At 41.6% G+C, this 144,179-nt stretch overlaps 3 protein-coding genes across 3 annotated transcripts; 2 read left to right on the top strand and 1 right to left on the bottom strand.

The window, feature by feature from the left end:
- Positions 1 to 3,219: 3,219 nt before the first annotated feature.
- LOC117472661 lies at positions 3,220 to 4,101 on the top strand (the record flags this gene model as incomplete). The annotated part of the gene is made up of 1 exon (XM_034117973.1): positions 3,220 to 4,101. A coding segment is annotated over one exon (882 nt), but the record flags the coding sequence as incomplete, so codon positions are not given.
- An 8,349-nt stretch (positions 4,102 to 12,450) lies between these two features.
- On the top strand, positions 12,451 to 31,594 carry LOC117472899 (nuclear receptor subfamily 5 group A member 2-like). Its single transcript, XM_034118339.1, has 7 exons — positions 12,451 to 12,472; positions 14,409 to 14,527; positions 14,824 to 14,965; positions 15,681 to 16,336; positions 26,522 to 26,641; positions 28,886 to 29,033; positions 31,253 to 31,594. Exons 1-7 carry the CDS (start codon positions 12,451 to 12,453, stop codon positions 31,504 to 31,506), a joined length of 1,461 nt encoding a protein of 486 aa, XP_033974230.1. The 3' UTR covers positions 31,507 to 31,594.
- A 3,489-nt stretch (positions 31,595 to 35,083) lies between these two features.
- On the bottom strand, positions 35,084 to 70,208 carry adgrd2 (adhesion G protein-coupled receptor D2). Its single transcript, XM_034117670.1, has 25 exons — positions 69,875 to 70,208; positions 69,618 to 69,675; positions 69,213 to 69,452; positions 68,493 to 69,122; positions 66,066 to 66,188; positions 64,066 to 64,160; positions 62,640 to 62,915; positions 61,362 to 61,473; positions 59,774 to 59,926; positions 59,317 to 59,425; positions 58,700 to 58,805; positions 58,565 to 58,620; positions 58,358 to 58,484; positions 58,006 to 58,109; positions 57,725 to 57,827; positions 56,737 to 56,890; positions 54,018 to 54,151; positions 52,511 to 52,626; positions 47,957 to 48,077; positions 41,656 to 41,697; positions 41,466 to 41,519; positions 40,975 to 41,122; positions 39,890 to 39,948; positions 39,767 to 39,797; positions 35,084 to 38,108 (listed from the first exon to the last, which is right to left on the bottom strand). The coding sequence occupies exons 1-25, from the start codon at positions 69,917 to 69,919 to the stop codon at positions 38,101 to 38,103; spliced, it is 3,204 nt and encodes a 1,067-aa protein (XP_033973561.1). The 5' UTR covers positions 69,920 to 70,208; the 3' UTR covers positions 35,084 to 38,100.
- Positions 70,209 to 144,179: the final 73,971 nt, after the last annotated feature.

The following is a 144,179-nucleotide window of genomic DNA, read 5'->3' on the forward strand; positions in this document are numbered from 1 at the left end:
AACATTTCGATAAAATAAACAATATGTATACAGCTGTGTTTTTGCAGCATCAGAAAAATACGTCCTTGAAAAAGTGGAGTTTCTGATCTTCTTTTTCCTTTACCTTAATTTGTTCTTTTTCTGACATGTGTGGTAGGCAGGTTTTATAAATGGCTACAACATTGTCTAAATATGAACATTATGGGCATTTGGGACTGTGACTGAGCTTTTATATATTGGAACTGCTGAGTAATGCATTCATTTTTTATTTTAGGGTCCATTCTATTGTGATGACGGTGATTGGAAAAAACGGAACTTTAACGCATACTGGTACTGTAGTATTTTTGTATTATTGGACCAATGAATTAAGACTCTACTGTATATTGCATGTATATACATGTTTTTTCCACCATCGCTTTTTACTCTACATGTCAACACTTTCACTCTACATGTCAACACTTTCACTCACATAAGCCCACATCAAAATCTCAGGCTTCCATGCTCACCAGAACTTTATTAAAAATGTGTCATTTTCAACTCAACATTTTTTGGACGTGACTTATAGGTTTTATCATTTTTTTTCGTACCAGGCTCTGGCCATCAGAGGCCAACTCAGTGCACATTTTGAAACGACAGCAAAAAAAAAGAAAGACACATCTTTTTAGATTCACTTTTATTAGCGACAACCCACTTTTAGGTAGCCTTTTAATCTTTATTATTTATTTATATTATGCTGCATATGTGCTAAATCAGAAGATCGTTATTGTCATCAGACATTTCTTTGGCATCTCTCATTTACACATTTTATCACATTTAAATATGCAAAACTACAAACATGTGGATATAGGTGTGTTCATAAATAGTTGCTAAAAGTAACCAAAAATGCTAACAAAATAGCCATAAATATTTGTGAATGTTTTTAACGTCTGGCCTGATGGGAAATTCTTGTTCTCTGTACATTTACAGTATACAAGATGAAACCACTTTGGAGCCTCAGATGGCCTTTTGGGAAACAGCATTTTCTGTTTGTATAACTTAAACAGATTTCACTTCTGGTCAAATTCTTCACAGCATTTTCCAGTAGTTTTCATCCAGTGTGCAGAAGGCTGTCTATTGGTAATGATTACTGAGGTGGGGGGAGGGGGGGGGGGGGGGGGCTTTATCATAAATGTTCGAACCACCAGTGTTACTCGTGCTTGTTATCAATTATCCATAAACATTGAAATAAAATGCTGCTCATCAGCAGCAATGTCTCAGACTGTCACTGTACACCTGTTCTCAGTTGTGAAGGTAGGTAGAAATGCAACATAACATCAAATAGTATTAAACATGTCCAGAACAGAGCACCTATTGTTTTCCATAATTTGTACTAGAACTGTGCATCGCACCGGGCTCAGACTGGCCTATGGAGTGAGGATTGCCAACCATGGGATCATGCCATCTAGAACCAAGATTCTAGCCCCCTGGGACCAAAACAGGGAATGGTGCGCTCCCCTCCTCCCACAGAAGCTTCCAAGAGCCGGTAGGAGAGGACAGGAGAACTTCTGGTCCTACCGTCCATCAGCCTGACCCACATGAAGTGGCCGGTGCCGGCGTCACACATTAGGTCCAAATATTCTGCACCGCCTTAAAATGAAAAGGCATGCTGTAGCATACTTACGAACAGATGACAATCATGGCAAGATCTACCTGGTGATTGACATCGGAAAAATCCAGTGTAGCACCTAAAAGTCTCTTTGAGCAGCTGCACTAAACTTGACTTTAATTACATGTATTATCTCAACAAATTTCACATTACTGTATCAGGTTAGTTGAAAGCAATAATATTGAACCTATTATTTTTTATTTAAACTTAATATTATTGCTTTCAACTAACCTAACACAGTTAGGTGCATTCTGTTGAAATATTACATTTGATTAAAGTCAACGTTTCAGTTTTGTAAGTGTACAGGTAAACAACTAGCTCACTATGAAGATCAGCAAGCTCACCTTGCACCGAGACTGATCCCCTTCTCAGGTGGTTTATCTGATCAGTGAGCTCCTCAGCAGAAGAGGAGATACCCTCGGATCTGGGATGAGCCTCACTTCTGGTCAAGCTTCATGAGACACTATCTACCGACTTGGCAAGCCCACTAGAAATGGCATGCCATCAGACCACCTTACAGAGGATAAAGTCAAAGTCATGCTGGTAGACCCCGATGTTAAAGTCACGCTGATCAGGTGAGAGGTCAGGGAACACACGATGCAGACTGTAATTTAAAAAGATCTACACCAGGCCTGTGGCTGGCTCGGTTGTCCTCACAGACATTCTCGACAACGGGCCACGCTTCTAACATACCCCACAGATGCCCCTTTCACACCGGCGCTTTTCCAGCTCCTGCTCGGAGCTAGAGCCTGAAAAGCGCCGGTTTTTCCTGTTCACACCGCAGCGGCGCCGCGTCATAGCTCCGGAATGCGGTTCACTTCCAGCTCCAAAAAATTGTCGGTCTAGAGGCAAGAGCTTCGGAGCTATGACGCTGCGTCGCTTACGTCTCTCTTACGTCGAGGCGTGCAGGAAACCTTACTTTGACCATCCGTTCGCTGTTATTGATCATTGTGGAGAGCAGGCAGACGTTTTGTTTGTTATTATAGCAGCTATCGGATGGAATCAATACATGGGCTGCACAGGTTGTCATGTCCGACTATCACAAGTAGAATCATAATGAAAAATACGCCGGTAAAATGTGCCTGTAGAAAACTGCTTAGCAAGTAGTCAGTTTAGCTTCGGTTGCTATGCTAACATCACCCATGTTATACCAGAGAAACTTTCATAACAGCGTTGTGATGATTGTGATGAGCGTTGTGATGATTGAAAAAGTAGTATTTCAACAGTTGAGTAACTTCTTGCATTTAAATAACTGTTTGGATGTGTTCCAGTCAGGATTTCGTCCAAACCACAGCACTGAGACTGCTCTTGTAAAGGTCTTCAATGACATCCACTTAAACACAGACAGTGGCAGAACTTCAGTGTTAGTATTATTAGATCTCAGTGCTGCATTTGACACTGTTGACCACAACATATTACTAGACCGACTAGAAAACTGGGTGGGACTTTCGGCAACAGTTCTAAATTGGTTTGAGTCCTACTTAAAGGACAGAAAAAACTTTATTTCTATAGGTAAATACACATCTGAGTTGACAAATATGACATGTGGGGTACCTCAAGGCTCCATCTTGGGGCCTCTTCTCTTTAACATCTACATGCTACCACTGGCTCAGATAATGAAAAACAACAAAATAAGTTACCATAGCTATGCGGATGACACACAAATTTACGTAACAATTTCACCAGGAGATTATGCTCCAATTCAAACACTGAGTAAGTGCATTGAACAAATCAATGACTGGATGTGTCAGAACTTTCTCCAATTAAACAAAGATAAAACTGAGGTAATGGTTTTTGGAGCCAAGGCAGAACGTATAAAAGTTAGCGCTGAGCTTCAGTCTGCAATGTTCAAAACAACAGATAGAGCCAGAAATCTAGGTGTAGTCATGGACTCTGACCTGAGTTTCAACAGTCACATTAAAACAGTTACTAAATCAGCCTACTATCACCTAAAGAACATATCTAGGATTAAAGGACTAATGTCACAGCAGGATTTGGAAAAACTTGTCCATGCTTTTATCTTCAGTAGACTCGACTACTGCAATGGTGTCTTTACAGGCCTCACTAAAAAATCTATTAGAAAGCTGCAGCTAATTCAGAACGCCGCTGCTCGAGTCCTCACTAACACTAAGAAAGTGGATCACATCACTCCTGTTCTGAAGTCTTTACACTGGCTTCCTGTGTGTCAAAGAATAGATTTCAAAATATTGTTGCTGGTTTATAAAGCTTTGAATGGTTTAGGCCCAAAATACATGTCTGACCTACTGCTAAATTATGAACCATCCAGAACCCTCAGGTCTTCAGGGACTGGTCAGCTTTCTGTCCCCAGAGTCAGAACTAAACATGGTAAAGCAGCATTCAGTTATTATGCTCCGAATATCTGGAACAAACTCCCAGAAACCTGCAGGTCCGCTGCAACTCTTACTACTTTTAAATCCAGGCTGAAGACTTTTCTTTTTGCCGCTGCTTTTAATTGAACTATTCACATCTTAAACTGCACTGTAACTTTTAACTTTTATCCATGTATTTTTTCTTTTAATGTTTATTTTATTATCTTTCCTTTTTAATGACTGATTTTAAATGCCATTTTTAAAATGTCTTCCATTTTTGTAAAGCACTTTGAATTACCTTGTGTTGAAAGGTGCTATATAAATAAACTTGCCTTGCCTTGCCTTGCCTTGCCAAACAGCGTCAATTCAGACTGACACACATTCACTTAAGGGGAACTGGGGATATGTATCAGCTGCTTGTGTGACAGTCAGACAGTGAATACTTTAGAGCCGTGTGAGCTAACCCGGAGCTAACGGGACAATAAACTCCCGTGGAAGAGCAGCCAGCACTGCAGCGGTCGGTAAATGCAGCTGAAACACATTAATAAACAATGAACCACGGCACTCTGGAGAAAAGTATAAGGTTGGAGAAGTCGTTATTTAATTTAATCTGGCTTCGTATGATTAAAAGCAACACGATCATCGACCCGACGCAGTCCCCCCTCCCCGTTGTTGTTGTGAGCTCCGTTGGGGAGAAAATCAGCGATGTAAACTGTAACGTCATGACGCAGCAGCGGCAGCTGGGCGGTGTGAACAGAGCGGGAGCTGAAAAGGGAAACCGGAGCTGAACCAGAAAAGCTCTAGCTAGGAGCTAGAAAGGGAAAAGCGCTGGTGTGAAAGCCGTGAGAGAGGGTAACTAGGTGCAAATAGCTATTTCTACTTCGGGCGGCTGTACCAAAGCCTGTCTATCGGCTATGATTACCAGAGTGTGCTGGACACTTAGAGCCGGGGGGAGGTGGACACCTAGAGTTGAGGGTGAGTGAAAAGAGTAGGGCGGCTGTGCAATTAATCGTATTTTAATATCGATTACAATTTTTGCTTGCAGCGATTACGAAAAACAACGTAATCGAAATAAAACGATTATTTTGCTGCGTGCGCTTTCGCCCCTCCCTAAAAGCCCTCTCAGCCAGGTTGTGAGTGACAATAGTTGTGTGAGTTCAGCACGAGCGAAGATGGCAGAACAAGAGCAACTCGTGAACAAGAAAGGTAAAATTAATTCTGCTCTTTGGAAATACTTTGGGTTTAAGGAGTCCGACGTGGAACAAAAAGAAGTACAGTGCAGCAGGGGCGGACTGGCCATCTGTGTGTTCTGGAGAATCACAGACGGCCGGCTCGGCCCGCTTCTTTTAAACGTCATAATTTCAGTTGCACTGACAGGCGACAGAGGTCCACAGTTTCCCCGCAGAGAGGCTCCCCCCGCCCCCCTGTTGACAGTTCACGAGCGTGCCCCCTCGACTTCATCCACCACATCACAGTCATCAATTAAGGACGCGCTTTACAGTGCAACAGCCTACTCAACCAGCTCACAAAGACACAAAGATATAACAGATGCCATCACATTCTACATAGTTAAAGACATGTGCCCAGTTAGCACGGTTAGCAACCAGGGGTTTAAGCAACTGGTTAACACTATGGACAACTGGTTAACACTATGGACAACTGGTTAACACTATGGACAACTGGTTAACACATTGGACAACTGGTTAACACATTGGACAACTGGTTAACACATTGGACAACTGGTTAACACATTGGACAACTGGTTAACACTATGGACAACTGGTTAACACTATGGACAACTGGTTAACACATTGGACAACTGGTTAACACATTGGACAACTGGTTAACACTATGGACAACTGGTTAACACTATGGACAACTGGTTAACACTATGGACAACTGGTTAACACTATGGACAACTGGTTAACACTATGGACAACTGGTTAACACTATGGACAACTGGTTAACACTATGGACAACTGGTTAGCACATTGGACAACTGGTTAACACTATGGACAACTGGTTAACACTATGGACAACTGGTTAACACATTGGACAACTGGTTAACACATTGGACAACTGGTTAACACTATGGACAACTGGTTAACACATTGGACAACTGGTTAACACTATGGACAACTGGTTAACACTATGGACAACTGGTTAACACTATGGACAACTGGTTAACACTATGGACAACTGGTTAACACTATGGACAACTGGTTAACACATTGGACAACTGGTTAACACTATGGACAACTGGTTAACACATTGGACAACTGGTTAACACTATGGACAACTGGTTAACACTATGGACAACTGGTTAACACTATGGACAACTGGTTAACACTATGGACAACTGGTTAACACTATGGACAACTGGTTAACACATTGGACAACTGGTTAACACATTGGACAACTGGTTAACACTATGGACAACTGGTTAGCACATTGGACAACTGGTTAACACTATGGACAACTGGTTAACACTATGGACAACTGGTTAACACATTGGACAACTGGTTAACACTATGGACAACTGGTTAACACTATGGACAACTGGTTAACACTATGGACAACTGGTTAACACATTGGACAACTGGTTAACACTATGGACAACTGGTTAACACTGGACAACTGGTTAACACTATGGACAACTGGTTAACACTATGGACAACTGGTTAACACTGGACAACTGGTTAACACTATGGACAACTGGTTAACACTATGGACAACTGGTTAGCACATTGGACAACTGGTTAACACATTGGACAACTGGTTAGCACATTGGACAACTGGTTAGCACTATGGACAACTGGTTAGCACTATGGACAACTGGTTAACACATTGGACAACTGGTTAGCACATTGGACAACTGGTTAGCACATTGGACAACTGGTTAACACATTGGACAAGCGTTACACGATGCCATCTCGGCATCATTTCACCAGATCTGCACTGCCTGCCCTATATGACAAATGCCGTGGGGAAGTTAAAAAATATGTGGCTTCAGCTGAATACTTTGCAGTTGAATTATACTTAAAGTTCGGGGTAATCAACTGTTAAAAATATACTGTTCAAATTATTATTATTTTTTTTTTTAAAGTTCAATAAACAGATGTTTTCGAAGTCAATGAATAATCGTATTTAATAATCGTGATATCAATATTGACCAAAATAATCGTGATTAAGATTTTTGCCATAATCGAGCAGCCCTAGAAATGAGTGAAGGGTGTAAGAGAGGAGAAACTACTCTGTGTGTGTCCTTGAGACCTGTAAGTCATATCATGCATGCAATCAGTCATTTTATACTTATTGTTGTATTACTTGATATTTCTTCAACCTTTTAGCTGGTGATTTAACTAAACTAGTGAATATGTTTGCTAGACTCTACACCTTGTTGTATTATTGGGTGCATTGTTAACATGCAAAGAAGTTACACTGCATTAATGTATTTGTATTTATTAACATGGAGGGAAAATGCATACTAACTAACATGAGCACTTGAGTCCATCATGTAAATGTGCCCAATTACTATCCAGCAGACCGCCAAGCTGATGGCATGAAGAATGCATGCAACAATATATAGGCACGTAAGCACAGACAGAAACACAGGAGCACAATGACAGCACCTATGACAGCTCATATGCACAACTAAAAGCCCTTATATACAAACTTATTAACATACAACAGACACAAAAGTACACACATAAGCACAGATAAAAGCTAACAAGCACAGACAATAAGTAAAACAATGATATGACCCTTTCTCCACTATGTTCCTTAGTTCTGTGGGAACAGTGCTCCACAGGAAAAGGCTGACTGCTCATAGGCACTTGTTCTATAAGGTATTTTACAATCCCCTCTGGTAGTAGCTCTGGTTGATGAGTTTTGGTTTTGTTTGATGAATTCATTAAGCGTAGGGAGGGCCAGACCATGAAACTGCCTTTAATCCTCCTGTCGTGTTAGTTTGTCCCCCCCTTCTTCTTCCTTATGGTCTGTTTTAACTACTTTAACACAAAATAAATGAATCATCACCAAATTGTATTTCACACTCTTTTAACAATATCTCAAACTACTCGTTAATGAATACCTGCAGTGAAAAGACACTGAACATGTATTCCAAAATGAGCATGGTTCTTGGTTTGGGTGTGTTCTGATGGGTGAACATAATCTAGGGATACCCATTCAATTTCTATGGTGGCCATTTTAGACCAGGAACACCATAGGTGTTACAAAGTTGACTAAACACTCAAAATGCAATGAAAGTGGGGATCAGCAATGTTATATGTTCAAAGGCCATGTGGAGGATATCATAGAGCTTTGAGGCAATCAAATGTAAAACCCAATATTTATGATTGATCAAAGTAGTAAACTGGTCCCGAACACTATAGGTTAAACAGCAGAAGAGGCAGCTGTAGAAGTAGCACGCCCAAGTGACATCCATGTATGCGATCATTTTGTGTACTGTTGATCAAGCTAACTAAAGTATAGAAAGAGGGTTGTGTCCATGTTTTAAAAATGTTAAGCAGCTGGCCTCTTTCTTTCGTCCCGCACTTTGAAACTCTCCCACCTCTCAGCCCAAATGGCTGTCCTTTATTCTAGTCCTCACTAAACACCCAGTGATTGAAGCACGATCTTCTTTTATCCACAAACATTCAGCCACTCCAGCAGAACATGGTTGTGGTGTGGGGGTACAAAATGAACAAAATATAAATGATGAAGTCAAAACACGACCCAGGCCTAAGCCCTTCCCCTTTATTTATTTTACAAATAGATCTGGGCGACAGAGACAGAGCGTGTCTGATGCTGGGCTCCGCTGACCTGTAGCCACAGCACACTTGGAAAACAAAATGGTGCCAGAGACAAACAGCAGATAGACCATCATTCTCTGCCCGGTGACAGAGGGCCCCGCTCAGCAGGGGCCTCCCCATCCAGGCAGCCGGGCTTGTTTTCTGGGCTGCGCTCCCTGATAGTCCGATGAGCCAATAGAGGCTAATCGAGGACCTGGCAGTGACTCTGGGGGGTCAGAGGTCAAACAGACTGATTGACAGAACCTCGCTGTATGCACATTCTGCTGACTAAACAATCTGATGGAGAGGGCATTTTTTTCAGAGGGTTCAATGTGTGACAGGATAATTAAATACATTCTTCATTTATTAACACTGATTCCAACAATGGAAACAATTATTAAATGTGGACTCGATTGATTGGAAACATGATTATTGGTCATGATGCCAAATGTCACTAACTGGACATATAACATGAGATACAAACAAGGTGAAAAAATGATACTTTCAATTATATACATTCTACATATTCAGTTTATATTTCCTTTTTTCCTTCTTTGTATTGAAAATGATGAACAGCATTTCCCCTTTTTATGAATAAAGATCCATCTTATTGTAAATCATTCCGCTTTGTAATGTATGTTCTTTCTTCTTCAGGCCTGTGTCACACAACTAACTGCTGGCAGAAAGCACGCCAGGGTCCGTCTCACCGTACAACGTCTTTGACTTCAATGGCTTTATACATCCTGAGCTTCTTTGTTAAGCTATTTTTAAGATGATATTATGGTGCATATATCTCTCATGGAAAGTTCATCAAATGATCACCAACTTTATATCAAATCAATCAATCCATACTTTTAGGGCACTTTTTTTATTGCATAGGTAGAAACATGACAAGAAATGATTGATATAAACCTGAAAAAACGTTTCATCATAAAATGGAATGGAATAAATGTTCAGAAGGACTCATATTGAACGTAGAGCAAAGGCAATTTAAGTCTGTAGTTCGAACAATGAACAATGAGCTAAAACAACTTTCAGCAACATTACAGGAAATATCATAATACTTTGATTCCCCCAATAAAGATTGTATAGTTAAGGTCAGATTTGATGAATGAACTCCTTAAAAGAGGGGCCTTCACTTCACACTTTCCCTCTGCGGACCTGTTGAGCCGTTCCCACAGCACTCCTCAATCTGCTCACAATATGATCACAGGATGTAACCTCTGTGTGAATGTAATACTTCACAGGTTAGTTCCGAAAGTTTAAGGGTTCATTAAGTAAGATGTGTTTAAGACGTTTTAAGGTTACATTATTATGTTATCTATCCAATAATCCCGCTCTTTAAAACTGTGCAGGGGTGTAGGACCCTCAGCTGGGTTGTGTTTCCACACAATGACGGTCAGCAGCCCACTGCTTCCTGTCTCAGCTAACAATAGACACTTTGACTTTCCTTAGCGCTTAGCAAGCAGAATGTCCTGTCAAAGTCAATGAATATTAATGCCAATGTCTTTCATTCTGCTGATACATGTATGCTGGGACTGATGTGTGCAATCAACTAGCAGATAAATATAGAAATGTACAGCCTATTGTTTCCATAGCCATTATGAAATATTCTTATGAGCAGAACATATATCTGTGTCTCAATGATTTCCAGTGATCGACTGTGGCTAAGTACAATTACAAGTACTGTTCAACTTTTATTGTGCATTTACTTTATACTTCGGCTCCACTGCATTTAAAAAATATTCCTTTTATACTCAACTCCACTGTATTTATCTGAGAGATGAGGTTACTTTGCAGATTCATATTAAATACAAAATATACTCCACTAATAAATGATGATGTATTATTAGTAGATGAAACGACACAGTAGTATATACAGTAATGACCCTTACCTACTGCAACAATGCACTGCTGAACGAATGAATGCCTCAACAATAGATATGGACATGGACATACATATTATTCTGAAATGGGCCCTCCTGCATGATAAGTCATTTTACTTTGTGTTTTACTATTGTCGGCGCTAATTATTTTTTACTTTTCCAAAAGAATACTTTTACTATGATACCCCCAAAAAGTCCAATGAGTAATGAGCATATTATTTAAAAAATACCACCACTAATCCTAATACAAATATATAATAATTATTATCCTCCTGAGACCCAGAAAGAAAAAGGTTTCAAATGTCCTTTTTTCTTTTGATCACACAAGTCTTTAGGGTGGTATTAACATAATGACTAACACAAACAAAAAAAATATATTTTAATTTTTGTTTTATTGTGTGTCCTCTGTAGAGGACATTGGGTGTTAGTTATGCAAAGCATAGTATAAACAACATTAACATACAAGTACATTTAGACAACATTAGAGCACAACAACTCAATGCTACAAATACTGAGCCCTCATTTGTAGTACTCCATCCTTTTTTGAAATGCAGAGATACATCTGACACTTGAGGCACTTGATGTATGTTTTCCCACTGCATCCGTCTGCCATGAACCCTACAGAAACCTACGTGTTAGTTTTGGCCCATAGTGGACTCCATTTGTGTAAAATGGGGGAAATCAAAAGTTAGCAAATCCCCATGTCCTCCTCAGAGGACATTCATAAAAAACATTTAGTTTTAGGTCAAATAAGTATTACACTGCTCTGAAAACTCACTACACTAACTCCTAAGATGTTCCCTTACTATAATTAATTAAAAATATTGAACTCACAACACTGGTAATTAAAATATTATAAACTTACCATTTCTCTTTCTACAAATAGTGCTTGTGTTGATGGACGCCATTTTGAAATACAATGAAATTATCTTTTTCAAAGCCACACCCCCACATATGTCATATGTTTTAAAAGCCCAGGATGTCCTCTGTGGAGTACAATTGGACTTAATGCTGTGGCATGTATAACCTCAAAGTATATGGACCAAAAACCAATGTGCACCACAGAGGACAAAAATGAATGGGTGGGTCTCTGGAGGATTTATACAACCGTTATGATGATTATTGTCGTTACTATTACTATTATTATTAGTGTTATTATTATTATTATTGTTGTTGTTATTATTATTATTATTATTGTTATTATTGTTGTTGTTGTTTTTATCATTATTATTATTATTATTGTTGTTGTTTTTATTATTGTTATTATTATAAGTAGTAGTAGCATCCGTATTTATAGTTGTAGAACTAGTAGTAGTAGTACACGTATTTATATTATTATTTATATTATTAGTATCATTATTTTAATAAAGCTGCATATGCATCATGGCAGAACTTGACACTGTATCCGGTCCGGAGGATTCACCTCTAGTGAAGCTCATATTGAGTTAGGCTGAGTTTCAGAGGCGTGTACACATTCAGGAACATTTTAGAATGTCTCTAATCATAGAGGCTCCTCTGCGTCTCCTCCATCTACAGCGAGCATCCGTCACGTGACTCCACGTCCACCAATGGCGTCGCGGCAGTGTAACTTTAGTGATAAGAGAAGCGCAGTAAAGAGCGAGTGGACGGAAGGAGTTCACTGTGAGATCTCCATGGTCCTCCTCACACACTCAGCCTAACAGCGGCCCTTCTGGCTCCAGCAGCACACACATTCTGAGCATCCGGACTATCTGTGTGTTCATCGGTCTCAGGAGCAGCCTGCACTCCTCCAGCAGGTCTCAGATCAGATCCTCCCTGCCCGGCTGCTGTCTGCTCTCATGTTGGGAGACAAGGCTCACGGTAAGGCTGTCTACTGATCTGCACTCACAGCGTTCAAATACTATAGATACATATTGTATTTGTTTTTGACAGTCAATTAACCAATTGAAATCCAATATATTTAGGTAAGTGTTTAAATCCTGGGCTAAATGTGGCCTGAACAAATATATTAAAACTTAGGGGCATCACGACTTCGATAAATGGCTGCTTATTTTTAGGAAGAACTGTCTTAAAACGAAATGACAGCCGTTTTAAATAGCCACGTTTCAGCCCCATTAAAAAAATGTTAAAGCCGAACCAAACAATCAGTGAGAACAGCTGTTTAAAATAACACAAATAATTAAAAAAGTATAACACAAAGGTAAAATGTTACTGATACAAAAGCAATAACATAAACAAAAGACAATAATAACTAGTAGCCTATAGTCGCATTAATTGAACTTGAAAATTAATAAATAGGATATTGCTTTAAGAATGCTAGTTAAAACTAAATAAATCAATAATAATACTCTTTCAAGAGTTTAAGTCCGGGCTGTTCCTGGTACCGCGCGATACCGCTCGAAGCGCGCGTGCCCCTTGGACTGCATGACGGGGCGCGAGACGGCCTCTCAGCTGCCGCTTTTCACTCACCTCCACCCGTTTATTCAGGTAAATTCACATCTTTATGTTACTGTCCTGTGCAGTTGGCAGCAGTAAAATATTTAAAACAATACTTTTTTATATAATCATTCACACCGCGCACTGAGGCTGTGCACGCGCCGTCCAGCTGCTTTATCATTATATTAAAATCCTATTTATCACCGTGTCGGCTCAAATGCTGAGTGAGGGATTCACGTGTTACACTTTTACCTCATGTGGCAGCTACAACTTCAACAGAGTCATTCAAAGACATCCGTGCAGGTTCAAATCCTCCAGTTACACTTTGGCCATATTTGATCCTACTCTGGAGAATAAATCCAACCGAAAGAAAATGCTTGCATGGAGCAGTTCTGCCGATGAAGTAATAGTCTGCATTTATTATTGTTCGATTGGTGGTTATTAGTGGATATATACATCTATTTATTTAACACTTGTTTCAGTTCATGGACTATGGCAAATGTTATGCTTCATCATTCCGTAGGTCTTTATACATTTATTATTAATATATTTACATATGTTAATAGTTTACAATATCGTAGTGTATTTACGATGAATGCGCAAACTTAAACAGACGGTCTAATGATTAAATAAAGTGGGAACACTTCCTACATCAATATGTAGCCTATTCGTTTTTAGTTTAATTAATATATTGATAGCCTAGGTTTTGAGTAACGTGTTGACTTATTGGTTTCTATTCAGGATTGTAATTAGGCCTTATTACAAAAACAAAACAATTATTATAACAAAACATACAAACATACACATAGGCTATATTGCATTTCTTATTTTTGTAATTAAAGTCTAAATACTATAATTTCGATCAAATAGGCACATAAATAAATTAATTGTATTTTGCGTTTAAGTTCTAGGGAATTTTGAAAAAATATATCAGTTTAAGTTTATTTAAAAATATATTTTTATTTTCGTATTGGTTTCGTATATTTTTTGTCAGAATAATTTGCATTAAATGTCAAAATACGACAGCAACAACACGGAAGGGTAAATGAGACATAAATCACAAAGAAATAAAACCAAGCTTCGGAGAGGAAGACGAAAAGAGACGGCGGGTTATTCGTTATTGCGTAATTAAACAACATGTGACACCCTTGAAACACGATCAGATGAAATACCACCCCATAACTCACATTTGGAATACCATTTATTCATTTTCGACATTTTCCTACCGACATAAAATCCTGCATGCTGTATTAGCATGTTTCACTCATTGTGGCGCGTTGCATTTGGTGTGTGTGTGTGTGTGTGTGTGTGTGTGTGTGTGTGTGTGTGTGTGTGTGTGTGTGTGTGTGTGTGTGTTTAGGTGTCACTTTGAAGGTTATGGAGTACACATATGATGATGACCTGGAGGAGCTGTGTCCTGTGTGTGGAGACAAAGTGTCCGGGTACCACTACGGCCTGCTCACCTGCGAGAGCTGCAAGGTAACAGAAACACTGAGGTGAATGATAATATCATCACTTTCATCATGGGCCATATAAAACATGATCACAGCAAACTGTTTACAGTTCATCTCTAAATATAATGGAATTAAAAATAATGTATCTTTGTTTTAAATGTTACTTAAAATATGAATGTGAATTAGAAAAATGCAACATGGATTGCTTTTACGCAAACCATGCCTTTATGGAGCGTATATTATCAGCCGTGACGTGTAGGCTTTCTGAAATGATGAACACGTGTTGGTCAATGTCTCCCCCCCCCCCCCCGCTCCTCTCAGGGCTTCTTCAAGAGGACAGTGCAGAACAACAAGAGGTACACATGCGCGGAGAACCAGGAGTGTAAAATCGACAAAACCCAGAGGAAGAGGTGTCCCTTCTGCCGCTTCCAGAAGTGCCTCAACGTCGGGATGCGGCTAGAAGGTACACATGGACACCACCCGATATTCAGATACACCATGACTATCATAATAATAGTAATAATAGTAATAATAATAATAATAATAATAATAATAATAATAATAATAATAATAATAATAATAATAATAATAATAATAATAATAATAATAATAATAATAGTAATAATAGTAATAATAATACTGTCACTATATCAATGTATTACAATGCTTTTATTTAGAGGAATAATAGGCTTTATATTTATTTCCATGTCTTCTTCACTGTGTTTTAGTTACAACAATAATTCCAATAATGTAAACCTTTTTAACATTATAATTATATTCAGTTTTATGTTAGATTACTGTTGTAAAAACCTTTTAAATATTTCCTGATTTGTGGACTCTCATATTATTTTCTCTACTCATGGGATGGGATTAATTCCCAGACAGCAGTGCAGGAAAGCACCTGCTTCCGCAGCAGAAAAAGGACACATTCTTAACTTGCTGATAAAGCCCCAGAGACTCCCCTGTTTTAAATCAAAAGCTCTATTTAGACTACAGGGAGGAGCAGAGCTGCAGATTCTGCTCAGCCCTATACATGGAAGTATGAATGAGCAACATGTTTTTATTTACTCTGCAGCGACAGCACAGACATTTTGGTCAAATTCTAGGTGTTTACTCTGCTGTAGAAACATTCAGAAGTGTTTCATCTGTAAATCTGTTCTTCACCTTTTGTGTGACAGCGGTGCGCGCAGACCGCATGCGTGGGGGCAGGAATAAATTTGGCCCCATGTACAAGAGAGACAGGGCCTTGAAGCAGCAGAAGAAAGCTTTGATACGATCCAGCGGCTTCAAGCTGGAGAGCGCCGCTCCTCCGCCGGCTTCTCCGCTGCAGAGCGACTACGGCTTCACCGGCACCCTGCACAGCCTGCCCACCATCTCCAAGAGCCTGCTGCCCTCCACCCCGAGCTCCATCACCCCCACAGACTACGAGAACAACCTCTATGGACCCCCGTCCCTGGGCATGGCCATGCAGTCCCACCTGCCCCTCACCACTCAGTACCAGTACACAGCCTTCCCTGGCAGGGCGATTAAAGCCGAGTGTCCCGACTACACCAGCTCCCCTGAGTCTCTGACAGGATACCCCTACCCAGACATGTACCCCTCGGCCTCGCCTCAGCCCCCCAGCCTGCCTCCGCTGGTGCTGGAGCTACTGCGCTGTGACCCAGACGAGCTGGTGGTGCAGAACAAGATCGTGACCCACCTGCAGCAGGAGCAGAGCGGCCGGGCCCGGCTGGACAAGCCCAGCACCTTCAGCCTCATGTGCCGCATGGCCGACCAGACTCTGTTCTCCATAGTGGAGTGGGCCCGGAGCTGCATCTTCTTCAAGGAGCTCAGGGTGAGTCAAGCCCTCACCCTCACACAGACACACACTCCAGCTGCTGGGGGCTAGTGTCTACAGCTGCACTCCACCATTTATTTCATATTACACACACTGAAAAAAGTGAAACATTTACTTGTATTAAATGTATCATGTCAACAGATTTCACATTAGGTAAGATCAGAGCAATAATATCAAGTTTAAATCAAATATATTAAGGTTCAACTTAATACTATTGCTTTCAACTAACCTCATACAGTGATGTGAAATGAGTTGCCATAATAGATTGAGTTCAAATCAGTGCATCATATGCACTGATTTTGGAAAAGATAGAAGGACCAAGTTGCAAATGATGAAGTGTTGGCTCTGCACTGATTCTACTCCTCGCTCATTTACGGCAAACATGTCCATTTGTTTGGTTCCTTTTGTTCTTTCCTCTCACTTTCTTTGTATCACTCTTTCTCCTGCTCACCTTAGATATCATGGCCCTCATTACAATCAAACAAATGTGTGCAATGTTTGAATAAATCAACTGGTTTGGGAGTGTAAGGATCAGAATGATGACAGTGTGATTCCTCTTATGATTGCTCTGATTAGTGAGGATAATCATATCACAATTATCATAATGTCTGTCCATTTGTTTTAGGGATTTATCAATCAAAACTGAAAAGTGAACTTCAGAAAGACTGAACCCAGAGAGCTGTCAGAATGAAGCTTTCTAGCACACCTTTAGAGCAGCGGCACTCTCCAGACGTGGAGAATCAGAAACAACATGCTGAATAGAAAAACTAGTTCTCGTCGGCCTTTATTGTAGTAATTCCCCCGCTCATAGATTGCCTCAAATTGTATAAATATATGAAATTCACCAACATTGTGAAGATAGTCAAACCCTTAACTAATGCATTTAAAACAACTTTATTTCTGAAGGTCATTCAAAGTTCTTTTAAAGGGCTGCCTGCCATTGTGGATGTCCCAAAGAAGTCTTCACATTAATAATGACTTCCTTTATTCCTGTTATCTTTTGTTACCTTTCTCTCTGACAACATAACAAGGTAAAAGCAGCAGAACGACAACAACATGGTTACATAACGTTAGCTTTGCTCACAAAGAGGTTGTTCTGTGTTTAAGATGAGGTGCATCTTCTAGGTGTGTAGTGCACATCACAGAGCAGAGCATTCAAGTTGATTTCAATACATAAGATTGACTCGCTGACTACTTTAGAATAAACCTCCTTGAGGTCATTCTTGTATATTTAGCATTGAGTGTTTTTACATGATGCCTCTTTATACTCTTACTCCACTACATTTTGTAGACAAATGTTGTACTTTTGATTCCATTACATGTATTTGACATAGTTACTTAGTAGACTGAGGTTGTTATTAGACAATATAAACCAACACACGTCATATAATGAGAGGTTAGATACCCCATTAGCGTATACATTAAGGCAAATCATCTCAGCTGTTACCACGTGCAACATCCAAATGATCAACACAGAAATGCACCAATTATGTTTATAAAATAATAAAAAGGTATTTGGTGTTAAAAAGGACTATTTTGCGATATGAGTTTTACTATGGAAGTATTTTGAAGTGCTAATACTTTTTTACTTTTACTTACAATTTTGAATGTAGGACCTTGACTTGTAACTGAGTATTTGTACACTGTAGTATTGCTACTTCCACCCAAGTAAATCATCTGAGTACTCTCCTTGAAACTCCCCCAGTTGATTACTGACAATGAGGTCATTGTTTTTCATATCAAAGAAATGTCTGAAATGGTATGTTTGAATAATGCAAATCAAAGCTTCATCCAATGCTAACTTGAATGAAACAAAAGAAACAAATAGGCAAAGTAAAACACCTGCCTGTGTGTTTGGGATGTTTTCATGATATGGAATCAAACTAACAATCACAACTGACCATTTGTAAATATATATTGAGTTGCATTTATATAGCACCTTGTAGCATTCCAACCACTCTTAGCCACTGGAATGGCAGTGCTGCCACACTGATCTTGTGAATAATGGACGATCCACCCTTCCTCCTAGGCCACTGCCGACACACAGTGTGCAAACAAACATATTTAGTGTCTCGCAAGCTCTGCAAAAAGATTTAGCTGCACTAAGAGAAGAAAAAGATAAATGAAGCTTCACGATCTTACAAGATTGCATCATGCACACTGTGTGATCTTTCTGCAACAGGAGATGCCAGCGTAGTCTGGATGTAATGAGCTGCACACAGTTACAGTGCTGAGGGGGCCTGTGTTCCCTCAGTCCCCCACAGTAGCTGTCCTCACAGACACATATGGTTTAATGAGGGGACATGCATCAGTGTCCCGCTCCTCCGCAGCCAGCGTCTGTCTGTGAGCCGTCCCACACACACATGTACACACTTCTCATGACTCAGTCACTCAGCCAGATTGATGTCCCACGCTGGGGGAATCGAGACAGTTGTTTAGGTGCTGGCTGGGGGTGCAGGGGTGGGGTTATAATTATTATATGACAAATCAGATCAGCCGGTTTCACAACAATGAAGAAAATATGACCTCATTCTGTGAGTCATCATATAATGTGCTGACGAACAAACATCTGTCCACAAGCCATGGTCAGACAGAATCAACAGATGAAATGTTTAACTAAAGGTTGGTTCTGGCCTTGGTGAGATGTGAGATTCCTCTCTGACTTCTGATCACTTTATAACTCAGGTCCATACCAGAAAACATATTTAAGCATATGTATGTGTATGTACATATGTATGTATTGTTCGGGGGGGGGAACTGAAACGTTGTCTTTAATTAAATCTATTATGTCAACACATTTCACATTTATTTAAAATTAAAGGTGGGGTATGTAATTTATTTCAGAAACACTTTTTGTTATATTCCATGGAATGCTCTTAACATCCCGATAGCAATGAATATCTGAAGTGCTTTGACAAAAAATCCATAACAAAATGTCATCTGTGGAAGCCGTAGTACTGTAAAAAGCACGACCAATCATTTTAGCCGGCCCGGCTAAAATGACTGGATGGCCTACCTGCCTGTCAGCCTTCCATCTGTGCACAAACTTATCTCGTGCCCTCATTGGTCATGTGTGCGTTCGTGTGTGTTGGAGGAGGGGCTCTATAAGGAAGTGGCAGATTTTTTACGGTTGTGTATTTTCAAATTCTAGCGATCTCGAGCTGGTTTCTCAAACTTACCTACTCTACCTTTTAGTATTATTTATTTCCACTAACCTAATACAGTTATGTGAAATCTGTTGACAAAATACATTTCATTAAAGTCAACATTTCAGTTGTTCAGAGTGCTCAGGTCTGTTCCCTTCCTGCTTCACACACATTCACTGGTGGTCCCTGGGACTGCCTCAGGCTTACGTTTAGCTAACATGTTAGGCAGAATCTGAGCATGATCACTTGTCAATGTTTGAAATGCCTGCCGCATGTAAAGCTTCCTCTGTGTTCTGTTTGGATTCTGTGCTTCCACCAAACAGCAGCAACAGATCCAAGCGTCTTTGTCTAGCTGCCACAGGATTTGTAAATGATGTGTGAAGTGGCACTACATTATGGCATTACATTTAGTCATATGAAAAGGTACCCCCAATTACAAAATAAATCAAGACAAAAAAAGATTGGAAACATCGGTGCATCATGGCATTTTGTGTTCCTATATAATAAATGATAGTCTTATCATAATCTGAATTTGCAACACATTTGACATTGAATCTGCTCTCAGTGTCCAAATACCAAACCTAAAATATGAAAATGAACGAAGGTGATGACTGAATTCTTAGTTCCCGAGAACTAGCAGCTGAAGCATTTGCTGTCACTGTAACCTCCCTCGTCTCAGAAACAAAGAGCACATTGTGCTTGTAACTTCTCCAACAACAAGGTATCTCTACACTCCCTGTGCAGACTGCTGTCATGCTGCCAGGCATTTATTTTTCATTTGAGAAACGTAAATGCTTTTAGAAATAGCTATAATGACTATTTCATGCATATCAGAGCCTCACACTGTCTAACCTGTTTGATGACCGGAAGCTATACCACAAACATCTGAGTCTTTGCTCACACACATTAAAGTACATTAAATGTATTATTATTATTATTATTATTATTATTATTATTATTATTATTATTATTATTATTATTATTATTATTATTATTATTATTATTATTATTATTATTATTATTATTATTATTATTATCTAACAGATTTCACATAACTGTATTAGGTCAGCTGAAAGCAATTATATGAAGTTGAACCTTGTCTTTTTTATTGAAACTTCATATTATTGCTTTCAACAAATGTAATAAAAGTCAAAGTTAAATGTTTGTATGTGCAGTCTCAGTGCCCCCCCTTAATACATTCATTCTCATACATGTAGGCCACACATATCTGAATCCACAGCTAAAGGCATGCGTCTGAGTGGTGTGTAGATGGTCTGTTGCACTATGGTATCCACCCATCGTACACTGAGTCTATTATAATGTCTATGGGTGTCATATGAACACGTAAGATGACGTTGTTCTTTTCTGTTGACTACACTGTTTTTTTAATGATGGTAAGGAAAGTCATTTTAAACTAGGACCATCACCATTCCCTTGCTTCGAGTGCCATGCCTTCACATAACCCTCAAAAACATTTGATAATGATGTAGTTGCTACAGGAAACGTGTCGCAACGACGGATGATGTCAGGAAAATGACTGTGAGACATGCAGAGAGATTAAAGATAAGATACGATATAATAATAATGCTGTTAGTTAACATATATGATTTCTAACAGACGTGGCTGTAAACACATAATGTGTACAAAGTATTGATTCAGCCAACCTATATTAATGTAACTACGACTAATTTTTTTAATTTTTTTATTTAACCTTTATTTAACCAGATAAAAACATTGAGATAAAATCTCATTTTCAATGATACATTTTTATTGAATCGTTTATTTAGCAGGGACAATGCACAGTGATGAACACTTAAAACATTCAAATGTATCAAGCGTAACAGTGCCAGATTTAGCTTTGAGCTAATCTCCATCCGCAGTCCCTCACATAACACATTTAAGAAATTGACATTTTACAAACATAGCAAAAACAAAATACATGATATGCAAAAAGTGCAAAAGAGAGCAGCATACACAAGTATTTACCACATGGCAGCACAATGTAGCAGCAACAACATGTAAAGTGCAAGAGAAGATACAAGAGCTACCTAAAGTGCAAGAGGAGATGCCCCTGTGTTAAAGTGCATTTAGCGGTGATTACACGTCTGTTTGTTTCTCAACCATTCTTTGAGTTGACCTTTGAAGCTATTGAGAGTGGGACAATCCCGTATCTCAGTAGGGAGGCTATTCCACAAAGAGCTGCCTTTAACGGAGAGGACATTTTGTCCAAAAGTGGTCCGTCTGCGGTGGACCTCACAGTCTCCTCTGGTTTCTGACCTAGTGCAGCGTCCAGTGTGTTTTCTGTGGATGAATTCCCCTAAGGGAGGGGGGGGGGGGCAGTCCATGTAAACATTTATAAATAAAACACATACTTTTAAAAGACTTAAAATTGTCAAAACTCAAGAAATTGTGTTTCTCAAGGATGGTATAGTGGTGGTATGAATAAGGCTTTCTGTCAAACACCTTGATAGCTCTCTCTCACAGCTGTTCTATAGGTTTCAGGTTTGTGGCACAAGCAAACGACCAGTTTGTAAAACAGTATTCAATGTGGGATAGAATCATACAGTGGAGGTATGACTTTGCAGCATTGACAGTTAAGAAAGGTCTAATTTGTTTAACATTTTGCAAGTTGAATTTAATGGTATTGGATACTTTCTTAATATGTTTCTTAAAAGTCAAGTTCGAGTCCAGTATGACTCCAAGAGACTAGTTCTAGTTCTGCTCCGTTTAAAAACACATTGGATCCTTCGATTTTGACTGGTCGTTTACTGAACATCATGCATACTGTTTTTTTCATTTAACTGTAAGCAAATGTTGTTCAGCCAGTGTTGAACCTTGTCCAATGCATTTGAGAGACAGGATGAGATCATTTCAGTGTTTTTCCCGTGTATAAAGATGACCGCATATCGGCATGCATTTGCACATTCATTTACAGTACACATTTGAAATAGCTGATTTAGTTCTGATAGACATACCAAAGTGTGCATAAAATATATAAAATGTAGGTTAATATTTCTTCCCAAGTAGGAACACCATATTACAGAATAAAGTGATATTTATTTTAATAATGAATACCCTTATAGGAAAACACTGTATGGTAGAATTTGCTGCGAAAGATACACAGACACATACGTCCTGTTTCTTTTTTGTAGTGTACAGTTTTTCTCACATAACAACTGTGCAGCCTCGTTTGGTTCACATGTGGTGTATTTCTGCGGACAGTCAGTCCATGTGCAGTGGACAGAAAACATGGACAGTGAAGCTAAGCTGTGCATATTTGGCAGAGAAAACCGCTCACAGAGCGGTTTCCCTGGGCTGGATAATTACATTCCATGCAGGCGATAACGCTGAAATGTCTTCTCCTCTGCTCCGCTCTCGCCACGCACAGATACATTGTTGCTAAATTGTGAGCAGAATTGAAGCCATTGATTTGTGCAGCTCCCCAGAGGTGGGCTTTGTCGTGCCTTGTGTTTGACCTTCTATTCACCTGTTGAACATGGAATGGAGGCTGTTGCAGAGGAAGTGCACACAATGAACATCATAAATGTTCAGCTACTAAAGGCAGTATACACCTCATTTAAAAGTCATGTGTCATAGCAGGTTTGAAATGTTATGTTATTGATCGTAAATAAACATACACTATTTAAAATTGAAGGAACTTGAAAATGAATGATCATCTTTTTAGATATAAAAGTTAGTTTTACCTGTGTGCTTATTGAATCCTTCCCAGTGTCATTCTTACATTGTATTATTTAAGCAGCTGATATGAAACCACAATGGTCTTAAAATGGAGTACTAGACCAAGACCAGCCAAGTCCAGAGAAAATATAGTCATGGTAAAAAATGTAATAAGTTGGAATATGCTAAAGGAAAATTTAGCGAAGTTTATAACTGTCTCATAATATTTAATCATTTGTAGGCACGTGTCCAAAACACTGAACTCAGGCCTGCTGTCTTTAGCTGTTGAAGCTAGTGGATTGTGACTGTCAGTAACAGGAACAGCAAAACAGCCTTAATGTGCCAGGAAGAATAGCATATGGTCATGCTAGTGCTAATGGAGGTCCTAATAAAGAAACACGTTAGCGGTCAATGTCTATATTATACTCTCCCACCGTGAGCACAATAAGAAAGTGTCATCAAGTACTGTAGTGAGGGAAGTCTTTTCATTATTATATAAGAAGCTCTATTTTTTATATTTTTAACTTCACACATGTGATAAAAAGGGTTTAGATTTCTGACCTCAGGTTTAAAGGTTTCTCTCTTTGTAAGGAAACAAAGGTCTATAAAACAAAATTACCACATGAATTAGTCTACACAAATATATAAATGTATTTTGACTAAGAAATTATTATTCGAGGGGGGCCCTGCATTTTTAAAGGTCAACACTTTCCTAAAGCTATTCCTGTCAACATAGTCATGAACATAAGCAATGGAAAGAAAGGGATGAAAACAACAGCGTAAGCCTTTAAAAGAAAATGACCAACGCTTTTCTCAACTGTACTCTGTGCCTTCATCCTGCTGACAGGACTACCATGCACACATTTTATTTCCTGTCACAATCTCACAGATTTTGGCTTCATGGCTGTGAGATCAAATGTGGCTCTCCCGAGTAAAACACGACACTTGACAGGTATATAACCTAAAACCTCAGCCTAACCTAGTTCCACGCTCTGACATGGACAGACATAAATCTCCTCTGTGTTCTCAGGGGTTCAGAGGGATTTCTGGCTGCAGCTGAGTGTCCAGCTCCTCTTGGAGAGGAAGCACAGGAGGTCACCAAGACCTCTTGCTTCCTTAACCCCTTCCTTTATCACTGTACACCCCCCCACTGAACCAGTTCAGATGTGTCCAACAAGATTGGAGCGTCTCCTCTGCGACTGATATATAGTTTCATTCAGACGGACAGTAATTCTGTCAGCTCGGTGTCAGATGGATGTGTGTCTGGGCCTATTAGCAGCTGCGGCTGCAGAATTACTCTCCGTCGTGTCCTTCACTTTACAGACAATATTGCAACAGGAGGGGGGGGGGCTTAATCTGAAAACACAACCATTCCCCAGAGCAGAGCAGATGTGACTGGGAGAGGTGTGTGTGTGTGTGTGTGTGTGTGTGTGTGTGTGTGTGTGTGTGTGTGTGTGTGTGTGTGTGTGTGTGTGTGTGTGTGTGTGTGTGTGTGTGTGTGTGTGTGTGTGTGTGTGTGTGTGTGTGTGTGTGTGTGTGTGTGTGTGTGTGTGTGTGTGTGTGTGTGTGTGTGGTGTGTGTGGTGTGTGTGTGTGTGTGTGGGGGGGGGGGTAGAGGTGAGCAGGTTGAAGCAGTCTCAGACAATGCACGTAATTACACAACACCGGGGACACACACACACACACACACACACACACACACACACACACGCACACACACACACACACACACACGCACACACACACACACACACACACGCACACACACACACAAACGCACACGCACACGCACACGCACACGCACACGCACAAACACACACACTAACATCAACACACATCTTTCCTTCATTTCTCTTCTCTCCATTTATGCACTCCCAATTTATTCACTTTATCTTTTTTTCTCCCCTATTTTCAGCTTTCAAAGAATATTGGTCAGGATTATTAAAACAGCAACAGTGTGTATGTACATGGTGAACTTCAGGCTTTAACATTATTCGACACGGTGAACCATCAGATCCTCCTTCGCACTCTCCAAGAACTTGGAGTTTCAGGCTCTGCACTTTCCCTCCTCACCTCATACCTCAAAGACCGTACCTACAGGGTAACTTGGAGAGGGTCCGAGTCCGACCCTTGTCAATTATCTACAGGGGTCCCTCAGGGCTCTGTCCTCGGTCCCCTCCTCTTCTCTCTGTGTACAAACTTGCTCGGATCAGTCATTAGCTTGCATGGTTTTTCATACCACTGCTACGCTGACGACACCCAATTCATTCTGTCCTTTCCCCGTTCAGAGACCCAGGTCGTCGCACGCATCTCTGCTTGTCTAGCAGACATCTCTCAGTGGATGTCTGCTCACCACCTCAAGCTCAACCTTGACAAGACTGAATTGCTTTTTCTTCTGGGAAAAGAGTGTCCCACTCTTGACCTAACAATCAACATCGGCCCCTCTACTGTTTCCCCGACTCGGACTGCAAGGAATCTGGGTGTGACCCTAGATAACAAACTGTCCTTCACTGCAAACATCACTGTAACAACCCGCTGCTGCAGATACACTCTTTACAACATCAGGAGGATACGTCCCCTCCTGACCCAGAAAGCAACGCAGGTTCTGGTCCAGGCTCTCGTCATCTCATGCCTAGACTACTGCAACTCCCTCCTGGCTGGTCTACCTGCATGTGCCATCCGACCTCTGCAGCTCATCCAGAATGCAGCGGCTCGTCTGGTCTTCAACCTTCCTAAATGTTCCCACACCACGCCGCTCCTCCGCTCCCTTCACTGGCTTCCAGTAACTGCTAGAATCCACTTCAAGACAATGATACTTGCGTACCATGCTGTGAATGGTTCCGGCCCTTCCTACATCCAGGACATGGTTAAACCATACACCCCAGCACGTGCACTCTGCTCTGCATCAGCCAAACGGCTCGCTGCACCCTCACTGCGAGGGGGACCCAAGTTCCCATCAGCAAAAACACGTTGGTTTGCTATCCTGGCTCCAAAATGGTGGAATGAGCTCCCCATTGACATCAGGACAGCAGAAAGCTTACACATCTTCCGGCGCAGACTGAAAACTCATCTCTTTCGACTCCACTTCGAGCGATAGAATGACTAACAAAGCACTTATATACTAATAAAGGACTGGCTTATCTAAAGCTAGTTGAGTAGCACTTGAAATGTTTTGGCTCTATGAAACCTGATGTACTTATATGATTCTGTTTCCTTCAAGTTTGTATCTTCTTGGTCGAATGCACTTATTGTAAGTCGCTTTGGATAAAAGCGTCAGCTAAATGAAATGTAATGTAATGTAATGTACCGTCCCTCTGTCTCTGTGTTTATCTCTGTGTCTTTCTCTGTGTTTCCTGTAGGTGGGAGATCAAATGAAGCTGCTCCATAACTGCTGGTCTGAACTTCTGGTCCTCGATCACATTTTCAGACAAGTGCAACATGGACAGGAAGACAGCATCCTGCTGGTGACCGGCCAGGAGGTAACAACCCCCTGACACACACACCTTCCTCTCAGCACACCTATATCAGTATACCTGCCCTGCACTGCATTCAACATGTGGTCACTCTGGCTCTCCTCCAGTCTCTGGACTGCAGGCCCAGTGTGTCATTGTTTCAACCAGCTTTAACACCAGATGAATGAAGGACCTTTTTCGTGTGACAATTTACAGTCACATGTAAGGCTTGAAGGTTGATAGTAGTGCTGACATATTTATAGTTGAGCCATGGATGGTAGTTTCTTTGAGCCTTAAAACAAAAAAAATTGTGGTTATTGTTAATGCCATATCAAATGTATACATAAGGCGCATTCACACCGCAGTACTTTTCCCACAAAGGTTCATGAGAACTTAGTTCATGAGAACTCACGGTGTATACTGCCACCCGGAGTCCCCGGCCGGAAGCCCCCGGAGTTGGGGACTGGCTTCAGTAGAAGCTGCTGGGACTCCCAGCAGCTTCTACTGAAGCCTTCCGAGTAAATCGCCAGAACGCCGACACCTCCTCATCTCCACCGCTCCCATGTTTTCTTTTGTGTTGCCATAAGTTAGTCTCTCTGCGTTTCTGCGCTGGGCGAATGCTAATGCTAATAATGCTAATGCGAGGATAATAAAATGGCGGCTTCACAAAACCTTTTGGGAGTTTTACGGGGCGTGGTTTGCAATCCGCCCAGCCAATCAGAAATAGGAACCTTTTTCTCCCACGGAAGTCCCTGCTTTCTAGCAGGGACGGAAAAGGGGGTAAAAAGGTTCTGATGAACTAATTTTAGTTCCGGCTCTTTTTGGTGTGAACGCGACATTTCGGAACTATATCGGAACTAAAGTGGGAAAAGTACTGCGGTGTGAACGCGGCTATAGACTGTTTCCTCCAAAAAGGTGTGTGTTCTCTCAGATGAAAGGTACATTGTTTTCCGAGTAGCCCTGTAAGGCATGGTGACCCACCGCACCTCATTGGAAGCAACTGTGGAATGCATTAAAGCAGTTTAAATTAAGAATAGATTTTCATTCATTTGTGCACAAAATCAAGTGTAAGTGTTCCGTGCTTCTGTGGTCCACAAGCAGCCTGTGCTCCTCTGACAAAGCTCTGTCAGCAGGTCAGCCTTCATCTGGAGCCGCCTGCATACGGCCAGACAGTCAAATGGGTGAAATGAGGAGACATTTAATCCTGACATTTATTCAATAATGTTATCAAAGATTTGATGTAACATTACATAGGATAATAATAACAATCTTTTTTTCATAACCTTATTGACACTTTAAGGAGCAGGCCACGTCTTTCAGTTTTTGTGTTTCTATATACATCTAAAATGTATATATATATATATATATATACATTTTAGATGAATGTGTTTCAGGTTTGAATGATTTACCAGCAAACATTATATTAAAAAGGTTAATACAGTCGATATTCATTTATATCAACACATTTGACACACTGCACAGTATTATTGGTATAAATATACGGTAGTTTTTCTGTTCTTACTGTGTGTTAAGGGTACAGTACTGGTATGTGTACGTGCTTGACATTGGAATACATACTTTAGGCTGGTAGGATTTCAGACTTCTTATTATATGGACGACTGTGACACAGGGGTGAATTAAGCATCCCATAAGAGGGTCAGCGGCTCCATCCCCGCCCCCTGCTCAACTTGTCAAAGAGTCCTTGGGCAAGATCCTGAATCCCAAATTGCTCCTTTAGGCTTGTCTACGGTATTGAAGCGCATCTACATAAATAACATGTACTTTTTGAAATATTTGGAAGCAGTTTTCTAATGAAAAAGTTCAAGGGAGTAGAGGTCCTCCATGGAGGGCAGCTCCGTCCTGTTGTGGAGGCTGAGGGCGACCTGTTACTCTGTGGGTAAACTGCAGGGGGTCCAGAGAGTCAGGGAGGGAGGGGGTGATAAATGTTTTGACTAACTGCTCAAAGCACTTCATGATGATGGAGGTGAGCCACTGGGCGGTAGTCGTTGAGGCAGGTGGGTTTAGACTTTTTGGGGACAGGAACGATACTGACATCACTATGTTACATTCACACTTCTATTCACACAACAAATTGTACGTGAAAGGGCTAAGGGGGGGGGGACATCTCTATGTCGGTGTCCAGTGACAACAGAGCCGGCCAGCCAACCAATCAGAGCAGACTGGGCTCTGGTTTCAGACAGAGGGTGAAAAGAGGTGCTGCAGGGCTTCACCGGCTGCGCCTCATGACTCTAACCAGTTCTCTGTTTTCAGGTGGAGCTGTCGTTCGTCCTGTCCCAGGCGGAGGCCACGCTGTCGGGGCTGGTGCAGCGGGGGCAGGAGCTGGCGGCCCGGCTGAGGGCCCTGCAGCTGGACCGCAGAGAGACCGCCTGCATGAAGTTCCTGCTCCTCTTCAACCCCAGTGAGTCCGCCTCAAGGTCCTGCTTCATGCTGTGATCAGTGTGCAGATGCTTTGGCCAGAGAAAAGTGTCAAATGAAAAAAATTATAATAATGAATTCTATTCACTCATAATCAGAAAATACAGGTTTATCCCTGCTCAAGGCTCGGCACAGGTTTGACAGGGTAAAACAGAGCAGCCTTCGTATTCCATATACAGTATAAGAGTCTCTTATTATACTTTAGTATTAGTACGAGTAAATGAATTTCTTTGAACGACAACTTGCCTTTGGATTGTGTGTTTCTGGAAGAATGCCGTGTTTTATTGTGAAAATCAATCATCTTGCAGGGTTGCAGGGCCATACTGATGCAGTGCTTTGGCGGAATTTCAATAGCAACATTGACATTTTAATGAAAACATTTCACAATTGCAGATTATCTGCAATACCTACCTACGTATATCTGTAAGGTTACAGACATCCACATTGGCCTTTTTCCCTCCAATAAATTCACTTAATTAAATTTCTAGGGTTGACAAAAGCCAACATTAACAAAGACATCCTCCTCCATTGTCCACTAATGGCATTCAAAAGAAGCGTAATGGATGGGTCTATCATTCGATGGCAGAGCCGACATTCATGTTGCGGCTTGTGCAGATGGAGAGAGCGTAGACGTGCCTCCCCAGATTCTCAGAAGTGTTTGCTGTTTAGCGCTGGCAAGCGGGGAACAAAGAGCTTTTCAATGGGGAGAGCACTTGTCATAGACAGAAAATATTTGCTGTGTTTGCCTGCGGCTTCTCTGCTCGCACTCTCGCACTCCCTCATCTTCAGAGTCAGGTTTGTCGGGGGTAATTTAATTGCCCTTAAGCAGTTTGAAAAGATGATTCAGAACATTTAATTACTGTGTGAATGGATTCTCCAAGATGTGCTCAGCTGATGCTGAATGGTCCACAGAAGGGCTTGGCTATTGTCTCTCTCTCTCTCTCTCTCTCTCTCTCTCTCTCTCTCTCTCTCTCTCTCTCTCTCTCTCACACACGCACACGCACACGCACACACACACACACACACACACACACACACACACACACACACACACACACACACACACACACACACACACGCCATGCACTCAACTTAATCCATACTCAAAGTGTAGATAAATAAAACTAAGCAGCTCTCCTTTATATCATAAGTGAATGGTTCATATTCAACATTTATATTGCATTAATGTTCTTTCTCATATCATACTATTGACTTATATAACTTTACATTTTAAACTCAATATTGTCTTGGAGCAGCTGTACAGTACGAACCATTTATAAACATTTTCCATCACCACATGTACATGTTAAGTCATTTGTTAAAGAATCAGGAAGCTAATGAGGAATATTCTCGAACAGCTTCTTACTGTCCTTTTCCTCATGGACATCGAAAAGAATCAAAAAATGACTTAAAAATTAGAATACAAAAAATCTAAATAAAGATAAACATTCAAAATCAAAAACAGTAACTTCAAATTCTCAGTAAAAAGGACCTATATTCAGAGGAGTATCTACACATTGTACAATATATAGAATACAATTGAATACTCTCTAATATACCATTCTACTGAACATAACAACATAGTGTACTATACAATAAAACAATGTGTACAGTAGCTTGAAATACAAGTAAAATATATCTGAGGTAGTGTAAGTATTGTTCATGCTACTTACCACTGCAATCAACCAGCTACCGCACATTATTCTACAATGTTACACTTATTTTATAAATACTGATTAGTTACTTCTTTTCCCTGAATGTGTACTTCTGTCCATTTTTTGAACAATTATTTGATTGTAAATGCTTCGGCATGCCGTTTGATCTAATCGTGTTTTTTGGGAGTTTTTCTTCCTCTCTATCTATACTGCTGTAACAATGTACATTTCCTTCTGTGGGATGAATAACGGAATTCCAATTCTGATACTGAACAAATGAATGAAACCAACTTAGTAGCAAATATATATTCCCCCTCCCAAACCTGTTCATAGCAGATAAAAAGCCTTTATTGTCATTTTACAAAATATACAACAAGACTTTTGGAGTGCAACCCTGTCAAAGTGCACAGTGACCAAAACAGACAAATAATGAAAAAAAGGCCAGTAGGGCAAACACATGTCAATAAGGGGGTAATAAATCATTAAGAGCAGTGGCGTGAAAAGCTATACAGTGCATTCAATGATGCATGTTGTCCTGTGTGTGCAGATGTCAAGCTGCTGGAGGACCAGGCCTTCGTGGAGGGGGTGCAGGAGCAGGTGAACGGGGCTCTGCTGGAGTACACCCTGTCCACCTACCCTCAGTTCCAGGAGAAGTTCAGCCAGCTGGTGGTGCGTCTGCCAGAGCTGCGTGGCCTCAGCACGCAGGCGGAGGACTACCTGTGCTACATGCACCTGAGCGGAGAGGTGCCCTGCAACAACCTGCTCATCGAGATGCTGCACGCCAAGAGAGCCTGTGTGTGAGGGACACACACGTTCCTCCGTCATGTGTTGTTTGTGTAGGTGAGAGTGTGTGTGTGGGAGGGAAAGTGTGTGTGAGAGGAAACAATCAGATGAAGATAGACAGGCTATGTTGGGCCATCTTTGTGAGGCCTTTTGTTTGAGCTGGAGAGGAGAAAATGTTCTTTGGTGTTTGGAATTATAAAGCTCCATCCATACTCAAGGTCGTTTGAATATTTTGAATGTTAACGTTTCATATCCTGCAGAGCTACATTCATGTGACCTTTATAAACTGGATTTTCTACCCTGTTTTCAAAAATCTAAAATTAGAACTGCCTTTAAAGTTATATTCAATGACCAAATATCACATCCAGCATCAGAACACAGATTTTCTACGTTCCACAGAGCTGCCCAGCAAATATTCAGACTCAATCAAATAATGTTAAACACTCATGTAGACATATTGTCCAGATATCTGTCTATCATTCTAAAACATCCACATCTTCATATCATTGTGATATCAATATGAACTGTTGGGTCCCATATGTGTATATAGGATGTCTATAGGGTCATCTGGTGCGAGGGCTGCTCTGATGTGCACTTTTCCAACATATTTTCTATCTTCTTTTCAGAAATTTGAATTTAGCATTAATTGATTTTGATCCAAATGTCAGATCCAACTTTATGGAAGATTATAAAGTGCACTCTTCCTAGATAATCATTATATATTTTGTAGATGAAAACACTGTGGTGTTCTCAGATTACTGATCATATCTCTACCCTTTTTTAACACCAATGTTCAAAAATAAGAGAGCTCTATGGGGTTTAATATAGCTTTATTTTAATCTATTTAGTAATATATTGATATATAGAAGCCAGAAATGTTAAGAAAAACTCATTTTTATTCAGTTATTCATCAAACCCTTACCAGGAAAGATAAAATGACAACAATACAGATAAGGAAGAGGGACACAGGCAGAGAAAGGGTCAAAAGCAAACGAGAAGGAGTTCAAACTGTTCACAGCGAAGTTTTCAGATGAAGGAGAGCAGGGAGTAGGTGACAAAACATAAGCACATACAGTAGGTGACAAAACATAAGCACATACAGTAGGTGACAAAACATAAGCACATACAGTAGGTGGCAAAACATAAGCACATACAGTAGGTGGCAAAACATAAGCACATACAGTAGGAGACAAAACATAAGCACATACATGTGAATGATAATGGAGAGATGAACAAAAACTGCTTTTCCCTTTCTTTGAGCAAAGACTAACAAAAGGAAGCATCTGTCAGCGTGTGACTGAGGAGCAGACAAAGCCAGGGAAAATAATCATCTGGCAACATTTGGTTTCACGTTTCCTTATAAAAATGGTATTATAGGTCACTGCCTCAAGAAACAATGAGTCTTCAAAAAAGGCAGTTGTCATGTTCACACTGACATTTGTGTCACTTTTCAGCACGCAGGTGTAGGTGTGAGACTGAATGGCCATCCTGTTCACCTTTGTCTCCAAATCAACGTTAAACAAAGTGCAGACAGCAGGCATGGAAACAGGGCGGTATGTTAATGTGAAATATTTAAAAAGTAAACCCAAATTGAGCTTGAGCCAGTTTAACTTTCTTAAAATTAAACCAAACTTCCCCCCAAACTTAACAACATGCTTTCAGCAGAGCCATTCATACATGTTTCTTGTCTTAGTTGCCAGAAGCACATTTTGTAAAAGAAAAATGAAATAATGTTAGCAGATACATTTATAAAAAAATCTAACAATGTTGATAAAAGACACAATTCAGGTATTTTTCATGTATTTGCTGCATTTTCATTGTGCTTGAACAAAATGTGAGGTCACACAGAAGCTTGAGAGCAGCACATTTCTGTGACGTGTGTTGATTTCAGTTTCTGTGACTCGACTTATATAACCTGACTCCACGTCAACCGCAATTCTGTGGATATCTTCAGACGTTTGATGCAGGTAGCTAACAGGATGTGTCTCAGTTCTCATGCCCAAAGATCTGATCACTCCATTTTTTCTCCTCAATCTGAAGCAATTAGACGTCAGTGATCAATCACTTTCAAACTGACTGGTTCAGAGTATACTGAAAAACTGAAACGTTAACTGAAATAAAATGTATTATGTCAAGAGGTTCCAAATAGTTGTATTAGGTTAGTTGAAAGCAAGTTGAACCTAATATGTTGTATTTAAACTTAATATTATTGCTTTAAAGCTACCTAATACAGATATGTGTAATTTGTTTAGAAATACATTTATTTAGTGTAGTAGAACCAGGATACAGTATATTATTTGACCAACATATTTGGTTTATTATTAAAGAAATAAACATGTCGGTCTTTAATACAAAAACGCTGTTCTTATCATCATAAGAGTCATGCACTGAAAAACTGAAACATTGACTAAATGTATTATGTCAACAGACTTCATATCACTGTATTAGGTCAGGGAAAGGCAATAATGTTAAGCTTCAATAAAGAATATTAGGTTCAATTTAATATCATTGCTTTCAAATAACCTAATACAGTTATGTGAAATTCGTCGACACAATACATTTAATTAAAGTCAGCGTTTCAGTTTTCAGTGTGGGTCACTAAAACTCTCCCCTGATATCTGACATATTCCTGCACGTTGTATACATTTAAAATATGAGATAACACTGCAGGCCCTATAAGCCCCACACACACTATCAGCAGCCTGAGTTACCAGTGAAACACTATTTGAGATTTCTTGTACTATGTTGAAAACACGTGTGTAACCCTAAAGCCCCTGTCACACTGTCCCGAAAACACCAGATGGACACACGATAAAGGAAATTCGGCTCTGATCGTAACAACATCGGGCCATTCGTGAGGGCATCTTAAGCCATCGTATGACCGCCGGTGGAGTTTCTCAGGCTCCGGCAGCAACTTCGTGAACGGTGGCAAAATCTTTGGCATGCCAAAAAATTGCCGAAGGACCTTTTGAAGGTTCATTTTCGTGTTGAATTCATGTGTCCATTTTGCCCTTCGTAAGGCCAGCGTGAGGGCATCTTGTCAAATCGTGTCATCTTCGTCTTTACTTCGTGTGATCATCGGTGCCAACGGGCATTTTTCGCCTCACGAAGACAATACGAAGGAAACAAGAAGCTGCCCGATTGTCTTAGGAAGGCAACACGACTACGTGAAGCCCTCGCAATGCCGTCGTGTAGCCATCGTATTATAGTACGATGACATCAAGATTGCATTTATTGCACAACAAAATCATGTAAACATATTATGTAAACAACCCAATTTGTGTTCTGTGAAACTGAAAAGGATATTACATTGTTGTTGTTACTTTCGTTGCAGTTGTATGTCTTAAATGTAATTTAGGTTAACTTCCTGTTTTATTTAGATGCTTTTATTTTTACACTGTTGACAGGAAGTTGTTGTTGCTATGGAAACAACATGACGGAGATAAGTAATATCTTCTAATCTACATATAAAGACGGAGAAAGTAAAGAATAAAGTGTATGATTAAATGTTAGCACCCCCCGAAGAGGTACAAGCTCTTACGTTGAGTCTGGATACATTCTAAATCATCAGTAAAGTCTACGACCATATTTTCGTGTGTGGTTCGGGTGCCATCGCGTGGCCTTCTGTAGGCATCGTACTTGCTCCGGCTGTTGCTTGGCTGTTGACCAACTTCGGGGCCATCTTCGTGCGAAATTCACAATTCCATATCCGTGTGTCCATCTGGTGTCAATTCCGGGACAGTGTGACAGGGACTTAACCGAACTGAAAAGTCTCACACTCTTTTTAAAGCACATGCCTCTCAGCGATGATACCTGTTTGAAGACCAAAGACTCGGTCTCAAGATGTTTGTGATATTGTGCAGCTCGACATTTAAAACCATTCCTCGTTGGTCCATCTCCAGGTATCGTAGACAATCACTCCGCCTGCCTTAACTGAATGTCTGCCTGAAAGCATACACACACCTTGGTTTTCCAGTTGAGATAGCTCTGTGTTATCATTATGTACAGTATATTTATGTTGTGAAGTGAATATCTACTGCAAGATGAAGATACATTTCAAACGAAAGAGTTCTACGCTTTACGTTGAGGTCAGATCGCTGCCATGTGGAAGTGATTCTCTTGATATTGCCTTTGTTTTGGCTCTTGTTCACATTTTATTTACCTGTGAGTTGAAAGTCCCGTCTTTAACTGAAGTGTTTTTTTCTCCCAAAAGAGAAAGTGACCAAAACGTTTGTTTCTTTAAATATATTTTATTGTAATAGCACTAAACCAATAAATTCCAGTGAAGTAAGCTCCACGTGTGTCGACTATAATTACACAACATTCATCAGTTGTGCACAAATGATACAGAGCTCATATATACAACATGAATTACAGCTGTCATAGTGTGGCTGTTATTCAGCCTTGTCTGAACTATTAACATCAGAGAGCCATTATTCACATCAGTTTCATTTGAAACATCCAACATCAGTCTTAGAAACACATCTATCATTTAAAAAGAGTGATAGCATTTCATTGTGGAACAAAATAGATTTGTTCCTCCATTGTCCATCTTCAGCATGTCTACATGTAGAACCTGTGGATTAAGTTTGGTGGTGAAAGTGGATGGCCCCAATTTAATTCCAAGTCGGGCCAATTCCGTTTTGCAGCTCTGATATTTGATTGGCTATCTGCTAAATATTGATGCTTATTTTAAAGAAGAAGTAATTGCAGACACCTTAAACAATGTTGATTATCTTCTTATAGATGGGAAAGTCTGCCTTCTGAGCAAAAAATGGAGCCCACCTGTTATTGTGGAAAACCTTAACCTAACATTACAGAGAGTGGTTCTCCATGATAAAATGTCTAACTTCTAGCTCGTCAGAAAAAGGCTTTTATTTGTTGTCGTGTGTTATTCAGAGGGAAATAGAACCTGGTCACGGACAGGATTACCAGACTTGAGGCCACAGGACAGCACCTGTAGATCAGACAGCTAATCTGCCAGCACACACACATGCCACTGAGCAGACAGAGGGCAACACACAGTGTGTTTCCAGTCAGATTATCACCAGTGTTGAACTGTGAAACTGTTACAGTCCTGCTATGTTTTTTCACCTAAAAACATCACTACTGAGCACGAGTGAGATCACAATTTTGACCTTCAGAACAGCCCGTAAGGCTGACTAAGCCCAGCAGAGTCACACACACCTCAGGTGCGCTCTCACACACTCAGCAATGTGTGACAGGCCAGCCTTTCACTCACAGTGCATCCTGCTGTCAGTCAGAGGGAACAATGGAGAAACACATCTGCAGTATCTAATGTTTTAGAGAGTGTTTAAAGTAAGAGACCTGTGCTCCCTGTCTCTTCAGAATATCTGTGGGATGTGTTTCTGCCACAGCTCCACGCTCAGCTGCATGCACAGTCTCATTCAGTACTTTACAGAACCATCCAATCACAACAGGGAGACAGTAAACACAGTGTACAGGGAGGTTAACCAAACGTAGTCGTCCACATCGAAAATGTTTTGAAACTGTTAGACAACACGTCATGAAACAAATTATTTTTTCATATTTGGAGCCACATGTCTGAGTTCTTTGTGCTCAGCTGGATTTACTGCTAGCTGTAGATGTATTTACATGAAACACAAAGCCAGTGAGAAGGAAGCCCAGCGCTAATATTTGTCACACATAAGGGCTGGCTCATTAAGATCATTCTTAGTGTGATCTTAATGAGCCGTGTTGTTTTTGGGAAATTAAAGGGATGGCAATTGTCACTTCAGGAATAATGTTTTAACCTCAAAGAGATCATCAATAACATGTATTATCTAAATTGAGAGGGGCTATATGTTGAGTAAAAATGATCTTGTTGGAGTTTGTTCTTGGAAATGATCTGATTTCCAAGAACAAAACATTTTCTGAGTTTATAAAGTAATATATTTCCGAGAAATGTCTCCACATTCTCCATGACATGTTTTGTAAAGAAACCAAAAGGATTGATTATACAAGGTTAGATCCATCTCATCAGCTTGAGCAGTACTTTTAAAGATTATTCCTTTTATTTGGAGAATTTAATCTCAGAGATGTTCAGATAAATCATTCGCAAAGGTTTGTTTTCTTGGTGATTTACCAATTCATTATCAGAAATCAAAGTATTTTTATATTTGTTCATGAATTAGCTATTTTAAAATAACCTCAGCGAATAACACATATGTGTTATTTGGTTGAGCTGTTGTACTTTGAAGAGATCAGCTCACATGCTGAGATTCAGAAAACTGGTGATAAACATGATCATTCTTAGACAGAGTTGTTGTTCTTAGTGTATGTGTATTGCTTAAATGAGAAAAGTTACGTCACTGCTCTACTGAAGACGTCAGGGAGTTCCTGCAGAGCTGAGGACCCCCTGGCAGACAGTCAGATACCTAACCCAAAATAAGGGAACATGGATCTGATCTGGGAACAGAGCAGTGACAATGTAAGAAGAAGAATTCACTTCTTCATCTTTCCTTCCTTATTTTATTTCACTCTCCTTCTTAGCAGTGTGTGTTTGTGGCGGCAGTGCACATCTTCAGGTGGGAACTGTGTGTGTGTGTGTCCATTCTTTCAGCTTGTATCAGGATCCAGTCCATTTGCAGTTCAACAACCTGCGGTGAAATAAAGTGAAATGTGTTAGCTACAACTCATCTCAAGCTGATGCTTAATGTTTCTGCTTCAGGAGTGTGAGTGTGTTTGCGTACAAAGAGAGGAGGAGAAAGGGGGAGATGAAAGGTGGAGGGAGAGAGAGCAGGTGTTGGAGTGGTTAATGGCCGACGGCGTGAATAGCCGGCCTCGTGCGCTCCTGATTAAGGGAATGAACTTCTGCTTTGTCTCGTCGGTCAACAATGAACACCAAGCAGCACTCCAACACCAACCATCAGGCGCTCCTCCCAGACGGCTCAACATTTAATGAATCTAAAAACTTCCTTTTCCCTACTGCCAGGCAATTTAGAGCCATTGGCAGTGACTTGACCCGCTGGAAACGTGGGGACCATCTGTTGTGTTCGCCTGCTCATTCACAGGAACAAAAGCCTCAGGGGCAGTTTTCACACAGCCTAATGCTGAACACTGCGCAGGTAAACAGAGACCATAGGGGAAATAAAACCTTTTACTCTCTGTCCTCCAGTCAGTTTTACATTGCTTTCATTCAAGTCATTATACTTTCATGCTTTCTACACTACCCAATGCATTTAAAATGAGTTTCATGACAGAAATATTGTATTCTGTTTGTCAGAATTAAGTTGTTTTTTTAAATAATACTCATCAAAAACAGCATCATTCCAAACTGAGCCACAATGACAGAATACTTCTGCTTATAGTACAAATAATTTCAAAAACTGGAATATATAGTTAATTCAGTCAACATAAATAAGGTGGAATTTCCCTTATCTGTCATTTGAATAAATGCATATAAATACTGTAATTGTTGTTCTGAAGGCTGCCCCAGACAGAGCAGTTAGAGCGTAATGCATTCCTAACATGAAGCACCACCAGTCATCATAGAACACAAGCACGCTGCACCTCTGTAATCTTATCTCTAATATTCTTAGTATCACTGGTCTTCTTATTGCCTGTTATTTCTGAGGCGTAATCTGAAAGCCTTATTGACAAAGTGGTACCCTTTCCTTTTTGTAGCATTAATGAACTGTTGTGTAGCAGTGTTTGAACCAACATCCAACTTAAGTTTGTTTTAAATACATACATTTAATATTCCTTAAAACTGTCACAAAATATGTTATTCCAGGGTTAGATTTATGTGAAAGTAACAACAATAGTTTGGATTCATTTAGTTTTATTTGGGCCCCTGCCCCTCTGACACCCTCTGCACGTGCCTGCTTGTGGTACAGGGCTTTATAAAAGACACATATACATCTGATAGGACTGCATGAGCACCACTGCAGGTCTCTCTCTTTAATGACAGCAGTTGGACATCACACTTATTCTACTTCTAACCCTCTGTTTTCTATCTGCGGTTCATACACTTTGTTCACACACTTTGATTCTGACTTGATGCTTTCTGCTTCACTCAACATCCAACATGCCCACTTCAGTTTGTTGTATTTCATTTATGATTGCATTGTCCTTATCTCCTCACTTCATTTGTGATGGATTTGTTTCAGTACACTTGATAGTATCTTCACTATGCACCTGTTCCTGTTAACTGCTGAAGCTGCTACATTGACTTGCCCTGTGTGGTATCAATTTCATCTAATCTTATCAACTAATAGCAACACTTAAATGATCTTAAGATCAAGTGAGGTAGTACCTGATGGCTTGTACCCTGTCAGCTGGACCACCTGTTTGAATGAAAAAAACATACACAATATAAGTTGTATTTGAACAGTGACATGTGACAGCAGTGCAGTGATGATGCATGCATGTTACTCACTTGGTTTCCTGATGCTGGGTTTAAAGAGAAACTCACAAAGCTTTCCTTCCTGAAGCTCTCTGAAACACAATAACAACTTGAAGTTAGCATTTCCCTTTCAGGAGTAACACGATTCAGAACATGTAAGACAAAGAAAATCCATAGAGTAGTAAGTGAGAGTCCACAGCTAGGAGGAATGGAGCAGGTCATGAGGTTGTGCTTTCCAGAAAGAGTTCATCTTCTTTCCAATGAATCATCTTAAAATGTGAGGTAGGATCAACACTGCTACAGCACTTGAGGTTTTGACAATAGGTCCACTGTCTTTTCAGTTCATAAGAACCAGTCCATGCCCTTTATGAGGACTCTAAAACCAGGATTTATTTCACTCAGAAAGAGAGCAAAGAGCAAACAATGATGAGCGCAAATGTAATGCACTAAATGGGAAATGAGGTTGCAAACTACACAGTATTACTAAGCCTAGTTTTAAATGCTGTGAGTACTCAAAGTCATTTTTAGTAAAACCTTTTGAAATGATATAACCGCTTGCTTGATATTATTATTACTGGCTGCTGGCTGGAAACAGATCATAATAATATTAGTGGGAGGAAGTTGTACACACACTGAAAAAACTGAAACGTTGACTTTAATCAAATGTATTACGTCAACAGATTTCACATTACTGTATAAGGTTAGTTGATAGCAATAATATTAAGTTGAACCTATTATATGTTATTTAAACGTAATATTATTGCTTTCAACTAACCTTACAGTAATGTGAAATCTGTTGACATGATACATTTAATGAAAGTCATTCCATTTTTCAGTGCAGCTAGAGTCTATCTCTGCCTGTATAACGCAGACTGAACCCCTCCTTCTGAAATACTTCAGACTTATTCCTGCTGCAGACGGTCTGCGCCTCCCTTCCCTCCTCTTATTGAGCCTTCAACACTAAAATATATTTGACATTAGACAAAAAACGATTTCATTTTGTGGTGCTGTTTTCTTCTCCTCTGGCCTTTTAAAAAATAAATAATGTCAAACACAATTTGAACTAGGTGAACACCAAATATTTCCAGCTTCAGCACATTCCGGGTCATTCAGCCTACCGTTCTTGATGACCAATGACGTGGAGGTGGAACTGGGGGGTCCGGAGGTCTCACTAGTGTCTGGGCTGGAGGGAGTCGGGGGACTGCGGCCCCAGGAGGTGATCGGGGCCCTCTGAGAAGGTAAGAAGCTGGTGGGCTGGGAACAGTTCTGAAATACATCATAAGAAAGAAGTTCTTCAAAGTGATGAAAATCATTAAATAAAGTATGTGTACGTCTACATCACCACTACTGAACCAAACCATGCCCATGCAATTTTAGCCAGCTAAAATGTTATTTTCTGTCCTGTACTGATGGACCTGCAGTGAACAAACTGAAAGGTTGACTTTAATGAAATGTATTATGTCAACACATTTCACATAACTGTATTAGGTTAGTTGAAAGCAATAATCTTTTAAGTTTAAATAAAAAATATTAGGTTCAACGTAATATGATTGCTTCAACGTTTCAGTTTTTCAGTGTGTTCACTGCTGTGTTCCTTTTACTCACTCACCGTGAAAGATAAGGCCTTCCTCTTCTCTTTGATCCTCTTTATGGCATTCCTCACCTAAATGAGAAGCAGTGTTTACACCCAGTGGTTGGTCCAAACGGTGGCAGCCTCACACACCGTACAAACATACATTCTGAGATTCTGCCGCAGTGCTTCAGCAGCAGCTCGGACAATGGACTGAATGCCTCCTTACCTCAGTGTTGTAAACAGCATACACTAAGAAGATGTACAGGCCCTGTGGAGAGGGGAGAGGCACATGTGAGCGCTGGAAGTGGAGAAGAATAAATTCCATTTCCATTCATACAGCTTTTATTGACAATATCTTCAACAAGTCCATTTAGTCCTCCACTCACTCTCAGTCAAACATTGCTGTACGAACAAAAGGAGAACTGTATTGCAAAATAGCTTTCATGCTCTCCATCTGTGTTTTTTACTCCCTTTTGGCATGAGCTTCAGTCAGATTCAGCAGGATGCAGCACTCAACACTCAGCTGAACTACATCCAAATTGGTTCTCTTCCTTGTGTACCAGAAATGTAGTGGGAATACTACAAACATGTGACTTCATCCAACCATAAACGCTCCAATGCAGTGGTTGTAGCCCACCCCTCTTATGACCATGTTGCTTTTAGAGAACTAGTTTCTAGAGAAAGTGTGTTTACAGTCATGTGATACCTTCATACAGAGGGGCAAGATGCGATTATCTTTTAAATACTGGGATAACAGTGCACATTCATAGTGTTGCTTTTCAAACCCTGCTTACTTTCTCAGTGGGCGTAAATGTCAGCTTGTTCCTTTCCGACACTTGCGAAAATTGTTGGCCCTAACTCTCTTTTGGATCTGATTATCTGTGTTGACTGTTTATCTGTTTAGACTTGCCCTTTTCAAAACTAAATCACAAAACAGATGTGGCACCACTATGTTCATGATAAAATTGTTTGTCAGTGCCTTCAACGACATATATGAGCTTTTCAAAAAACGATTTCTTGAGTGATTTCTGATTTGCCACCTCTGTGTTAGGCTCGGTTTGGTTTAGGCGTTGGATGTTTGTCACGGCATGCAGACGGCAATCTGCTGTGTCAAAGTCAGACGCTCCGAACACCACGATTCTGTAACATCCCGCTCACGCCTTTAATTATTCACATGGTCTCTTGTCATGAACACACTAACAAACAATAGGTCATCTCAAATGTCCAAATGAGTGTGTTTAAAGATGTAATGTTAGTGATGTGGAGCCCGAGCACACAGAAAGGGAGATTACGTTATAACCATGTAAACACTGTCAGATATGGGGACTGTTGTTGAGGGACTTTTAGGACACATTTATCTCACTATGACTCCATGATAGTTAATTGCTTTGTTATTCAAAATGCCTTACAGACTACAGGCTATGGTGTCTGATCCAGTGTTTAGTCTTTCTCTGCAATAAACAACTTTTCAAATTCTCTACACTGCTGAAGCTGCTAGAAGAGGCCTTGGTGTATGTTGCTAGAAATATAGAAATGAATGTAAAAAAACAGTAAGACTACTATCATGGAAACAGAAGTGACCCTAGGGCTAGTTTAGAGATTAAAACCTCTACTGGATCTTATTATTTAGCCGTGTTGCTCTGCTTTCCTGGCCTTTAGACCTCTCCGTCATACTTTGCTTTTTATAGATTGTTGAAGCAGCCCAGTAAAATAACTTTTTCTGTAAAGAGAAGACAGCGGGCTGGCCCAGCTTCATCCTCCTACCTACATGAGGAAGAACTCCTACTGTTGTGTTATCTGCCCTCAGCTGAACACTGGCAGTAAATCTGAATTAACTAGCAGCTCTGTGGGGGTCACCCAGGGGCCAGCTCATTGTGATTAATTAAAGACCAGGGAGGGGTGGGTGGGGTAAGACAATACAGGGGGGAGATGAGTGGATGGAGCGTATAATAACAACAGGGACAGTGTGTGGAACCAGACTGAAGCTAGAGAGAGAGGAAGTGAGGGCTGCGTTATCATGGTGGGGGGGGGGGATGGAGGGAGATGTGACCTGCCGTTCAAAGGAATCACTGCCTCCTCCCACACACACACACACACACACACACACACACACACACACACACACACACATACACACACACACACACACACACACACACACACACACACACACACACACACACACACACACACACACACACACACACACACACACAGGTATAATTTCTCTCAAGCAGCTGTAGGTGGGAATGGAGAGAAAGTTAAGACATCATTTAGCTTTCATGATGTTCTCCATTCTCTACTCCACAACATTTCAGAGGGAAATATTGTATTTTGTATTGCACTATATTTAGTAACTTTAGTTACTTCAAATAACCATATTCGAATTATACAAAACATTAACTCAAGATAACACTTATTTCATCCCAAGACAAAATTCTAAAGCTGCCACAAAAAAGAAAAAGAAAATAACTTTAACACATTAATGAATCAATAATGAATTCATCTTGTAGATATTTACTTGTACTTTTGTATGCTAAAATCTTTGTAGTTACATTTGGAATAACAGAATGCTTGAAATAAAATATATTTTTTCACTACTTTCCACCTCTGTTCTATATTTTTTGGAAACACAACTCATGAAGTGGGGTCTGACGTTAGTCCCCGACCTGAAGTTTTTTTATGATTGTACACAGTGGATTCAAAAAGGTAACACTTTACTTCACTTTAAAGTTGGTATGGCGAATTTAGCAAGCTATTTTACATCCATCAGCACCATCATTTATTTATAGTTGTGTGTGTGTCTAACTGATGAATGTTATTCAATTTTGTTTCTCTTTAGATCTGGTTTAGGACTCTACCGACTGCTGAAGGACATATTTTTTTAACAACTAAATGTTCACCAGCTAGTCTCTGAAAGTGTCTGCCTGCTGTTTGCTGAGTAGGTTCTGTACAGCAGCTAGTGTACAGCAGGTAGTGTACAGCAGCTAGTGTACAGCAGGTAGTGTACAGCAGGTAGTATACAGCAGGTAGTGTACAGCAGGTAGTATACAGCAGGTAGTGTACAGCAGGTAGTATACAGCAGGTAGTGTACAGCAGGTAGTATACAGCAGCTAGTATACAGCAGCTAGTATACAGCAGGTAGTGTACAGCAGGTAGTGTACAGCAAGTAGTATACAGCAGGTACTGTACAGCAGGTAGTGTACAGCAGGTAGTGTACAGCAAGTAGTATACAGCAGGTACTGTACAGCAGGTAGTGTACAGCAGGTAGTATACAGCAGGTAGTGTACAGCAGGTAGTGTACAGCAGGTAGTATACAGCAGGTAGTGTACAGCAGGTAGTGTACAGCAGGTAGTGTACAGCAGGTAGTGTACAGCAAGTAGTATACAGCAGGTACTGTACAGCAGGTAGTGTACAGCAGGTAGTATACAGCAGCTAGTATACAGCAGGTAGTGTACAGCAAGTAGTATACAGCAGGTACTGTACAGCAGGTAGTGTACAGCAGGTAGTATACAGCAGCTAGTATACAGCAGGTAGTGTACAGCAGGTAGTGTACAGCAGGTAGTGTACAGCAGGTAGTGTACAGCAGGTAGTATACAGCAACTAGCATACAGCAGGTACTGTACAGCAGGTATTATACAGCAGGTAGTGTACAGCAGGTAGTGTACAGCAGGTAGTATACAGCAGCTAGTATACAGCAGGTAGTGTACAGCAGGTAGTGTACAGCAGGTAGTGTACAGCAGGTAGTGTACAGCAGGTAGTATACAGCAACTAGCATACAGCAGGTACTGTACAGCAGGTATTATACAGCAGGTAGTGTACAGCAGGTAGTATACAGCAACTAGCATACAGCAACTAGCATACAGCAGGTACTGTACAGCAGGTAGTGTACAGCAGGTAGTATACAGCAGCTAGTATACAGCAGGTAGTGTACAGCAGGTAGTATACAACAGGTAGTGTACAGCAGGTAGTGTACAGCAGGTAGTATGCAGCAGGTAGTGTACAGCAGGTAGTATACAGCAGGTAGTGTACAGCAGCTAGCATACAGCAGGTAGTGTACAGCAGGTACTGTACAGCAGGTACTGTACAGCAGGTAGTGTACAGCAGGTAGTGTACAGCAGGTAGTGTACAGCAGCTAGCATACAGCAGGTAGTGTACAGCAGGTACTGTACAGCAGGTACTGTACAGCAGGTAGTGTGCAGCAGCTAGTATACAGCAGGTAGTATACAGCAGGTAGTGTACAGCAGGTAGTGTACAGCAGGTAGTGTACAGCAAGTAGTATACAGCAACTAGCATACAGCAGGTACTGTACAGCAGGTAGTGTACAGCAGGTAGTATACAGCAGCTAGTATACAGCAGGTAGTGTACAGCAGGTAGTATACAACAGGTAGTGTACAGCAGGTAGTGTACAGCAGGTAGTATACAGCAGGTAGTATACAGCAGGTAGTATACAGCAGGTAGTGTGCAGCAGGTAGTGTACAGCAGCTAGCATACAGCAGGTAGTATACAGCAGGTAGTATACAGCAGGTAGTGTACAGCAGGTAGTATACAGCAGGTAGTGTACAGCAGGTAGTATACAGCAGGTAGTGTGCAGCAGGTAGTGTACAGCAGGTAGTATACAGCAGGTAGTGTGCAGCAGGTAGTGTACAGCAGCTAGCATACAGCAGGTAGCGTACAGCAGGTACTGTACAGCAGGTACTGTACAGCAGGTACTGTACAGCAGGTAGTGTACAGCAGGTAGTATACAGCAGGTAGTGTACAGCAGGTAGTGTACAGCAGGTAGTATACAGCAGGTACTGTACAGCAGGTAGTATACAGCAGCTAGTATACAGCAGGTACTGTACAGCAGGTACTGTACAGCAGGTAGTGTACAGCAGGTAGTATACAGCAGGTAGTGTACAGCAGGTAGTATACAGCAGGTAGTATACAGCAGGTAGTATACAGCAGGTGTACATCAGGTGTACAGCAGGTATACAGCAGGTAGTATACAGCAGGTGTACAGCAGGTATACAGCAGGTTTTACAGCATGTAGTATACAGCAGGTAGTATACAGCAGGTGTACAACAGGTAGTATACAGCAGGTGTACAACAGGTATACAGCAGGTTTTACAGCATGTATAGAGCCGGTATAGAGCAGGTAGTATACAGCAAGGAGTGTACAGCAGGTATTATACAGCAGGTAGTGTACAGCAGGTAGTATACAGCAACTAGCATACAGCAACTAGCATACAGCAGGTACTGTACAGCAGGTAGTGTACAGCAGGTAGTATACAGCAGCTAGTATACAGCAGGTAGTGTACAGCAGGTAGTATACAACAGGTAGTGTACAGCAGGTAGTGTACAGCAGGTAGTGTGCAGCAGGTAGTGTACAGCAGGTAGTATACAGCAGGTAGTGTACAGCAGCTAGCATACAGCAGGTAGTGTACAGCAGGTACTGTACAGCAGGTACTGTACAGCAGGTAGTGTGCAGCAGGTAGTGTGCAGCAGCTAGTATACAGCAGGTAGTATACAGCAGGTAGTGTACAGCAGGTAGTGTACAGCAGGTAGTGTACAGCAGGTAGTGTACAGCAAGTAGTATACAGCAACTAGCATACAGCAGGTACTGTACAGCAGGTAGTGTACAGCAGGTAGTATACAGCAGCTAGTATACAGCAGGTAGTGTACAGCAGGTAGTATACAACAGGTAGTGTACAGCAGGTAGTGTACAGCAGGTAGTGTACAGCAGGTAGTATACAGCAGGTAGTATACAGCAGGTAGTATACAGCAGGTAGTGTGCAGCAGGTAGTGTACAGCAGCTAGCATACAGCAGGTAGTATACAGCAGGTAGTATAAAGCAGGTAGTGTACAGCAGGTAGTATACAGCAGGTAGTGTGCAGCAGGTAGTGTACAGCAGGTAGTATACAGCAGGTAGTGTGCAGCAGGTAGTGTACAGCAGCTAGCATACAGCAGGTAGTGTACAGCAGGTACTGTACAGCAGGTACTGTACAGCAGGTAGTGTACAGCAGGTAGTATACAGCAGGTAGTGTACAGCAGGTAGTGTACAGCAGGTAGTATACAGCAGGTAGTGTACAGCAGGTAGTATACAGCAGCTAGTATACAGCAGGTACTGTACAGCAGGTACTGTACAGCAGGTAGTGTACAGCAGGTAGTATACAGCAGGTAGTGTACAGCAGGTAGTATACAGCAGCTAGTATACAGCAGGTAGTGTACAGCAGGTAGTATACAGCAGGTAGTATACAGCAGGTAGTATACAGCAGGTGTACATCAGGTGTACAGCAGGTATACAGCAGGTAGTATACAGCAGGTGTACAGCAGGTATACAGCAGGTTTTACAGCATGTAGTATACAGCAGGTAGTATACAGCAGGTGTACAACAGGTAGTATACAGCAGGTGTACAACAGGTATACAGCAGGTTTTACAGCATGTATAGAGCTGGTAGTATACAGCAAGGAGTGTACAGCAGGTATCTGGAGCTGCCTGCTGGTCCTGAACACCACACTGTGAATGGGGAAGTGTGTGTGATTACCTGGAGGGCATTGAGAGCGATGAAGACGTAGGCCACCACTACGGACAGGTGGACCAGAACTCCACACAGCCAGGTCAGACCCAGCACCGGCAGCAGGATGAGGACGGGACGGGTCACAGCCCTTCACACACACACACGCACGCATGCATGCAAACACACACACACACACACACACACACACACACACACACACACACACACACACACACACACACACACACACAGTACACAAACATGAATCAGAAATGCCCTTACAGTACAGTAGTGCCTGAATTACACTCAATGCGTTCCAATACAGACGCATGAAAATATGATCTAACAGACCACTGAAACAAGCTCTGTTGTGTCTCCTTTTGATTCCTAAATACTCTATATACCTTCTCTTTGTCAAACATTTTACAAAACGTGAGTATACTGTGCGCCAACAGAAGGAGCCAGAAAAGTAAAGTTTTCAAGGTTCGATTATTTCCTCAAACATCTCTGCACTATAGATTTTCCCGCCTACCACACTCATTCACTACTGTTCCATTGCAATCCTTTCAGTTATCCTGGTACTTATACAGCCAATAACCATTTATTGGGGCAAGGCAGAAAAGGTGGCCTTTGTTCAAACCACTATTGTTGTCACGCCGCTGCACCTGGGCAGAGAGATTGAGTTTTCAGACCGCACTGTGTCTGCAAGGACAAAGCCTGCACTCACTTCCCTCTCCTGCCTTTTATTTTTGAATGTTGTTCGCTCTAATCCCCTGAATACATGTAACACTCTAGAGCTGGCACAGACATCTACTTTCAGTGTGTTTGTGACGGAATGGAGAGAGATGGCGGGGGGCGGGGGGGACGGAGTGGTGTTATGGCATTTCCATTAGACATAGACAAAAAAAAAAGTAAAATGCCACTAATACATACTGCACACAGTGCAATGTGAATGGAGTGTTTAATGTGAATTGAGCCTTTAAGTCATATTCACATGCCTTTCCAAAGATGCTAGACATGTTTCTTGCATACATAGCTATACTGCAGCAGAATTAAATAGTTGTATTACATGCATGTAACCATAGCAACATAGACCTGGCACAATGAAAAGTGAAATTGTGTTGCTGCTCAGCCTCTCACTGGAAGTGACACATTATGTATTCAAATTTGCAGCAGAGTGTGCACAGAGCTGTGTTAATCCAGTACATGTTGATGCATTACCAGCAGTGTTGGGCAAGTTACTTCCAAAATGTAATACATTACATAATGACTTATTACTGTCTTTTTTAAGTAATAAGTTACATTACAATATTACTGTCTCTGAAATGTAATGAGTTACACTACTTTTATATTACTTTTGAGTTACTTTCACCAAAATAACCGCAAAATAAATGCTAAAATGTAGTTTAGTGCAGCAACTGTGTAGGCCCTTAAGGCTACTAACAACTTTTATTACAAGGCTTAGTTGAATACTCAATTCTGATTGGTCAATTCCGTTGCTAAGGAGGATCAAGAAAGAGAAAGTAAAAGAGGGTAAAAGACGTCAGATAAATGAACAGAAGAAGACAGACAAGAAGTAAACACTAACAGGAACACGGTATGGGCTCTGCAGTGGTTAAGGACTTGTTAGTGGTGTCACTACCCGATCGGTCCACCTGCCCGATCTGTAATGCGGAGCTGTAATAATGGATATATTGCACATGTTTGCTGTAATTCATCATTTGTAAAATATTATACTACATGGGCTATATGATTAAATCTTGTACCGTAAATGTTGTATTAAATAAAGTTAATATTACCGACGTAGATTAACGTCCCTGTAGCTTCTTATTGCACTAAGAAGCTTATTGCACTGTATATATATATACATATGTATATGTATATATATATATGTATATATATATATATATGTATATGTATATATATATGTATATATATATATATATGTATATGTATATACATATGTATATATATATACAGTGCAATAAGCTTCTTAGTGCAATAAGAAGCTACAGGGACGTTAATCTACGTCGGTAATATTAACTTTATTTAATACAACATTTACGGTACAAGATTTAATCATATAGCCCATGTAGTATAATATTTTACAAATGATGAATTACAGCAAACATGTGCAATATATCCATTATTACAGCTCCGTGGGCTGGCAGTAAGGCGATATGGGTCCGTTCTTATTGTGCATCCATGGGTAAAGATAAACGCATGTAGTGCTGAACACGTCACATGAACGTGCCGGGCGGCGCGGTCCCGTGGGTTAGATGCGCGTTCATAATGCAGAGGGAAATAACTCACAGAATAACGTTATTAGCACATTTTTACAACTTGAGGACCGAATGTTTTTAATAAGGGCTATACAAGTGTTCATACTGGGTAGTTGATTTAGTTTAAAAAATATTATCCAACGATTTACAGACCACTCTTTCCCCATGTAAGTCAATGGGAAAAAGTGTTTCCGGGCCTGGCAACCAAAAGGAAGTGTAGTACCGCCGTTTGGCCAGCACGAATATTTTCATCTGAGTCCGGCGCACTTCCTGGGGGCTTGGTCCAAACGGCCGTACTGCGATTTCCGTATCAGTCCGTGACGTCACCCGGCCCAAAACAACTTTTTCCCATTGACTAACATGGGGAAAGAGACGTCTGTAAATCGGTGGATAATTTGTTTTTAACTAAATAAACTACTATTTTATAGCCCTTATTAGAATCATTCGGTCCTTAAAGTTGTAAAATGCACTAAAAGCCGAATCTCGATTTATTTTCTCTCTCCATTAATTCTAGTGAGCTGAGAGTGGGAGCTCGGGGGGCGGGGCTTAAGGGGCGCATGCTCTGTGACTGCACATACAGGTTCTTCTGCTCTGACAGCCAGGCTTGACGGGTAATCTGTGACGTTTCGCTCTCTCAAAAGTTGGGCCATTTTGTCTTCCTGCGCCAATGAGCAGCTCTCATAGGAAAGAACGAGCTGTATCCAGTTCTTATTATACATCCATGCGTGGAACGGAGTTTTTTTCTTTTCTTAGCGGAAGAAATAAGATAATTTTAAGTCAATAAAATAATTTCAATTAATATTGGGAGTCGATTCCTTAGTTTGTTTAGTATCTGGCCATGTAATAAGCGGGATAATGTGCAGCGACTTGGTCATTATGGGGAAAAGAACACCCTTCAGGCTCATCAAGATCAGCCTGACTGATTACGTAAACACCAGGTTTACTAATCTACCGGCACAATTTTTCTCTGGTGTCGGAATGTCTTGCGATGTTAGTGAATTCTTAAAAAACAAAACACCATTTCATTTTGGGTTAAAATGAGTTGTAACTGCATTACTGAGAATTGTAACGGGTAGTATATTACCCAAATTTCATTAGTAATGCGTTACATTACTTTGTTACAGCAAAAAGTAATACATTACTGTAACTCCATTACTTTTGTAACGCGTTACACCCAACACTGATTACCATGAACACACACTGTAGTATATTTTGACTCAATCCCACACACACCGTCCTGTTGCCAATATACTAAACACATGTAGATTAGTACGCCGCTGAAAATAGTCCTCAAAACTAAATTGTTTCTCTCCTTGGTGCAACGTTTGACAAAAAAAAGAGGAAACTAGCTGTTTTAGGAAATTGCTGAGACTTTTCTAATTAGGGGATGATTAAGTGTGACACATTTTGAAAGATTTCTGACTAACAGGGAAGTATTGTTTAAGGTTGAGAACCAGATCGGATGGGTTGTTGGAAAATAAAGAGAGGCAGATTAAAACATACATGGTTGGTTTGAATGTTTACAGGAGTGTTTGACAATAAGGACGGCATGGCCTTATCCTTTACTGTGATTAGAAAGCATTATAGTCACAATATTTCTGTAAGATGTGGTGAAATACCAAAACATGGAACTGATCAGAAATATTTTTTCAAGGTTCTATAACAAAGATGAAGGATGTACATTTAGCCTTCAAACTTCCCTCAGTAAGGAGGACTGTAACGTTTAAGTTACAACAATAACTCCGCTGTTTGCTCACACATGTTTACACACTGTTCATGTTGTGCAGGGCAGGAAATGGCCCGATGATATAACATGAAAGTAGAATTATGAAATAACAGAATGCTATATGGCTGCATGCAGTAGAGACAGAACCCAAACACACACACACACACACACACACACACACACACACACACACACACACACACACACACACACACACACACACACACACACACACAACACACACACACACACACACACACACACACACACACAGTTGTGTTGGGACCAGGTGTTAAGCTGATAAGCCCTCACAACTCCCACAGCTGACTCCTGGTCTCCAAATCTCTCACACTGTCTCTATTGACTGTGGCTGGCTCCAGCAAAATGGAAACAGCTAGTCTGTGTGTGTGTGTGTGTGTGTGTGTGTGTGTGTGTGTGTGTGTGTGTGTGTGTGTGTGTGAGAGAGAGGCTGAGAGTGTGAGAGAGTGGGCGCTCGAGAGAAAAACGGAGAGTGCACAAAAAGCAGGAGGAGAGAGAGTGGCAGAGAGAGGTAGAGAACCCATTGTATCTCACCAGGTGAGGTCAAAGGTCTGCATCTTTGATGCCGAGCTTGGACTGAGCATCTTAGCACGACGACGAGCGCTGGAAACGGTCACCATGACAACCCGACACAGCACAACTGCATTGACCTGCAGGCAGAGGAAAGCAGCATCAACATGGCGCCCAGCTCAGAGTAGGCCTGCACATCCACTTAGCCTCCACCTCACATGAGGAGGAGGGCACCATGACCCTCCTACTCAGGAGGCAGGAAATCACACTAATCACATTTTTCACTGCTCCTGACCTTCTGAGATAGGAAAAGGGAATATAAAGAAAATATATAGAACGGGGATAAAGAAGCTCCATCTTCATGTTGAGAGATGGAGGCCCAATTCCAATCCACCCCCTACACCCTACCCCTACACCCTACCCCTCCGTTTGCGCGTTCGCGCGGAGGGTCCGCCACATTAAGTGCTGTTCCAAACCAACAAGTGTGGAGGGGGAATGGGTTATCAAGCCCTCAAACAGCGAGTCTGCATCGGTGCTGACTTGAGACCGGACTCAACGCTGTGTGTCCCCGAAAGGAAACACGCTGTTTACAAGTAGTTCCAGGCTTCCAGCAAACATCCACTGATAAACTGCGATGTTAACAACCTCATGATAACCTCATATTTTTTTAACTTAGGATCGTACCTGTGTTTAGTCTAGAAAAAGGTAAATGTGTGCATTTTATTATAAAGTTGTGTATATTTACAGACTGTTGCAAAAACTAAGAAGCTTAGGTTTCAGGTTTAAAACTAAAAGAGCTTTACAAAAAAGCTTTACAAAAAAGTAACACAATTAAAGAAAGTTTTATTTTAGTTATTAATTTTAATGTTTTGTCTAAGAGATGCTGATTTGAAACCGTTGTTACATACAGTTACGGCATTTCCTGTTTCCGCCGGAGAGAGGGGAGTTTGTCCCAAAGCTTGCCGCTGTATTTACTCCCTCCATCTGACAGGAGGGAGGCTCGTTGAGCTGCGAGTGTCACTCCGCCACGGAGGGGTAGGGTGTAGGGCGTGGTTTGGAATTGGGCCAGAGTATTTTCTGCAGCCCTCTAGAGCTCTAGTCCTGAGTGAGAGTGGGCTGAGCAGAGCGCAGGTCTGTTAGTAGCTCCCAGAGTCCCCAAAACTAGATCAGGACTCCCAAGCTCCCTTTCTCTGGAACCAACTTCCTGTTTGTGCAACATAAATCAACTCTGTTTTGAGGATTTGATTTGAATACCCATAAAGATTTACAAAGTAACCAAGAAATGGAGGTTTGGAGTTCAGTGAGGCAGGTTTAAAATACACACACACACACACACACACACACACACACACACACACACACACACCACACACACACACACACACACACACACACACACACACACACACACACACACACACACACACACACACACACAACACACACACACACACACACACACACACACACACACACACACACACACACACACACACACACACACACACACACACACACACTGATTACATACCGCCAAGACAAATATAACCGGTCCCACGAAGGCCCAGATGGTGTCAGTCTTCACGTTGAGCCAGCAGTGGTCCTCTGCCTTGTACTCATCCACTGATACGGCCAGTGTGACACCAACTATGAGAACAGGTAGTCCTGAAAAACAATTCAATAAAATAAAAAGAACCCTGGTAGTGTTGTGACAACACAAGAGTCAGCATGTTTGAATACATATTTATGGAGCAGACTGTTTAATCTGTTAGCTTCTCTTCTCTATTTAGTCTAAAGCAGAACGTGGAGCGCTGAGAGGAACACCTTAATATTGTTAGTGAATTTATTCACACAATGTTCTCAGCAACATCACCAATCACAGATGGATTTCGGAACATTACCAGTAACAGCTGCAGAATGTTTGAACTGGGTTAAGGTTCACTACATGCACCCCAAGTGCAGTGATGATATAAGTTAACCATGAATTCATCATTGCATTGGACAAACCAGTATTGAAGCTCCATTAGCAACTCCTGTGGGCTGCAACGTTTATTACACCCCCAACACAAGAGCTACGAGACCCTAAGAGTGTGAATAGAGGACAGGTCATTGACACGTCCGGCATGGATCCCCGTCCATTATCAGATCGTACAAGGTTCGGTCCTGAGGAGGGTGCATGCGTTTAATGTTTTCAAAATAAAAATCATCTTCTGGGGAGTTTTTATGGCATCAGCAAGTTAGATTTGAATGGTGCAATTTGTAATCTTATGGAAATACTGCAAGAAATGTCATGGGCTCACACACAGGGGGTTCCTCCTCTAGGGGCGGATGATTGGATGGGAGATAACAGACTGATAATACTACACTGAGGCTAACAGAAAAAAAGTCACTTCCAGAAACCCCCCTCAGTAAAGCCAAAGAGGAGAACATTGAAAAAAGAGAAATAAGAATTCTGGGAAATGTGGTCTAACTTTACAGTAGCTTTAGCTTTAGCTACTTTAGCAGTAAGAATCTGGTGATGTGAGGTACACATACAGTTTGTTACAAGTCATGTCCGTGATATATTATACTGTATTATTGGCAGCGACGTGCAGTCAGTGGAGGCAGGGGAGGCAGAGCCTCACCTGTCATACTCCAATGTAACGGAAAAACAACTAAAGAAAAACGAAATAGTAATAATAATAAAATGTCTCCACTGATCTGTGTTGTAAGTGTGATTTATGTATGATTCTAATCGCTTTTTATAGTCAAAATCAGCAAATTTGCCGAGCTCCGCTACGGGAGCGATGACAAGTGAGGCAGGGGCGTGCTCTGCCTCTCGTAAGCCCACAGTAACTTGCTGGAGCGCGGGCACTAATGTAGCGCGGGCACTTATTTTGTGAGCGCGCTCAAGCCATTTACTGTGGGCTGAGTTGAGGCACAGATGAGCTCTGCCTCACCTCAGAATGCGTCACCCCACAGAAACTGGCTGGAAAGCGGGCCCTAAGCGCATGCCTGTTACCATCTCACTGTAGGTCACAAATGTAATGTATGTAGATCCCTTTATTACATTTATCCTCGCCATCCATAGTCTCTAAATAACTTATTTCACGTATATATGATATTTAGGCTTGCTGCTCTCAACGGCAATGAAAATGCACCAGGGGAGGCAGCCATAACCTCTGCCGCACTGAAGGGGGCGCACGTGAGCCCACAGGTTCTTGTTGCTACTGTAATTCTACGCAGAGACGGTAGACGTAACAACAAACTAGACTTTTGAAACTACAGGAAGATAAGGAGGACTTTTACAAAAAAGTAATAGAGATTGTTGTCCAGAAGGATAGCATGGACTTCATCTTCAAGTCAAGGTAAGACCACATTTGTAATGAAAATGGGATCTTACTAAGAAAGAACAATCCAATATTTAGATTTTGGGTATCCTTTTGTTGAACGGTCTGTTTAAAATGAATCGAAGCATCAGACTAAAAAAGCTTTTGAAAATAACCGAATATTTCGATTAAGGTCAAAATATAATATTTGTAAATCTGACTCAGTGCCTCACCAGCCATGAACCTCACTGCACGTCACTGATTATTGGATATACAGTATATACAAAGAAATGTGCAATGTCATTTGGACTAATATTGTATCGAAACTGCAGTTCATGTTTTGAAAGTGTTTTAGTTTTTGACTCTCATCACAGAGATGTGATTATTAGATCAACATGATCAAAGTCATGGAAAACATTGCAGCACAGTTTATTTATTTGCAGCACAATTTCAATCTTCTCAGAGAAACTGAAATACCTGAAATGAACTGACAACTTCCATTACTGGGGCGTATAGCTTACAATATAATAACAATCTTTCAATTTGGGATAAACCAAAATATTTGGGGAGATGTGTCTATTGATATAATAGGAATAAAACGGATTGGATCATCATAAACACCCTGGTCAACATATTCTATGGTCTTGGAATCACATGACTATATGGAAACAAACTCGATCCTAGTAACCCTGACAACCAAATGAAACACTAACACAGACTGTGGACTTTAACAAAGTAATTGGTAATTTCATTATATTATAGTTGTATTATATAGTACTGTTTTATTGAACCAATTCACAACTCAATTGTGATAATGGCTTTGAAAATTGAATGAATCCATGCAACATAATATGTGTATGCATTGCATCCCTGTCTACAGGAAACTAATGGTCCTAATTCAAACTCCATCTAGACCAGTCACTGAAGAGCGATGAGATTTACCCCAGCCAATGATGTAGTAGAGCTTCATCCTGCGGTCTTCACTGATGTTTACCGACACCACTTTGCTCCAGAGCAGCAGACCTTCCACCAGCATCCAGGAGAAGGAGGCCATGAAGAAGAGGTGGAGCAGGGCGGTGACCATGAAGCACGCTGCCTGCAGGATCACACAAACACACACCTGAGGCTGGGACAGAGTCTGAACCACACCTCTCAGAGGGACGGGATGGTGCTCTTTTCTTGAGTTAGAACTTCATCAGTACACTGTAAAAACTGAAATGTTGATTTGAATGACATGTTTCAACGTTTGTCAATTGTCAAAGTTTCAGTCTTTCAGTGTAGTGAAGCAAAAATGTTCAATTGTGTCCTGAAAGTGAGTGTCCAAAACACATAAAGGTCATCGGTTGATTTCAAACAATTTTGGTTTTGAGACTGAGTTGGAAAAAAAGAGATGTGGGTTTCAAATCAAAAGTCTTGAACTGACACTATTATTTCTTATGTACGACTACAGTGACAGACAGAATAACCACGATTGTATTGAGGATGTGAATCAGATGATCCAACGTGGAATTTGTAAAAGTGAATACACTAAACACTTTTGGAAACAAGTTATTTTTAAATTATTATGAAGAATGGCCCAATTTCCAAATAAAATATACTGTATATATATTTTAGGTTATAATTATTGAAGCATTAATGTGTTTATGTGTATATACTAATTTAGTGTGAAATGGAAATAATTACGTAAAGTAGAAGTGACGCCAGATTACTTAATCAGTATACCTAGTTCAGTTCCACCACTGGTTTCAAAGCATTATTGATGAAAACAGATGAGATCTTTGACCGAAAAAGAGAGTGAGAGAGTGAACCAACAGTTAGTGTGAATATAACCCTGCACTCATGTATGTGAGTTCACCATACTGCCAGTTAAGTATCATAAATGTTTAGCTTACTGTGAAAATAGGTCATAAAATCATAGATGGAGTCTCACCTCATTGGCAGACGCCCAGTCACTGCACATCAGCAGCAGCTCAGCCACGCTCAGAGCCACTATCAGGTTCTTATGGACGGTGGTACGGTCTGATTTAGGGACACTGCACACGCACACGCACATGCACACGCACACGCACACACACACACACACACACACACACGATTGTTTCAGTGTGGTGCTGTTTTGTTTCCCTTCCATTTATTGATGTGAATCTGGGTTTTATGAAATGCTTTTCACCCTCTGCGCTTTACAGAGTGCACTCTGTGGTAGTGACTCACCCCACAGCGATGAAGAGGATGAAGGTGAAGAGGAGGCCACACAGAGACACTCCACAGCCAATGAACGTCAGCACCTGCAGAGCTTTTTCATTCTCCGGGCTCCTCTGGAACACACACACACACACGCACACACACACACACACACGCACACACACACACACACACACATGCGCACACACACACACGCACACACACCACACACACACACACACACACACACACACACACACCAACACACAACACACACACACACACACACACACACACACACACACACTCACACCACACACACAGAACATGAGCTATAGATATTTATAACACACACAGTGGTAATTGGACGGAGCAGTGTTACCTGGGCTTCATAAACCTGCAACAGCAATGCAAAGTTGGTGGTGTGGTTGCAGTAGCACACGGTGTATCCATAATGTTTGGACACGACATCACAGCCTTTGGTATTCCACCACCCACCGGCTTCAGGACTAGTTAGACACAAACACAACATACTTACATAGGTGTCTTTGAACACACAGAAATCCGAATCATGTTCATTAGTACTTACTTGAGATCAAAATCCCAGAAGGCACACACTGGATCATACACAGTACCAGTGGGATTCTGTAATAAACATAGTATATAATGTATATGATATTTAATAAGGAAAAGTGATGGGTGATATTTGAGAGTTTTGGCTCACCTGAACTCTGTGCTGGAGCTGGAAGTGAACGGCTGTGCTGAGCGGCTGGTCGTCTCCCAGCACTGTGGTGGATATGACCGAGGAGCCCAGCACGGTGCCCAAATACCTGTTACACACACACATTCACACAATATAACAAAAGACACAAAGGGCAAGCTAGTCCCTATCAAATAAATAGAAGTATAATATTTTAATTGCATTAATAAATAAGCAATTAATTTGGTTTTCAAAGCTTATCAAACAAATAGTACTGTGACTTATACATATAATATACCTGTTATTACTTTAATTTCTTTGACACAAGTGGTCAATACAATTATTATTGCAGCATAAATGTTATGCTAGCTCATTAGCATGACTTACTGGCACAGTATTGGAATGAAGCTATTGTCAAGCTATTGTCAAGCTATTGTAATATCTGTGTATCTGAGAAGACAAATAGCTAAGGAGGTGGACTAAACTCTAAAAGAGTCAGTTTAGTCCTGTCACACATAGTGTTCTGTTTAACAACCAAAATGTGTAGCTTTAATCCGGATTTAAATGTAATACATGTAAGAAAAGTACATGTAAAGAAAGCCAAAAGCATTGATTCCCGCCTCCACTCGAGTATGTGTTACCTCTGGCTGCCGTCAGTGACCGTAGGAACCATGGTGATGTTCTCCTCACGATTGAATAGCGGCCGCAGAGAGCCGTACCACGTGTTGACCAACGTGAGCTTATGGAAGCCTGAACATTGAACACAACAGCAAGAGGAGGCTTTCATCAGCTTGCTAAAGACAGCCAAATAAAACATTACTGAGAGAAATGTAGTTGATTTAGGATTACTAATTGTTCACCATGAATGGTTGTTTCAGAAAAAGCTGCTCTGCGCCTCCATCTACACTTCACAGCAAGACCTTGGGAGTGTAAGTAGCTGAATGCACGCTACACATTCGCAGTTTGTCGTTCACTTTCAAGACTGAAATGTGTTTTCTCTCTTTGCAAACACTCAACGCTGTGATGGATAAGTATGAATAAGTGACTACTTTAAATTCAAGTGGAGGAAGATGATTGGTTCTTGCAGAATTTTCCTACCGTTGTTATGGAGATCCTGTATTTTCTGATTTGGAACTGAAATACAGTCCAGGTTGGTGAGTCTCTCTGTCTCGGGCCCACAGAAGCTGGACCCTCTGGACTCTGAGGACCCTCTGGACCCCCCCTGCAGCCACTGCTGCTGCACCTCCAGCTCTGAAAATAAGGATAACACTTGATGGTTTCAGAGTAAAATATTATATTTAATGCATGCATTAAGGGAAATAATATTTAAAAGAAGATGCTTTTTAATGTAGATATTTTACACCTGTTTCTAATCTTCGCAGACCTTTGAAGTAATCAAAATATAAAAACTAATTTAGATTATTAATCTGAGCTGAAACGTGTTACCATGGCAACATATTTATCTTGGGTTTTAAGATCTTAATACTTCAATCTCAGGAATCTACTTCAGATTTTCTAAATAGTCTTTGAAGGTAGGGTCGGTAATTTTGGAGAAAACCAGCTCGAGTGCGCTAGAATTTGAAAATACACAGCCGGAAAAAATCTGCCACTTCCTCACAGAGCTCCTCCTCCAACACACACGAACGCGCACATGACCAATGAGGGCACGAGATAAATTTGTGCACAGATGGAAGGCTGACAGGCAGGTAGGCCATCCAATTATTTTAGCCGGGCCGGCTCAGATGATTGGTCGTACTTTTTACAGTACTACGGCTTCCACAGATTATATTTTTTTATGGATTTTTTGTCAAAGCATTTAAGATATTCATTGCTATTGGGATGTTAAGAGCATTCCATGGAATATAACAAAAAGTGTATCTCGAGCCGGTTTCTCAAACTTACCTACCCCACCTTTAAGTACAATAACAAGATAAGAAAAATGTGACACCAAAAGAGAAAAATCGAAGTTTTAGAAGTTCCATCATGAACAAAGCTGCACAATGCAAGTGCTGTGGTATGCCCGATTTCATTAATGTGCACGCACGCACGCACGCACGCACGCACACACGCACGCACGCACACACGCACACACACACACTTATCATCACTGATAGACCATACGGCCAGATCTACAAAAGTTAAACCCATGCTGTATTCAACTGTTTTGCTTTAAAGCCCAGATCTTAACTTGGATACTGATATCGAACAACACCTGGAAAATAAGTGTATATCCAAAAACAAATCCCAATGTACTCTATATACAATATATTTTTCATTTGGTTAACTCTAACTCTAACCCTAACCCTAGCAATACCAATCAGTATCTTTTTTAAGGTCAACGGTTCTTCTGGCAGCTTCAGTGCAGCTGGAGCCTCTTCATGAGGGTCCAAGACCAGGATCGAAATCAGCCCAAATGGGTGATCCCGTTCTATCAAAATGTCCATGCTAGATTTGTTTAATCTTTTAGTATGTACGGTGTGTGTGTGTGTGTGTGTGTGTGTGTGTGTGTGTGTGTGTGTGTGTGTGTGTGTGTGTGTGTGTGTGTGTGTGTGTGTGTGTGTGTGTGTAGGTGTGTAGGTGTGTGTGTGTGTGTGTGTGTGTGTGTGTGTGTGTGTGTGTGTGTGTGTGTGTGTGTGTGTGTGTGTGTGTGTGTGTGTGTGTGTGTGTGTTTGTGTTGGTGACTCACTGATGTTGGGTCTGAGAATGGTCATGTGATCAGTCTCTGCCATTAAGCTGGCACTCAGGCTGGTCACCATCTGGTCAATGGTGTTGACCACATCCATGGGTCCGTTCACCACCTGAAACACACGGAGCAGCTGCACCTCAGCAGAACTTACCCACTCTGCCCTGCTTGTAAAAGCTGAAGAGGTACATTTCAAAATGACTACTTAAATGCCACACAATGAGAAAATGCTTTCAGCATCTTTTTCTGCGGAATGCCAGCGTCTACACACAGTTTGGCTGAAGAGGGCACACACAGTTCAATGGATTGGCCTATAATGATGGGAGCAATTGTGGAATTTGCCATTGTCTGTTTTGAAACCCCCTCCTTCTGAATTCAATATGCCCGTCCAAGAGCTGAGCCTTGGAGACAGAGGTGGGAGCCGAGCGGAGGTTTGTGGATGTGTACGGCCACAGTGTTTCAGAGTGCTGCTCATTCACTGAGGCTGCCTGAGGTGGCCTTGGAGCTCTGAGAGGCCGGGGGGGAAGGGAGCTATCTGTCTATCTATCTGTCTATCTATCTGTCTGTCTGTCTGTCTGTCTGTCTGTCTGTCTGTCTGTCTGTCTGTCTGTCTATCTATCTATCTATCTATCTATCTATCTATCTATCTATCTATCTATCTATCTATCTATCTATCTATCTATCTATCTATCTATCTACATTCTGTTATTGCCTGTAGAATATACTATTTCACATTTAATATGTACTGTTATTCCCTATTTTTCAGAGAGAAATCGTCAAAATTAGATTTAGTTTATTGATCTATGATATGTTATGTTAAATGAATTGGTGTAAAGTTACTACGTACATTTACTCAAGTACTGTATTAAGTACAATTTGAGGTAATATTTTTGCTTATTTTTACTTCTGCTTCAGTACAATTCAGAGGTAAATCTTGTACTCTACTACATGTATTTAATACCTTTAGTTAGTTTGCACAATTTGATTAATGTGGTGAAATATAATCAACACTAAACACAAACATATGATTTATATTATTCTGATTTGGGCCGATCTGCTTACTTTTGGTACTTTTAGTATATTTTGATGCTAGTACTTTTACTTGAGTAACGTTTTGATCGCAGGACTTTTACTTGTAACAGAGTATTCCTACAATCTGGTACTTCTACTTTTACTTAAGTACTAGATCTGAGTACTTCTCCCCCCTCCGGTGTGAATACAATATACAAACTGCACAGATTTGTAAACTCACGCGTCAGGGCTAAAGGGTTTATGTGCTACCTCTTTGATGGCCTGCCACTTGAGGGCGTTGTCTGCGCTGATGATGCTGTCCGCCACGCTGATGAAGTGCTGGCTGAGCTCCTGGATGGAGGTCTCCTTGGTGGGGGGCTGTGTGGGGACGTCAGCAGCCAGAGACAGCAGCTGGATGAGGGACACCATGTCCGCCGGCTGCAGTCCCTCCTGCTGCGTGTCCTGCAGGGCCTGCACAGAGACCTCCAGTAGGGCGGACACCTGAGACAGGCTGCCCCGCCCCGACGGCTGCTGCCCCAGCACTGCCTGGGGGGGGGGGGGGGGACAGAAGGATGTCTGTTTTTGTGTTCATCATACATCAACTCCAAAACCTGTGTATTTATTTCATTTTGGATTATGAACATTAGAGTGTTCCATCTCTTATTAATGGATAGTATTGGGTGTATTTGATAACATGTTGGTTGTATCATTTTTCATTTCTGTTTGGGAGCCGTTAACTTGTAACTGTCGACTGTCATGAGACGTTTGTCGTGTTTTATCTGGCGAGACAGCTGGGGTTTAAGGCACATTTCATCATATAAAACCTGGCCCTTTAAACAGTTGTACAGGGAATCAGGAGTCATCAGAGGGGCAGCATATCATTTTGGGATTTGTGCTATTAAAGGTGGGGTATGTCATTTTGGAGAAACCAGCTCGAGTGCGCTAGAATTTGAAAATACACAACCGGAAAAAATCTGCCTCTTCCTTCAGACTTCCTTATAGAGCCCCTCCTCCAACACACACGAACGCGCACATGACCAATGAGGGCACGAGATAAAGTTTGTGCACAGATGGAAGGCTGACAGGCAGGTAGGCCATCCAGTTATTTTAGCCGGGCCGACTAAAATGATTGGTCGTGCTTTTTACAGCGCTACGGCTTCCACAGATTACATGTTTTTTATGGATTTTTTGTCAAAGCATTTAATATATTCATTGCTATCGGGATGTTAAGAGCATTCCATGGAATATAACAAAAATTGTTTCTGAAATAAATGACATACCCCACCTTTAAGTGTTATATGCAATCAACAGTCTGTTTTACATTATTACACATTGTTAAAGTTAATCATTTATCAGTATTTTTATCACAAAAGCATTGTCATTTTTAGTCATAAAGCAAAACAAACCCCCTATTGTTTTTAAATAGAAGCCAAAATGTAGCTTCTAATCAACATTTTGGTATCAGCATAAACTTATAAAATGCTAAAAACCCATTCAACTCTGTCAGATTAACTTAAACTTTTAAATAAAGCAGAATGATGTGTGCCAAAACAATCTATGGCTCTTTGTTAGGTGAGGTTAACAGATAAATAATGGTTTGACAGCAAAGATCCTTGGAAGATGGAACATTTAAAGCAGTGAAATCTTTAAAGAAGTGGAGGAGAGTTTTTGTGGATGAAGATGTAGCGTTGTGTACCTGGCTGTGGTTGGACAGCTTCATCAGCTGGTTCATGAAGGCTGTGGGCTGCGAGGTCTGAGAGTCACTGATCTGCTTCATCTTCAGGAAGCGCTCTGTGCCCAACACAACGAAACGTTAGGATGAAATGATGGCAGGATGCTCGGCTGCTCAGAGAACTCTTCAGCTGGAAGAGTTCCACCCTGAGTCTCTGAACATCCTGAAAAAACATAAAACTCCCAACTGAGCATGTCTCTGACCCCGCCTCTTCATGTGTACAGTACTATTATCTCATCAGTCAATCTAGTGGATATGTATTAATTGCTTCACATCACGTACGCAAACATCATCTTACAGTACATCCAACATTTTCAGAGTTGACTTTATTTCCCTTCAAGTGTTCCTGTGCATGGGCTGTTATGGGCAGACTTTTTAACATTTAATTACAAGGGCTGAATGCTAGCCATTGAGTTAGGTAAACACTTAAAAACTTTTTTGACATGTTACTATTGCATTTGTACATGTGGTCAAAAGTCAAAGTAGTCGAAACTGCTTTAGAAATATCTGAAATGTCATAAAAGATATCAGAAATTCCTTCTTAGTAAGAAAAAAGGTTCAGTCGAAATGTAATGGATAGGTTTCAGATATCAATAATAGCATTTCCAATATGTAGCCCAAATGACCCATTCATTTCAAATATGTAAGTCATAGATGATTTGTACAATTTTGACAAGATAATAAATCTCCTTTTTTGATATATAAATTCAATTTTGACTAATAAAAGGAATTGTAAATTTCTTGAGATATAAGTGCTTCATATGTTTGCTAGTTACAATCGTATTCTAGATAACTGTTTTTAAATTATAACTGGTGACAAATTCAAGCTGACATATCAGTTACATTTAACATTTCTTTATGATATCTGTAATGAGGGATGAATTCTACAATGAAAACTGCAAATAATAACAGTGGAATTGTTTCCACTAGTGAGAATTGCATTTTTTATATCATTGTTCTTTCTACAAGTCATAATATATTATGGACATGATTTGGAACTACAACATCTTTCAAATGGAATTACTGTACTTGAGCATTACATAGTTGTCATTAAATCTTCCATCAGATATACAAAATAAACATTTCAACTGGCAGAAAATCTTTTGGTCATATCAAGAATGAACATGTTTACAAGTATGAAATAATTGTTAGATATTAACTAGATGTTAACTAGAATCGCTACTATTTGGAAAATATGAATATGTTGACTTCTTGGAATTCTAACTACTCAAAAAGCTATTTTGATATCTACAATTGCTGTTGGTATAAGGATAGATTTGAAAACGTCTGCCATTGTGTTACAGAAGGATTATAAAAAAGCAAACATGTCACCTCAAGGCGTCAAGTCAGCTGACTACGCCTGTTTCTTTAAGTGCTGAGCAATAACTGAAGGGGTGTCTAGAGGACGAAGATTTAAGAGACTTCATTTAAAAAGTGAGGGGGAGAACGTGTTAAGGAGACTTTAGAGCATAATACATTTTACAGTTGAGTGTGAGAGTTACAGTTAAGATAGCAAAGAAGTCTTTCAGAAGATTCATTGTATTATTTTTTTCATTGTTTTTCTTTAGAAACACGGACTGGAATACATAAAATATTAAACAACTGAACAAATTAAATGTTTTTGAGTTTGGTCAACACTCCCTGTGGGAATAAGGTTGCATTTTGGGTAGTGGTGGTGTCAGTATTTCTGATACGCAACGAGTCAACTGTTCTGCATGGGTACAGTCCATACTGTTTGCATGCCTTGTCTTTAAGGTTTGCAGGAAACAAATGTATTTACTGCTGTAATAACGTATGGAGATGCTGAGGTAAGTAAAGTACATGGCTGCAGGGTTTGTCAAATCAATCACCTAATACAGGCTCCACATATAGTGATTACCTTTAAGTCAATATTCACCATTACTAACATTAATAAAATAAATTAGAAGTCAAATCCTGATATGTTCTGGTGTGTCTCCGCTCACCTCTGCTGCTCCGGCAGATGAATGGCAGTGGATCAGAGCAGTCTGTCAGGCCGAGGAGGGGGGGCTGATCTGAGCCGCCCTGCAGGGTCCTGCAGCCCTGCAGCTCCATCTGCTGGTGGACTGCTGCTAGCACGGTGACACACATTACATTACATTACATTACATTACATATCATTTATCCGACACTTTTATCCAAAGCAACTTACAATAAGTGCAAAAACCATAAAGAATCAAACTCTGAACAACAAGGAAAGTGTACGCACAAGAACACAAGAGTCAGCTCTATTATATGTTAATGTCATCAATGGTGAAAAGTATCAACAATGAGATCAAATGAGATAATGAGATACAAATTAGATTTGAATAAACATTGTGATTTGAAATTAACTTTAAAAACAACTTTAAGCTTGAGTTGTAATCGTACAAAAAAAAACCCTGACTGCATGGATCTTAAGAGAGTAATATAAACTGTGACAGTGGGGGGGTTATTGTTCACTCCTGCACGGAACTCTTTCCCTGCACTGCCCCTCACTGCTGGAGCTGTGGGAGTCCCCCCCATTCAGCGCCTCTCTGCCCCTCTGACTCACCTCACTGCCCTTCATCCTGCGGCTCATTCTAACACTCTCTAGCCCAGGCCTCTTTAGGGAGGAATCTATCAAGAATGACTTGAAAAGTAAGAGACAGGCAAATAATAAGAACTAGATAAGAAATGCTATGAAGGCCGCCGGATAGCTCAGTGGTTAGAGTTCACATCCCATATATGGTCACTGCTGCTGGTAAGCCGGATCGAACCTTGAGCCAGCTGAATAACTCATGGAATGTCCTTCCATCCGTCTCCTTTTCAACAGAACTCCAATAAAGGCCCTCTGGCCCAAAATTACCTTTATATATAAAAAAGAAATGCTATGAACATATACTGCTGCAAGAATACATAACTACATATAATTAAAGCAAGAACATAATACACACATTTTGATATTAGAGAGGACATATTATGTTCATGTTCAGGTGTATATCAGTATGTAGTGTCTCTACTGTGACATGTCTCCATGCTTTAATGTTCAAAAAGCTCTTTATTTTTCTCACTCTGCCTGTGCTGCAGCACCTCTTTTCACCCTCTGTCTGAAACCAGAGCCCAGTCTGCTCTGATTGGTTAGCTGGCCGGCTCTGTTGTGATTGGTCAACCACTTAGAGATGTCCCGCCCCTTAGCCTTTTCACGTACAATGTGTTGGAGAGTTATTGATCATGAAAGTGTTCTCAAAGCTGGTAAAGGTGCAGCTAGTTTGAATGACTTTGTATACTGCAGGGTAGCTTGTGGATTTACTCCAGGTGGAACTAAAGTCTGATTTAACACTTGATTATATTTCACATCATTCATCCACATCTGTAAAGTAACTAAAGGTATTAAATACATGTACACTATTTACCTCTGAACTGTAGTATGGTAGAACAAAGTAGCAAAGTAGCATGAAATGGAAATACTCAAGCAAAGTACAAGTACCTTATAATTATACTTAAGTAAAGTACTTGAGTAAATGTACTTAGTTACATTACACCACTGAGTAAGGTTAACCCAGTGCCTCGTTTCCAAATGAGGCAACATTCAGACCAACATAAGTGCTAGAATAGGTTTCCTCATTCTTCAGAATGACACAGCCTGGCTTTAAAAGCAATGTTTTGTCGACAAACAACACAGTGTCGACCGGCAACAAAGTTGAACATGGCTCAACCTTAAGCATGTGCTACATTAAACACATCCCCACAATCGATTAGAATAAAAGGATGATTTTACCTCATACATAGGTGTTTTTATTTTCATGTTTCCTTACAGAATTATCTGTTAAAAGTGTTAGACTGAGCATAAAAACGTCAGGATGTAGGCCAATCCCAAACCCAAAGATGAGCAACTCATAACTTGCAGTATAAACACAAAGTGTTGACTGCTAGCAAGATAGCCTGTTCCTAAATAGTTTCACTCAGTAACTTTTAGGCTGGTATTTCTGCGGTCTCTACTGGAATGATTGGTAAAAAAAAAAAGCTCCTTCCTTTAATATCTTGAAGGACTGCTGTAGGAGATTGATTGAAAGGACCACTGGTTGACAAAACAAAGCAGATAACCAAGCCACATGGTTGAAGTGACCTAGCCGCTAGGTGGCTAGCACATGGTTGTGGAGGAAGAGAGGATGAGTTTTTATCTGCATTGTTTTAGTATCACCCAGCCACTAACCCAGCGGATGGGCTGCACTAAAACTACCCATGATCGTGTAAATAACGCAATAATGTAAAAGGCACCAACCAGCATGATCAAACCACTGTGGAGGTAGGTTATATGAAATATCCCAGCAATTCTTAGTGTGCATGATGACATTCTAATTTAAAAGAGACAGCCTCTGAAATGAAACTGAGCATACAGAATGTGATCTCACCTGGGCAAAACAGAAGGGCCTGTACCTCGCTCACCACTGGGTGGCTGCTTACGTGCTCAAGATTCCAACTAAAAAGCAGTTCCTGGGTTTTGGAGGAACATGCGCTGAGGGCACGGACATGCCTTGTTTCCAGAGACATATTCCAAACATTCAGGTCAGTGATATTTCCAAAAAAAGGCTCTGTGAAATTCCCACCAAATGAATCTTGATCCTGACCCAGAATAAGTATTCCATCACCATAGATGTTCCTGGAGGTGTCTGAGCCTGAGCCCATGTCCTTCTTGTCCCCATCTACATAGATAGCCCAGTGGCCGTTGCTAAGGCGCCATGTGACACAGATGTGATGCCAATTTCCGTCGTTGGGGAAGGATGCCTTATATGGCAGGTGCTTCCCGTGGATGATGAGAGCCAGAAGGATGCGTCCCTGCATGTCCACTTGGCCTCTCAGCTGGAACTCATTGGTGAACACAGGTGCAGCATAGGAGAAGATAGTGGACACCTCATTCCACTCTGGGTTCCACTGAACTCGAACACACACACTGATGGAGGACAGGGCGGGAAAGGACATGTTGACACGAGCAAAGCCCTCACGAGAATCTCTTGGGAAGTTTAGAGCTGGGAACTGTAAATCTAAAGAAAAGCCGGGAAAGGTAATTGATCAAATTGTTTTTGTATTTTATTTGACTTTATTTGATTTGTAGCGCCAATGATTACACTCACACTGTTTGGAGAGGGCCAGAGGCTTGGAGGCTGCCTTGGCAGGATCTCTGACCCAGACAGGCGAGCGATGTGCGGCCTGCTGAAGCAGCTCCAAGACCCCCCCTCTGTCCTCTGACTGCTCCACAGGCACAAGGGAGCTGAACTGGCCCCTGCAGAATCTGTCTGCCCCCGAGAAGTCCAGTGATTCATTGACCAGGTGGAAAGCCCAGTTAGAAGTTAGGAGGAGCAGTTTGGATTGTTCTGGAAGGTCACAAAAAAAAAACAATCACGACAAGCATGAATTAGAAATAGTGATGTTTCAGTCAAATAAGTGTTGATTTTTTGATGAAGGAAAAAGAGAAGTCAATAGCACAAAATAAAACTGCTGCCCACTAAATAGCCCCTAAAAGTGATTAACAGTCTCACCGTGTAAATCCCCAGCTCTGTCTGGCCCAGCATGTGTCGGCTCACTCTCACATACCACCTGCAGGAGAACATGTTTAGTTAACTATAGTATTTTAACTTGGCTAAATACAGTTATCAATGCTGTATTAACATATTCCAGTAACATATTCAGTTGATGTACTGAGTAGCTTTTTTTTTTAAACAATGAAATGTTAATAACACGTTAAAAATGTACTATTTGCAAGTCTCTGGTGAACATAGTATAACATTGTAATTACCACAAAAGAGAAAAGCATGAGTCCAGTGTGCAGAGCTCCAGTCATCTCTAAGCCAGTGTAGTCTCCAGCTAAAATAAACCGCTGAACTTATTTAAAAAATATATTTCCACTCGATCCAGATGTACGAAAAAACAAGTTATTTTCCTGAAACATTGCACTCTCCCCATTTTCCTCTGAAGCAGCAGAGAGTCTCTTTGAGTAATCTGTGAACAGACTCCATGTTCAAACCCAATTCTGGTCCTGACTCCTCATCCACCGCCTTGGGTTCAATATCCAGCATATCCAGCACAGTTCTGGTCTCCTGACTGGGAGAGTGCCAGCGATCCCAGTGCGTCTGTCCAAGTCTCAGTCTGTCTCCTGCCTTCCTTCAGACCCCCAACCCCTCCCTCCCTCTTTAGTACCCTGAAGCCATCTGCCTTTGTCATGCAAATGCCGTAATTTTTTAAAAGAACCCTACTTACGCAAGCAGTGTCAAGCATTTGGCACAGAGAGTTCATCAAGGGCAGCAGGGCGGCAGACATTTTTACCACATTCTCCTTCGTTATGCCTTCTATAGGACTCTCTTAAGTTAATTAGAACATCTGTTTTGTTGGTGTACTTCATAGTCAATAAAAGAATAGTTCTACTCATGTATTCAGTGTACAGTTAACCGTTAAGTTTGTCTGTTCCGATGGCTTTCAGCAGGTGGTTTTGTTTGGAAAGCTTTTGTATGGATGTGGACATCAAACACATACAGTCACAATACACCTGCCACATGCTTTTCATGGGCAAATTAACAGAATGATGACTAAATTATGCAACAGGTCACATATTTAAACATTGGATCCCAAATCTAAATTTGGACACGGAAGCTTAGGGGCCAAAATGTAGCATTACCATGGCTGACTACGGTACAATGAGGACATCTGTACGTCAAGAAAATCACAAAACATTTCATAACTCCTTCATTTAGACACAGTATGACTTATTGCTGAATTTGTTTTAATAAGTGCTGATTTTATTTGTTATAGTTTGACTGAAGTTTATTATACATTTTATTTTCCATAGGTTTGGTAATCATTTCTAACAGCTATTAAAGTATTGCACTCACTCAATTAATCAGAAACATGGCAAAATCACTACAGCAGGAAAAACGAGTGGTCTGACATGTTCTTGCCTGACAACATTTTCAGTTTTTTCTGGAGTACACTTACAAATGGAACACATTGAGGGTTGTTAACAATGAGGGATGGTCCACAACAACCCAATAGGGCAGCCGAGCTGGTGCTAGTGGTTCAATCTGGCAAACTGTTGGAGAACCACCACGCTGATATTCCCAATTTACACAATGCCTAAGGGTGTGACAAGGTAATTTGAGTATTTCTGAGTATGATGTGCTTACTGGAAATGATGTCCTGTATTTTGTAGTTATTGTGGACGGTTACTTTTTCATTTTCACTATTTTAATTTAATGTTCGCCACTCAGCATTAACAACATTATTCTACCAAATGTAAGCCTTTAACATGCATATCTTGCCTGGTGTTGCTTTACAAACACCTGTCTAGACAGTCAGACTCACAAACAGAGTGACTTCAGAGTAAGACTGCTGGAGTAAAGCCCAGAATCCAATGATCCAGACAAAGACTGATCGCGACAAAGCCAGCCATTGGTATTCCAACCAGGTATCCACTCTTAGTGTGAAAACTGGACAAGTGCCCATACTGTAGGAAACAAAGGCTCCTCCACACAGGCTCCTGGACATCGCTCTCCCTCGTGCCCTCCTCTGCGGTCGCCTGTTCAGCTAACTGAACAACAACCTTCTCCTTCCATCACACCAGGGCTCAGACGTTGCTGTGAAAACACCAGCATTCCAGTGTTTGCACTGAAGAGCAATGGGAAGGTAACAACAGATCCCAAAAGGCTTCTGAAAGTACAATCAGGGATTAATGTTCTTAAGAGTTTAAGTAAAAAAAAAAGGTTTAAAGTTTCTTAGCTGTGTGTTACTCAAACTACATTAAGTCTATTTGCCCTCTTCACCTAAATATGTGCCTTCAGCGGTCCAATCAGACAAACTACAAAATGTTTTCTTTTCTTCTAAGTAGCAATGTGATAATATTGGTTTTATCTTTTCAATGTCTTGAGAAATTCTGAAATTGCCTTCTGCCCCAATACAATGTAGGTTATGCATATGCCATTGCAGGGGGCAGCCTCAATAAAAAGGTGTTGCCAGAGTGTTTATGAAAAGCGCTTGTGACGTGACTATAGATTTGTGGAGAAGCCTTTTCTTTGGCTTTGTCTGTCAAACCTGAGTTTCATATGTCAGACAGACAGTATCATAACAAAGACTGACGAGCTCCAACAAAGAGGTGTGCCCCAAAGATCTACTTAAGACCAATTATTTTTGCTATTCATCTTAATGACCTCCCTATTGTTTGTTCTAACTGCTTTGTTCATCTATATGCAGATGATGCAATGATATAAACTGGTTATCAACTCAGTAAGTCAACCCAGGGTCTTCAGTCTGGCTACGAGCGTGTTCACATGAAAAGGGGCGGGGTTTGCAGCATTTGACCAATCACAAACATGAACGAATTTGCTTTCAGCACTTTCAGCACTTTCACCACCAGCGTGGCAACATACGGCTCAAGAAGTTGAGACAGATAAGGGATCAAATGAGATGATACGAATGAACAGGGCAACACGTCAGAGTCGTGCTGCAGTCTGTATGCACTGCTCTGAGTTATTTCGCTCCGGTATTAAGATATTAAAGTGAGCCTGCTTTCTGCAAATGTGTTTATAATCAGATTGTTCCCTAGATGGTCGGTGACATTCTATTCATTTACAAATTATTGCCAGCTGTCCTGCATTTTAAAGTTATTGCCTTAATGTTCTTTGTGGTGTATTCATTTACGATGAGTTGATTGGTCAGCAGGCGAATCTTTAATATGAGTTGAGCATAAGTGACTGATTCATAGTACAGGCCTCTGGCCTTCATTCGGAACTTTTAATATCGATAAACAGCTACAATCTGCGGAGCTTTACTTCTTTACTCCCAAATTATTTTGAAAACAAAAATAAATATTGAAGTTAAAAGCATCAATCTGGTGCACTTTGAGAGCAACATGGAGAGATCTATGGAAACATCTCTCAACACCCATATGAAAAACAGAACTGTAAACAGATTACTTTTCTTTATGGATATTTTACAAATCACTTCCCCTTTTAAACTTATTCTTTTTTTACTGTCATAGTATTTCAAACCTGTTTTTCATTTATTCTCTTATTTTTTTACAACTATAATGATCATATGAAGGTGTGCCTCGGAAATAATTGTTTACATTAATCGTGACCAAAACGTTATATTTCGAGCGACGAGAAGCCTGCAGAGAGACGAGAGCCAGAGAGAGAGAGAGAGAGAGAGTAGACGAGAGCTGAGAGTAGTACGAGGATAGCTAAGAGATTATCTTATATCTCGTCTCTCTCTCTCTCTCTCTCTCTCTCTCTTTCCCTCTCTCTCGCTCTCTCTCGCTCGCACACAAAATGGCTCATTCCACACACACACAGAGCCGAGCTTGAATGAAACAGAGACCCAGACGTACGTGTACTGTGCTGTATCATATTATATTCGAATCAATAATCTTTCAAATTATAATTTTTCTTTTTTCTCCTGGTCTCTCGTCATGTCATACCTCTGCACCCCCCAGGGGGGGGCGCGCCCCCCACTTTGAGAAACACTGCTTTAACCCCAAGACTGACTGTGGTTTAGCAAAGACCTTGTAAACCTGACAGCTGGTGAAAACAGGGAGGTGCAGGAATGGGTCAACTACAATCCAGAGAGTCATAAAAACAGTGGTAGTTAACAGAAATGCAGAGAAAGATGCTAAGACATTTCACTGTGTATCCCAGAGCAACATGCTCACACAACACGGTCAAACGGCCCAAACTTTGAAACAATTTCCGTTTAGAAAGTGAAACGGCAAAATCTTCCGGATGTGTCCTGGGTCCACAAACATGCATATATGTATTAATACTAATCTCCTATTACATGTAGAGACATAACATCAGCATGGGTGGAGGCTGGAGCAAAGTGTGTGTGTGTGTGTGTGTGTGTGTGTGTGTGTGTGTGTGTGTGTGTGTGTGTGTGTTTCTCAGCTCAGTGTGCAAACAGTTGTTGAGAGCTCTTTACTGGCTCTGGGTCAACATCACAGTCTGCACACTTCAGCTCAGTTGATGAGCAACTGCCTGAGCATTGAGGATAGCATTCAGGTGTTTTGGGTTCAGTTGAAAACAGTCAGTACAGCCGCATAAGTGTAACATTTTTAACCCGTGTGTTTTCACCACAATAAAGAGTTGCAGTTCATAATGAGGATCCTCCGTGATGAATAGCTCTGGGGGTTTTTCTCCGTTATTTGAGCAATCTGTCCTGCTTTTTGCCTCTCAACCAACGCCTTTGGTCAGAGCTCTTTTCATCAACACACTTGGCCACAGTGAGCAGAAGCCCACAAAAGAGGCCGGGCTAATTGACCTCCTCCCTTAGATCGCTCTTTCCTCCACTGTAACTTCGCTGCAACTGCCACCCAGTGTGTTTCCATGACAACCTGGGGATTGTAAGAGCGGTATGGAAACGTCAAACACTCGGTGGGCTCACATCGTCGCACACAAAAGGCCAGTGACCTACATGCGGAGCGAGGATGAAGGCTTTTCCCAGAAGAACATGCCCAGCAGCATGAGAGGAAGGGACAGAAACTCTCTGAAACTCCTTTTGATTTGCTCTGCCTTACCCAGCTGCTTTGTTGCTAAAACGAGTCCTCCAGCATGTAAAGCTGTTTCATGGGAAATATACTGCATCCTGATCTCACACAGCAGTAACATGATAAAAAAGGAACAGCAGTAGAGAGGAAAACACATTTTTAATTCTCAACTAACATCATCACATAGAGTAGATTGTTGACACTCAGATATAAAACATATTAACGGCTTAGATGATACATGTCTGTTAACCTGAAGGCACAAAATGAATGCTCCCTTGTGAACAAACATTCCTCACTGGTCAGAATTCGGGGGCCATGTTTGTCTGGCCTTATCTGGCTACAGCAGAGAGTCTTTATGGCCGCCCCCCGCCATCAATCAGGCCTGTACTGAGGGCCTGGTCGTCAGCAGCAGGGGTCACACCGTCGCTACGGAGACCGCCTTTGAGAGCAGCCATATAAACGATATAGGGTATTGGCATGAAACAAAGAGAAAGGGAAGGACAGAGGGAGACGGACGGCCTGTCCATGTTGGTTGTGTCCTCTTTGGACGGAATCGGGGTCCAGCTTGAGAGAGACAATACAGAGCTGAGTCAACCTCTGCAGAAAGAGTTCAGCCAGTGCACCACAGCAAGGTCCACACCGAGGCGGTATGTGATTACTCCTGAATGAAATATATTTGTATTTTTGCAGAATTTAACAGAATTCTCAGTTCTTTTTTTCTGAGTTTAAATGTCACCTATTATGCAAAATGCACTTTGATGTCTTTTATACATACATATGTGTCCCCGGTGTGTAAGGAGACTCACAAAGTGTCAGAAAATACAACCCTCTCTCTTTTCCTCCTTACCCACCTCTCTAAAAACCAGCCTGTCCTCCTCCAAAAAACTACCAAATAGGTTGATTGTTCAGCAGCTTATTACGACCTATAGTCACGTTTTAAAGTTTAGCACCTCTAGTGGTGTAAAAAACAACAATTTGCGGCATTTGGGCTGATGATTGCAAACGCTCTGGTGGGTCGTATATTCACAAATGACCCTCTGCGGAAAATCCTAAATTGTAGAATAGTTTGGCCATTAAAATGCTTTTTGATTAGATTTCTAGCGAGAAGTGTATATTGTACCAAGCAAAGCACATGGTGTAGTCCCAAACGATAGCTGAGGATTCTGGGTAGTGTAGTGTCTTCTGCCATCCTAAACTCAGAAAAAATTATTGTTTCTCCGAATCGAAGGGGAAAAATACAAAAGCATTGTACACAATTGAAACCAATCAATGTTGTGTAATTAACAAGGATAATCTGGTGTTTTTGAGTTGATGAGTAGTGCAGATATCACTGTAAAATCAATCGACAGTAAGGAGAATAGTTACTTCCGGGTGTAAAATCCTCCGTTATCCAATGGGAATGGACGCTCACATTGCCTTTAACTGCCGCCGACACAGACCGATGCGGTGCTTCCCTGAGCGTCAAATACCGCCGCCGATGGGAATACATTGCAATCAGTTGAATGCTCTTTGTGTCCGTTTATGAAGCTGAAGGAGACTCGGCGCGTCACAACTGCACGCCAAAGGACCCTGACCAAGCGTCGCTATTGGACTATCAGGGAGTGAGACTGTGTTGGATGTGTAGGATCTATAGTTTGATGATTTGAGGTCTCGCCAGGAGAACGTGCATATACTCCGTCTTTCCCCCTATTCATTTCTATTGACGGCAGCATCCATGTAAAGTTGGCGTCAACCCTCACAGGGTGAAAACAGTATTTCCGGTCTCGAAGTTTTCGTAATAAAACCGGAAGTATTCCCCTCACTGTCAAATCCTTTGACAGTGATATCTGCAGTACTCATCCACTATAAAACATCAGTTTATCCTTGTTAATTACACAACATTGATTGGTTTAAATTGTGTACAATGCTTTTTTGTTTTTCCCCTTTGATTCGGAGAAACAAATAGTTTTTTCTGAGTTTAGTATGGCCGAAGACACTACACTACCCACAATCCTCAGCTATCGTTTGGGACTACACCATCCGCTTGCTTGACAAACCCCGTGATTCGTCCTCAAGCTCTGTGATTGGATGTTGGAGTGGCAGTGCGCCAAGGTTACGCCGAGCGCCAAACAGCTCTTTGAAATGGAATGAAACCACGGCAGACTATCCAAAACAGGATTTGAACGGGTAAAAAATATGGCAGTAGCCATCGATCATCTTAAGATAAGATAAGATGAGATAAGATATCATTTATTGATCCCAAGTTGGGAAATGTTTTTGTTACAGCATGTATTGTTATTGTTACTTTGTAATTCTACTCCACTAAAATTCAGAGGTTAACCTGGTATTTTTACTCCACTACATTTATTTTAGTTACTTTGCAGATTCTGATTAATGATGTGAAATATATACAACCCTTAAATCAGGCTTTAGTTACACCTGAGTAAAATTCAGGGAAGGTGATTGTCAAGTCCCAAAATAAACTATGCAATATATTAGACGTTAAGTACTTTGTCAGGCTTAATATTTATCTGTAGATACCCCCAAAGCTTTTTTCTTATTCAAAAGAAGACCTTAACTTAAAGTATTCTTTAATGTTTAAATAAAGCCTTATTAGTTTGTCTGTTTTGCACATCCTCCTATTAATATCTTTGGACGTCCTGCATTATACTGTTTTATTGTAGAGATCACTTACAGTATCTTCTTGATTTTTTATATTCTATATTTCTATCATTGACCTTCTACTTTCCCCCAATTTTGTATGTACTCTTAATATTTTAATTTTTTCATCTAATATAACATATTCAACAACAAATTCAATAATGTGCTTTAACCACTAGGTGGTGCGGGTTAAAAAACTGTCAAGTTTACAGTGTTAACACAATAAATTATACTTTCCAGTATAAGTTTCCAGTTTAGTTTATGACGGATGTATTTTGTTATCCATACATATATTGTTTTGATATTTGTAACACCAAACCGACAGAAAAGATGGTCCTAACATGACCCAGTGGTCTAGTTAATAAAACCTAGTAATATCAAACATAATATTACTATTAAATTGATTGTGAAATTAAAACAGAACGGTAAAGAAGAATACAGTTTCAGTCTCTCGATTTGAAGCTTATGCATTGTACCATGAACCTGTATACACCTGTAACAGTCAACTGGTGAGGAGTTGGAAAGGTAGTTTCTGAAGATGTTACAAATAACACACAGCATACAATGCCATAATAACTTTGCATTATTAGTGTAGGACACTTATGTATGTATAACATCTGAAGATGTGTAGTTTTCAATCCGGTATCACGGCAAGACGTGAACATGTGACGATTTACCATGCTGGGAGACGTGAAGATGTCACGATTTCGTCCCTTCAAACGTGACAGTTACACGGTATTGTTAACATGGGCCAACCAGTAGAGAAATACCCGGAAATGCCAAGCAAATGCTCTACCATGACGGTCGGTTGTTATTGTCAATATTAATATAATAATGATTTATTTTTTAATAGTCACACTCGATTTCGCCGATGTTCTTGTTGCCCCAGCTGGTCGACACCTCTTTTAGCAGAAACAAAGGCTACATTAATGTATTAAATCGATGTTAATCCATGTGTGTAGAATTAACGGACGTGACGTTATACGATTGCGTTGCCAGGCAACAGTTTGGGTTCATGTTAATTTACAAACTCTTCAACTAGAACTGTAGTTATATTTAAAAACATTTTAGAAGGCCTCACGAAATACTTTAATGTAAATTTAAATTTAAATGTGAAGGAATGTGTGTATTGTGGTGATTGACATTATTCACCCACGGATCTATGGGTTGGGGTATTGTTCCGCACAGACATTTTAGTTAACCGGACTTCCTGTTTCCGCCGGTCTTTGCTTCCCGGGCTTGAAGCTGTTTACATGTTGTTCTGATGCTAAATAAAAGTCTAGCTTGTACCTTTGATACCCCGCCTCCGACTCCCGTCTCTCGGCACTACAGTATAACTAAATACATCCGTCATAAACAATACCGGAAACAGACGTAGGCAAGATCCTTAGCTCGGTGATTGGATGGTTTAGCCGCAATGCACGCTGGGATATGGTGTTTATGCGATGTGAAATCCGAAAACATTTTTTAAAAATAAAATAATACTTTATTCCAAGTGTGCTTGCTTTTCTCTTTGAAAGTCATCACATAACGGCATTGTAATACACGGTTCGGCTGCATTAAATATTACATATCTGCCGTAGTTCGCTATTTATAGAGCCCTGATGAGAAGACTTCTAGACAAACAGGAACTGCCGCCAAAACCGAAAACTTGACGTGGATCATAAATATATCAGCAATTAAACAACATCTTACATTTCTTTTCACACAATACGTCTCCTTGCAGTATCAACACTAATTCGGCTGACTTTTATATTTGATCCAATTGGTAGATAGGCTGTATTTACACCATAACGGTGCACAGCTGATAGAAAGGGACACCTAGTGGTTAAAGCACGTTATTGAATTTTATTATTTTTATTATTACCGTAATTTTCGGACTATAAGCCGCGTCTTTTTTCCCATTTTTCGACCCTGCGGCTTATATAACGGTGCGGCTAATCTATGGATTTTTACAGCTAACGGCCACTAGGGGACCTCCTAAATCTATGGATTTTACAGGTTACAGTCCACCACCTTTAACTCTATGGGCTCTATGGCCGGTCCGCGCCCCCCACCTTTAAGCGGCGGGCTCCAGCAGGAAAAGCTGGAGGCCGGAAAAGAGTGAGACAGGTAGCGCGCAAAAGTAAAAGTGGAACCGAGAGTGGTACGAGAGACAGAACGAGAGCAAGACAGACAGACATTACGAGAGCGAGACAGTTTGTGCAAAGGAAGTTTTCATGCACTTGAATACGTTCTGCAAATATGCAACTTGTTTGTTGAAATGTTAATAAATGGGAGCTTCCTCAAACAGCCATCTCTTTCCCGACAATCCCCTCTGTGCACGAACCCTTACATATGGTAATTAAACATTAAAACACCTGCGGTTTATAGTCCAGTGCGGCTTATATATGTACACATCATTCAATTTAGCTGCTGCGGCTTATATTCAGGTGCGCTTTATAGTCCGAAAATTAAGGTAGATATTAATAGGATCCCTATAAAGTATATTCATTACCCGTTATTCTCTACTAATAGTTAATTAAAGACTGTATATAATGACTATTTTGCACATCCCTTTCAAGATTTCAAGATGTTCTAAGGTTTATTGACATATCATATTATACACAACTACGGTGTAGTTATGCAATGAATGAAAAACTTGGGTCACAGGTTCCTCAACAGTGCATTACAAGACATCTATCAATATGTGTGTATACCTCCACCATTAAAGTGTCATATTCTGCACATTTCTTATACTATCTACATACATCTTATAAGAGTATAATACATATGTATAATATCAGTTAAAATACGTGCTTAAACATAGTTAAAGGAGAGGTGTCATGGCCATTTCCACTGATCATAATTCCATTGTTGAGGTATACTAAAATAGATTTATACTGTGCAATTTTCCAAACTCACATTGGTTTCGCATACAGCATCTCTGTAAAGTATGTGTATTCAGCAGTATTCACTCTCTCCACTAAACGGCTCGTTGGAGCTCTTGCCCCCCCCTCCCTGTGAGCCTAGTGTGCTCCGATTGGTCAGCTCGGCCACTGTGTTCTGATTAGTCAACCACCAGAGAGGCTCCGCCCATGTCTAACAGTGCTTTTTTCGGCTCGCTCTCAGCGGAACAACAGTCTTATAATGGCCTCGGTACAGCCGTATATTTTATACGCTAACTAACCGAACTGTACCTACAACTGTTGTTATAGAAGAGTAAGTTATTTTTTACCTGTAATAAACTACTACTGTTTGATGAGAAATCAAATCATGGTTTGCTATATATGAATGATATGTTATAGGAGCAAATAATTCAGGGAAGAAAGGATAGGCCTACGAAGTATTTCCATCAAACTTTATTTTTAGAAATGTACAAAATGAACATGCGTAAATATACATATATATACACTGTATATCATCCATTCCTCCCCTTATAGGCGTTTTCGGCATCTTGCCTATCGCAGCTTTGTAAGCGGCTGCCGGGGCTTTTTAGGACGAGGCATCAGAGTGGGTCTTCCCGTGTGTGTATTGTCCGCCAGATACGCCAGGAGTTTCCTGATCTGGCTGGACGAAATCAAATGCAAATCACAAAATATTAGAGAAACTTAGTTGTTTTAGATTCGTTAGTAGTAGTTGTGGTAGGAGTGTGTATCTATCTAATCTATCTATCTAATCAACACAGTTAGCTTGCCAGCTAATATGCTAACCTACGTTTGCTAGTTGTTCAGTGTAATATGCCAATCTACTATGAACAACAGCTAGTCTAGGCTAGCAAGAACATGTTTACAATTGCAATCTTATACGGGTAGTCTGCTACATTCGGTCATTCATTGTAGCTGGCATGAAAACAATGTTTTCCCTAGCATGTCTAGCTCTAGTTAGCCTTGTTGTTTAGCTATGTAGCATACACGCTATGAACGGTAGATTGGTAGCATACACGCCAGGAACGCCAACTATAATGTACTGACCGTACGGTAAATCACCCGGAGTATACTGTCTATGAGTATTTCGTGTGTGAATGCAGACATTCTCCTGCTATGAGATACATGTATGTAAGGCCATCTGCTGATATTAGAGTTGATATATGGAAACGCTGGCAACTTAGTTAGCACAGTTAGCACTGTGTCAATGGCTTAGCAGTCCGACACAGTTTACACATTTAACCTGTTTCACGCCTTCCCCCCGGTACCGGGCGGATAAACGCGTCATTTGCAGGAAACAACGTCTAAGGAATCTTAATATTGAATAAAACTATGAATGTGTTATATCCATGTAACGGGAAGAAACTCAGCTAACTGATCTTTTTAATTTTTTTTTTCAAAAAAACCCCACAATGCTAGCACTCAGCCTCTGAATTAGCCTCGATCGAAAAAACGGGACCGACGAAGGCACATAAACTCACTCAGAACTCCCTTATTACTTATCCTAGATGCACAACCAAACACTATTTTTTGGTGTCCTGGAGACACTGAATCTAACGGTGCCCACCTCAACACTCAGTGATAAACATTCGCGACGCTATCAACGAAAGCGTACATCATCACATGTGGAGCCAAGAAGCTAAACATGTAAATATGGCTCACCTTGGTCAAAAGTGGTCTTCAATGGCATTAAAACGATAAAAAAACGATGCTGCAGTTAATCCATAGGTTCATCCTATGTGTCTGTGCCTTCTTTGAAATTATTTCTGATAATCCATAAGCAATACAACTGCGTTTTAGTTTCCAAACTCCAGAAGGAGACATTCCTCCAGTTTAGTTTCGCTTTCCACACGCGAAGCGGCAACATTTTTTCTTTACAATGTATGTGTATGTGAGTATCCTCCTTCGATTCTATTGGCTCTAACGGTCACAAGGGTATGTCAACCAACCAGATCGAGCAAGGGGGGCCAGAGATAGGTCAAATCCACCCAAATGACCCCAGATGGCCCAGTTTTTGGCTAAATCTCTCTAAAAAGGTCAAATTTCACTTGTTTTGCATCAATCTTGATACAGGGTACTTATTATATGTTGTACTTTGGATTCCTAAAGCTTTTAGTCTACTAACCCATCATCCAAGGGTAGTTTTCACTATCTGTAAAAAATAATTTTTGGACGGACACTATAATTTACAGTTTTTTACTATGTAAAATCTGAATTTTCTTTAAAATAAAAAACATTTATATTGATTCTCACACTTCTACATCCAACTCACAGGTTTATCATTACTTTGAGAAAAGATTATTAATTTAACCCTTTTAGAAGGGAAGATATGGTCATTTGTTCTGGGAATGTCATTTTCGAGCCTGAGACCTGAAAAACAGGCTCAGAGTGGAACAGGTTAAACAGTCTTGTTTGATAAATACACAAATAACAATGCAAACTTACAGGTTGTGTACCCGAATCTTCCCCTGCTCCAAACGGTCCAAATAAACTAGGAATAGCATCGTCCTTCAGTTTCAAATGCTGTGCATATCCGGCCTCAAACTGGGCAATGTTTTGGAAGCTTTCGTCTGTGAAATGCCGCGCACACAGTAACGTTCTTCGAACCTCTGAAGGAACAGTGTTAAAAAGAAATTTCAACCACTGACTTCGTCGTGGTTCTTCCGTCGGTAGGACAAACAGCTCAGATTTCTCCTCACATTTCAGGAAACAGGTCCTTGGCATTGGCATGACTGGGTCGATTGTGAACTGAACCAGAGCTTCCAACAGTAAATGTTAGGCTGGCAGAGGGTGCGGCCAGCGCCGCTGGGTGTGGCCATAGCTCTTCCGGATTGGTCCATTTTGTTCCGGGTACCGCATGACATCATGCCGTACCCAGAAGAATCAAATGGACAGTGACGTATCTCCAACGAGGCGTTTTGGGGAGGTATTTTCTGTGTTAGAGTTTTACTCGCTACAGGGTGTACTTTGAGGGTTTTGACTCTGCACACCGTTTACATGCATAAAAACCTTCATAACACACAAGGGGACGGGTAATAACCGGAAAAGCATGACACCTCTCCTTTAACATTGCAGGAAAGCAATATATTAGACGTTAAGTACTTTGTCATCTGTAGATACCCCCAAAGCTTTTTTCTTAGGCAAGGCAAGGCAAGGCAAGGCAAGTTTATTTATATAGCACTTTTCTGTACGCGACAATTCAAAGTGCTTTACAAAACAAATTAAAATACTTTTTATGAATAAATACAGTAAAAACACATTATATAATGGCATTTTACAACAGTCATTAGAAAGCAAAGATAATAAAATAATAAAAATAAACACCACAGGTATACAATACATGTTTAAAAGGCATACTGTAGTTCGAATATGAGCAGCTCAATTAAAAGCAGCGGCAAAGAGATATGTTTTTAGTCTCGATTTAAAAATGGTAAGCGTTTCTGCGGACGTGCATGATTTGGGTAGTTTGTTCCAGAGTGTCGGGGCATAACAGCTCAATTCTGCCTCTCCATGTTTTGTTGTTACTCTCGGAACCGATAGCAGACCCGTCCCAGAAGACCTGAGGCACCTTGATGGCTCGTAATTGTGTAGGAGTTCATCAATATACTTTGGTCCTGTTGGAGCAGAACACCTATTGGGTGGCTGAGAGCCCCCCCTCTGCTACGCGCCGTTCGTTGGATGAGGCTGATCTCTATTTAATAAAGAAAGGAATTGAAAACACCGGAATCAAAAGTTATAACAATTATCTGAGTTTACTGGTAGGAAACAAAACACGTATACAAGTTTTACAAAGTACTCCGGACTTCAGGTTTGTGATGCGGTTTACAGGTAGACAGACCAGCTTTCAGAAAACGAGAAGTACGGACTTCAGGTTTGTGATGCGGTTTACCGTCTCTAGACCAGCTTTCAGAAAACCAGAAGCATTTTACACACAAAAACAACAGTATTCATATTCATATTTTGGGGCGGAGATGTGTTGACTTCTCCCTTCCCCTTTTACTCCAAAGCGAATTAGAGAGTCCGTGGGGAGGAGCTGTGTGAGCTGCTCACATCCCCCAGGTGTTTTTACTGGTTGGATTCACTTCTGGTCGGGTTCAATACAGCGAATCAGAGTTCTGACCAGAACGTGAGATTCTAAGGTTCCACAAGGTCAAAGTCAATCTTATCTCTGCCCCGATATCCACTCCCTTACTTTCCCATGGCATCTTTCACATAAACTATTCTTTCTCATACAATTAAACCTTGTACACAGATATAATGATGCCCATAAAGAACCTTGAAAAGAATATGTGTGTGTGTGCTGGTGAAAAGGGAGGTGCACGTGTGTGTGTAACAGGATCTCTGGGTCAGTGAGTTGTAAGTGAGAATATAATTTCTATATATGTGATTACTTAAAACAGTTCAAACAATACATGTTTACTTCAATACAGTTTAGAATCATATCTTTTTACTTCAGTCCTAAACCATGTAATGATTTAAAAACTAGCAACAGTACTTTAAAATCAATTATTTGGCCGACTGGAAGCCAATGTAAAGATTTCAGAACCGGACTGATGTGATCCACTCTTTTAGTGTTAGTGAGGACACGTGCAGCAGCATTCTGAATCAGCTGCAGCTTTCTGATGGATTTTTTTGTCAGCCCTGTGAATACACTATTGCAGTAGTCGAGTCTACTGAAAATAAAAGCATGGACAAGCTTTTCTAAGTCCTGTTGTGACATTTTTTTTAATCCTCGATATATTCTTCAGGTGATAATAAGCAGACCTAATGACTGTTGTAATGTGGCTGTTGAAATTCAGGTCTGAGTCCATCACTACACCTAGATTTCTGGCTTTATTAGTGGTTTTGTAGTCTGCCGACTGAAGCTCTGCGATTACTTTTAATCGGTCCTTCTTTGCTCCAAAAACAATGATCTCATTTCTTTGTTTGTTCAGTTGGAGAAAGTTCTGAGTCATCCAGTCAGTGATGTGCTCAATGCACTTGCTCAGTGTTCTAATCGGAGAATAGTCTCCTGGTGTGATTTTAAAATAAATCTGGGTGTCGTCTGCATAGATGTGATAGCTTAGATCGCTCTTTTTAATAATTTCAGCCAGAGGTAGCATATAAATATTAAAAAGTAAAGGTCCTAAGATGGAGCCTTGAGGAACCCCGCATGACATATTTGTCAAAGTTGATGTGTAGTTGCCTATTGAGACAACATTTTTTCTGTCCTTTAAGTAGGTACTAAACCAATTTAGAGCTGTTCCTGAAACTCCCACCCAGTTTTCTAGACGGTCTAGCAATATGTTGTGGTCAACAGTGTCAAATGCAGCGCTGAGATCTAATAATACTAAAACTGATATTCTGCCACTGTCTGTGTTTAAATGAATGTCATTTAAGACCTTTACAAGTGCAGTTTCAGTGCTGTGGTTTGGTCGAAAGCCCGACTGAAACACATCAAAACCGTCATTTAAAAACATGAAATGACTCAACTGTTGAAAGACAACTTTTTCAATCAATTTGCTTAAAAACAGAAGGTTTGATATTGGCCTGTAATTATTCATTACGGTTGTGTCCAAGTTATGCTTTTTTAGGAGCGGTTTAATTACTGCAGTTTTCAGGGCCTGCGGAAATACACCTGTTTGAAGAGACTTGTTTACTATGTGTAGTATATCTGAGGCCATGCACTGAAAAACAGTTTTGAAAAATCCTGTCGGAATAATATCGAGGCTACAGGAGGAGGATTTCAGATGTTGAATAATGTCTTCCAGGTCATGAGCATTTTTCAGACGGAATTGTGTCATGATGTCTGGATTGACTTTAGGTGAACATAGGGGCAGTACATTTGCTGTACCTGATGCAGAGGAACTGACTGCCTGTCTAATGTTCATGATTTTGTCAGTGAAGAAGCAGGCAAATTCATTGCAGGCCCTGGTGGATACTGGGGGGTTTGTTAGTCTGTCGACGGTAGCAAACAAGGCACGTGAGTTGTTTTTATTTTTGGTAATGATGTCAGAAAAGAAAGACTGTCGTGCCTTTTTTATTTCCTGATTATAGACGCAGAGTCTCTCTTTATATATTTCGAAGTAAACTTGGAGATTTGTTTTTCTCCACCTGCGTTCAGCTTTTCTGCACTCAGTTTTTGCTGTTCTCACGTCATGGCTTTTCTCCATGGAGATTTTTTATTGCTAGATACTTCCTTTGTTTTAATGGGAGCGATGGTATCCATGACATTTGTTATTTTGGAATTAAAATTATCAACTAGCTCATTTACTGAGAAGTTAGCATGGGCAATTGAGGGAGTAAAAATCTGAGCAAACATTTCCTCTGCATTTTCAGTTAAGTGACGTCTAGTGGTTACCTCTTTCTTAACAATTGTATGGACGGTAATAGAGCTCTCAAAGAAAACACAGGAATGGTCGGAGAGCGCTACATCAGTCACCACAAGCTTAGAAATGTTCAGACCCTTTGATACAATCAAGTCCAGAGTGTGCCCCTTATTGTGCGTCGGACCCTTCACATGCTGAGTCAGTCCAAAATTGTCGATAACACAAAACAGTTATTTAGCCCCTCTGTCCTGGGGATTGTCAACATGGATATTAAAATCACCAACGATGATTAAACGGTCAAAGTCAATACACACGATAGACAGTAACTCGGTAAAATCATCAAAAAAGCTTGCACAGTATTTGGGTGGTCTATAGATGTTTAGGAACAGAGCTCGAGAGGAGCATTTCAGCTGAAGGGCCACATATTCAAAAGAAGCAAAGTTTCCATACATAGTCTGCTTGCATTGAAATAAGTCATTAAACAAAATAGCAACCCCACCCCCTCTCTTATGCAGTCTTGCCTGACTCATAAAACTAAAGTTGGGAGGGGTTGATTCTATAAGAACAGCTGCACTGTTGTTTTGGTCTAACCAAGTTTCAGTTAAACACATAAAATCCAGATTGTGCTGGGTGATAAAATAATTTATTAAAAATGATTTACCTGCTAAAGACCTGACATTTAATAGAGCCAGTTTAAATGTGTTTGATATACAACCTGGTCTCACCAGAATGCGTGACTCCACCACGACTCCTTAACACCGCAGTGCGTGGTGGAGTCACGAACTCTGCTACATTTACGTGTCTGCACCACGCAAACAACCCCAATGTAAAGTGAATGAGGCTCCTTTGTCGTGGTGCACACACGCATTTCTACAACGTCCCGCAGTGAGCTTTTATTCTATAAAACGTTTTTAAAATCTACTTTATAGCTTGTAGTAACTCACAGGAGGCTTCTTTTATTTTATTTGTATTCATAATAATTTTTATTTTTCGTCAGAATGTATTATGGTGCATTATTTACCAATTTTTGTTCTCAAAAAACAGTGCATTGTGTGTAATACAACTGTGATGTTTATTAAATTAGTTTGTTTTTAAGGAAGGCCAGAGCTTCAGCTGAGTCAAATAGATTGTTCCCTTTAGTTAACGTTATTTAAAAGTTAATTATATTCCTATTTGATCATGTCCCCTTTATTGTATTACGGACGCAGAGAGCAATGTGAGCGTCCATTCCCATTGGATAACGGAGGATTTTAAACCCGGAAGTAAGTATTCTCCTTACTGTCGATTGATTTTACAGTGATATCTGCACTACTCATCGACTCAAAAACACCAGATTATCCTTGTTAATTACACAACATTGATTGGTTTAAATTGTGTACAATGCTTTTGTAATTTTCCCCTTCGATTCGGAGAAACAAATATGTGTTCAGAGTTTAGGATGGCCGAAGACACTACACTACCCAGAATCCTCAGCTATTGTTCCGCTTTGCCTCAAGCTCTGTGATTGGTTGACCTCCAACTGCATTCCATATGGAAAAAAAACGTTTCGTAAAAGATAAAATCATACTTTATTCAGCAGTGCTTGCTTTACTCTTTGAAAGTCATCACATGAATGCATTGTAATAAATGGTTTGGCTGCATTAAACATTACACATCTGTCGTAGTTCTTTATTTATCTACAGAGATCGGGCCTCAGAATAGACCGGAAACTATTCTTTTACCGTTCTGTTTTAATTTCACAATAAAGTTAGTAGTAATAATTTGTTTTTGATATTATTGTTTTTTATTAACTACTAGACCGCTGGGTCATGTTAAGACCATCTTTTCTGTGTTGCTGTGGGTTTTTTCCATCGCTTTTGTGTTACAAATATCAAAACAATAACAGAATATATCCGTCGTAAACTAAACCAGAAATAGCAGTATAATTTATTTTGTTAACACTGTAAACTTGACAGCTTTTTAACCCGCACCTCCTACTGGTTAAAGCACGTTATTACACGTTTAGAGTCATTGCAATGCAGGTAGATTGTGTTGCTTTTTAATGACTGTTTTAAAATGCCTTTTTCTTAATGTCTTTCATTTTTGTAAAGCATTTTGAATGTGTTATATTTGATGAAAACATTTAAATATTAAGAGTACATACTCTTAATATAGTGGGAAAGTGGAAGGTCAATGATATCAATAATATAGAATAGAAAATATCAAGAAGATACTGTAAGTGATCTCTACAATAAAACAGTTTAGTGCCTGATAGGAGGATGTGCAAAACAGACAAACTAATAAGGCTTTATTTAAACATTAAAGAATACTTTCGGTTAAGGTCTTCTTTTAAATAAGAAAAAAGCTTTGGGGGTATCTACAGATATTAAGCCTGACAAAGTACTTAACGTCTAATATATTGCATGGTTTGTTTTGGAACTTGACAATCAACTTTCCTGCAATGTTAACTATGTTGAAGCACTTATTTTAACTGATATTATACATATTAATTATACTCTTATAAGATGTATGTAGATAGTATAAGAAAGGTGCAGAATATATTTAATGGTGGAGGTACACAGATATCGATAGATGTCTTGTAATGCACTGTTAAGGAACCTGTGACTTGCATAACTACACCGTAGTTGTGTATATGATATGTCAATAAACCTTAGAAAATCTTGAAATCTTGAAAGGGATGTGCAAAATAGCCATTATATACAGTTTTTAATTAACTATTAGTAGAGAATAACGAGTAATGAATATACTTTATAGGGATCTGCAGATAAATATTTAGTCTTCTCAAGCACCCACTACCAAATATCTCGCCTGATTGTTGGCACTTGACAATCACCTTCACTGAATTTTACTCAGGTGTAACTAAAGTCTGATTTAAGGGTTGTTTATATTTCATATCATTAATCAGAATCTGTAAAGTAACTAAAATAAATGTAGTGGAGTAAAAATACCAGGTTAACCTTAAAGAAAGCCCTCAGGATTATAAAAGACCCCCATCACCCCAGCCACAAACTGTTCTGTCTGCTGCCGTCTGGCAGGCGGTACCGCAGCATCCGGACTAAAACCACCAGACTCAGGGACAGCTTCATCCCACAGGCCATAAGACTATTAAACACCTGAACTTTGAAACAACATCCATAACATTCATCTGGCCGCTACTTAGAAATTATTTATCTAATATATCATATTCCAATCACTTGTATATAGACTCCTATTGCACTATTTCACTTTTTACTAATTTACTATTTTTCTTTTTGTATTTACTGCACTATTTTGTCTGTGTATCTGTTTTATTGTGTTGCACTGTTGGAGGAGCCTGTGACATGGTGTAGTCCCAGAGCTGAGGATTCTGGGTAGTGTAGTGTCTTCTGCCATCCAAAAACTCCGAAAAAATATTTGTTTCTCCGAATCGAAAGGGGAAAATGCAAAAGCATTGTACAGAATTTAAACCAATCAATGTTGTGTAATTAACAAGGATAATCTGGTGTTTTTTAGTTGATGAGTAGTGCAGATATCACTGTAAAATCAATCGACAGTAAGGAGAATACTTACTTCCGGGTGTAAAATCCTCCCTTATCCAATGGGAATGGACGCTCACATTGCTCTTTGGGTCCGTAATACAATAAAGGGGACATGATCAAATAGGAATATAATTATCTTTTAAATAACGTTAACTAAAGGGAACCATCTATTTGACACAGCTGAAGCTCTGGCCTTCCTTAAAAACTAACTAATTTAATAAAAATCACAGTTGTGTTACACACAATGCACTGTTTTTTGAGAACAAAAATTGGTAAATAATGCACCATAATACATTCTGACGAAAAATAAAAATAATTATGAATACAAATAAAATAAAAGAAGCCTCCCGTGAGTTACTACAAGCTATAAAGTAGATTTTAAAAACGTTTTATAGAATAAAAGCTCACTGCGGGACGTTGTAGAAATGCGTGTGTGCAACACGACAAAGGAGCCTCATTCACTTTACATTGGGGTTGTTTGCGTGGTGCCGACATGTAAATGTAGCAAAGTTCGTGACTCCACCACGCAATGCAGTGTTAAGGAGTCGTGGTGGAGTCACGCATTCTGGTGAGACCAGGTTATTGATATACTATCACTCTGACCGCCCGTGATAGACCGTGGAGCACGCGGACACCAACCTTCTCTGTATGTTGGTTAACCTGTTAAGCTCTGAGCCTGTTTTTCAGGTCTCAGGCTCGAAAATGCCATTCCCAGAACAAATGACCATATCTTCCCTTCTAAAAGGGTTAAATTAATAATAGTTTTTCTCAAAGTAATGATAAACCTGTGAGTTGGATGTAGAAAAGTCAGAATCAATATAGATGTTTTTTATTTTAAAGAAAATTCAGATTTTACATAGTAAAAAACTGTAAATTATAGTGTCCGTCCAAACATTCTTTTTTACTTATAGTGAAAACTACCCTTGGATGATGGGTTAGTAGACTAAAAGCTTTAGGAATCCAAAGTACAACATATAATAAGTACCCTGTATCAAGATTGATGCAAAACAAGTGACATTTGACCTTTTTAGAGAGGTTTAGCCAAAACCACTCCACCTCTGAGGTGATTTGGGTGAAAATGTTTTTTTTTCCATATCTCTGGCCCCCCTTGGTCGATTTTGATGGTTGACACCTCTTTCTGACCGTTAGAGCCAATAGAATCGAAGGGGGAGGCCCCCACACACACTCGTTGTGAAAACAAACGGTGGGGGCTTCCCGCATGCAGGTTTGCACCAGAGTGAAGCATCTCTCGCTCTGACATCTGGAAACGAAAAAGCAGTTTTATTGCTTATGGATTATCAGAAATAATTTCAAAGAGGACACAGACACATTGGATTAACCTATGGATTAACTGCAGCATCGTTTTTTATCGTTTTAATGCCATTGAAGACCAGTTCTGACCAAGGTAAGCCATGTTAGCGTTTGTAGCTACCTAGCGCCACATGTTTTGATGTACGTTTTCGTTTATAGCGTCGCAAATGATTATCACTGAGTGTTGAGGTGGGCACCCCCAGATTCGGTGTCTCCAGGAGATGCTAATCGATGGGTTGGCTGTGCATCTAGGATAAGTAATAAGGGAGTTATGAGTGAGTTTAGGTGCAGTGATAGGTTACATTTTTTCACTCGTGGCTAATTCAGAGGCTGAGTGTTAGCATTGTGGGTTTTTTTTCAAAAAAAAAATTAAAAAGATCAGTTAGCTGAGTTTCTTCCCGTTACATGGATATAAAACATTCATAGTTTATTAAATATTAAGATTCCTTAGACGTTGTTTCCTGCAAATGACGCGTTTATCCGCCCGGTACCGGGGGGGCGGTGCGTAACAGGTTAAAACAGAAATGGGTCGCTGTACTGGCATAGCAGCCTCTGGTCGTTGGGTGGCGCCAGAGAGCGAGATGGCAGGCGTCAGCGGCATCAGCGAAGAAGAAAAGTTTCTAGCAGTGGAAACGGTGGCCTCAGATGACACTGCTGGAAAGGGAGGTGTGTGGAAATGGAGTGGAAATAGTCAGGGAGACGTCTGAACAGCGTGCTGCATGTTAGCCGCTAGCATGCGGCTACCCAACCTGCTGGGGTGGATTCCATCAGTGTTGAAGAGTGCGGGTCGGTCCCAGAATAGATTAAAATTGTCAGTAAAACCTAAATCGTGAGCTCTGCAGGCGGATAGGAGCCAAGTGTGGAGGCTGAGGATCCTACTGAAACGCCCTGCTCCGCGGGCCAGCGTTGGGATCGGACCTGAGATAAAAAACGACTTTTCACAGCTCCGTAGAAGATTAAAAAGTTTCTCAAAATCATTTTTTGTCAGCTCTGACTGCTGGCGGGCTGTGTCATTCGACCCAACGTGGACAATTAGTCTATTGACAGATGACGGGAGTGAGTGCAGCAGCCCCGGGAGTTTATCCAGGATTACCGGGACGGTGGCTCCAGGGAGGCAGCGTGTGGCTGCATTGAAGAATCGGATGTTTCTGGTTATGGAATCCCAGATTATTAATGTGGTTGGGGCGAAAAGGGGACGAGGATGTGGTGACCGTGTAGGAACAGCTGGGCTCGGAGAGGATTTCCTTGCCGGCTCAGGGCCCGAAAAACTTCCCGAGTGTCTCAGCACGGCCTCTTTGAGGAGTCTACGACGTGAAGAGGTGATCGCCGGACGGGATGAGGGACGCTGTGTTGACTCCACAGTGGCCTGGGTAGCAGCACAAATGCTGTCGGCTGCCGGCGCAGAAGTTACAGAGGCGGCAGGGTGCAGATCTGGACAGGTCGGTGCCGCGGGAGCATCAGCTGGACGGGCCGGATCGTCTGGACGGGTCAGAGCCGCGGGAGCATCAACTGGATGGACCGGATTGTCGGACAGGGCCAAAAGAAGACCTTAACCTAAAGTATTCTTTAATGTTTAAATAAAGCCTTATTAGTTTGTCTGTTTTGCACATCCTCCTATTAATATCTAATAATAAAAATAATAAAATTCAATAACGTGCTTTAACCACTAGGTGTCCCTTTCTATCAGCTGTGCACCGTTATGGTGTAAATACAGCCTATCTACCAATTGGATCAAATATAAAAGTCAGCCGAATTAGTGTTGATACTGCAAGGAGACGTATTGTGTGAAAAGAAATGTAAGATGTTGTTTAATTGCTGATATATTTATGATCCACGTCACGTTTTCAGTTTTGGCTGCAGTTCTTCCTGTTTGTCTAGAAGTCTTCTCATCAGGGCTCTATAAATAGCGAACTACGGCAGATATGTAATATTTAATGCAGCCGAACCGTGTATTACAATGCCGTTATGTGATGACTTTCAAAGAGAAAAGCAAGCACACTCGGAATAAAGTATTATTTTATTTTTTTTAAATGTTTTTGGATTTCACATCGCATAAACACCATATCCCAGCATGCATTGCGGCTAAACCATCCAATCACCGAGCTGAGGATCTTGCCTACGTCTGTTTCCGGTATTGTTTATGACGGATGTATTTAGTTATACTGTAGTGCCGAGAGACGGGAGTCGGAGGCGGGGTATCAAAGGTACAAGCTAGACTTTTATTTAGCATCAGAACAACATGTAAACAGCTTCAAGCCCGGGAAGCGAAGACCGGCGGAAACAGGAAGTCCGGTTAACTAAAATGTCCGTGCGGAACAATACCCCAACCCATAGATCCGTGGGTGAATAATGTCAATCACCACAATACACACATTCCTTCACATTTAAATTTGAATTTACATTAAAGTATTTCGTGAGGCCTTCTAAAATGCTTTTAAATATAACTACGGTTCTAGTTGAAGAGTTTGTAAATTAACATGAACCCAAACTGTTGCCTGGCAACGCAATCGCACGTCACGTCCGTTAATTCCACACACATGGATTAACATCGATTTAATACATTAATGTAGCCTTTGTTTCTGCTAAAAGAGGTGTCGACCAGCTGGGGCAACAAGAAAATCGGCGAAATCGAGTGTGACTATTAAAAAATAAATCATTATTATATTAATATTGACAATAACAACCGACCGTCATGGTAGAGCATTTGCTTGGCATTTCCGGGTATTTCTCTACTGGTTGGCCCATGTTAACAATACCGTGTAACCAGGGTTGGGTTGTAACGGAATACATGTAACGGCGTTACGTAATCAGAATACAAAAATCAAGTAACTGTATTCAGCTCGCGTTACATTTGAAAAACGAGTAATGTGATTACAGTTACTTTCGTAAACCTGAAGTGAATACATTTTGATTACTTATTGGAATTATTGGTGGAAAGATTTCCTCACAACATTTAATATTCATTACTAAAGGTACAGCCGAATCATCACAGCGCACAAAACCTATTACCACCGCAGATGGACCAAAAAAGGGAGCGTTTGAAAAAAATGTGCGGGTCCGCTCAGTGAAACAATAACAACGAAACATGGAGGAACAAAAGTCTGCGTTTAAATCGTGTGTGTGTGTGTGTGTGTAGAGGTGTGTGTGGTTAAAACACATCAGCCTGCGGTCGCTCTTTAGCCTTTCTAATGATTCTGAAGGTAAGCACAGTGAAGGCGGTGCGTGAAAGGCGGTGCACGCTCCTCTTCTCAGAGACTGAGTGAACCCTCCCGCTGCCTCCTGGTGCCGCAGAGATTTCATGAAGTGAAAGAGGTTTTCCTTCTACAAAACAGCTGTGGGCAGCAGATACTGTGAGTGTCACGGACATGAATTCATAGATCAAGGCAGACTGGTGCACACACTCTCCTGTTTTGCCGATCCGGTGCTTAAACAAATATAGCTCTACACCCCTGGCCCGAAATGTCCTTAAAATGAAGTCTGAGTTCGACATTTTAATTCATGTCCTGCCAACACTGGCAGGACAGAAGGCGACACGCCCGTTCTAAGCCGTGTCCCTCACTCCTCACATCCCAAACTGCATCCCCAAAAAGTGTATTATGTTGTTACATCGTTTCAGATGTTATGTTTCAGTTGTGCTCTTGATAAACCATTAAAACAGTAAAAACACGTTCAGTTTCCTTTGCTTTTTGTGTCTCCTGTACACCAAAACATACCTGTAACGGCTGCTGTTTCTGTCTGCCCGTTAACCTGTCTGAGATTGTTTGCAGCTGTGTGTAATATGTAAATGAGCTGTGTGGTTGCCCCAATGTCGTTGGCTGTCATCTCCTGGTCCTCCTCCGAAGACGCTGATTGGAGCACGCCGGGCCCGACGCTCTCCAATCCCTGTGCAATCCCAGAGCACACCTTCCGGAGATTACTACAAAGCCTGGGGACAATTATCACTCGGGAGGCTCTGCTTATGGCTCCGTTCCTTTCAAAGAGCCGTTCAAAAGAGCCGTTCAAAAGAGCCGTTTTTTAAAAAAGGGGGGTCGGGGTTACTAGGTTTATCTGCGAAATATCACCAGGATAATGATTGACTGCATTGCCAGACCTAATGTCAATAATCTGCATTGTAAACATGACACAAGGTGGGCGCCATATCCATGTCATCATGTCAGTGAATGTACTTTGAATTTACCCTCCTGCATGTGTTAAATAAATAAAGTTGCCTTGCCTGAATGAAATTCACGAAACTCTTAATATTAGTAGTGTGTTTTTTAAGTGGCGATGGAGATTATTTGTTGACCCCTGCTTTAAAGGATATTTTGCCTTACAAATGGTGCGCTTTATATCACTGCCTGGGTTTTGGTTGAAGTGCATCCAAATGCTTGCTGCGTTTTCCCGCGTTTGGCCTCATTTTCCATCCGAAAAACACGTCGTCTATCTGTCCAGTACCACTTGTATGACTTCTCTCTCTCGCGTATCAATCAGACGCCTCATACCTTTTGCTCTTGTGTCGTGGACACTACAGACTGTGTTTGGTGTGATATATGTGCTTAGTGTCGTGTGTTGAGTGTCGTGTGTTGAGTGTTGATATATGTGCTTAGTGTCGAGTGTTGATATATGTGTTTAAAGTGGTGGGTTTAGTTTCTTTTGTTAGCTGTGTTTTCCTGCAGCTCCTTCCATTAGTGCTGATTGGAAGTGATCTCAGGTGTGATAACTAGGCTCATGTTTTAGAGTCCTTTTTCTGTTATTAGCAGTAGAACTGCGCCCTTTTGGCTTCTTTGTTTGGCTTAGGCTACTTTTGCTCCCTTTTTGTTGTACACCTTTGTGTTATTTCATTAAAACCCTATTATAATTACTTACCAAAACCATCTGGTGTGTGTTAACTTACTCATCCCTAGTGGGTTCGTAACAATACCCATCTGTGATGGAAAAAGAAAGTAATCCAAAAGTAATCTAAAAGTAATCTGATTACGTTACTTTTTTAAGACACGTAACTGTAACTGTATTCGGATTACTTTCAGAGCCATGTAATCAGTAATCAGTAACTGATTACATTTACAAAGTAACCCTCCCAACCCTGCGTGTAACTGTCACATTTGAAGGGACGAAATCGTGACATCTTCACGTCTCCCAGCATGGTAAATCGTCACATGTTCACGTCTTGCCGTGATACCCGGTTGGTAGTTTTATTCATGTTTTCACATAATTTTACAGGATAGTGCTATATTATTTCACATATTATAGTTCTACACATTAATATCTGATTTGTAAAACATCACAGACAGAAAGGTATATCTGTCATTTAATGGTAAGCTATTGAAATTCAGATTCCATAGATGTGTCTCCCATCACCCAAAACCCCTGACTATTCTCTCAATTCAGTATTTACATTCTTATATTCAAAGAAAATCAGTAATATCTTTAAAAACGACAAGTCCTTTTCTATCAGCTGTGCACCGTTATGGTATAATAACCTATCTACCAATTGGATCAAATATAAAAGTCAGCCGAATTAGTGTTGATACTGCAAGGAGACGTATTGTGTGAAGAGAAATGGAAGATGTTGTTTAATTGCTGATATATTTATTATTCACGTCACGTATTCAGTTTCGGTGGCAGTTCTACCAGTTTGTCCAGAAGTATTCTAATCAGGGCTCTATAAATAAAGAACTACGGCAGATGTGTAATATTTAATGCAGCCGAACCGTTTATTACAATGCCGTTATGTGATGACTTTCAAAGAGAAAAGCAAGTACAAGTGGAATAAAGTATTATTAGGGCCCGAGCACGGAGCGCTAGGACCCAACGGTGTCCTAGCACGAAGTGCGAGGAACCTATTGTTATTGGAGGAATTCTTCTTATTATGGTGCTGGCGTTTCCTGTTTTTGAGGTCTTAGTATGCTTCAAAAGTTGTATAATTTTGCACGGATTCCAGAATCGGTGAAAAATTCAACATTCTGGAGTCAATGTGTTCAAATTGTCCAACATGCTCTCTCGCGCCACCTATGGCCATTTCCATTTTTGGAAAGATGTACAAAGTCGCACCGTAACTCCAAATGACCTGAAATTTTGCACACTTATTTGGGTGGACCTGCTCTACATATAATCTCCTTGAACCCCTAAGCTCCGCCTACTTTATTTTTTTTTAAATTAGCATAATTTTAAAAACAGTTAAATATTCACTTAAATTTCAATTTTTTGTTTTTCAACACCAAACTTAGTATACAGCATCGTTGGAGGGTCAGACACATTACCGTAGAAAATGAGGATGTTAACACGATAAATATTGCCGCCATGAATCAAAACGTACTCGCAAAAAGGCGGGGCTTAGATATAAATGCTCATAACTCATCAACAATGTATCCAAAAAACAGGTGGTGGTAAGGTTCATTCTGTATTGGGGAATAGGCACAACAAGTAACTTTCTTTTTGGACTATAGGGGGCGCCAAAAACATATAACTCAAGAACTGATTGACGAAATAATTTTTTTATTTTTTAGACATACTCTGGGGCTGAGTATGAACTTATATTTAAAGTGTTGCAACGAATGACAAATGTGGGCGTGGCCTGTACTTTTTTTTTATGACAATGTGCTAAAATGTGCTTCGGAACGCAAAACTTGGGACACACGTCAAAGCCATAGACTGTATATATAAATGGACGTAGGATTCTGCAGAGTTGCCGAGAAGCCCTTAGTAGGCGGAGTCGGCCACTAACGGCTCGACAGTGGCGTCAGAGTTCCACTCCCGCCTGCTCCAAATAAGGGCAAAGAGGCGGAGCCGAGGCGGGACCTGCTGCCACTGGGCTGGAAGTTCCAGAGCTAGCTGAAGCTACCAAGCTAAGCTAACATGCTCCCCATCTGCACACTGCCGTCGCATTTTACGTTTCTAAGGTAAGCGGACATGAGACTATTCAGCAAAACTATAAATAATAATCTAAATTGAGTTTTTAGCATAATACTTCAGAATCTTAAAATCCCTTAACGTTTGTATGCAATTGTGCTTAATGGAATGTATAGCAGTGTATTAAAGTCAATACTTCATTTATTTAAACCAATATCTTTCTTGATTCTTTGTACAGTATGAAAAAAGAGTATTTGTACCTGTGCTGAAGTTCACTGCTGTGAGGAGTCCAGTTCTGTCTCTCACTCTCTGGTCCAGCCTGTCTGCATCACCTGGACACTTTAAACAAACAGATATATATGTAAAGAACCATGTGTACAAACAATATAACTTATTATCTTCTGTTGAGTTGGATTGTGTATTGTCCGAGTCAGGGTCCTTTTTATTTTACTGTAACTTTGGAAGTTGTGTTACCAATGCTTACTGTTTATTTGGTAATGCAATTAATAAAAACAACAAGGTTTGGGTTCGTTCTTCAGATGACTGTGATGTTAACGTGTAAGCTCAATAATGAACTCCAGCTCAACCAACCATATTGTAATATCTAAGTAATCATCTTGAAATATGACATTAATAATTGTAATATACACACATCTTATTGTGAGGTTGATTTCACATACACTACTTCGACGTTAGCTTGTCTACATACTTCAGCATAGCCAATTTAAATTAACCTTAGCAATGCATACAGTTCCTACCTACATAATAAAATATCTCTCTAAGTTACAAGGATGACCTTATTTTATCAACCTCAAACAGAAGCCTTTTGTTCTACAGTATTATCCCACTTAACGCTTAACACTTGTCTATTTCGTTTTAACCTTTATATATACAGTCTATGGTTTTAAGTTAACTTGGAGGCTAAGATTAGCATCGTTAGCACCGATGTAGCTACCACTCACTTACACGCTAACCCAAGCCTTAACATTCATTACGTAGCTGATTGAAATCATAAACACATAAATAAAGTACTCAAATTTCACTTACCGCAAAACGGCATTCATGCACCGTCTGTTTTAACCGCAGAGCGAGTCACAATAGTCCGATATATAAGCATGAAGAACAAACAAACACGGCCGGGGTCAAGTTGTGTTCCCTGGATGAACTGAGCAGGCAGAGTCCCTGTAGCTTCACGGAGACGGAGCAGCTAGCAGAGAGACAAGAAGCTAACAGCAGCAGTCACTTGACAGAGCTGTCACTCAATGTGACCACGCCCTAATTTATGCAAAAACTTTAAGACCTAATATAAATAAAAGGGTCATGTTAGAAAACAATTCACTCACAGATTCATAATCATGAAGGTGGAATCTAACTATATACATAATAATATTTATTGATCAAAGCCCACGACCTTTTCCAGAATGTAAAAAAAAAAACGTACTTTTTTAAAAAAAACTGCTCACTAGCGCCCCCTATTGTGTGGTAGTCACATATAGTTTCTCAGAACTTCACCAATTTTGGCACACACATTCCTCATGGAATTGCGGACATATTACTAATTTGCTTCCATTAGCCCCGCCCCCGAGAAAGTCGGCCATTTTCAAAAATGTGCGTTTTTCAAGCATTTTAAGCACATTCTTGCCAACTCCTCCTAGGGGAATGATCGGAAAAATTCCAGTCCAGGACAAGTTCAGCCCCTATCCAATATGATACTTAATTGCGGACCACATTTTTGAAAAATCACTCGTGGAGGTCGTAAGCTAACAGCGAATACACCATTTTTGACGATTTACATGTCGCAAATTGCTCCAAACTGCTCGCATATAGTTTTTCCGATATTCACGAAACGCTGTATACACATTGCTATTATGATTGCACACATATTTCAAATTGCCTTCCATTAGCCCCGCCCCCCAGGAAGTCGGCCATTTTAAAAAATGTGAGTTTTTCATGCATTTTAAGCACATTCTTGCAAACTCCTCCTAGGGGAATGATCGGAAAAATTCCAATCTAGGGCAACTTAAGCGCATATCCAATGTGATGCTACATTGTGAAGGAATAGTTGATCGCTTGAACATGGAGCTTGTAAGCTAACGGAGAATGTACCATTTTTGACCATTTATATGTCAGATACTACCTTAAACTACTGAGACCCGCCTGTCTGCCCGGCACATCAACTCTCACACACACACACAAACAGACACACAAACACACACACACACACTCACCTACTGTTTGTCCAACAACGCCCTTTGCTGGCGGCATATTCATTACAACAGACACCTACAGTATACACTCCATAACCCTAACCCTACTGTTTTTTTGTAGATATCAGCTACAGATGGAGCATCTTATTTCAGACAGTTTGAAACGCGAGGGTCGTGATTGGGTCGTGATTGGTCCGTGATCGGCCCGTGATCGGTTCGTGATGAAGAGCCGGCCCCCAGTCTGACTTGATACTGCCCCCGTGATAAATACATTTAATTATTGTGAAGCCAGCTGTAATGGATCATTGATCCACCAGGGGGTGCAGTGGGGTTCCACACTGGAGCTCATGTGAAATCAACTTCGATACAGTAAACTGGATGTACAGTATGTCTGGTACTAATGTATAGCGGATCCATATGTCACGGATAGGATCATAGTCTGTGCTAAATAAGACATGTAATCATTTACAAAACATCACCATGTTGTTATTTAACAAAATAATGTTGTTTAGTCGAAAAAAACGAACGAGAGGAAATGCAGCCGACTCTCCCGATTTTTAATCCTAATTTAATCATCATCTTCACCACGATAATTTATGTTTATGTTCGCCGAATTGACATGAAATCACTGACAAATATGAATATTCTGTATTCAACTTCATTGAAACGATCAGGATGGGTGTTATTTTTCCCCACAATGACCAAGTCGCTGCAAATTATCCCGTTTATTACATGGCCACATTCTCAACAAAGTAACGACATGACTCCCAATCTTAATTGAAATGCTTTTATGGATTTAGAAAATGTTTTTATTGATTTAAAAAATAGTTGTCTTTCTCCCGCTGTGTAGATTGGGGGACCGCCATCCTCTGTCTTCAATGTTCGACATCGCGTGAAACAGAGGATTTCGACATTCTGTATTCATTGCTTACTTCCTTAAACCTTTTCTCCTCCTTATCTCTCTCATGACTTTTCATTTAATGCTTTATAACAGCTGTAATAGTTCGTTTAGAAATCCTAGAAACACTTTTACGGCAGCTCTCATTTACGGTAACTCCTTCTGACGTCATAGCTACCCACGTATAATATATAAACAAAGTCTTGGCTTTCAGAATATGAAACTTTTATTTCCAAAATCACACGATAAATACATTTTTGAAGCTTGTAAAGGGAAGATGAGAGGCACCTCTCACTCGCACTCTGATCTTCCGCAGCGCCGCTCCCCCTCCCTCCGGCTGAAATTATGAATGTCAAGCCCCTGACACACCAACCCGATTTTGGGAGTCAGAGGCCGTCAGAGGCAGTCGGGCATTCATTACATTACATTACATTTCATTTAGCTGACGCTTTTATCCAAAGCGACTTACAATTACCAATTACTGGGACATTCTCCCTGGAGTAACTAAGGACTAAGTGCCTTACTCAAGGGCACACTAGTAGTGGTGTTCCTGGCGGGATTTGAACTCACAACCTTCCGATCTTCAGCTCACCTCACTATCCATTAGACCACCACTATCCCCTACGCTGATTAAGAAGGCACACACAGACATTCGCGGCGCCCTACTCAGGTTGGTGTGTCCCGCACCGTCGTTTCTTTACGGCACATTTTCACACCTCCCGCGGCCTCCCGCGGCCGTAGACAGTCGGCCAAAGAAAGTCGGCCAAAGAAATCACTCTGATTGGCTGTTCAGCTTAGCGAATCAGTGCATGAGAAGCGAAGCGGAAGTGAGGGGCCAAAACAAACGATTAAGAAGGCACACACAGACAGACAGAGCTACTGTCTACCACTGTTCATTGTTCATTTACCTATTGAGAGCATCACATGGAAATGTACATTTTGCAAGAAGTGGCCATTATTCAGATGGGTGTTTCTGTCTGCCCCTCTATTCTTTCTCCCATTATCCTCCACAATCTGCCTAGAAGTATTTTAACGTTGTAGCTGTTCAAGATGGTCATTTTAAAATGTGTTAAAAATATACTGTTAGTAGTTAAACCAATAATAATGTACGGCTGCAACTGACAGTTATGTAGGCACATTTTTTTTTTTATTAACGCTGTGTGATTAAAAGAATAAACACAAATAGCAGGATAGGCAATACAAAACTTTATTTCGTACCTTGATACTACAGCCATTGATAACACAGCATTAGACATATTTGGCAAACTCTTTTTTTTTATTGTATTACACACTATTTTTGTCGTATTGTATTTTTGTCGATTGTTTACATTGTACGGATCTTTAGACATATTTGCTATATCTTATCCCACTGAAAAGGCACTGCACCGACACCGTTAAAATATTGGCATAGTTCATCCCTGTGCTGCTTGGCTCGAGCTGGAATATTGGTGCCGTGTGGCAGGGTGGCCTGCCGTAGTTCAGGGTCTTGTCTCCATCTTCCTGGGACAGCTCTCGACACAGGTTCGGGAAAGCCCCCTGAGCTTCTCGCTGTAGTATCCATGTTTTCACCCATTTAGTGCGGTTTCTCCAGATTTTTCGCTTCCGCTTCTTAATCTCTGCAGCCGCAAGCAACACTCCAATTGCTGATAACGCCAGTACCGTACGATACATGTTTTCGATCGACAAGAGAGAGTGAAAATGGAACCCAGACGCTATTTGTTGTTTGTTTATATCACGCAGTCTGTTCTTCTTCTCTCGGTGTATAACGCAGTCTGTCTTCCGGTTGTTGCCTCTTTTGAATGACGAATACACACTACCGCTGCCTGCTGGTAAGGACAGTTATTGCCACTCGTCGACTGAAGTCTTTGCGGTGTGTTCGTAGGCGGGCGGCGTAGCCGGCGACGTAGCGGACGTAAAAGTCGGGACGCCTTCGGTACGCGTTCTTTGGTCTCAGGTTGGTGTGTAGCGGCCTTAAGGCGTATAGTAATCATAGGGAACAAAGTACTTTGCAAATATAATTCCTGTTTATTATTATTATCAACAAAGTTACTTTTTTATACAGTGAGGTAAATGGTAAATATGCATGTAAATCGTTCAGTATGCGTTTACAGGTGAATACGTCTGCATTTCCTGCCAAATACTAGCCTCAAAAAGATTAAAATATAATTAATGCAAATAAACTACTTCTACTAATAATAATAATCATAATCAATTCAATAATATAAATACTATATTATTTTATTATAATATAGTTTTAATATAGTCAAGACAAAACATGCTTATGATATGCTCAAACACTGATATTTCTTAAATCTGTATTCAAATGTAGTTCCCTCTGTCAGCAATGTATCAACAACTACACACACATTTCTATCAGTATTTCTCTGTGTTGTGGTTGACATGATGATGACTGTTAGGAGTTAAGGGGAGAGGCTGAGCGCGGAGAACTGCGCTGAGAGCTGCGCACGCACTAGCCGAGCTCATAAGCCGAGGCCCCCTGCGCAATGTGAGGCCCCATGCAGCCTGCATGATCGGCCTGTAGGGAGGGACGGCCCTGGGTAACACGGCAGGGTCCGTGACAGTTTGTTTTTATCTGATTTCAAATAAACAAAGTCTTGGCTTTCAGAATATTAAACTTGTTTTGGCAAATTCAGATGATAAATACAACTTTGAAGCTTGTAACGGCATAATTATAAGCGGAGAACGGAGTAACTTGACGTCACAGCAGGCATAACAACAGCCGGTGTTTCTCGTGAGTGTTTTCCCCGGGAAACAAACACAATACACACAAACGCAAAAATACACAAACACAAACACACAACGAAAATATTTTCCCTCCGTACTACTTTGATCATTTCACTAGCAGGAACCACGCCACAACAGTGTGATGTTTGTACATTTATTGAAGTAACATGTGAATGATATGAGGGGGGTGAAGAGATGATCTGGGAGGACGAGCTATGGTCCGTGCAGTGGGAGACTCAGAGTGGGGGTTCCGTCTCCGGCATGATCTGCGTGGACTGATTACGGGCCCCCAGACGATACCTGGAATTGAATGTTAGTATACGCAGTATATGAATATGCACCGTTTAAATATAAATGGTGATGGGCGGAGGATGTTGGGATGAAGGGATGGAGGGATGAGGGATGGAGGGATGTAGGGATGTTGAGGGGAGGGAGGGAAGAAGGGATGGATGGATGAAGGGATGTAGGGATGAGGGATGAAGGGGTGAGGGATGGAGGGATGAAGGGATGAGGGATGAAGGGATAAGGGATGGAAGGATGTAGGGATGAGGGATGTAGGGATGTAGGGATGAGGGATGAAGGGGTGTTGAGGGGAGGGAGGGAAGAAGGGATGGATGGATGTGTTGCTCGGTATGAGACGGAAGGGGAACTGTATAGGTAGAAAGGGAGAGGGAGGGTGGGTTGAAAGGATGGAGACAAGCGGTGGCCGGAAGTTTTGCCGGATATAAATAGGGGTGGCCGTGGTTTGAGGCGGAGTTTTAGGCGTGGCCATGCTCCTGAACCTATGTTAACATTTTAACCTCATTTCACTAGCAGGAACCACGCCACAACAGTGTGATGTTTGTACATTTATTGAAGTAACATGTGAATGATATGAGGGGGGTGAAGAGATGATCTGGGAGGACGAGCTATGGTCCGTGCAGTGGGAGACTCAGAGTGGGGGTTCCGTCTCCTGCATGATCTGCGTGGACTGATTACGGGCCCCCAAAAGAGTCGGATTAAAAGCAGCTGACTTAAGCGTGTGCATGTCAGACGTCGTTTAGATTGTTGCGGATGTAAGCGTGGTACGCTTGGGATGACGAGCGGCCGAGGGCCTAGGTGGTGGATGTGAGTTAGGCGGCAGTTAGAGAGCAAGCAGCCTCGTTCGTTGAAGTTTATTACACGCCATCCTGCCTCCCTGCGGCTGATAGACGGTTAAAGTCTGAGGCGTTGCGTGATGGAGAGGAAAGTGAGTGAGGTGTTTGAGGTGGTGGAGCGCTGACTAAGCATGCTGAGGCCGGGTGGGAGGGGGCTCCACATAATTGGCAAGAGAGGGATGCGCGTGCTGCGAAGATGCGGCAGTAAAGCTCGGAGTCCAGAGCGCCCCAGTATGTTCCCTGATTGAACTGGTTGATGCGGCCGGCGGCTTGGCTAGCGAAGTGGATGTGGTAGGTGTAAAAACCTGAGCCTCCGAAGCGTAAGGCCATGTCGAACTCTATGCGGAGGTACTCGTCTAACTCGGGTCTGCGTGTGGGGTAGACTGAGCAGATGACGTCGCGGTAAAGGGAAAAAGCTAGGGCGAACTCTGCAGGGGTTAAGTCCTTAGACCTCTGAGGTGATGGATTTCGCAGCTGGACTAAACCGAAGTTGGTCTGCATTTCCCTGGGCTGGCTAGTGTCGATGATTGAAGGCTGTAGTAGCTGAGCTAAATCTACGTAGTTACCTAGGAGAATCTGCTGGCGCAAGGCAAGGGACACGGGGGAAGGGCGATAGACTAAGGAGGCTGGCTGGATGGGTGGTGTTGCTGTGGCTAGAGTGTAGCTGGTTGCACAGGGAGGAAAAACATTTGGGTGTTGGGGAAGGGATGGGGTAGGGATGGGGGGAGGGGGAGGGGGAGGGGGAAATGATAGACCAGTTGGAAAGGAAGGTACTGGGTAAGAGTCGGCTGATGGGTTAGCATGTAGCATGGCCCCTTGGTTTACTGGGTGGGACGCTGTTGCTACGGGGTTAGCTGCTAAAGGAGGAAGGTAAGCAGAAGCTGGGTAGCTGTGGACTGCTGAAGGTAGAGAAGAAGAAGGGATGAAGGGATGTATGTGCAAGGGGATTTTGTGAAGCCTGTGAGCACAGGGATGAGAGAAAGGTTGACATGAGCTGCGACATGTCAGACACAGAGAGCGGCACGGAGGGCGATACTACCTGGCCCCCACCAGGGGGTGCTGGTGAGTCGGGCTGTGTCCGTGGAGGAGGACGGAGGCCTGTGACGTCACGACCCGTGGTGCGCGCGCGTGCGGTGGTTGACTCTGGAGCGGGAAGAGCTGTGTGTGTTGTTGTTCTTGCCGTTGTGCTGTAGGCTTTGTAGAGGTTGAACAGTCTAGCCTTGTTGTCATTTCGGTGAAAGTGGATGCCGTTTTCCTTCAGGAAACGTTGAAGTTGAATGATTGTCCACCTCCGTAGTTCGGGCTCCGTAGTTCGGGCTCCGTTTCGGAGCGTGGCTCCGTCCGAGAGGCGTGTCGAGTGCGCCGCTGCGAGTGGCCGGGGGCTGCGAGTGAGGCAGGCTGCCGGTGGTGGGGAGATTGGAGCTGGCTGTGCCTGTTGTGGCCCCGGCTGTTTGCCCTCGCTGGCGGAGCAGACGAAGCCTGGGACCTGTCTGGAGTTGGAGGTATCTCGTTGGGGAGCTTGAGTGGGAGCGGTGGCGGCTGGTGTGTGGGACACTGATTGCCGAGCGCACGCGGCTCCGTTCGGATATTTGGCTTGGATCCGACTGCTGACCCGAGGATGGCGGGTAGCCGATGTCGAAGAGATCTTCATCTGACTCCGGCGAGTTGATCAGCAGTTCGGGATCCATGGTGAGTAGAATTTCTTGTGGTAGCGTTTGCTTGTGTTGAACCGTGACGACGCGCAGCGTGAATCACGGTCTGCCTGTCAGTCTTTGAAAGGATGGAGACAAGCGGTGGCCGGAAGTTTTGCCGGATATAAATAGGGGTGGCCGTGGTTTGAGGCGGAGTTTTAGGCGTGGCCATGCTCCTGAACCTATGTTAACATTTTAACCTCATTTATTAGCTGCTAATAATCAATCAGATCGATGGATTCCAGAGAAGAGGAAACTTTGAAGTCCTTTTTCTCAAAATGATGACTCGGTGACAGTCATTATATAATGTGACATATTTTGCTTAATATTTGGAGTACAAAAACAATCCTGATATTAGAAAGCTAGGAATCTCCTCTTTACAACAGTGTATACAACTCAAAATGTGTCTTTGGGTCAATGCGACTGATTTCGATAGAGCAAGTCACATATGGTCTGTGTTTACATTAGCAAGCATCGCTAACAGTCAGAGCTAATGCTGTACTGGAGAGTATATGTGTAAAGAAGCCGGATGTAAATGGTACTCACCTTGTGGTAAACCTGCGAGAAAGTATTTGAGCTCCATTTTCTTTCAGAAATAATGCTTGATGTGGTTTGGAACATAATATGGCATTTAATCACGGCAGCTGTAAGAATATAAAATCAATATGTGACGTGAATATTAAATAAATGCACCGTTTTATTTTGAAAAGCTTTATTTTGAAGAAAACCAGATGTTTACATATTACGTCACTTCCGGTTTCATGTAGTCTTTGTTTTTGCCGTTAGAATGAAGAGAACAGAATGTTATGAATGAGAATATAAGGAGTAAAGGCTTGTGGAGTTATACAATAAACACACAACGTCTAAATCCTCTTATTTGACGCGATATTAGTCACAGAAGAAGGAAGCCGGGAGGAAGACACGCCCGTCGTCGAAGCAGCCAATGAGAAGAAGAGGAAAATCAGATATACTTTCATTTCATTTCAAACCTTTATTTATTCAGGTTGTATCCCATTGAGATCATTGACCTCTTTTTCAAGGGAGACCTGCTCAAGTAGGTTCCACATGAAACATTAAAAACATAAACAGAACAACAAAAGGACATCATACAGTAGCATTACAGGGATTACAAATTACATACTATCCACATGCACAGGTACCAACAGCTTCCGATTCAGTAGCATCTAACCGAGCTTTAAAAACATTTAGTGGCAACAGATTGCTCAGTTTCCATTTTAATTGCAGACTATTCCAGGACAGTGGAGCTGCGCATCTAAATGCTATTTTCCCTAAGACAGTCCTAGCAGTTGGCACATTTAATAAAACCACAGCATGCGATCTCAGGCAGTAGCCACTTACAATTCGCCGTGAGATCAGGGAGCAGATGTAGGATGGAAGTTTCCCTAACATGGCTTTATATATAAAAATGTACCAGTGACTGAGCCTCCGTACAGTTAGTGAAGGCAGACCAGCCCTTGCATACAGGGTACAGTGATGAGTTAATGCTTTACAGTTTGTCACAAATCTCAGTGCACTGTGATACGCAGCATCTAACTTGACCAGGCAATTGGCAGGTGCATTCATATAAATCAGATCACCATAGTCCAGCACAGGTAAAAAGGTCACAGTGACTAGCCTTTTTCTGGCCTCGAGCAAGAAACAGGACTTGTTCCTGTAGAAGAAACCTAGTCTAACCCTCAGTTTTTTAAGCAGGATATTGACATGATGTTTAAAAGTGAGACAATCATCAAGCCAGATACCAAGGTATTTGTAACAGGCAACCACTTCAAGTTTTATTCCTTGCGTAGTTAAAATATCTAAAACAGGCTCTGGTGTCTTTTTGGCTTTTGAAAAGAGCATTACCTTGGTTTTATCCACATTTAAAAGAAGCTTTAGTTCAGAGAGCTGAGTCTGAATAATGTTAAAAGCAGTTTGCAATTCAACAACAGCCTCCTTAATGGAGGGACATGCACAGTACATAACGGTATCGTCCGCATAAAAATGTAAGGTTGCTCCATCGACATTTTCACCTAAACTATTGATGTAGATGGAGAATAAAAGTGGACCTAAAACAGAACCTTGAGGAACACCATTAGTAGTGTTTAACCACTCAGAAGACAGCCCATCAAAATGAACACATTGGGACCTTTCAGAGAGGTAGTTCACAAACCACCCCACTGCATGGCAGGATATGCCAATACTGAGTAGCCTCTGCTTTAAGATGCGATGATCGACGGTATCAAACGCTTTGGAAAGGTCAATAAATAGAGCTGCACAACTCTGCTTATTATCTAAAAAACTCGCCACATCATTCACCACTTTCATTGTGGCAGTGATGGTGCTATGTTGTTTTCTGAAGCCTGACTGATGTTTAGACAGGATGTCATTTGTACATAAAAACACCTTTACCTGTTCACTCACTAGGCGTTCAAGAACCTTAGCCAGAACTGACAATTTAGAGATGGGCCTATAATTATTTAAAACAGTTGCCTCCCCTCCTTTCAGCAAAGGCAGGACATACGCTGACTTCCACAGTTTTGGAATTGTATTTGTGCTGAGGGAGAGGTTAAAAAGAGTAGTGAGAGGTGGAGCAATAAAATCTGCAGCTATCTTTAAAAAGAAAGGTTCCACGTTGTCCGGGCCGGCCGGTTTCTTAGGATCTAACTTGGTTAAAGCTTCACGAACAACATCAACAGTAAAAGGAGTAAAACTGAAAGGGTTTTCCAGACCACATTGTTCAGAGTCACAGACTGTGGTGTTCACAGAAGCAGAGTTAGTCACAGAATCAAACATAGAACCGCAGGACACAAAATGCTCATTAAAACAATTTAACATAGTAGCCCTGTCCGATATAGAGCCAGATGCTGTGGTAATGCACGGAGGTAGCTCATTTCGGATCTCACTGGTGGATAGCGATTTTATGGCTTTCCAAAATTTCCTAGGATTATTTAGGTTTTCTGTAGTAACTGACAAATAGTACTTCGACTTAGCACTTTTGACCTGTGAAGTGAAGCTATTTCTTAGTTGCCTAAAACGCAGCCATTCAACCTCTGAGCCTGATTTCCTAGCCTTTGCTCAGGCCTTGTTTCTCTCATGCAGGAGACTGGACAGTTCAGCAGAAAACCAAGGATTGTCTCGTCCCTTTACTCTAAAAGTACGTAGGGGTGCATGTCTATCTATAATTTCCATAAAACCAAGATAAAAATAAGACCATGCAGTTTCAACATCAGCACACAGATCGATTTTTCCCCAATCAAACCCAAACAGATCATGAACAAAACCCTGCTCCACAAAATGTTTTATGTGTCTCTTAATAATAATACGGGGTTTAGCCTTTTGGACCTTAGTGTCCCTAATTGTGGCTACAACACAGTGGTCACTCACATCATTTGCAAATACTCCCACAGATGGGTATTTATAGGGAACATTAGTTAGAATGAGATCAATTAGGGATGATTTATTAGGGGACTTAACGTTAGGGCGAGTAGGACTGTCAACAATCTGAGTAACATTCAGAGAGATACAAAGGTTTTTAAAATCCTCTGATATTGCAGTTAACCAGTCCCAGTTAAAATCTCCAAGTAGCACTATTTCCTTGTAGTCTAGTTGTGATATAAGTTTTGCTAGTGAAGACAAGGAGTCCTTGACAGCTGAGGGGGGTCTGTAACACCCCACCACCATGACTTGTTGCCCCTTTGCCACTTCTATATTTAAGGCTAAAAATTCGAATTGCTTACTGATAGATTTGGAGATCAATGTGGTTACACTGAACTTATTTTTAACATAAATGGCAACTCCACCACCTTTATTAGGCCGGTCGGTACGATACACATTATAGCCATTTAAGGATATGTCAGAGGCCAAAATAGTTTTATTTAGCCATGTTTCTGATAACACAATGACATCAGCGTCAGTCGAGCTTGCCCAAATGCGGACAAAATCTAGTTTACCTAACAGACTGCGCACATTCAAGTGGATGAAACCCAACCCAGATCTAGCTTTAAAATCAGCAGGAGTAGCGATCTGACTACTACTACTGGGCGGACCAGGGTTAGGTTGAACATTTCCTGACAGTAATAACAACAAAAAAACCAGGCATCTTTTCCTCTTAATCGACACACACACATTGTCATCTACTTTAGAATCACCGGAAAAGTCTGCGAGAGTGTGATTTGAGCTTAAGAAGCACCATCATCCCAGGCAAACAAAAAAGACAAACATATTTTGTCGAGCAGATTGTCTGCGACAAGGTGACCGGTAACTGTTTGTGTAACACATCCGACCCTTTGCAGGGGATGCCTACTGCGGGTGGCAGAACAGACCTGAACCCAGTAGGCTTCTCAGGATGACTAGAGATCTTCTCATAGTCCAGAACAGTTAACAGGCACAGCAGAATCACGATATGGGCCATCCTCCCAGACCAGCACACAATATCCGCGATGTTCCCGGGGCAAAAATCCTCCTCCTCACAGCAGCAAAGGACAGGCGAAAGCAGCAGCGAGGAAGCGCACCGGTCTCTCCGTGGTATCCCCGGGGTAAGAGGTCTCCTCAGCAAGCAGCACACGACACTGGAACACACGACAGGTGGGAGCAGGCCTCCGTAACAGCAGAACCAGGACAGGTGGAGAGCAGGCCCCAGCCGCGGCAGATCCTCCTCCGCAGGCAGCACACGCCCGGTGAAAGCAGGCCCCTAGCCCGCAGCGTGGAGCCACTCTACAGGTGGGAGCAGGCCTCCGTAGATCGTAGATGACCTGATTGTGGTTTCAGTAGTGTGTAGGGCAGGGCTCTCCAACACGTCGATCGCGAGCTACCGGTAGCTCGCGGGCAGCTTTTCAGTAGCTCGCCGCTCGATTATCGATTATAGCGTAGTAAGGTTGCTTATTGATTTTTCGGCCGCGGCTGGACAATAACGTTTTTTTATTTTAGATTTTTTTCTGTCACACGAATATCAAATGGTCGGTGACGCAGAGATCAAGGAACAGACGTGACAGCAGCACAGCGACAACACACACGGAGCAGTCTGCTTTCTCCACCAGCACGAGTCCAGAACTAACAGCAGAATGACCCGCTCTGAATCAGGCCCTGTCGCTGCGCCTCAGAGACACACAGGGAGGGATTTGTGTTTTTTGAAAAACACTCGTTATCGTCATGTCAGGTTTTTGGTGGATTTAATCAAGTCTTGGATTGCAGAGTATGAATGTCCTCTTGCTATTTTCAGTTGATAAATACTTGTGTAAAGTTTGTGAAGGCAGGAGGAAAGCTTCCGCGATCACCGTCTCCTCTCCGTTCCTCCAAACCCCGCCCCCTCCCTGAAAATAATGAGTGACAGGCTGATAGTGACCCGATAGAAACTTTATTATTCACTTAATCACTGATTGAGATATGATGAAGCTAACTTAATCTCATACATTCATGGGATTTATGTAACAGTAAGACAGAGAATGTAAGTGTGCACCCACATGCACTATTTTTGTTTTTATAATGCTATTGTAAATACTCCTGCTGTTTTCAGACTCAAGTCATGTGTGTCTTTTTTTAACAGAAGACCGTAGCTAGAAGCTGCAGCTAGACTGCAGAAGTATTAGTTTTTTGTTTTGAGGATGGAACCATTTTCACACACAGATATAGGGAGGCTAGACCTATACAATTGATTTATTATGGTTTATAATTTAATGTCAAGACGAAGAAGAAGAAAAAGATGTCTGAACAACTGTTCAGTGTCAATCCTGTGGAGATCTCCAAAATAATGTTCAGCTTAAGTCTCAGCAAAACTCACAACATTTCTGGAGCCTTGTAGACCCAGAAAACTATAAGAACATTCACCAAGCAGCACTGAAAATGTCTGCTTTATTTGGTTCTGTTCTACATACCTTTGTGAAGCAGCTTTTTCTGACATGAATGAAATCTAAATACAGAACAAGACCGACTGATGAACATTTAAATGACTCTATTAAGTGAACCTAAGTGGGTCCAGCATACACCTCTATGGTGGACTGTATGCAGTGCCATTAATCTCACTAACAAAAGAGTGAAATGCTTGTAAGGTGGTGATTAAGGACACTTATGTGAATGTTCAGTGATGTACTTATTATGTGGGCCATAATAATATGTGAGAAATCTTCGTTTTCTTGGACCTTATTTTTGATAAGCTTTAGGTATTGCAATTTCACACGTGTACAAAAGTATAGCTTAATTCAACTGATGAGGGCTATGTGAATAAATGTAAGCGATGTGATGCAAGTAGCTCTTGGCCACTTTCATTTTTTGAAAGTAGCTCTCAGATGAAGAAAGGTTGGAGACCCCTGGTGTAGGGTGTGAGAGTAATTCACAGATATTGCCCTAATGCTGCCGCTTATTCATGCGACGAACATCGTCGAGAAAGTCTAAAGACAACGTCGTGGCAAATACTACTTGAGTGTACGGGAGACCATGCTCGCTCTCTCTCTTCGCCCACACAGCTGTGTTGACTTGTCTGTTTGATCCAATACAACGTTACTTAATTAAATATTCTTTTAAACTTCCTGAGACCCCATTTGTCTCCTTTTTAAACCTTACTCCTGGACTTTGAACAAAGAACAATCTTCACAGCGTTTAGCTGAGTGACCTCGGGCTCAACAGCGCCCTCTGTGACTGGATCCTGAACTTCCTGACGGGCAGACCCAGGCAGTGCGGGTGGGAAACATCACATCCTCCACCCTGATCCTCAACACCGGAGCCCCTCAAGGCTGCATGCTCAGCCCTCTCCTTTACTCCCTGTTCACTCACGACTGTGTGGCCACACACAGCTCCAACACCATCGTGAAGTTTGCTGACGACACGACCGTCATCGGCCAGATCACCGACGGCGACGAGGCGGCGTACAGAGAGGAGGTCGAAAACCTGACATCTTGGTGCCAGGATAACAACCTCCATCTCAACATCAGCAAAACCAAGGAGCTGATTGTGGACTACAGGTAGCAACTTCTACAGGTGCACCATAGAGAGTATCCTGACTGGCCGCATCACGGCCTGGTACGGCAGCTGCACCGCCCTCAATCGTAAGGCTTTACAGAGGGTGGTGAAAACTGCACAGAACATCACCAGGATGGAGCTGCCATCCATGGAGGACCTTTACTCCCAGCGGCTCAGGAAGAAATTCCTCAGGATTATAAAAGACCCCCATCACCCCAGCCACAAACTGTTCAGTCTGCTGCCGTCTGGCAGGCGTTACCGCAGCATCAGGACTAAAACCACCAGATTCAGAGGCAGTTTCATCCCACAGGCAATAAGACTGTTAAACACCTGAACTGTTGAAACAACATCCATAACATTCATCTGCTACTTAGTAATTATTTATCTATTTATCTAATATATCATTCCAATAGACTCTTATTTCACTATTTCACTTTTTTAAAACTATTTTTCTTTTTCTATTTACTTTTTAATATTTACTTGCACTATATATTTCTGTTTATCTGTATTATTGTGTTGCTCTGTTGGAGAAGCCTGTGACCTAAGATTTTCATCGACATAACTACTCTGTAGCTATGTTCGTATGACAAATAAAGAACCTTGAGCCTTGAACCTTGAACCTTTCTGCTGGTAAGCTCGCTGCTTGCATGCAGAGCAGACGCTCCAAAGGGGCGTGGCCAGCAGCAGCTCGGTTACATTTAAAGGGCCAGACCCAGAATCAGCACTTTAATAACAGGGCTGAAATAGAGGCGCATGAGGCATGCTACAATGGGTGCTCTGTTTGGTATTTTGAGCAAAACACTTAAGAGACATGTTTTGTATAGATATGGCCTTATAATATATTGTTCAAATATAGCATAATAGTTGAGCTTTAAGGGCTGACAAATGGTTGCTTTGTCAACATACTGTAATTCTGAGACACACACTATAGTTTGTTGACTGTTTAGGGGCAGTGTAAGGGGTAATGTGCTACAAAGTAACGCGTTACACTAATCAGATGTCTTTAACGCGTGACTGTTGAGAACAGCAGTAATTACAGTAGAGCTACCAAGCACAAAATGATCTGGTTACTTGCGGTACTTTAAGGTCTTCGACTAACTGCATACCGGGAGGCCAGAAAAATAAATCAAACGTCCCTTTTCGTTTACGCTACAAAAGTAATCTCATTACTTTCAATTTCTTTTAGATTACCTCAATATCAAGTGCAATGCAAATATAAACAAGAGAAAATAAATAACAATAAGATATTTTTTTACTTAAGTGTATGTAACAATCTAACTTTAGAAAAGAAGAAACCAAGATATTTCATATCAAAAATGTAGAAACAGTAATAGTAGTTTCCAGCAGTTGGAGTGGCAAGTGGTACGCTCAAGAGGAACATGAAGAGAGTGTTGCTAAGTGTTCTGAAGTGTTTCAATAGCAAAGGCTGGTCAAAGTTGCTCATTGTGATACATCTCTGTTGCGGCTTTCACACCAGCGCTTTTCCCTTTCTAGCTCCTAGCGAGAGCTTTTCTGGTTCAGCTCCGGTTTCCCTTTTCAGCTCCCGCTCTGTTCACACTGCCCAGAGCTGCCGCTGCTGCGTCATGACGTCACAGTTTACGTCGCTGATTTTCTCCCACAACAACAACGGGCCGGGGACTGCGTCGGGTCGATGATCGTGTTGCTTTTAATCATACGAAGCCAGATTAAATTAAATAACGACTTCTCCAACCTTATACTTTTCTCCAGAGTGCCGTGGTTCATTGTTTATTAATGTGTTTCAGCGGCATTTACCGACCGCTGCAGTGGCTGCACTTCCACGGGAGTTTATTGTCCCGTTAGCTCCGGGTTAGCTCACACGGCTCTAAAGTATTCACTGTCTGACTGTCACACAAGCAGCTGATACATATCCCCAGTTCCCCTTAAGTGAATGTGTGTCAGTCTGAATTGACGCTGTTTGGCATCACAACGCTGTTATGAAAGTTTCTCTGGTATAACATGGGTGATGTTAGCATAGCAACCGAAGCTAAACTGACTACTTGCTAAGCCGTTTTCTACAGGCACATTTTACCGGCGTATTTTTCATTATGATTCTACTTGTGATAGTCGGACATGACAACCTGTACAGCCCATGTATCTCCACAATGATCAATAACAGCGAACGGATGGTCAAAGTAAGGTTTCCTGCACGCCTCGACGTAAGAGACGTAAGCGACGCCGCGTCATAGCTCCGAAGCTCTTGCCTCTGGACCGACAATTTTTTGGAGCTGGAAGTGAACCGCATTCCGGAGCTATGACGCGGCGCCGCTGCGGTGTGAACAGGAAAAACCGGCGCTTTTCCAGCTCCAGCTCCGAGCAGGAGCTGGAAAAGCGCCGGTGTGAAAGGCGCATGTTAAAGGCACTGAGTCAAAACCAACATTTATAACGTGGACTGGCAGACACTGTCTTTCTTAGCCATCTCATATAAACACAATTTAGTATATTTGAGCTTAACTTGACCTGCTTTTCTATACAGATATTTCAATTACGTAAATACATAGAGACTCTAAAACCATTTGTCATCTTCTGTAAATAGAAACCTCTCCATCCCATCTTTTTGTAATATTGCTAAAAATATGTGTTAGTGATAATGGGTACAATATGGATTCAAATAGATTCACTCATGTGCCTCGGTTTCTGTGACCTTTCTGTAGCAGATGAGCTTTATGTGTCTGTGTATATCACATCAGATAATGTGAGTCTCTTTTATAGTGAATCCTCAAAGGAAAAGGCTGGTGATATGAAATGACATGAAGAGAGAAAACTGGAAATAAAAAGCAGCCGCTGTAAAGGGAAGGTGGGAGAATGTAAACCATGAAACTATCGGCCCTATGAGACTGCAGGGAATGAATGTGACGGGGATCACTGTTACCAGTCTATAGCAGGTATTTCCTTAATAGTAACTTATTCGCGCATATATTTTTATTTTTTGCAGAGACTGTTATTTTACATGTACATTTCCCTGTATTGGAAGACTTTGTTAAAAAAGAAAACCTTTACAATGAGTGTATGCTGTTTTGACTGATATTTCAATTTGACCACCAACATGGTATTTAAAATAGAAAGAAAAGCCACATTGTGTACAGCATTAAAAAGCTAAATTGCTGGAGCACTAATAACGTTCTTTTTGTTCATACCTTTTATAAACTGCTCCTTATTATGATTCAGGTTTATCATTTTAAAAATGACTATTCAAATGTAGTCAGTTACATTTGACCACTATACAAAAGTGGCCTAATGCGGCTTTCACACCAGCGCTTTTCCCTTTCTAGCTCCTCGCGAGAGCTTTTCTGGTTCAGCTCCGGTTTCCCTTTTCAGCTCCCGCTCTGTTCACACCGCCCAGAGCTGCCGAGAGATTTTCTCCCACAACAACAACGGGCCGGGGACTGCGTCGGGTCGACGACCGTGTTGCTTTTAATCATACGAAGCCAGATTAAATTAAATAACGACTTCTCCAACCTTATACTTTTCTCCAGAGTGCCGTGGTTCATTGTTTATTAATGTGTTTCAGCGGCATTTACCGACCGCTGCAGTGCTGACTGCTCTTCCACGGGAGTTTATTGTCCCGTTAGCTCCGGGTTAGCTCACACGGCTCTAAAGTATTCACTGTCTGACTGTCACACAAGCAGCTGATACATATTCCCAGTTCCCCTTAAGTGAATGTGTGTCAGTCTGAATTGACGCTGTTTGGCATCACAACGCTGTTATGAAAGTTTCTCTGGTATAACATGGGTGATGTTAGCATAGCAACCGAAGCTAAACTGACTACTTGCTACGCCGTTTTCTCCAGGCACTTTTTACCGACGTATTTTTCATTATGATTCTACTTGTGATAGTCGGACATGACAACCTGTACAGCCCATGTATTGATTCCATCCGATAGCTGCTATAATAACAAACAAAACGTCTGCCTGCTCTCCACAATGATCAATAACAGCGAACGGATGGTCAAAGTAAGGTTTCCTGCACGCCTCGACGTAAGCGACGCCGCGTCATAGCTCCAAAGCTCTTGCCTCTGGACCGACAACTTTTTGGAGCTGGAAGTGAACCCCATTCCGGAGCTATGACGCGCCGCCGCTGCGGTGTGAACAGGAAAAACCGGCGCTTTTCAGGCTCTAGCTCCCAGCAGGAGCTGGAAAAGCGCCGATGTGAAAGGGGCATAACTTAGTTTTTCAAAGATGGTGTGACAGAGAGCAGGAGCAGGTGTCAGTGTGCTCACTCTTTATGAGGCCACACTGACACCATGTGGCACTCTGCTGCTCACACCACAACCTGCCCATTCATTCACAACTACGCTCTTATCCCCCAATTCCCTTAACCTAATTGATGTAACCTCTTAGCAAAGAGATCACACCATTTTAACTAAATTGTAATAACTTTTACTGTAAAAATGTAAAACACCTAAGTGTTAATAAAGTGAAGCCAAGGAAGTATTTTCTTTACACATGGAAAGACAGGATAGATGTATTTGTACTTATGCACACATACACAGGATGTATATATTATACACTGATACCAGAGGAGGACAAAGCACTCAGATCTTGTACTTGAGTAAAAGTAGAAGTACCAGAGTGTATAAATACTCTGTTACAGTAAAAGTCCTGCATTCAAAATGTTACTCAAGTAAAAGTAGAAAAGTATTATCATCAAAATATAGTGAAAGTAGCGACAGTAAAAGTAGTCATTGTGCAGATTGGTCCATTTCAGAATAATATATATGATATGTTTTATAATGATTGATCATGAAAGTGTTCTCAAAGCTGGTAAAGGTGCAGCTAGTTTGAATGACTTTGTATACTGCAGGGTAGCTTGTGAATTTACTCCAGGTGGAACTAAAGTCTGATTTAACACTTGATTAGATTTCACATCATTCATCCACATCTGTAAAGTAACTAAAGGTATTAAATACATGTAGTGGAGTAGAAGTACACCATGTACCTCTGAACTGTAGTGGGGTAGAAGTACAAGTAGCACAAAGTTGAAATACTCAAGTAAAGTAGAAGTACTTCAACATAGTAATCAAGCACAGTACTTGAGTAGATGTACTTTGTTACTCTCTACACCATGCACTGACTGATACTTATCCAATGTGTGCACATGTAAATAAAGCAGAACAACAAACATGGCTGTTGTTTTGTGCTCACAACTGAAGACTGTTGACATGCAGTGAGTGCACAGTATTACTGATCTGTGACAGCCACACACCAGATCATTTCCTTTGCCAGAGCATTTGATTTATGTATTGCTGTTGTGAAGTAAAGAAAACATTAAAAAAAAGGTTTGTTGAACGCATTACTTTAACAAGATGAATTAGATCATTTATTCTATGTTTCTTTTCTCCATATTTCTTCATGATATGATATTCTGTTATCATTTTTTTCTGATTCAACACAAATCTGCCTCTTGAAAGAATTTGAAGGACATAAATTACAGCAATATATTCAATGTGTCCCCACGGGTGAGTGCGTGCTTCTGTGTCAAAGGAGTGTCTTCATTTCATCTGCTCAACTTTTACCTGCAAGTCTCTCTTCATCCACCAGGGGATGCTCTGGTGTAGGACTTGACTGTTTCTTGAAATGTGAACATACTCACTGTGTGTGTGTGTGTGTGTGTGTGTGTGTGTGTGTGTGTGTGTGTGTGTGTGTGTGTGTGTGTGTGTGTGTGTGTGTGTGTGTGTGTGTGTGTGTGTGTGTGTGTGTGTGTGTGTGTGTGTGTGTGTGTGTGTGTGTGTGTGTGTGTGTGTGTGTGTGTGTGTGTGTGTGTGTGTGTGTGTGTGTGTGTGTGTCCAGGAGAAGCTGTCAAAACATCCGTCCCAGTTGTCCCTCATGTCTCTGACAGGTTGCTGGTCCCGTTCTACCTGCAGTCACCTGCAGCCGGCCCCGCAGAGATGACTGAGGTGAGGCAATTACAGGAGCAGGCGATGGAAAACAGATGTGCAATTATGAGAACAGAGGTGTGCACTTAGCCCGCTCATCGCCCCAACCTCGGCGCTGCAATGCTCTATGCAATCCACCAACTGCTAATTAAGTCCTCATCACACCCTGAGAGCTACAAGCACTAGTCATCACAAATACAAGTCGGAGTCAAGTCCTCGTTACCACGTGCTTCTGCAGAAACATCAGCTGTGAGAGTTTTAGGGACCACTTCAATCGGCTGCCATGCTAGTGATCCAAAGCTGTGACAAATCAGTGGCTTCTACTAATATTTCTGAAGATAGGCAGGTAAACTTCACATGCCAGAAGTTGTAATTCAGACATTTTGTAAAAAAAAGCCTTCTTTAACCATCATTGTACATTATATCCCCTACTGAAATGCAACCACCATTAATCCATCCATTTTCATTGTCACTGACTGGATTCTATCTGTGGAGTGATGCAATAAATACTCAATCTTTACATCCTTACCGTAGCGGCCAAAATCATAGAGAAATGAAACTGAAATGAAACTCAAAAGTAAAACTGCAGCTGGGGCACCAGTTAGCGAGGCGTACACAGGAATGATGGAAGTCCAGCAAGATGGTAGATTGTTACATTTATTTGTTGATCCAATATCATCCAACATCACAAAGTTTCTGTTGGGGAAATATTTTCCAAGGTCCATAACTTTGACCCAGTTTATCAGTTCAAACTGTCCTGACTGAGCACACGCACCTGTAACCTTGGCTGCTGTGCTCTCAGTGTTCTGTCTCCCTGTTCCTGCCTGTTGGCGTCAGCTGATAGAGGTGTTATGATTCTATCTTGTTATGCACAATGTTGATTATTCTCTCTGAACTAGCTAAATACATGGGTCTGGGGTAGAGTTCTTCAGAATTGACGTGGCAACTCTACCGTGAAGTCAGAACCTCTGGCTCTTGGACTTGTTTTGTGAATTCTCCGGCCGAAGCTCCTAAATAAACCCATCAGTGTTTGACATCAAAGCTCCAGCTCTCCCCGTGTCTCCTTCCTGAGTCAATGACTCCCACTGGATTGCTACACAGAAGTTTCTCCCACAGTTTCCAATGTGCCCTGAGCCTTTCCTGTGGCATGCTTGTTTTACCAACAAAACATATGCCTGCTGGTGCTCTAATCCCATTGCCACCTGTCTCCCATTTATACCTAAAACCAGGTCCCCAAATCCCCCAGTGCCCAAAGCTGCCTTCAAAATAAAAGCACAAACAATTACTTGAACTCAAATAATTGCAATAAATAATTATACATTTAATAATTGCAATAATTAATTATACATTTAATATAAACAAAAACATCATGAAAATAAATGTTAGAGTATTAAGAAAAAACACTTACTTTCCATCTCACTTCAGTAAGGATACACTACGGCTTGCATTGGTAGTGAATCTATGGATTGGTCGCAAATGGTTATAAACTCTGCGCTGCTTATTTGATAATGACGTTAATCCTGTGAATACTGGGCTGCCTGGAGGTAAATCGTACATACTGCTTAAACACAATACAAAAAGATCCTGCTTATGAGGAACAAGAGGTCAGAGGTCAGTTTTGAATGCAGGTTTAATGTAATATCGCTCTAAACGCTCGAAGAAATTCAGCCAACAATTGTTTAGTGCTGAAGAACACAACAGATCATTTAGTCCACAGTATCTGCGGGGCAGGGGGTGATAACTGGCGCTGCTGAACAGATTCAAGTTCAGCTCACAGTCCTCCCGAAAGGCACATGTTTTGTACTGTAGACAGCAGCCATGTCAGTTGAGATGGATTCTGTACTAAATGGAGGATGCAAAACTGTCTTCACACATGTACACAGAATGCATTTACCCATAATCATTTAACCCATACAGCGCCAGCAAGCAGTGTGATGAGCCGATGTAAACCTGGGTCATCCTGGGACTTGAAGCCTCTGCTACCCAAGCCAAGTCTCTACCATAGACTGTATAAAGGTCTCTCATACTGTATGCTGGCTTGAGTAATGCCAAGTTCACAAACACAACTTTCACAGTCGCTAGGTGGCTGTGCTGTTCACACTTGAAGGTGCTGTTGTTTTCACACTACAGGACTGGCCAGCGACAGGGTGACACACCACAAGATCTTTCACCACGAGGTATCTCCAATAAGCGTCAGGAAGAAATGACAGAGAAAATTATGTAATATAATGGGAACGAGTTTTCATTCAATCTTTCCGCAGACTTTTCCTATGAAGTCAAGTCTGTTGATGTTGTTGGTGGCACACCTCTTCACAGAATAACTACATTAATTAAAACGTTGGTGCAACAACAACCTTGGTCCGTGCTGAAAATGCGACCCCTTCCCCTGGTTTCTTCTTAACTCAAACAAACAAAAGGGTAAAATGATACATACTGTCGTACCTTCACTCATCACTTCTGAACGCTTCCATCACACATGACATGTACTTGTGTGAAGAATAAAATACAGAGCTATAGAAAGACGTTCACACCCTACGTTGGTGTGTGTGGGTGTGTGTGTGTGTGTGTGTGTGTGTGTGTGTGTGTGTGTGTGTGTGTGTGTGTGTGTGTGTGTGTGTGTGTGTGTGAGAGTTTGTGTGTGTGAGAGTTTGTGTGTGTGAGAGTTTGTGTGTGTGATTGTCGCATTTTATTTTACGGTACACTAATGAAATATAAAAAAACCTTACTTTGTATGTACTACAATTCATCTAGTTTAAGTTCTAAGTCAGCAAAATCGATCAAATGTAGCTAAATGATGCTTGATAGTTGAATATGCTTTAAGAAACAAACTGCCTCCATCCCAGCTCTCCAGAGGGTTTCATGTATTTAGTTACTAACAGTGTTGCAGCTCCTCCCTTAAATCAGACGCCTCAGATTGATTATAATAAGGGGAAATAGGAAGGGTATATTTCAAGCTGGTTATGGAAATAAGTTATTGGGCCTTTTTTTATCAACTCATATTTGTTAGAAAATGTTTTCAACTTTGATTGACTGAATTACAAAATGTGGGCTTGCTTACACATGAATACTATATGTTTACATACAAGTACAATATAAGAAGTTTCATGTGTGGGCCATATTACATTATACTTTTAGAATTAGCTGTGGACTATTACATATGGACCACGGCTGCAGTAGGCCCCCGGGCCGTAGTTTGGCCCCCACCTGGGCTAAACACATTGGGTCACTTCAAGTCGCTCCTCCACACGTCCCTCGTTCCCTGGATGTTCTAGGGCGACTACATGCTTCCCTCACGCTGAAGTTAAGACTTCATGACATTTATTGCCATCTCACTACATATGACCACAGAAATGTTATGGAAGCTTCCAGTAGTTTGCGTCTTTATTTTATGTAAGCCTATATTAAGAAAACATGTAGTATTCAAACTGATTTATTCATTTACTTTCTGTGTATTGGGCATCAGATGTTCCACAGCAGAGACGCTGAGCTGTTCCACACTTTGTTTTTCTGTAAATGAGCAAATGATAGGTATTGATTTATGACTCAATAGAAACACATATTTGTTTAATGATGAAGGTAATTTAAGACTAATAGTAATAATACATTGAACTCTCTGTCATGTATTATCATACTGTAGCTCTCCTCCAGGTTAAATCATGGACACAACTCGTTCTTTCATTGCTATCCGTCATGTTCGAGAAGTAGAAGCACAATATCAGAAAAGAAGTCTAACCTGACAGCAACACAACATTTTCATTGAGAAAACAAGTATCATAAAAAACAATATAGCTTGAAATGAACCAATTACCTTGAAGGCTTTGCAGGGTTAGAGTTACAGATAATTAGCTTATTAAACATTCACTGAAACATAATGTCAGGCCGATTATCACATTGCTATCGTCAAGGTTAAAGTTAGATGATGCTAGTTTATTAGCGTTTATCTGACCTGGCTAGCAATTCAAATGAGTCAACAGTTATATGTATAAAATAATGATATAATAGAGCTGTTATGGTGAAGTACACCTAGGACATTTAATGGCTCTTTTTGATGTCGTCATTTTTTGTGGTTTTATCTTTTTGGAAAATGTAACTGACAGTAGTCAGTGATCTGTGATCAAGACTTAAATGAAGAGTCAAATGATATTGTGGATTTGGAGAAACACTGACACCCCTTTTCTTATCCAATGTCTATAAACATTATACAGAAATACACAAGGAACTTTGTGGACCTTTTGGCTTACATGTTGAGACCAACCAGTCGAATCCCTTTTGGTTTGAGTGAGGGACACTGAGAACAGAGGTCAGTAAGGCTGGTTTGTAAGCTAAGGACATTTATTTGTTCCATGTACAGGTTGTCTTCTACATGGCATGTACACTGTGCTTTTGTTTGTGATTGTGTTCAGACTGTAATATAACATGTAGTAATCGTTCCGTGTAGCATTTTGAGACTTCAAAACAACGGTGTGACCGCTGGTCACGTCGGCTGTTTATATGCTGACACACCTACTCTTTGCCTCTCCTTTTGACTTATGCATGCCCCCGCTGACTGATAAAAACATGGAGGCCATGCAGAATGAAGTGCCTCTGCTGATGAGGGAGAGATTGAAGGACCCACATGCGTTTCCTGTGTCTCTCCGGGCTTCTGAGGAGATCGGCTGCTTACTCAGGAGTGAAAGCCTCAAATTAAAGTGTTTGTGCTGACAAAGGACAAATGGGATTTTTCTTTCGCGCAAACGGTGCAGGATTGTGTTGGCTTGCTCAAAGTGTCAGGGAAAATAGTCTCCTGGTCGACACCTCTAATGAAACATGTGCATGATATTAGGCATATTGCTGCCGATGTTTAGGTTGTACACGCATAAAGAGGTAGGCAGAGGAAGAGGAAGAAAAAGAGAGGGATAAGGAAGATACAAGAAAGGAGGGAACAGAGAGAGACACCGCTCCTCTCTCCTGTGTATAGATATGTCTTTTGTACCCTTGAAGAAAGAGTAAATTGAATATTCATGAGTGAGCATGAATAAGTGCTCTGTCAGCCAGTAGTGTCACTGATAGATGAGGGGGGGGACCTGTGTGGGGCTCCAATGGCCGGCTGCGGTCTTCTATAGAGAGCCAGGGAGCTTTAGGTACAGGAAGACTTGCCCTGAAACAGACAGGATGGAGGGGTTCACTTCAATCCTTGCATATATTGAGCTCCACATTTATAAGGCCAGGCTGAGGCTGGTGTTAAAATGATTCTATAACTGGAGCTGGGAAAAAAATGTCTCCCAAAAAAACGATGAAGGAGAGAGATTCTTTTACTTTTTCACACGGCTGGACACAAGTCTTGGGATCTCTCCTCTGATTCCTGTTTTCCAGCCAGTGAGTCTGTGGTCCAGAAACCCCCTCTTATTTCCTCTGACAAGTTCTCTCAGTTGCTTCTCAATCCCCAGTGTCTACCTCCTCCTCTTCCCCCCCTGCAAGAGAGGGAGGCTGACACACAGACAGAACCGGATAATTTCACCACTGATATTTTGATGTGATAATTGTATTCATCAAGCCACGCCTCGGCCGCTGTGCAGCTCGTCTGTACAAGAGTACATGAGGAGTGTTCCAAATGTAAAATGTTCTGCTGAAGGGGATCAGCGAGGCTCTTTGGCCAAAACAAGGCAATATACAAAGTGAGCTGTGTTCAAGAGCGCAGACTGGCCTGGGCTGCAGAAACTCCAGTCAGCAGGCCTGGCTCCACCAACACACAGCAGATGGCACTTATCTTCAGGCAAAGAGACACACACACACACGCACGCACGCACGCACACACACACACACACACACACACACACACACACACACACACACACACACGAAACAAAGAGAGAATGATAGAGAGAATGATAGAGAGAAAGCGCTGGTGCCTGACGTGTCCCAGAGGTGCCAGGCTCAGTCAAAGTTCTATCCAACACTCACTTGGATATTTCTGAGGCTCATCTAATGTAAGCCTAACTAACCGGAAAAAGCCTAAATCCCACAACACATATTTAAAGTTAACCTTATTTAATTACCCCTCTCTTCATTCTATCTTATTAACACTAGAACCGCCAACGGGTACATTTTACCCGCAGCTGTTTCTTGATTGTATGTAACTTTTTTTCAACAAAATATTCAAGTATTTATCTTATAGAAAATGCAGTGATTTTTGCGCTATTGATCTCGCGCATAAACATGACGTGTTGCAATAGCAACGCCTGTTGTTTACTGCGGTTCCTTATAGATAGAGAGAGAGATAGATAGATAGATAGATAGATAGTTATAGATAGATAGATAGATAGATAGATAGACAGAGAGAGAGATATATAGATAGATAGATAGATAGATAGTTAGTTATAGTTAGTTATAGATAGTTATAGATAGTTATAGATAGATAGAGAGACACTTTGCTAACTCACGTTAGCGATATTTCATACTTCATGCTATCTGCACAAACTATATAGGCCTAATAGATAGATATAATATGAAGGCTGAGAGTCCACAGATTCTATTGGTATAGGTTTCATCACTGTGCGATCAAAACTCACTCTTAACCCTGTGTTCTAGTATGATAAATAAAAGAACATTGTACCTTGAAAATCAATGCTAATAGCGGGTACATTTTACCCGTTGGCGGTTTTAGGTATACAGCGACCCCTGGCGGTTCTAGTGTTAATTTCAAGGTCTTTCTGTCTGAAATAAACCACATTTGGATTAGGATTTTGGTACAAAAACTATTTAATAATTCTTATACAGTATGCTTGTAAGAAGGTGTGAACAAAAGAGTGGGGCAGCAAAGGCTGAGTTGCCCTGACTTGTATGCCTTAAGGCCCAGACACACCAAGCAGTCACCAGAGAACTCGCCGACGCCGACTGTTGTGTCGCCGTGTTCTCCTGCGTCTTGGCCATGTGTCGCACTGGAACACACTGCAAAGACTTCAGCCGAGCACGTACGAACTGCGCATGCGTGAGTGGCAATAACTCTCCTTACCAGCAGGCGGCGGTAGTGTGTATTCGTCATTCAAAAGAGGCAACAACCGGAAAACAGAGAAGAAGAACAGACTGTGTGATATAAACAAACAACAAATAGCGTGTGCGTTCCATTTTCACTCTCGTCCATCGAAAACATGTTTCGTGCGGTACTGGAGCTATCAGCCATTGGAGTGTTGCTTGTGGAAGACATTCTCAAGCAACCGTTTCGCTTCTCATGCACTGATTCGCTAGCTGAACAGCCAATCAGAGTGATTTCTTTGGCCGACTTGCCTGTGGCGTCGGCCATGAAAGGCCAAATAAGGCGTGTCACGGCCGATTTCGGCCTGGTGTGTCAGGGCCTTTACTGTGGACCCTACATTTCCCATGATGCAGGCGTCATTATACAACCGTTTTCACTAGATTTGTCACTTCCTGTGACAAGGAAATTGGCTTTGACATAAAAAATGGTGAAGCCCCTCATCAGTAAATAGGTCTTTGCTAATACAAAAATAGACTGTAGACTGGCAGCCTTGTGCCATCAGAAGGGGAGGATTGTTCCTCCTTCTGTAATAAACTAAAAGAGGGTCCGGGGGAAAGGGGATGGACAGTCTGCACCAGCAAGAGGATACAAATCATCACCGCTATTGCCTCATTTGGTCAGCTAGTTTTTCAACTTGAGGGCCTTATACTAATGTTAATACATATGAATTAGAAGTGGTATATAATACCAGGTTAAATCATCTGGTGCACGCATTTCTTAGATATGCAAAAGGTTTTGTTCAATTAAATTCACTACCAGTGTGGATTTGATATAGGTAACATATACATGTAAGTGCTGGGGATGGGGTTTCAATAAATATAACAGAACCTAAACCCCTTGCCTTGTCTTCACCAGACATGCAAATATTTTCTCAGATCATAATTAATCTGATCATAGCATGAAGTCTAACATAAAGCCCCTTGAAGAAAAGTGAGACTTACAAATAATTGTATTAAATGTGCAAAAGGGCCAAATGCATAGGGGAGTACCAGAAAGATGTGCAAAGCGCGTGTCATTTTGCATCTCCAAACGGCCGTCCAGAGCCATAATACAGATGGCCCAGCAGCCCATCCTTGCCTCCCACTGCTCTGTTTTCATTCTTCCATTTTGGTGATAATGTATTGTCTACAGGGTGTGTAATGATCCTCGAGAGCAGCCGTATACCACTAACAGGCACTTCTGTCAAACACATCACCATCGCTGTGCTCATTGATTTGTGTTGCCTCTAAAATGGGCTGTTTCCTCTGAGCCGGGCGCTGCTGTAATTGCATCTTGCTTAAATGATTCAAATAAGGCGGTCTGTTGCTCTTACCTCCACTTCCCCTCCCTTCATTGTCACTGTCACCCTCACTTATTTCATTACAGATTCAGCAGACTTGATAAAACAGCAGGGGTGACCCATTCCACAGCGCTTAGCCAGCCCGGCTGAGACAAAGAAGTGGTCAAGCGGGGCAACAAATCACACCAAATGGAGCGTTTGCTCTTTGTGCAGCCTAGTTATGGAGAACTGATAGCAGCATCCAGAATACTGAATAGGTGTAATAAATGCTGAAGAAGGGGGATTCTTCTCCTAATTGGGTGAGGGGGGGTGATGGAAGCACCGGCATTCCCCTTTTTGTATCTGGAAATGAGTTCTCTGAAATAGTCTAATAGCCTGTACAGAGTTAAAAGGGGTAGAGCGATCCCCCCCTACCACTCCTTCTCCTCAGAGCTATCCCATCCTGTCTTTGGGCTGACAGATAAACATGTTCTCTGCTAGCTAATTGCTCTACCTGTTTCTACCCAGTCTCAAGTGACAGGCTAGCTATGTCTACGTGAAGCCTCAGATCTCCTGGACCCCACAATGCTGGAGTAAAACACTCAAATATACAACAGCCAAAGTGAGGCTGAGCAACTTCTGAGGCAGAAAGTGGAGGATTATGTACCTTGAAGCGCACTGTGTAACTTTCCAAATGAGCAGCGAAGTTTACAGCTAATAGAGACAGCTGTCGGACAGGCATTGATGGATTAACTAACATGACAAGTGCGGAGGGAAATATGACAGCACCTGTCTAATGATATCAACGTCAACAAGCAAGACAGAAAATGTAAAAGGTAGCCCAAGAAATGCATATCTTAGCACAGCGAGTCTCCTCCTTTTCACAATGAAATAAAGATGTTTCCAAATCAATATGCAGCCATATACATGTGCTGCAGGTCCTCACAGTATTCCATGGAGGTACCTTTGTGTGAATGGACTGCAAGTGGTCATAAAAGATGCAGGCCCTCAGCTGGACACTGACTCCCTCCAATCAGATGAATAATAGTACAAAGGGCTACTAAATCATTGAGACAGCTGCTCTGCTCTGCAGACTGCTCTAGTCCAGCACAACGCTGCTAACAGATCAGTGCAGAGGACATGAGAGACATTGAGGCCCATAATCCTCCAGAGTCCAGACGAAGCCTCTGCTTGGTTTCCCGGAGAGCAGTCAGAAATAAAGACGACTGCGGGAAAAAAATACTTATCATTCGGAAGCATCAAAACCGACTCTGCATAGGACCTTGGACGTTGTTTCAATACATTGGAAACTGTGGAATTCTTAGAAGTTAAAGACACGTGGTCTTATCTGTCCTTTTTTAGACATGAGAGGGAGGACTAGTGGACAAACTGTCCTCTCTTCTCAGACTCATGATGATCATCTTGAAGGGGGAATCTGGGAACTGTTGATGAAGTGACCCAAATATGAGGCAAGGTCATTGCAGACCAATTTGATTTGGATGTTAGCTGAGAGAGTGCGCCGTAGCTGGAAGAGAGATGGAGAGAAAGCATGTTGTTTAAGTAAAACCCTCAAGAACATTATGATTTATTTAAGTGAGGAGAAAATATGAATAATGTATTGGCTATACGGAGCATGAATCTCTTTTGTACTAATTGTCAGGAAGGCTTGTATCCAGTGTGTGAGGGTGGAGGGGCTGGAGGAGCCAGAGATCACAGGGGCGCTGCGGCTCAAAGCCCACCGTCCTACAGCCACAGCCATTGACTTGCAAATGAGCTCAAGGAGGCTAATTAATGGGGGGGCTAATGAAAGCAGTGGTAGGGCTCAAGTGAAGAAATAATCCGGGACCCCCATTTCCCTTTACCCCTCTTTATCTGACTTTCTCTCTCTCACTTCCACCATTCCCTGGCTCGATCGTCCTCTCTTTCCACAAGATGGGTTGTGCCATTGAAGTTGATTGCAGAACGCATCAATATGTGAACAAAGTTGTTGGTGGTGGGGTGCAGTGGTGGTGGTGATAGGGGGGTGTTGGTAGAATTAGCATTCATTTGAAGCAACCCCTCACCCCCCTCATATTCTCTCTTATTTATTCTGTAGCTTTTGGCACATTTTCTGGTTCTCCGCTCCCAGGAGGAGTGATGGAGGGAGATGGAGCAGGATGTTTAAGATGTGTGACAGGCTGTTATGGTAACTTTTGCACTTATTCTTTCTTGTTTGCACAGGAGAGGGTTAGCCAATAGAGAAGTCATATGGCGCGTTTCCACTACAGCGCGGAGCACGGTTTAAGAGGGCTGTGACGTCAGCGGCCCGTCTTTGGTTGCGTTTCCACTTGGCCTAGTACCGGCCGGCGGGTCCTAATTCACAGTTTTTCTGGCCTCATAAAATCGCGGGTCTAGGGCCAGAGACAACGAGGCTGAGTCGGGCTGAGTATGCTAAACTAGAGAGAGCATCGCTGGCAAGGGGGCTACAACAAGATGGACATATTTGACCGTGATTTAATTGTAATACACGTTTCAAAATGATGCCGAAGTAACAACATACTGATACCGGTTAGTAAAAACCATGAATTAATGCTTTGTCAAGTCTGCAGACAGACGGCAGGCGAAAAACCTTTTAAAATGCGTGTGTTCTAAATGGAGATTGGCTAAGCTAACGCAGTATATGCTCCGACCGTCCACACTCACAACAACGGCCTATACAGACATAAATAAAGCAGCGACTGTATTCGCCATGACACAGGCAGTCTGTGGTTTGTACTTGTTTAACTTTTGTCTAGTTTCTGAACATATATGAGGAGCTGTGAGCTCTGAGTGCTAACAGCTAACGGCTGTGTTGTTTTTCTGGGGTTCTCTGAAGATCACGTCACGGCTCCGCCTACACTGCGTTACTATAGATACTACCCCAGTTCCTAAACTGTAATGGAAATGCGCCATAAAGTGAGCCAGTCCTAACGAGGCCCAGCCATACTGAGCGGGGCCGAGCGAGGCCGTGTAGTGGAAACGCGCCAATAGTGTCCTCCTTGGTTGGAGGATAGAGGGTTGAATCAGATTCTGTGCCCTGCAGTGGTCTCTCTTTGAAGCAGTGTGACTCCTCAGTGCATGTGGAACTCCCTGTGATTATTATCACTACTACTACGGCTGTGGCTGTTACATAGAGACATTAACCACCGAAAAACTGTCTCTCTTAGGCCACACGGAGACGAAAACGAAAATGAACCGAAGTCGATATCAAAAAAGTCTTCCGTCCACACGGAATCGGCTCAAGAAACGTGTCCGTCCACACGAGACCGCTCGACCCGCTGGAGACGCTGTAGTACATATGCCGGGCCTGTAAGTGGATACACAAAATACACCAAAAGCAGCGAAGAAGACCCCCCGAGCATGGTTGCCATGGTTGCCTGGTTGCCCTTCTGTTTATTCTCCGCGGTGGATTTAGCAACATGTAGTTCATGTAGTTCTCCATGTCCACTTGTTGCTGATGGTTGTGGTAGAGGAGCTGTAGATTTTGCACTAATATCTGTAGCATGGTCAGTAGCGTCTGGAGCACGAACGCAACCCTGTGATCCGCCATTGTTGTTGTTGTTGGCGAAACGCATCAGCAATGACGCAGGGGTGAGCAGGAGAGGTGGGGAGAGGCGGGGCTATGATCGTATAGGGCAGGGGTCTGCAACCTTTTTGACCAAAAGAGCCATTTTGCCCCCTTTTCCACCAATTTTTTTTGTCTGGAGCCGCAAAAAATATTTGATAGCTTGATAGCTTATAAAGTTGTATATATTGTTATATCATAGACAACATTTTTGCATTTATTATTTATTACATTATAGAAAACTGTTTACCTCTAATAATAAACAAAGAACTCTTATAAGGAGAATACAAAAAAATACACAGGCCTCGCCTACTTTAAAATGAATTAAACAGCACTTGGGGAGTCCTCTGCACATTTGAAGAAAATGAATATAATTAAAATGGGCCCACTTTGAAATAAATAAAACATATAGCTGCACCCTAAAAAGAGTTAACTGATTGAATTATGATGAAGATCGTCAGCTGTCTTCCTCTTCCGTGTTTTTCCTCCAATACGTAAAGGCTGCAGCACCTTTGATAACTTCTCTCCACATATCAAACATACCGGTAAACCAAAAGTGATTACTGTATTGTTACACTACTTGGACAAATACTGCTATTGTGTCTCTCTAGTAGGGAGAGTGGGGTACGATGAGCCAATTTTTACTTATGTTGTCCTCTGGGCACGAAAAAACAAGCTCGAAGTGAAATGACAACAACAACCTTTACTTCAATGAAAATGAAAATAATGCAATACAAAACATGTCTCTGAAGTGTTTTGTTCAAAATACCAAACAGATCACCCATTGTAGCATGCCTCATACGCCTCTATTTCAGCCCTGTTACTAAAGTGCTGATTCTGGGTCTGACCCTTTAAATGTAACCGAGCTGCTGCTGGCCATGCCCCTTTGGAGCATCCCCATGCAAGCAATGAGCTCTGTGAAGAGAAGGCTGTCTACCAGCAGAAACTGAGCTAAACACTGCCGTGATTAAACGCCATCATGTTCCAAACCACATCAAGCATTATTTCTGAAACAGTATGGAGCTCAAATGCTTTCTCTCTTGCGGGTTTACCACAAGGTGAGTTCCTTTTTTAATTTCCTGCTTTTTTACGCATACTCTCCCAAGTACAGCGTTAGCTCTGAGTGTTAGCGATGCTTGCTAATGTAAACACAGACCATATTACTTCCAAAACACGTTGTGCATTGTTTCTGATAGCGACGTTTCTGATAGGGCCGTGGGTGTAAAGCCAGCCCATATTTCTGATATTACGTCATATCGGACGCAAATCTGGATCAGCTCCGTTGTACCCCAGTTTTTAGAGATTTTGGTACGGAGGAAAAGAGAATGAATTTAAGGTCACATACCAACAAATGTGCACAGTTCCATAGATAAAGGGGGGGGGGGTCAACTTACCCCACTCTACCCTACTGCTAATTCATCCTCCTGCTTACACTGCTACAGTATGACCACTTCTGTTATGGCTATTACCAATATCAGTGGCCATATTCATTTTATTATAAGACTCTATTACTTCCACTGTCCTATTAATACTACTTCTAGTACCATCATTTAGTGGGAATGCTGATACAGCATTCCAACTGTATGTTATGCTACGGACAAAATTATTATTATTATTCCGTCCAGTTATTTTGTCCGTCTTCTCCTCCCACATTCCACATCGCAGAAACTCCGTTCAAACATCAAAACGTTCAGCTCGGTCGGGAATCGATGGCTATTACTTTTATCATTCATAACTTTCATAATTCCAGAGATACATCCCATAATTCATCACATTTTTAACATGGAAGTCAATGGAGACATTCTTCAGACTTCAACAAATCTTCATGCGATTTCAACTGCTAACTGTTCATTCATACTTTCACTCAGAAACCTCATTCCAACTTTAAAATGTTACACATCTTTCTGACATTATTCGTGTAATACAACTTTTAAATCTGATTCTTACTTTTAGAGATATTAAACATTGTTCAGACCTTGGTAAAGAGGCTTTCTTCAGATTTTAACATTAACTAGAGTGCGTGATGTCACAGCTAGAGGGTAGGAAATCTTGAAATTTCCCTTCATATATTTTTTTAAAACTGCCATAATTCCCAAACCCTACATTCCTGAGACATAATTTTTCATGAGAAACGTAGGAAAACATCTCGTAGCTTGAAAAATGACAAATAATTAAACAAAATGCCTCTTGAGGGCATGAAGTGACAAAAACAGATATCTGTTATCGTTCTTCCACAAAACGTTCACATGTAAGAGGTTCATCTCTCATTCAGAACAATGAAACCTTTGATCTTTTCATAGCTCGTTAGCTCAACTATAAACACCTGTGTAATGGAACACGATGATGTCATCACTCCAACTGACAGCAGTCAGTTCTCTCTCTCTCTCTCTCGACTCTAGCTACTAGCTATATCTCTAGCTCTCTCTCTCCTAGCTCTCTCTCTCTCTCTCTCTGTCTCTCCCCATCTCTCTATCTCTCTCTCTCTCCTCTTCTCTCTCTTCTCTTCTCTCTCTCCAGCCGTGAAGACATCTACGGGACAGTTTTGAGATTTCTTCAAATGCCGTTGCCATGGCCGACAGACCACTCGCCATGAAGCACGATGTCGCTGTAAGTCCAATGGACACCGATCGTCCCCCAATCTTCACTTGTATATCACCGGTCCATGCCTCAACAGCTCTATGCCAAATCTGAGATCTCACCATATGCCGTTTCCATGGAAATGGCATATGGTGAGATCTCAGATTTGGCGTAGAGCTGTTTCCATGGAAACCATCCCTCGCCATAAAACATGATGTCGCTATAACTCCTATGAAATGTTCAAAAAGTGCTCAAACTTCACATGTGTGCTAACAGTCCAGCCGTGAAGACATCTACGGGACATGCCGTTGCCATGGCAACACAATGCCCGCCATGAAACACGGTTTTCTCATAACTTCAGTGAAAATGCTCCAAATGGCACAAAACTTCACAGGTTTGGTAACGATGCAGCCATCAACGCATCTAAGCGTATTATGGGATGTCATCAAATGCCGTTGGCATGGCGACAGATCATTCGCCATCAAGTTAGTTCAAAAGTTTGCAGTTCAAATATTCTGCTGCTTTTCCAAGCCTTTTTACTTTATTTTCTTCTCTCATCACACATTCAAGCCCCCAGTGTTCATGTATCATTTCAATCTAAATTCTCTAATTACTACTGTAGTACTTTGAATGGTTAAATCTCTGCTGCTAAACCTCAGCTATACCATAACAACTTCAGCTAGAACAACTCTACGTATTATTTCTTACCCTGCCACATTTTTAACTAGTATTACTAAAATATTTTAACTTGACTAGACTATATGTAAACCTAGTCATGCTGAAAATATATCTTTATTTTATTACTGATTATTTTGTAGCTTATGGCACATTTTCTGGTTCTCCACTCCCAGGAGGAGAGATGGAGGGTGATGGTGTTGTGTGAGGTTTTTAGGCTGCATGAAGGCTGTAATGGTAGCATCAGTTCTTCTCTTGTTTGCACTGCAGAGAGAGTTAAGCAGCGGCCAATAGAGAAGTCCCCCTCGTCCCCCTCTCTCCTCCTTGTTGCGGTGGGCGCAGGGCATGTTCTTGGATCATATTTTTTTGAAGCAGTGTGTCTCCTCTCCGCCCCCCCGGCTCTGCGACCGTCTGCAGGGCCTGCTGCAAAGAACCATGGCACTGTTTGAAGATGTGAAGCGAAATACTTCTCTGCTCGACCCATGCTACTGCCACAGGCACACACACACATGTAGATACATACACACAAGTGTTCACGCACCAACTCCAACTCATACAATCAGTCTCAGCTTGTTACCCATTGATATGTACTCATGTTCTGACTCCCACTCTCTCAGACTATAGTAACATGCGGCGTCCGAGGCTATACAGTGGTAAAACTTACCGATTCACATACTTGACATACTTATCGATATAACATTTTGATTATATTAGGTAAGAAGTGACATATCTGGATATATGCTGACATGTCATGCTGCTCGCAGGCGGCAGTGCAAATGAAAAACAATTTCAAAATATAATCAAAACATGAAATCTGGCGTCATTCGAAAGATTTTGCAGAGTGTATAGTCAGCTTAGTTGTGATGACTAAACAAAGAAAAAAGTCCTTTACTACTTAAAAATACTTTTCGAATGCTGAATTATTTGGAATCAGCTCTTGTCAATGGGTGTATTTCACCGACCAATAATTGCCTTTTTTATTTATTTTACGTAGTATTATTTATTTTAAAATAAGTACACATTACACTTCAACATTGAACAAGTAGTATCCCATGCAACATATTTATTTGTATTTTATATCCATTACTGACATTTCATTCAACTCTTGAAGGATTAAAATCTCTTCAGAGCTATTGTCCTTTTTTTTACTATCCTCATGAACTGGAAATCATGACACAAAAGCAATATCACACTCTGGGAAAATCTATTTATGGAATATGTCAGGGAATAATTTTGCCCTACATGTTTACCTTTTGCCCTCTGATGCAGCTGACCAACCTTAATCAGCCGTTATCTAGCAAGTTGTTGATGTTGCCAGTTTATGGATGGGCAACTCTTGGTGAGAGATAGTTAATGTTGTGGGACACCTGGAACACATCCTTCTCGGGGTGTAATGACCCCGAGCCATAAGCGACAACAAATGTGATTCAGTGTCCTCAGCTGTTTAGTCTATCTATTGAAGAATGTTGATTATTACACTCTGAACTAGTTAAAACCTGGAACTACAGGAGGGTTCTTCAGAATTGATTTGGCATCTCAACCCTGTGGTCAACTCGTGGCCCGTGACATGTCTTGTGAATTCTCCGGCCAAAGCTCCAAATAAACCATCAGTGTTTGCCATCAAAGCTCCAGCTCCCATCGTGTCTCTCTTTGAGTCCTGACTCCAATTGCTTCAGAAGTTTCCCCCACAGAATACATTTAAATGGAAAAATGAACTGCCGGCATAAAAAAAGACACCATGGATTTAGATGCAAACCCATTCATTGATAACCTTCATTGGTAATTCTCATTCTGATATCAGCCACCCCCCCTTTTTGCCTCTCACACCACTCACAACAGACATGCCATACTCTCATCACAGATATTACATGATCCCTACTGTATATGTCTTTGTTTTATCCTTTTATTCAATTTCTTCTTCCGTTTACTCCCATTCTCTCTGACTCTCCTCTCAAGCCCCCTTCAGATTACTCAGGTCGTTATTACTATTATTAATTATTAATATTATTATTATCGAATGCTCATTTGTTAATATGTCGATGTTGTTGTCATTATCATGATCATATTGTTGTCATATATACTTATGGTGTTGTTGTTTATGGTATTCTGTGTCTGATTACAAACATATTATTATTCTCATATTTATTTATTATTATTTTAAAATTAAACATTTTTTTCCTTCATAAAACCTATTTGTACTTCCCAAGCCCACAACCACAGCATGAAGAACAATTGATTAATAAAATGAAACACACACATTACTTAAAAAAGCACAAACGCCCTCCTTTGGGTCAGGACGTTGCCCTACGAAGCTCGGCCACCGCCTCTCACCGGAACCAATAATTGGAAATCGTTTGAAATAAAAAAAGATATATACAAATAAAAAGGTAGTGCTGACCAGGGTGAGCAAACCCTCTCTCGGGGGTTGCACATGAACAGACAGAGGTTTGAGTGTGGGGGGACTTCTGGCGCCTCATGGCCAGCACTTTGGGCTGGCTCCCTCAAGGTCCGATCCAGGGGCCTCATTTATAAACGGTGCGTACGCTCAAAAGATGGCGTACGCCAGTTTCTAAGCAATGTTTGCGATTTATAAAAAACAAACTTGACGGGAAAATGTGCGGTCCTCCACGCAAACTCTGACCCATGCGTACGCACTAAGCACAACAACGGGAGAGACGAGAAACTGCGACACCGTTGGCAGAAGGAAGAATGGAGAGAAATATGTGAAAATAATACCATAAATAAAATGTTAGCTCTCATGTATCATATATGAAGAATTCATTTGCAAACTTTGATTAAAGCCAATCTTAAAATGATTAAACAAATGCCTGTTTGAGACTCCTCAGTGCACACAAACACATAACTTGGAGAAATAAATATTATTACATGTTACTTGTTAGACGCTTTTATCCAAAGAGACTTACATACTCAGTACTGTGGACAATCCCCACAGGAGCAATTTGGGGTGAAGTGTCTTCAGGGACACAACAACATGCAGACTGCAGTGGGGTTTGAACCTGTGACCCCCTGATCCCAACACCAAGGCTCTATCCACTGCGCCACACGCCTCCCTAAAGTTTTGTGGAGAATGCGGGCATCAATCCCGCTACCTCTCGCATGCTAAGCGAGCGCTCTATCATTTTAGCTAATTCCCCTATAAATATATACGGATATGTTATTGAAAACCACCTTGAATATGTTGTCTTAATGTTATGATTAGGGCTGTCAGTCGATTAAAATATTTAATCGCATGATTGTCCATAGTTAATCGCAAATTAATCGCACATTTTTTATCTGTTCTAAATGTACCTTAGCCTGTTAAGCACCAAGCCTGTTTTTCATGTTTCAGGCTCGAAAATGACATGCCCAAAACAAATGACTACAACTTAACTTCTAAAAGGGTTATATGAATAATTTCTTTTATCAAAGCAAGGTTACATCTGTGAGTTGGATGTAGAAGTGTCAGAATCAATATAAATGTTTTTTATTTTAAAGAAAATTCAGATTTTACATAGTAAAAAACTGTAAATTATAGTGTCCGTCCAAATATTATTTTTTACAGATAGTGAAAACTACCCTTGGATGATGGGTTAGTAGACTAAAAGCTTTAGGAATCCAAAGTACAACATATAATAAGTACCCTGTATCAAGATCGATGCAAAACAAGTGACATTTGACCTTTTTAGAGAGGTTTAGCCAAAACCACCCCACCTCTGAGGTGATTTGGGTGAAAATGTTTTTTTTTTCTATATCTCTGGCCCCCCTTGCTCGATTTTGATGGTTGACACCTCTTTCTGACCATTAGAGCCAATAGAATCGAAGGGGGAGGCTCACACACACACACATTGTGAAGAGAAAAGGTGGGGGCTGCGCGCATGTAAATGTAAAGCAGAGTGGAGCTACATTCTAGCTCTGGCATTTGGAAACAAAAAAGCAGTTTTATTGCTTATGGATTATCAGAAATAATTTCAAAGAGGGCACAGATACATTGGATGAACCTATGGATTAACTGCAGCATCGTTTTGTTATCGTTTTAATGCCATTGAAGACCAGTTTTGACCAAGGTAAGCCATGTTAGCGTTTCTAGCTACTTAGCTCCACATGTTATGATGTACGCTTTCGTTTATAGCATCGCAAATGTTTATCACTGAGTGTTGAGGTGGGCACCACTAGATTCAGTGTCTCCAGGACACCAAAAACGAGTGGTTGGCTGTGCATCTAGGATAAGTAATAAGGGAGTTATTGTGAGTTTAAGTGCCGTTTTAGGTTACATTTTTTCGCTTGTGGCTAATTCAGAGGCTGAGTGCTAGCATTGTGGGGTTTTTTTGGAGAATTTTTTTTAAAAAGATCAGTTAGCTGAGTTTCTTCCCGTTACATGGATATAAAACATTCATAGTTTTATTAAATATTAAGATTCCTTAGACGTTGTTTCCTGCAAATGACGCGTTTATCCGCCCGGTACCGGGCGGATGGTGCGTAACAGGTTAGAGGGATATTTTTCAAGTTTTTAATACTCTTATCAACATATGAGTGGACAAATATGCTTTATATGTTTGTTTATTATCATTTGAACAATGACAAATATTCTCATGAATATTAAACACAACAACCTCTGAACATTACAAATATTCGCCTCAATTCAACCTGGAACCTCTCTCATACAATAATACAATACAAAGTGTGTGTGTGTGTGTGTGTGTGTGTGTGTGTGTGTGTGTGTGTGTGTGTGTGTGTGTGTGTGTGTGTGTGTGTGTGTGTGTGTGTGTGTGTGTGGGAATGTGGAGACACTGTGATGGATCGTTGGAGCTATGTGCAGCTCAAGGCATATATGCTCGAACGGGAGCTGCCTGGACGCTGCAATCATGTTGCACGCACTATCCGTGCTGAGTGTGCTGACTTTTCGTACAATGTCCCACTGTCTGGCTACCTGCATAAAGACAAGTGCTCGGCGCAGTTGTCGGCGAAATGTCGCTCCTCTGTTTTCATTGAAACAGCTCCTTATATCCGTTAGCGCAGCTAGCTAGCACCAGATGCTAACAACAACAACAACACGTAAGGTGTGCCTCGCTCGCGCCACGCATACACACACCCTCCCGGTCCTCCCGATGGCCAGTCCGGGCCTGCCGGTGAGCGTGGAAGTGTGGTCTGCCACAAGCGGGCGGCAGGAGCGGGGCACTCAGCATCAGCTTGTAGATGGTATTTTAAACTCGATGCGCTCTGAAACTACGGGGCGACCGAGGACAAAAAATACACATGCGTTAATCGCGTTAAAATAATTAGTGGCGTTAACGCGTTATTAACGCGTTAACTTGACAGCCCTAGTTATGACATGTATTCTCATAAATGATGCGGTATGCTGAAGGACAGAATTACTTTAAACTGACGCCGTTTTGTATTTCTATAGGTTGTATAGATACGAGCATACTATCATGTTTAAACATGTTTTATGCCGTTTGCTAAGACTTGATAAGTTGCTCATAAAACACAGGAGGTATGGAAACTAAGAACACCATATATTTGGTAGATTTGACAGCTGATATTACACAACACATTAGTTTTATTTCCTTTAACTGGTGGGGGGGATGAGACCATATACTGTATATATAAATGGACGTAGTGTCCGTGACGTCACCCATAGGATTCTGCAGGGTTGCCGAGAAGCCCTTAGCAGGCGGAGTCGGCCACTAACGTCTCGCCAGTGACGTCAGAGTCTAAATCCCGCCTGCTCCAGCCTGATCCAAATAAGGGCAAAGAGGCGAGGACCTGCTGCCACCGAGCGATTTCCTTTAAGTGGTGGATATAGAGTTGCTGCGGGGTGGTTGAGACCATGGATGTATAATAAGAACTGGATACAGCGTGGGAGGCGGGGCCTCATTCATTCCTATGAGAGTTGCTCATTGGCGCATGAAGATAAAATGGCCCAACTTTTGAAAGAGCGAAACGTCACAGATTACCCGTCATGCCTGAGAAGTACCCGTATGTGCGCTCATAGAGCATGCACAACTTTAACCACGCCCCCCAAAAGGCTCGTTCACATCAAGCACGTCACACGTGTACACGTAACAGCACCGCGCGTTCATGACAGCATGGTACTGGATTGTTATGATGGATTTGATATTAACGAGGCGGCTGCAGCAGTTAGCAGCTAGCGGCTAGCTAGTAATTATGCTAATGTGACCATAAATCGTTATGTAATTTTATATTACGCTGATAACAGGATTTAGTGATATCCAAGCAACAGAGCTTCATTTAGCATGATAATTTTGTGGCTTGTACATGAAACCACTTGGTAATATACAAAAATATATGTATTTTGAGTTATGATCAATTGTGATTTAAATCTTTATCTAAAAAGTAAAGCTGATGATGGATTACTGTGGTGGAGTTAAAATAACAATAGTCTATTTATTTTTGAAATGTGATGGATTAAAAGGATAGTAACTGTGATTCATGTTAAGTACCCCACAAGTAACTAAAACGTATAGTACTTGAAGGAAAGGTGTACAATGTTTCCATAAATACCAATATCACACACAACACAGACTATAACACCCCTTGTTGTTGAATACCAACCATGTGCAATATATTTTTAATTACATTTTCGTAGAGCTTTGACTTTTTCAGCTGAATAAATATTATAACTCTAGATGGTTTTGTTCAGCATTGCCAGCTTCACTGTTGAGCTTTATGTTGTGCCCAGCCTTCTCCTGTCCTGTGCTCTGAAATCAAAATGTGGATAAGCATAAAACACTAAAATAAACACAATACAACTTGTTATTTGTTTTTTGACAACAAAAGGTGTTCATTTGTGTGTATAAATATACAACACAGGCTATAAATATACAACACAGGCTATATATATATATATATATATATACACACACACACACATATCAGGGATGCAAACTCATCAGGTATGAAAAAGGTGACAAGGATCCGAGCCCCCCGACCCCACGGAATATCGGCTTTAAAATGAGGAATAACAGAGGATTTTAGCAGTCAGAACAACCAAAGCAGCAGTGGTAATAACAGAAACGCCAAAGAGTCACATCTAATAGAAAAATATAAAAGCATTTATTTTAATTTTGTAGCAGTCAGTTTATAATTTTGGCAGGACTGTTGAGCATTTTGAAAATGTATTTTCATGCCTCTGTTCAAGGCTTAGTCTTTCTATCGTTATAGCCAGTGTGTTAGGATGCGTGGAAAGGGTAGGACCCAAATGCAGACTACAAAACAAGGTAAAAAGGTCTAGAAACAAAAGCGAGCTTTATTCCAAAAGCTGAACAAAAACATGGCATGAAACACATAGGTAGCACAAAAATTGACCGTGACCAACATGGAGGGAGACAGGAGAGACAATGAACCGACAAGGCACACAGGGGAAGACAAGACTAAATACAGAGAGGGGTAATCACAAGACAAGACACAGCTGGGGTAAGGGAGGCAGAAACACAAGGGCAACAGGTGAACACAATCAAACAATCAGACACACCAGGGAAACTAAGACAGGAAGGCAAACACAGGAAGAAGGAACAGAGAAGACACAAGGAGGAAAACATTTCAAAACAAAACAGGAAACCAGAGACAGAAAAAGACAAGACAAACACAACACAGACAGATCGTGACATAACCCCCCCCTCAAGGGACGGATCCCAGACGTCCCAAAAAACATAGTCCAACATTTCCAAAAGGGTGGGTGGAGGGGGTCCGGAGGACGGGCCCGGAAGGGGTCCCGGGCGGACGGCCCGGGGGCAAGGCAGAGTCCAAAAAGGGGCGAAGGCCACAGCGGGCGAACTCAGGGGGCCGGGCATGAGAGCAAAGGCAGCGGCTCTCAGGGGGCCGGGCTCGAGGGCGAAGGCAGCGGCTGGAAGAATCAGGGGGGCCGAGCCCGAGGGCGAAGACCGCGGCTGGAGAACTCAGGAGGCCGGGCTCGAGGGCGAAGACTGCGGCACTCAGGGGGCCGGGCTCGAGAGCGAACAAGAAGGCGGCGACGAGACAGCTCCGGAGGACGGGCAGGAAGGCGCCGACGGGACAGCTCCGGAGGCCGGGCAGGAAGGCGCCGACTGGACAGCTCCGGAGGACGAGCAGGACCCAGTATCGGCCGGACAGGAACCGGAGCCGACGGGACAGGCGTAGACGGGGTCCTGAACATGACATGGGCTGGTGTCAATGGGACCCCGGATGGAGCAAGGGCTGGTGTCGACTGGACCCCCAACGGAACAGGACACAGAGTTGGCAGGACCCCCGGTGGAACAGGTGTCGGCGGGACCCCCAACAGGACAGGATATGGTGTCGGCGGGACCCCTAACAGGACAGGATCTGGTGTTGGCAGGAAACCCGGCGGAGCAGTAGTCGGCGGGACCCCCAACGGGATAGGACATGGGGTTGGCAGGACCCCCAACGACACTGGACGTGGAGTTGGCAGGACCCTCAGCGGAACCCCCAACGGCACAGGACATAGGGTTGGCAAGACCCCCGGCAGAAGAGTAGTCGGCGGGACCCCCAATGGGACAGGACATGGAGTTGGCAAGACCCCCGGCAGGAGAGTAGTCGGCGGGACCTCCAACATCACAGGACATAGGGTTGGCAGGACCCCCGGCAGAAGAGTAGTCGGCGGGAACTCCAACGGCACAGGACATAGGGTTGGCAGGACCCCCGGCAGAAGAGTAGTCGGCGGGACCCCCAATGGGACAGGACATGGAGTTGGCAAGACCCCCGGCAGGAGAGTAGTCGGCGGGACCTCCAACGGTACAGGACATGGGGTAGGCGTAGGCCGTAGAGCCAACAGGACACGGGGGGCTGGCGTCGGCCGGAGAGCCAACAGGAGACGAGGTGCTGGAGTCGGCCAGACCACCGACAGGACACGAGGGGCTGGAGTGGGCCAAACCACTGACAAAACACGGGGGGCTGGCGTCGGCCGGGGAGCCAGTACTGGAGCCGAAACTGAAGCCGGAACCGTGGTTGCTGGGGCCGGAAGTGGGGCCGGAACCATGGCTGCTGGGGCCAGAACTGGGGCTGAAACCATGGCTGCTGGGGCCAGAACTGGGGCTGGAACCATGGCTGCTGGGACCAGACCTGGGGCTGAAACCATGGCTGCTGGGGCACGGGCTGGAATCCTGGCCCTGCGTCTCTTAGAGGCCTTTTGGAGACGCCGTGGACCTCCAACATCACAGTAGTCGGATCCCAGGAAAGGGTTAGAGGCTTGAGAAAAGCTTCCAGGACTACATGTAAAATGTTGTAGCCACTCAGGCAACAAACCCCTGAGCCAGGGCTTGCGAGCAACCTCCTGGCGTGCCTCCTTCAAAGCAGCCACTCTACCCCGTATAGATGTGGCGTCATACCAGGTATAAAAAATGTACTCCAGAGAGTACCCAAGACGTTCCGCCTGTAGCAACAAAAAATCAGAGTCTGCTGAGTCCAATTCTGGTCGGTTCATT

The sequence above is a fragment of the Trematomus bernacchii genome, unplaced genomic scaffold (genome assembly GCF_902827165.1).
Source record: "Trematomus bernacchii unplaced genomic scaffold, fTreBer1.1, whole genome shotgun sequence".
In the NCBI taxonomy this organism is placed as follows: Eukaryota; Metazoa; Chordata; class Actinopteri; order Perciformes; family Nototheniidae; genus Trematomus; species Trematomus bernacchii.

Coding starts and splice junctions, on each gene's coding strand:
- LOC117472899 (XM_034118339.1), top strand. CDS start 12,451: ATGTTGGGAGACAAGGCTCACG. Junction 14,528..14,823: donor TCACCTGCGAGAGCTGCAAG/GTAACAGAAACA, acceptor CGCTCCTCTCAG/GGCTTCTTCAAGAGGACAGT. Junction 29,034..31,252: donor CCTGCTCCTCTTCAACCCCA/GTGAGTCCGCCT, acceptor CTGTGTGTGCAG/ATGTCAAGCTGCTGGAGGAC.
- adgrd2 (XM_034117670.1), bottom strand. CDS start 69,919: ATGACTGGAGCTCTGCACACTGGACTCATGCTTTTCTCTTTTGTG. Junction 69,676..69,874: donor TCATGCTTTTCTCTTTTGTG/GTAATTACAATG, acceptor GTTCTCCTGCAG/GTGGTATGTGAGAGTGAGCC. Junction 58,485..58,564: donor TTCTGGGATTTTGATCTCAA/GTAAGTACTAAT, acceptor GTGTCTAACTAG/TCCTGAAGCCGGTGGGTGGT.